This window comes from Biomphalaria glabrata, chromosome 3 (genome assembly GCF_947242115.1).
Source record: "Biomphalaria glabrata chromosome 3, xgBioGlab47.1, whole genome shotgun sequence".
NCBI classification, from domain to species: Eukaryota; Metazoa; Mollusca; class Gastropoda; family Planorbidae; genus Biomphalaria; species Biomphalaria glabrata.
Genome location: NC_074713.1, coordinates 39,969,440 through 40,087,832, shown reverse-complemented (window position 1 = coordinate 40,087,832; position 118,393 = coordinate 39,969,440). Strand labels below are relative to the sequence as shown.

The 118,393-nt window shown below is 35.4% G+C and overlaps 3 protein-coding genes across 10 annotated transcripts; 1 reads left to right on the top strand and 2 right to left on the bottom strand.

The window, feature by feature from the left end:
• Window positions 1-4,594: 4,594 nt before the first annotated feature.
• LOC106052540 (acetylcholine receptor subunit alpha-L1-like) lies at window positions 4,595-12,922 on the bottom strand. Its single transcript, XM_013207935.2, has 3 exons — window positions 12,579-12,922; window positions 6,909-7,040; window positions 4,595-6,085 (listed from the first exon to the last, which is right to left on the bottom strand). Exons 1-3 carry the CDS (start codon window positions 12,713-12,715, stop codon window positions 4,840-4,842), a joined length of 1,515 nt encoding a protein of 504 aa, XP_013063389.2. The 5' UTR covers window positions 12,716-12,922; the 3' UTR covers window positions 4,595-4,839.
• Window positions 12,923-14,419: 1,497 nt separating this feature from the next.
• On the bottom strand, window positions 14,420-30,472 carry LOC106052542 (uncharacterized). Of its 3 annotated transcripts, none has more exons than XM_056025017.1 (7): window positions 30,324-30,343; window positions 29,322-29,564; window positions 26,837-26,977; window positions 18,904-19,057; window positions 16,670-16,809; window positions 15,957-16,015; window positions 14,420-14,919 (listed from the first exon to the last, which is right to left on the bottom strand). In XM_056025017.1, the coding sequence occupies exons 2-7, from the start codon at window positions 29,507-29,509 to the stop codon at window positions 14,558-14,560; spliced, it is 1,044 nt and encodes a 347-aa protein (XP_055880992.1). In that variant the 5' UTR covers window positions 29,510-29,564; window positions 30,324-30,343; the 3' UTR covers window positions 14,420-14,557. The 3 variants fall into 3 exon arrangements, with proteins under 3 accessions (XP_055880992.1, XP_013063392.2, XP_013063391.2); XM_013207938.2 differs by lacking the exon at window positions 30,324-30,343 and adding an exon at window positions 30,067-30,202; XM_013207937.2 differs by lacking the exon at window positions 30,324-30,343 and adding an exon at window positions 30,350-30,472 and having other exon boundaries at window positions 14,421-14,919.
• A 7,134-nt stretch (window positions 30,473-37,606) lies between these two features.
• Window positions 37,607-117,347, top strand: LOC106071212 (proteasome activator complex subunit 4-like). 6 transcript variants are annotated; one of them, XM_056025012.1, is made up of 47 exons: window positions 37,607-37,720; window positions 40,147-40,413; window positions 48,761-48,901; window positions 51,251-51,358; window positions 51,938-51,982; window positions 53,810-53,962; window positions 56,034-56,097; window positions 56,880-56,954; window positions 58,645-58,764; window positions 61,035-61,130; window positions 61,428-61,486; window positions 62,265-62,480; window positions 62,963-63,149; window positions 64,179-64,268; window positions 64,515-64,579; window positions 66,143-66,287; window positions 67,103-67,201; window positions 68,528-68,600; window positions 68,929-68,996; window positions 69,865-70,080; window positions 71,434-71,588; window positions 71,908-72,000; window positions 74,386-74,444; window positions 77,111-77,173; window positions 81,124-81,179; window positions 81,740-81,832; window positions 82,071-82,133; window positions 83,059-83,154; window positions 84,251-84,376; window positions 84,496-84,669; window positions 91,697-91,833; window positions 94,012-94,065; window positions 94,197-94,326; window positions 97,326-97,567; window positions 99,026-99,212; window positions 100,615-100,779; window positions 101,012-101,116; window positions 104,810-104,901; window positions 106,001-106,132; window positions 107,051-107,190; window positions 108,103-108,174; window positions 110,651-110,727; window positions 111,255-111,383; window positions 112,012-112,164; window positions 112,773-112,847; window positions 114,276-114,485; window positions 114,911-117,345. In XM_056025012.1, the coding sequence occupies exons 2-47, from the start codon at window positions 40,175-40,177 to the stop codon at window positions 115,043-115,045; spliced, it is 5,472 nt and encodes a 1,823-aa protein (XP_055880987.1). In that variant the 5' UTR covers window positions 37,607-37,720; window positions 40,147-40,174; the 3' UTR covers window positions 115,046-117,345. The 6 variants fall into 6 exon arrangements, 5 of the variants coding, with proteins under 5 accessions (XP_055880987.1, XP_055880989.1, XP_055880988.1 ...); XM_056025014.1 differs by lacking the exon at window positions 84,251-84,376 and having other exon boundaries at window positions 114,911-117,347; XM_056025013.1 differs by lacking the exon at window positions 81,740-81,832.
• The last annotated feature ends 1,046 nt before the right edge of the window (window positions 117,348-118,393 follow it).

The following is a 118,393-nucleotide window of genomic DNA, read 5'->3' as shown; positions in this document are numbered from 1 at the left end:
TCCTTCCTACTTAAGCTTAAAAGTATGGCCAAAGACTGTGACTTCAAAGCCGTCACCGCTGAAGAACACAGAGATATCTTCGTAAGAGACGCCTTCATTACTGGACTGGCTTCAAACAGCATAAGGCTGCGACTCTTAGAGAAATCTACTCTAACTCTACAGTGCGCCTATGAAGAGGCAAGACAACTTGAATATGCCCATAACCATGCCATGGCGTATAACATCTATTCTGAAACTCCCTGTGGAGCTAGCGCCGACGTGGAGAGCCTTTCTCCAACGACAAAAGTAGAACACGAGGTGAGTGCGGCGACTAGTAAAAGATGTTTCTTTTGTGGAAACAGCCCACATCAACGCTTTAGATGTCCGGCCCGTGACGCTACATGCAACTTGTGCGGTAAGAGGGGCCATTTCCAGAAAGTCTGTAAATCGACTAGACAGACACTCAAATCTACAACCTCAGCCATAGTGAAAGCAGATGATGAGACGTCTCGGACTACAACCGTTGGATCTTCCTGGGCATCGACACCAGCGTCCGGTCTTACTAAATCTACTATTTCAATACTCGTCAATGGAGTACCATTGAAGGCTCTCGTAGATACGGGGAGCAGTGAAAGCTATATATCTTCTTCAATTGCTAAAAGGTACAAATGGAAATTAGAAACGTCCAGAAACAGAATCTACATGGCCTCTACACATCTTTCTCGCACTACTCACGGACATATTTTCGCTAAAATAAAGTACAAAGAGGAACAATATGAAAGTGTTAAGCTCTCACTACTAGATGGACTAGTATCTGATGTAATCTTAGGGCTAGATTTCATCAGCCAGAAAGAAAAACTGATGATCCAATTTGAGGGAAAACGAAGCACTCTCCAGGTCTGTAGGCTGAAAGCTGCACGAGTTGAAGCCCCTCGCCTCTTCGCTAATCTTGCTCCTAACTGCCACCCCATAGCCACTAAATCTAGAAAACATTCTATGCCTGACTCCAAATTCATTCAAACTGAAATCAAGAGACTTCTATCTGACAAAATTATTGAGCCTTCCACGTCCCCGTGGCGAGCCCAGATAATTGTAACAACGAATGAAAGGCACAAAAAGAGAATGGTTATCGACTATAGCCAAACCATCAATCGATTCACTTACCTCGACGCGTATCCCGTGCCAAAAGTGGATGAACTGGTGCAGGAAATATCTAAATACTCAATGTACAGTACATTTGACCTCAAAAGCGCTTACCACCAGATACGACGACCAGGGATGATGAAAAGCAGTACACGGCGTTCGAGGCTGGCGGAAAGCTTTATCAGTTTTGCCGCATTCCTTTTGGAGTGACAAACGGAGTCGCTGCATTTCAAAGGACGATCAACACAATAATTGAGGAGGCAGGGCTACAGGACACGTTCGCTTACGTGGATAACGTTACCATCTGCGGACTTGACTCCATTAGCCACGACCAGAATCTACAGAGATTTCTCAATGCCGCTAAAAAGTACGGTATCACCTTCAACAATGATAAAAGTGCTATTGCGACTAATAAAGTATGCCTCCTAGGCTACGAAATCTCACAAGGGCAATTAAGACCAGACCCCGAAAGATTTCAAGCATTGAGAAATCTACCTCCACCACAAGACATGAAATCACAAAAGCGGGTGATTGGACTACTGTCCTATTATTCTCAATGGATCCCAAATTTCTCCAGCAAGATCCATTTATTGGTGAACAACAAAGCCTTTCCTCCCCCCTGAACAAGTACAGGAAGATTTTAAACAGCTAAAACTTGAACTTGAAAACGCTGCTGTGTCGACGATAGATTATAATCGACCACTAACAGTCGAAACAGATGCCTCCGACATCGCGATTGCCGCCACTCTTAATCAAGACGGCCGTCCTGTCGCCTTCTTTTCAAGAACACTCACTAATAGCGAACGCAGACACTCAGCAGTCGAAAAGGAAGCATACGCTATCGTAGAAGCCCTGAGAAAATGGCAACATTACCTTATCAGTAGACCCTTCACATTGGTTACAGATCAACGCTCAGTGTCTTTTATGTTTGACCAGCAAAACAAGGGCAAGATCAAAAACGAAAAGATACAAAGATGGCGAATGGAGCTTAGTTGTTTCCAATATGACGTCGTATATCGACCCGGGAAACAAAACGCTGCGGCGGATACCTTTTCAAGAAACCACTTTGCGTCAGCAATGACTGGAGAAGACCTCAAACTGTTACACAACAACCTCTGTCACCCAGGGGTCACGAGACTCCTCCATTTCGTTCGGACTAAGAACTTACCTTTTTCCTGCGAGGACGTCCGCAAAGTGGTAAACCAATGTAAAACTTGCGCTGAACTGAAGCCTAGATTCTTCAAACAGTCTTCAGGCACCCTCATCAAGGCTACCCAACCATTTCAGAGAGTAAGCATCGATTTTAAGGGGCCACTCCCATCTGCTACTCACAACAAATACTTATTAACAATGGTGGATGAATACTCACGCTTCCCATTTGCCTACCCATGTCCCGATATGTCCTCATCTACTGTCATAAAGTGTTTAAATCAGCTGTTTTCCTTAGTTGGGATGCCAGAGTACGTCCATTCTGACAGAGGTACGTCCTTTATGTCGAGGGAGGTGCAATCCTTTCTGCACGAGAGGGGAATAGCTACAAGTAGAACAACCGCTTTTAATCCTTCAGGCAACGGACAAATTGAACGACTAAACAAAACTCTATGGAACGCTGTTACTTTAGCACTGAAAGACCTCGATCTCCCGATCTCGAGATGGGAGCTTGTCTTGAACCAGGCCCTATACTCGATTAGATAATTACTATCTACGGCAACAAACGAAACTCCACATGAGAGAGTTTTCCGGTTCAACCGGAAATCCTCCTTCGGGATATCTATCCCCACTTGGCTATCTAGCCCAGGTCGAATGTTGCTGAGAAGAGAGAACCAATCTTCGAAGTATGATCCTCTCACGAAGGAAGTCGAATTGCTGATGTGTAACCCCCAATATGCCGTGGTACGGTTGCCCAGCGGTAAAGAGGAGACGGTCTCTCTAAGACGCTTGGCTCCCACCCCCTCCCCATCCACAACAACAAGCGAACCTTCGTTCTTCCCTCAGGGTGAGGATAATGAATATCTTCCAGAAACTCAAAACACGGAAGTACCAGTCAACACCCCTACGGTGATACAAGAAAGGAAAGAACCCCTGGTAGGCTCTGAGGACCTCCGAGCGCTTCCTCTTGAAAATACCCCACTTGACGCTCAGGAACTCACTAGTGACTCCCAAACTGTAGAACAGGATAGTCAACCCCGTTACAACCTAAGAGAGAGAAGAACCAGACCGAACTATAGAGTCTAGAGTTGTTCCTCTATTGCACTACTTATGTTCTACATAAACTGGCATTGTTTATCTCTTGCTACTGATACTAGAGTTTACTTGTTCACTTACTTACGTACATGTCTACTTACTACACTATTTGTTAATATTTAAAACAGAAACTATTAATTGTTTATAAGTCATACAACAGATACTGGTTTTTAGGTTTCTTTGCATCACCATTCACTATTGTTTACAAGAGAAATTAATATTTCGACACTATTTATTGATCTATTGTATTACAGGCACTGGCATTCTCTTTTATTTATGCTATTGGCCTACTATATTACTATACTTGCTATTTTAATTCTAGGCGGGGTGAATGTGGTGAAATAGTTACTATTTGTTTATGTTTGTGTAACGTCGTGAGAATGTGTTCACAACATTGATTTAGTGTGCTACTGTCCAAGTCTCTTTCGTCAGTTCATGTGTCGTTCTAGTTTAATAAAGCCTTGTTTTAGGTTACTCTTCAGTGTTCCTTTATTTCTTATTACAAGCTTCATAAAGTAGGAATTGTTATTTAAACAAAAAAAACTTGTTAAAATGTTAGGCCTACTTTCAATGCCAATAAGCAGTCGATAGTAGTACCTGTAAATGTAGGTCTATCCCAGTAATAGGTGACATTGGTTGACTAGAAGACCATGTTCTATTTTGATCTATATGTAGCCAGGAGGCGTATTTCTCTGTAAATGAGACCACTGCTTTGAGCGGATGAATTAGTTTCGCAACCTGGTTATGGCGACCCAGATAAGCAGATTCTGACAAAATTGAATCATTGTGTGCTCGATCGACTCATCTATTATTCTCTCTTTCGGTATCAATATTGGGCTTATTTTTTTTTAAATAAAAAGATTTGAAGACAAAGGATAAATCCTCTTTGTCCACTATGAAAAAGAATGATTAACTTAAAAAAAAATGTTTGCAATGAACAAAAGAGACTTATATAAATACATTGTTTACAATGAACAAAAGAGACTTATATAAACACATTGCTTACAATGAACAATAGAGACTTATATAAACACATTGTTTGCAATGAACAAAAGAGACTTATATAAACACATTGTTTGCAATGAACAAAAGAGACTTATATAAACACATTGCTTACAATGAACAATAGAGACTTATATAAACACATTGTTTGCAATGAACAAAAGAGACTTATATAAACACATTGTTTACAATGAACTATAGAGACTTATATAAACACATTGTTTGCAATGAACAAAAGAGACTTATATAAACACATTGTTTGAAAGAAGAAGAAAAGAAACAGGAAATGTCTTCATTATCAGTTCGTGTTATCTAGACTGTATCATTAACTAAGGTATAAACACTTTGAACAATAAAATAGTTATATGTAATAGAAATAAATCGAAGTTCGATACTTAAAATAATGAAGAGAGAAAAACTAATTAACTGGGTGAGCACAAGCCAAATTAAAGCTCACATGCTCATTTCAGTCTAGTGTTGACTGTTTAATTGTACAAATGATACTATTGTCATTATAAGAAATATAGCAAAGAGAACTAAAAAGCTAAACAAATCTACACGGGAACATAACCGAAGAACATCAGGATCCATGTCGGCCTCCAGCAACTCATAGTTTGGACAAGCCTCGTGACCTCTCTTCGGCATGCAGTCATCGTTGGATGTGTGCATTCCTTCGTGACAACTCGGAGATTTTTTGTGGTGACTCGTTTTGATCACTTCCTTGTTGACTGGCTTCGTTCCGTGAAGAAGCTCTGATGAAGTTTTCAGCAATGCAGGCGTGTCGACCAACGACTTTTCATTCACAGTGTCCCAGAGATTTTGTAGTTCCACAGAGTTCAAACCAGGAGCGTCCGCCGGTATTGGGAGTTTGTACTCCACACATGCGATGCGCTTTCTGCGACAGAGCGTCCCGAACCTTTTGTCGCTCCTGCGGATGTTCAGCAGGAGCCCGAAGATGAAGATGGACTTGTAGTTGTCCGAGGAGGAGACCACCCGGCTCCAGCGCATGGCGATGACGACAACCGTCATGACCACACACATGGAGCTGATGAGGAAGAGAGAGACCAGGTATCGGAGTAATATGGGCAGGTCCACGGAAGAGGACGGGATAATACTACCGATGTAGGTGATGTACACGGACAGGGACAGCAGGTTGGTCAGCGCGTAGGCAAGTCTCTCGCCGCTCTCCACGGGGACAGCGAAGGTGATTAAGCTCAACATGGACACGGTCACGGCTGGGACGATGACGTTCAGAACGTAGTAAGTGGAACGCCGCTGGAGCTTCATGATAACATACAATGTCTGAAATTCGTAGTTTTTGCTTCCGTAAGAGTGCTCAGCTGTTGAGAACCCATGGATATTCCATTCTCCATCAGGAACAAAAGCTGACGCCTTTTGCGGGCCTCTGGGGTCTGATACTAGGTTAATGTCCCGTTTTGAGGAGTCCAGTACCCCGAAGCCAAATTTGCAGGATTGGTAGTCGTAGGGGAAGTACGTCATGTCCAAGCTGCACGACGTCTCCAATATTCCCGAAGAGCTAAAAATAACCGTACCGTCTGGAGCGACTAAGTGGTTTGTGGGAAGGTTGAACAAAGTGGGGCCCTTGGTTTGAGACTCCACGATGTACACAGTCGGCGCCCAGATTTGTTGTTGACTGAAATACATGCGATCCAATCCTCCGTAGTGTCGTGGCTCCCACATTAAGTTTTTATCTTTCCTATTTAAAAAAAAAAGTATTGTTGTCTTTATCATTATTAGTGCATTAACATTAACTTATTACCAAAAATATTTTATTTCGTAGCCTTTCTACTCATAGTTTTCGTGAAATACTTTTGAAGTTTTCTTTTTAACCTTTGAAAAATGGGGAGATAATGGTTAATTTGGAGATTTCCACTGTTGGAAAAAAAATGTAATCATGTTCTAGAGATGTACTTTGAAAAGGTCTAAAAGGTACCGAGTAGCGAGACAACACAGCGCGACGAGTTAAGCTAAGTTTACTTTTAGAGAAAAGAAGATGGCCTCTGAAAGAGCTTTCAAGAAGATAGCGGCACACGCTAAAGAAGAGCCCTTGCCAAATATATGCTCAGACGATGAAAAGAAAACTTAAATAGACAACTTAACGATGTTACCCTTTTTTTCCCTTCTCTCTAATAGTGTACCATAATTGACATCCACATATTCTTGTATTAAATTATATAGCATCCCCCCTCCCCCCCCCGAAAAAAAAAAAAGGAAACTTTCTTTGTGATAATTTTGCTAAAGAACTGCCTTGAACAGAATAAAGTTTTTGATTTTTTAAATATTTCGTTTGATTATAAGTCTCCGATTGAGAATAGCTACAAATAATCATTTACTCTAAGAGAATGAGCATTTTAATTACATCTCTAAATATTTTAAATCGCCCATTTTCTCGAAGCACGAACTATTGACTTAGATTTGACTAAGACTTGACCTAGACTTGTCTTAGAGGCAGACATTAGAGAAGAATGTACTATAAAACAGACTCATTTGGAAAAAGTGTGTATCTAGTCAATACTCACCAGTGGACACTGACAACAGCCAAGACAGAGATCCTCTGTTTAACATCATCAATATCAGAGACAGATAACAGATCGAACTTGAGCGATACAGTGATGGAAGCTGACTGGTTGCTCAGAGGGCGCATGTGTCTGCTGCAATGGGGCGATGTACATGGTTTAAAAGCTCATCAAATTTATTAAGCAAAGAAAGGGGGATAAACAGACCTACCTGTGTGACAGATTAACGCTGTAATATAGGCCATGTGTCAGAGTGTCAGGGGCGCCTCTCTACTATAGGCCATGTGTCAGAGTGTCAGGGGCGCCGCTCTAATATAGGCCATGTGTCAGAGTGTCAGGGGCGCCTCTCTACTATAGGCCATGTGTCAGAGTGTCAGGGGCGCCGCTCTAATATAGGCCATGTATCAGAGTGTCAGGGGCGTCTCTATGCAATTCCAAGTGCACAACGTCCAGACATAGTTGAATTATGAGAGTGAAAGTTGAAAGTGCCCCAATTATCTGATCAACTAAGTACACCCAACCCCGTGAATAGTAGACAGGATCAATTGTGATAGATAGCCTACTATTTTACAAAGCATTTAAAAGGTCACTCTGACAGTCTGGTAAAAAGTTTGTACACGTCATTTCTCTCACACCCATCTCGGGTCAAGTTGAAACTTTCAGCAATTAGTTATTGTACCCGACAAAACAAGAATCAATAAAATAAAAAAAATTAGTTAACGGACTATTGGTAATTTATTATTTTGTTTGTTATCAACAAGGGAAAGAAATTGTACTTGACATGTGGTAGTATAAGCTGAATTAGTCCCCTTTATACTGAATTAGGTCGTTAACAATAGATATCTATAAAACCTTCTATTTTCATAATCACTTCGATGGCGCAGTGGTTAGTGCTTTCAAAATGGCTTGAGCCCTCGAGTTCGAATTCAAGTCATACTTTTTTTTATATAAACTGCATTTAAAAAAGCGATTACTGTAATATTTACACAGACATTTCTTTCTTCCTCCCCCTCCCCTCCCTTTTCTTTTCTTAACTGGTACAGACAAGTGATAGGATCACAATGCATTGAGAAAGCTTTCTTTTCTTAACTGGTACAGACAAGTGATAGGATCACAGTGCATTGAGAAAGCTTTCTTTTCTTAACTGGTACAGACAAGTGATAGGATCACAGTGCATTGAGAAAGCTTTCTTTTCTTAACTGGTACAGACAAGTGATAGGATCACAATGCATTGAGAAAGCTTTCTTTTCTTAACTGGTACAGACAAATGATAGGATTACAGTGCATTGAGAAAGCTTTCTTTTCTTAACTGGTACAGACAAGTGATAGGATTACAGTGCATTGAGAAAGCTTTCTTTTCTTAACTGGTACAGACAAGTGATAGGATTACAGTGCATTGAGAAAGCTTTCTTTTCTTAACTGGTACAGACAAGTGATAGGATCACAATGCATTGAGAAAGCTTTCTTTTCTTAACTGGTACAGACAAGTGATAGGATTACAGTGCATTGAGAAAGCTTTCTTTTCTTAACTGGTACAGACAAGTGATAGGATCACAGTGCATTGAGAAAGCTTTCTTTTCTTAACTGGTACAGACAAGTGATAGGATTACAGTGCATTGAGAAAGCTTTCTTTTCTTAACTGGTACAGACAAGTGATAGGATTACAGTGCATTGAGAAAGGAAAGCTTTCTTTTCTTAACTGGTACAGACAAGGGATAGGATTACAGTGCATTGAGAAAGCTTTCTTTTCTTAACTGGTACAGACAAGTGATAGGATTACAGTGCATTGTGAAAGCTTTCTTTTCTTAATTGGTACAGATAAGTGATAGGATTACAGTGCATTGAGAAAGCTTTCTTTTCTTAACTGGTACAGACAAGTGATAGGATTACAGTGCATTGAGAAAGCTTTCTTTTCTTAACTGGTACAGACAAGTGATAGGATCACAATGCATTGAGAAAGCTTTCTTTTCTTAACTGGTACAGACAAGTGATAGGATCACAATGCATTGAGAAAGCTTTCTTTTCTTAACTGGTACAGACAAGTGATAGGATCACAGTGCATTGAGAAAGCTTTCTTTTCTTAACTGGTACAGACAAGTGATAGGATCACAGTGCATTGAGAAAGCTTTCTTTTCTTAACTGGTACAGACAAGTGATAGGATCACAATGCATTGAGAAAGCTTTCTTTTCTTAACTGGTACAGACAAGTGATAGGATTACAGTGCATTGAGAAAGCTTTCTTTTCTTAACTGGTACAGAGAAGTGATAGGATTACAGTGCATTGAGAATGCTTTCTTTTCTTAACTGGTACTGACAAGTGATAGGATCATAGTGCATTGAGAAAGCTTTCTTTTCTTAACTGGTACAGAGAAGTGATAGGATTACAGTGCATTGAGAATGCTTTCTTTTCTTAACTGGTACTGACAAGTGATAGGATCACAGTGCATTGAGAAAGCTTTCTTTTCTTAACTGGTACTGACAAGTGATAGGATCATAGTGCATTGAGAAAGCTTTCTTTTCTTAACTGGTACTGACAAGTGATAGGATTACAGTGCATTGAGAATGCTTTCTTTTCTTAACTGGTACAGACAAGTGATAGGATTACAGTGCATTGAGAAAGCTTTCTTTTCTTAACTGGTACAGACAAGTGATAGGATTACAGTGCATTGAGAAAGGAAAGCTTTCTTTTCTTAACTGGTACAGACAAGGGATAGGATTACAGTGCATTGAGAAAGCTTTCTTTTCTTAACTGGTACAGACAAGTGATAGGATTACAGTGCATTGTGAAAGCTTTCTTTTCTTAATTGGTACAGATAAGTGATAGGATTACAGTGCATTGAGAAAGCTTTCTTTTCTTAACTGGTACAGACAAGTGATAGGATTACAGTGCATTGAGAAAGCTTTCTTTTCTTAACTGGTACAGACAAGTGATAGGATCACAATGCATTGAGAAAGCTTTCTTTTCTTAACTGGTACAGACAAGTGATAGGATCACAATGCATTGAGAAAGCTTTCTTTTCTTAACTGGTACAGACAAGTGATAGGATCACAGTGCATTGAGAAAGCTTTCTTTTCTTAACTGGTACAGACAAGTGATAGGATCACAGTGCATTGAGAAAGCTTTCTTTTCTTAACTGGTACAGACAAGTGATAGGATCACAATGCATTGAGAAAGCTTTCTTTTCTTAACTGGTACAGACAAGTGATAGGATTACAGTGCATTGAGAAAGCTTTCTTTTCTTAACTGGTACAGAGAAGTGATAGGATTACAGTGCATTGAGAATGCTTTCTTTTCTTAACTGGTACTGACAAGTGATAGGATCATAGTGCATTGAGAAAGCTTTCTTTTCTTAACTGGTACAGAGAAGTGATAGGATTACAGTGCATTGAGAATGCTTTCTTTTCTTAACTGGTACTGACAAGTGATAGGATCACAGTGCATTGAGAAAGCTTTCTTTTCTTAACTGGTACTGACAAGTGATAGGATCATAGTGCATTGAGAAAGCTTTCTTTTCTTAACTGGTACTGACAAGTGATAGGATTACAGTGCATTGAGAATGCTTTCTTTTCTTAACTGGTACTGACAAGTGATAGGATTACAGTGCATTGAGAATGCTTTCTTTTCTTAACTGGTACAGACAAGTGATAGGATCACAATGCATTGAGAATGCTTTCTTTTCTTAACTGGTACAGACAAGTGATAGGATCACAATGCATTGAGAATGCTTTCTTTTCTTAACTGGTACTGACAAGTGATAGGATCACAATGCATTGAGAATGCTTTCTTTTCTTAACTGGTACTGACAAGTGATAGGATCACAATGCATTGAGAATGCTTTCTTTTCTTAACTGGTACTGACAAGTGATAGGATCATAGTGCATTGAGAAAGCTTTCTTTTCTTAACTGGTACAGAGAAGTGATAGGATTACAGTGCATTGAGAATGCTTTCTTTTCTTAACTGGTACTGACAAGTGATAGGATCACAGTGCATTGAGAAAGCTTTCTTTTCTTAACTGGTACTGACAAGTGATAGGATCATAGTGCATTGAGAAAGCTTTCTTTTCTTAACTGGTACTGACAAGTGATAGGATTACAGTGCATTGAGAATGCTTTCTTTTCTTAACTGGTACTGACAAGTGATAGGATTACAGTGCATTGAGAATGCTTTCTTTTCTTAACTGGTACAGACAAGTGATAGGATCACAATGCATTGAGAATGCTTTCTTTTCTTAACTGGTACAGACAAGTGATAGGATCACAATGCATTGAGAATGCTTTCTTTTCTTAACTGGTACTGACAAGTGATAGGATCACAATGCATTGAGAATGCTTTCTTTTCTTAACTGGTACTGACAAGTGATAGGATCACAATGCATTGAGAATGCTTTCTTTTCTTAACTGGTACAGACAAGTGATAGGATCACAATGCATTGAGAAAGCTAAAAACCAATGATTTGAACGAATTTAAGTCATTGGTTAACATGCGTGACGCGTAGGACGCAATCCTCTTCTTTTTAGAAGTAAGTACATGTGTTATCGCATTCTGTTGTGTCCGGTCCTGAGTCGAAAGATTAGAAGTAAGTACATGTGTTATCGCATTCTGTTGTGTCCGGTCCTGAGTCGAAAGATTAGAAGTAAGTACATGTGTTATCGCATTCTGTTGTGTCCGGTCCTGAGTCGAAAGATTAGAAGTAAGTACATGTGTTATCGCATTCTGTTGTGTCCGGTCCTGAGTCGAAAGATTAGAAGTAAGTACATGTGTTATCGCATTCTGTTGTGTCCGGTCCTGAGTCGAAAGATTAGAAGTAAGTACATGTGTTATCGCATTCTGTTGTGTCCGGTCCTGAGTCGAAAGATTAGAAGTAAGTACATGTGTTATCGCATTCTGTTGTGTCCGGTCCTGAGTCGAAAGATTAGAAGTAAGTACATGTGTTATCGCATTCTGTTGTGTCCGGTCCTGAGTCGAAAGATTAGAAGTAAGTACATGTGTTATCGCATTCTGTTGTGTCCGGTCCTGAGTCGAAAGATTAGAAGTAAGTACATGTGTTATCGCATTCTGTTGTGTCCGGTCCTGAGTCGAAAGATTAGAAGTAAGTACATGTGTTATCGCATTCTGTTGTGTCCGGTCCTGAGTCGAAAGATTAGAAGTAAGGACATGTGTTATCGCATTCTGTTGTGTCCGGTCCTGAGTCGAAAGATTAGACGTTGATCTTGTCGGGATAGCTTATAGTAAGCATCTTCTTTCTTGTGGTTTGGATGAGAGCTCATCCATTTCTCGTTTATTTTATTTAAAATTAATTTCTTCATTTCTTCTGGATAGAGTGCAGAGTTTATTTGTGAGTTTGTTCTCCCACTCTTGGCGAGTGTGTGAGCCTTCTCATTTCCTTCTAGTTGCATATGAGCTTTTGGTATACGTGGTACGTGCTCTGCCCAGCTTAGCTGTCGAACCACAAGAAGTCCCTCTATACTGTCCATACCTTCGTTCGCAAGGGCATCGCTGTTTGTAGTGCGGTCTTGCCACTATATGTCCAGGATGGAGCGCAAGCATCTTTGGTGAAAGCGTTCAAGAAATTTTTGTTGATCTCTGTATATTATGATTTAGTATAGCGCAATGACATTCACAAGGTAAACGAGCTAAAAACAACATAATTTTAAAAGAAATCAAATTTTACCTGTAATTTGTTAGAAGTACTTGATGCAGTCTAAGAAAGTCAAACTCCGTAGCATTAGACTCCATCGATAGGACACTGCCGGTCATCAGTATCGTCTGACAAAGAAGTTGAAACCACACGAGAGCCTTTGATGACATTGCAGACACGATGTAGGGAGGGTGTATTTTACTACAAGAACAAACGCACTTTGATCTGACCACACGGTTCACACTACGAATGTTTCAACAGATATTTACTCTTTCTCTCTCAGCTATTTAAATAGAACAATTCTGATACTGTATACACTAGACCAAACCTTCTCCTCTCTTTGACCTGGTCAGAGGCAGCAAGATCGGAGACCTAAACATCCCCCCCCCCCGGTCTTCTGTAAACTATTTTTTCAACAGACATAACGAGAGAAGATTGATGCGGACCTGATGACGTAATTAGTCATTCTATTCATTCAGCGTACGTTGAACTGACACGCGACTCCGGCAATACCACAATCCACTTAGCCGCAAGCTAATCTATTCCTCACGACCCTACATTAAAACATTAGGGAGTCTACTAGTCTAGTTCTGTTGCCATGGTAATATATACAAAAAAACAAAAACAAACTACAAGCCAGAATCTCAGAAACTTCTCTCCACTTAGTCTACTTCAGCATTCAATGCAGATCTAAAAAAAAAAAAGAAGCTCTTAAATCGCAGTGAAAACAGATGACACCACACTTTTAGCATGTGCACAGCTGAGGGTTTTATTGAACAGATTTTTTTGAAAGTTCTAGATCTATATATCTCACAGAGTTACCCTGGTTTAATAAATCCAGTCTACGGTAATTAATTTACGAATGCAGTCTACACATAACCTAATTAAAAGGCTTCAATGATAGATGTCTAGTGTCTGACCTCATCAGTCGCTATGTGGAATTTTAAACACATTTTTATAATATTCTGCTTTACGCTTCTACCGGGTAAAGCTAGTCCATTTAGTTGTTATGCCAATATTATAAAGGAATTAGGGCCTTAACAAGTTAAATAAAAAAAAGTAGGCCTACTTTTAAAAAAGCCCTCATTTAGGCCGATATTGGGTGAAATTCCATTTATTATTTTGAATCAGTCATGTAATCATTTATTAATGACACAAATATTTAACCAAATTCATGCAATACCATATAAGTTTGTTGTCCAAAAATGATACACTGTTTGGTTTATCAGTAGATTTAGTCAGTAGACTTTAAGTTTCCATGTGCGATCTGAAAACACTATTCGGGCTGCTATAGCTCATGATTATTGTCACGGGTCGTACGCCGCCGAGTTAGTATATTTTCCATGTAACATTTTTATAGCATGCTCAGTGCGCTATGGTTCAATCAGTTTTGTAGACCAGCTGTTTGGGGGGGGGGGCGGGATGGAGTATCTACGAGAAGCTTTCCGTGCTGCCTTTTCAAAAGCAATTTAGAGCATTAAAAAGTTGTTTCAGTTTTAACTTAAGCCTCCATAATGGTCTCCAGTAGGCCGACATGTTTTGCCACAGAGCTATTCAAATACTTAAAAATAAACGATTTTTTAAAAAATATTGTTAGTTTAACATTTTAAGACTATTTCTCTGCTTTATTTGTCAATTCAAATTAGACAGCTGCCTGGTCGTGCCATATGCTCGCTGTTATGTTGTTCGGTCGTCTCGATACCCTGCCTGCTGCCATGCCCAGTCATCCTACGGGAGGTTTGGACTAGGAAGTAGATTATCTTGAACTCTGATGGAATATCCGAAACATGTAAAACATTTTACAAACCAAACTTTTTTTTGTACAAATTATTATAATGACATGTTTGTTTCATTACGAACATTCACATTTTGAATTACAACCAAGTGACCTAGTTTATGAGCATTATCACAAGTAAGCTTTATTGCTAACGCGATATAGGCAAGGGGCAATAGGACTTAGTATTTCTCATAGACTATTTATATATAGTCTATGGTATTTCTCTTTTTTATTGTTATTGGCTATGAAACACAACCAGTTCAAGCAGTTTCTCTTCACTGGCTCCTATGAGCGTCTCCAGTTTGGTCCCGTTTTTGTAGAAAATAAAAGTTGGCAGAGACTTGATGTCCTCTTCGTCTGCTAGATCTGCACATTCGTCCACGTTCACCTTGGCTACAAGGACATTGTTTATCTTGGTGACTAGCATATCCAGGAATGGAGCAATCTTCTTGCAAGGGCCACACCAAGTGGCATAGAAGTCAACGACCACAAGGGTTCCCATTTTCTTGATGGTGGCGAAATAGTCTTCAGCGTTCTTTATCATTACTAAGGTACTCTTCTTAGAAGGAAGACTTGTTTTTTTCTCTGATAAAATATCTGCAATGGAATTCAGTATTGAGTGTTGTGAGTATAAAGAACCAAAAATAAATTAATTAAAATGAACAATATAACAAGCAAAATTGAACTTGTAAAAAAAATCTATTCCTACTTTTTACTGGTTGGCTAAAAGGAGGAACTGTTAAGAGACGAAAGCTGAGCTGATTCGAACTTCGGTTCTATTGTAAGACATGTTCATGTCAATGTACAGCAGAGAGCACGAAGAAAGGTTCGTCCAAAGAAATTCTGGCTGGACAGCATAAAAAAAAAATGAAAGGCCTCTTTCTTGATATCCTGCTAAGAACAGCTGCTGACCGGGAAAAGTGGAATGGTTTGATTAGGCGAACTGTCACAGCACCACTACCAGGAAAGTCAAGGGACCACTGAGACTTTACGTTCAACTAATAGAGTCAAATGAAACATTCCTGTTATTTGTGATTGAAAACTAAATAGAAAAAAAAAAGTGTGGGGATCAAACCCACAAAATTAACGTAGCACGTGAAGAGGTGGGGAAAAAATTATCTCAGACCATTCTCCGCGCCTTTCTTCGCGAAAACTGTCCACTTATGATTATATAGAGTCTAATGGTACATTGTAGGAATATGAAGGATTCCATCTGCATGGAAAACAAGGTGCAGCTCTTGTTTAAGTAGTTGTGACCTCACAAAACGAATGCAATCAAATGATTATTTGGTAGGGCACCTTCGGACAGATGGTCGGTGAAGAACCAATCTATCATTCATGACCATTGGTCCTTTCATTTGGTCATTGGCCGAAGGAGCTTGCCTCCACTACTTTTTTTTTTTGACACTGTAAAGAAGCGCTTCGGCAGCGACTAATATATAGTTGACGTAACTCCGTAAGTAATACACACCGAAGTGTGCACATAGTAATACTTTTAAGAAATAAATGTATACAATCTAAGCAAATTTCCTATCAACTTCTTGGATTAAAGACAAAATCTCAAACGTTAGTAATGACAGTAATGATAATAAAACAGGTGGTACTGGACTAGTTCAAATAAAATAATCTCTTACCAGTAACTTGTAATTCTTGGTTGAACAGTCGAGACAAGGTTTGTCCGTACTTCTTGGAACTGTCAACAGGAAAACCTTTTAGTTTAGTTTTCAAACTTTTCCTCTTTAGGCAAGAAACAAAAAACTATGCAGCTATTAGGCTAACAATTAACTTGTCAATTCATGTCTTAAGACAAGACAAGCACAGCATTCACTGATTCGAACTCGATAACATTTCTATCTTCAGCCATTTGTTTGACCACTTAGCGACCTCTGTCGTCATCAATGAGAGATAACCGTCAACCTGATATATGTCATACTGGTTACGTGAATTACATTGATCATTATATATAAATCTACTACTTATAAACAATATAATTACCTACCGGCTACACCCGGTGTTTTGTTGTTCAAAATAAATCACCTACCTATATAGTAAAGATTTTGGAAATCAAACAATCATAAGGTTGCTTGGCAACGTCATGTTTCTAATTTTCCATTTTTCTCCTCCTTTGATTCCTCAGATAGGAACATTCCGAACACGACACGACTATCAGATGTGTGTTTGTTCGAACACTTCTGAGCTATAAATAGAACTAGTAGCTACAACTACTTGACGTGCTTTGACTTAAAAGTATAGCGTTTACCATCCCTAATCATGACACTGAGTTGTTCTGTAGTATTTCAGTCAGATGTTTTGGACGTTTGAAAAGACACGAAAGAACATTATTTACCTGGTACAAATGTTGCGAGACATGTTTCTGAAATTAGAGAAGACAGACAGACGGTCATCTTTGTCCATTAAGCTGTGAAATCTGGACTTAGTTTCTGAGGCCTTGTGCACGTGCTTTATCACTCGGAAATAGTCAGGATCCTGTGTATACAGTCAATAGCAACATTTAGTCTGGCTCCTGTGTATACAGTCAATATCAACATTTAGTCAGGATCCTGTGTATACAGTCAATATCAACATTTGGTTAGGATCCTGTGTATACAGTCAATAGCAACATTTGGTCAGGATCCTGTGTATACAGTCAATAGCAACATTTAGTCAGGATCTTGTGTATACAGTCTATAGCAACATTTAGTCAGGATCCTGTGTATACATTTAATAATAACACTTAGTCAGCATTATATGGTTGGTCCACTAATGTACTCAATAGCTATATTCGGTAAAGATCTTATGGTTGGTCCACTAATGTAATCAATAGAGACATTTTTTTTAGCATCTTATGGTTGGACACCAGGTTGGTCCACTAATGTAACTGGTAGAAATATTTCGCTAGCCTCTTATGTTTAATCCACTAATGTAACCAATAGAAACATTTTGTTACCATCTTATGGTTGGTCCAATAATGTAATCTATAACAACATCTCGCTACCTCAACATTTTCGCCACCCAGGCCGTAACGTCCTCCTAAGCAGTGGTTCTCAAACTGTCGTCCTAGAAACCCCCCTCCCCACCCCCCACCCCCAAGGATCCGCGAGACGATCTTAGGGGGTTCTACAGAAAGATAACACTTGTTGACAATTATAATATCTTTTTTGGCTAAAATCCAGTTTATCCGATAGGATAACTTGAATAAAAATCAACTTGCTCCTCACTACTGTTTAATATGTTTATTATGAACTATTACATGATTATTGTTGACGCAGCTTGACAAAACAACAAGATTTATAACAGTCACGTGATAGATCTATATTTTCGCAAGAATATCAAATTACTTATTTTCCAACGACCACGAGACCCCACGACAGCATGGTTACTAATCGTGCACATTTTATGGTTAATTATTAAGTTATACTTCGTGTTTGTCTGATTGTTGATCGCAGGCCGTAAAAGAGGTTGCGCCACATAAAGCAAACCTACGTCAATATGCTCCTGAATATTTACACGTCGGATGTCTACCGTACAAAAGAAACAGTGATTAGCCATAATGTGTCATATGTTTCAATGCGTAATCGTATGAAAGTTAGAAACCTCCAACACTAAAGCGTACTCTTCAACATATTGTAACAAATCATAATGAACTAAAGGACAAACCCGTAGATTTATTAAAACGTGAAGTCTGTACAAATCAGCAGAAAATTATTAGCAATGCGACAATAGGGAAAACTCTTACCACTATAAATAAATTACTGAATAGCGCAGAGCAAAAAAGCACATGCAGTTGCGGAGAGTTTAATTATTCCAGCGGCTTTAGAAATATGCGATTTGGGCAGACAAATCAGGCTGTGTCGGTAGTCCGCCAACATCATATGGCTTGTAAAGGGGTCCCTGAACAGAAAACGTTTGAGAACCTCTGCTCCAAAGTTATTAAATTAAATAGCTTTAAAACACAAAACACTTAAGCAAGAACCCATACATGTTGCCGAGGACAAACGCAGAAGGCGAAAAGAAAATCTAAATCGACCACCTGCGGACAATGGTTATGCTTGCCCTGGGTGTGGCAAAATATGTAGGTAACAGCTGGGGCTGCGCAGCCACGGGAAATACTGCACTCCTCACTAATCTTCGGACTCGAAGACAAGCCTTATTATTATATCTCTATATACATTGCCTACAAATACAAAGTCATAGTATCGTGAAGTAGATAATTTTTACACATACCTAATTGTGACCTACTTATTTGACACGTGTTTTACAAATGATTGTCATAGGAAAACATTGGATTTACGAGATTGAATTTACAAAATTAAGAATATAATATACAATTATCTATACATAAACAGTAAAATCCAATAAATCGGACCACATCGGGACGCGATTGCTTTGTACATAACAACCAGATCAGACATTAATAGGTTTTGTTTATGTACTTTTGGATTCGGTCCAAAATTAATCAGAAAAAAAACATGTTAGATGTCTTAAAAACATGAAAACATTCCTTTCAAGGCCTGCAGAGAAATAAAGTAAGGTTACATATTTAATTTAAAAAAATAATCTCATAAATTAGTTCTTAAGTACCATGTTTGTAGGGTTCCATCGTTTGGCGTGCAGTCGACCGTAAGGAAGGCCAAGGTCAATGCTGCTAAGTACAAATCTCGAGGACTGCACATTCTTAAAAGTGACTAGTGCCACGTTGTTGGCAAGTTGATAAATGGCTTCCACCGGTCCAAACCTTGGAATGACAGAAACATTCAGTGGCATTAAATGGTATTTAGTCCTGCACAATGTTGGCTTTTTTAAGTGCCGTTTGATGAGATTTATTCCTGCACACTATTGGCTATTTTAAGTGGCATTTAATGAGATTTATTCCTGCACACTATTGGCTATTTTAAGTGACATTGAATGAGAATTATTCGTGCACAGTGTTGGCAATTCCAGAATCAACTCCGTTTTCATGCACGTCAGTCTAGAACAGGTTGAATATTCTCTCCCTAATGAAACATGCGGGGATTCTAACCAAGAATGTCTGATTAGACGATGATAGATAGATGAAGACATAGATAAATGATGCCTCAAGAATGTCTGACTAGACGACGATAAATAGATGAGGACATAGATAAATGATGCCTCAAGAATGTCTGACTAGACGATGATAGATAGATGAGGACATAGATAAATGATGCCTCAAGAATGTCTGACTAGACGATGATAAATAGATGAGGACATAGATAAATGATGCCTCAAGAATGTCTGACTAGACGACGATAGATAGATGAGGACATAGATAAATGATGCCTCAAGAATGTCTGACTAGACGATGATAGATAGATGAGGACATAGATAAATGATGCCTCACGAATGTCTGACTAGACGATGATAGATAGATGAGGACATAGATAAATGATGCCTCACGAATGTCTGACTAGACGACGATAAATAGATGAGGACATAGATAAATGATGCCTTAAGAATGTCTGACTAGACGATGATAGATAGATGAGGACATAGATAAATGATGCCTTAAGAATGTCTGACTAGACGATGATAAATAGATGAGGACATAGATAAATGATGCCTCAAGAATGTCTGACTAGACGACGATAGATAGATGAGGACATAGATAAATGATGCCTCAAGAATGTCTGACTAGACGATGATAGATAGATGAGGACATAGATAAATGATGCCTCACGAATGTCTGACTAGACGATGATAGATAGATGAGGACATAGATAAATGATGCCTCACGAATGTCTGACTAGACGACGATAAATAGACGAGGACATAGATAAATGATGCCTTAAGAATGTCTGACTAGACGATGATAGATAGATGAGGACATAGATAAAGGATGCCTTAAGAATGTCTGACTAGACGATGATAGATAGATGAGGACATAGATAAATGATGCCTTAAGAATGTCTGACTAGACGATGATAGATAGATGAGGACATAGATAAATGATGCCTTAAGAATGTCTGACTAGACGATGATAGATAGATGAGGACATAGATAAATGATGCCTTAAGAATGTCTGACTAGACGATGATAGATAGATGAGGACATAGATAAATGATGCCTTAAGAATGTCTGACTAGACGATGATAGATAGATGAGGACATAGATAAATGATGCCTTAAGAATGTCTAACTAGACGATGATAGATAGATGAGGACATAGATAAATGATGCCTCAAGAATGTCTGACTAGACGATGATAGATAGATGAGGACATAGATAAATGATGCCTTAAGAATGTCTGACTAGACGATGATAGATAGATGAGGACATAGATAAATGATGCCTTAAGAATGTCTGACTAGACGATGATAGATAGATGAGGACATAGATAAATGATGCCTTAAGAATGTCTGACTAGACGATGATAGATAGATGAGGACATAGATAAATGATGCCTCAAGAATGTCTGACTAGACGATGATAGATAGATGAGGACATAGATAAATGATGCCTTAAGAATGTCTGACTAGACGATGATAGATAGATGAGGACATAGATAAATGATGCCTCACGAATGTCTGACTAGACGATGATAAATAGATGAGGACATAGATAAATGATGCCTTAAGAATGTCTGACTAGACGATGATAGATAGATGTGGACATAGATAAATGATGCCTTAAGAATGTCTGACTAGACGATGATAGATAGATGAGGACATAGATAAATGATGCCTCAAGAATGTCTGACTAGACGATGATAGATAGATGAGGACATAGATAAATGATGCCTCAAGAATGTCTGACTAGACGATGATAGATAGATGAGGACATAGATAAATGATGCCTCAAGAATGTCTGACTAGACGATGATAGATAGATGAGGACATAGATAAATGATGCCTTAAGAATGTCTGACTAGACGATGATAGATAGATGAGGACATAGATAAATGATGCCTTAAGAATGTCTGACTAGACGATGATAGATAGATGAGGACATAGATAAATGATGCCTTAAGAATGTCTGACTAGACGATGATAGATAGATGAGGACATAGATAAATGATGCCTCAAGAATGTCTGACTAGACGATGATAGATAGATGAGGACATAGATAAATGATGCCTTAAGAATGTCTGACTAGACGATGATAGATAGATGAGGACATAGATAAATGATGCCTTAAGAATGTCTGACTAGACGATGATAGATAGATGAGGACATAGATAAATGATGCCTTAAGAATGTCTGACTAGACGATGATAGATAGATGAGGACATAGATAAATGATGCCTTAAGAATGTCTGACTAGACGATGATAGATAGATGAGGACATAGATAAATGATGCCTTAAGAATGTCTGACTAGACGATGATAGATAGATGAGGACATAGATATATGATGCCTCAAGAATGTCTGACAAGACGATGATAGATAGATGAGGACATAGATAAATGATGCCTCAATAATGTCTGACTAGACGATGATAGATAGATGAGGACATAGATAAATGATGCCCCAAGAATGTCTGACTAGACGATGATAGATAGATGAGGACATAGATAAATGATGCCTCAAGAATGTCTGACTAGACGATGATAGATAGATGAGGACATAGATAAATGATGCTTCAAGAATGTCTGACTAGACGACGATAGATAGATGAGGACATAGATAAATGATGCCTCAAGAATGTCTGACTAGACGATGATAGATAGATGAGGACATAGATAAATGATGCCTCACGAATGTCTGACTAGACGATGATAGATAGATGAGGACATAGATAAATGATGCCTTAAGAATGTCTGACTAGACGATGATAGATAGATGAGGACATAGATAAATGATGCCTTAAGAATGTCTGACTAGACGATGATAGATAGATGAGGACATAGATAAATGATGCCTTAAGAATGTCTGACTAGACGATGATAGATAGATGAGGACATAGATAAATGATGCCTTAAGAATGTCTGACTAGACGATGATAGATAGATGAGGACATAGATAAATGATGCCTTAAGAATGTCTGACTAGACGATGATAGATAGATGAGGACATAGATAAATGATGCCTCAAGAATGTCTGACAAGACGATGATAGATAGATGAGGACATAGATAAATGATGCCTCAATAATGTCTGACTAGACGATGATAGATAGATGAGGACATAGATAAATGATGCCTCAAGAATGTCTGACTAGACGATGATAGATAGATGAGGACATAGATAAATGATGCCTTAAGAATGTCTGACTAGACGATGATAGATAGATGAGGACATAGATAAATGATGCCTCAAGAATGTCTGACTAGACGACGATAGATAGATGAGGACATAAATAAATGATGCCTCAAGAATGTCTGACTAGACGATGATAGATAGATGAGGACATAGATAAATGATGCCTCACGAATGTCTGACTAGACGATGATAGATAGATGAGGACATAGATAAATGATGCCTCACGAATGTCTGACTAGACGACGATAAATAGACGAGGACATAGATAAATGATGCCTTAAGAATGTCTGACTAGACGATGATAGATAGATGAGGACATAGATAAATGATGCCTTAAGAATGTCTGACTAGACGATGATAGATAGATGAGGACATAGATAAATGATGCCTCAAGAATGTCTGACTAGACGATGATAGATAGATGAGGACATAGATAAATGATGCCTTAAGAATGTCTGACTAGACGATGATAGATAGATGAGGACATAGATAAATGATGCCTCAAGAATGTCTGACTAGACGATGATAGATAGATGAGGACATAGATAAATGATGCCTTAAGAATGTCTGACTAGACGATGATAGATAGACGAGGACATAGATAAATGATGCCTTAAGAATGTCTGACTAGACGATGATAGATAGATGAGGACATAGATAAATGATGCCTTAAGAATGTCTGACTAGACGATGATAGATAGATGAGGACATAGATAAATGATGCCTCAAGAATGTCTGACTAGACGATGATAGATAGATGAGGACATAGATAAATGATGCCTTAAGAATGTCTGACTAGACGATGATAGATAGATGAGGACATAGATAAATGATGCCTCAAGAATGTCTGACTAGACGATGATAGATAGATGAGGACATAGATAAATGATGCCTTAAGAATGTCTGACTAGACGATGATAGATAGATGAGGACATAGATAAATGATGCCTTAAGAATGTCTGACTAGACGATGATAGATAGATGAGGACATAGATAAATGATGCCTTAAGAATGTCTGACTAGACGATGATAGATAGATGAGGACATAGATAAATGATGCCTCAAGAATGTCTGACTAGACGATGATAGATAGATGAGGACATAGATAAATGATGCCTTAAGAATGTCTGACTAGACGATGATAGATAGATGAGGACATAGATAAATGATGCCTTAAGAATGTCTGACTAGACGATGATAGATAGATGAGGACATAGATAAATGATGCCTTAAGAATGTCTGACTAGACGATGATAGATAGATGAGGACATAGATAAATGATGCCTTAAGAATGTCTGACTAGACGATGATAGATAGATGAGGACATAGATAAATGATGCCTTAAGAATGTCTGACTAGACGATGATAGATAGATGAGGACATAGATAAATGATGCCTCAAGAATGTCTGACTAGACGATGATAGATAGATGAGGACATAGATAAATGATGCCTTAAGAATGTCTGACTAGACGATGATAGATAGATGAGGACATAGATAAATGATGCCTCAAGAATGTCTGACTAGACGATGATAGATAGATGAGGACATAGATAAATGATGCCTTAAGAATGTCTGACTAGACGATGATAGATAGATGAGGACATAGATAAATGATGCCTTAAGAATGTCTGACTAGACGATGATAGATAGATGAGGACATAGATAAATGATGCACGTGGAATCCAGCAAAATTTCGACTTTATAAAAAAATCTTGAGCTACACTTGTAATATAAATGAAATTCAATATTATAGATAAACCACAATGCTCTATCACTAGTACACAGAACATGATTGTAGGTATAGACTATTGTTTGTTTAAGGCTTACATTAACTTGAGGCCTCCGCACTCATCTCCTTGTCTAGAACTATACACTAGCGGATCCAGAACTTTGGAGTGGGGGGGGGCGATTTTTTTCCAAACCCTAACCCTAACGCCCAGTAAACCCTAACCCTACGCATAAACGTGCATACAGCGCGCGCGCGCACAAACACACACACACGCACGCACACACACACGCACACACACACACACACATATATATGAGAATAAAAAAAGCAGCATTTCTCAACCTTCGGCGAAAACCAAAACAACTGGGGCAGCGCTATAAGGTTCTCTGGTGAAGTTCGGGGCGAAGCCCCGACGCCATAAGCGTTTTCTTGCTTTTTTCACTGCTGAAACGTATTCTCCTGACAAGTACAGCTCATTATTCATCAATGGAGTTCGGGGCGAAGCCCCAACACCATAAGCGTTTTCTTGCTTTTTTCACTGCAGAAACGCATTCTCCTGACATGTACAGCTCATTATTCATCAATGGAGTTCGGGGCGAAGCCCCGACGCCAAAAGCGTTTTCTTGCATTCTTCATTGCAGAAACGCATTCTCCTGACATCTACAACTCATTACCCATAAATGAAGTTCGAGGCGAAGCCCCGACGCCAAAAGCGTTTTCTTGCATTCTTCACTGCAGAAACGCATTCTCCTGACCTGAAGCTCATTATTCATACTATTAAAAAACGACCTTTCGAATAATGTTGTACTTGAAAAATATTCTAATTTGAATTTATAGACCCATAATACATTGCAAATAAAACCGATTTGTTCCTTGAAAAGATAGGATACCCCACGTATTTAGATTTTTGCTTTGAGGATCACCGCCGAAAAAAAACTTATTCGATAAATAGTATTCAAGAAGACTCTAGCATAATTGTGAGTTATAGTCCCAAATTTATTTAGCTAGAAAAATATCAGATTGAGTAAAGGTTGGGAAAAGGCGACTATGAAAACGTTATTTGAGTTTAGAACTCATCTCAATCATGACTCTTATACTGAAAAATTTCGTTTGAATTCTAACTTTTCCAATGCAAAGTCTTTCATAAAATACTTATGATAACTTCATGTGAAATTACAAAAACTCTGTCTGGAAATGGGAATGGCGGTAGAGTGAAAACGATTAATCCTGGCTCCTTTACTAATTTCTGCTAAAGATTGCATTTGGCATTAAAGAATAGGTATGGGGCGACTCGATATAAGAATTTAATTTATAGTATATATAAATTATATTAGTGACAGATTTGTTTAATTTTGTAACTTCTTAACTATAATACAAAAAGAAAAAGTATTGATTTGTCCGATGGGGGAAATGCGATTGCATGTATCGCCCCTCCCACCTGGTACAACCCTTTTTCATTTAAATTTTCTAATGATACAATTTGAGATTAGAGTGTGGTACGACATATTTACAATGGGTCACATATCAATACGTAGTTTATATTATATAGATATTCAACTAATTTTATTCACAAACTATGATTCTCCACAAAAATAGGACCGCCCCCCCCCCAGAGGGCTAGAGTGGGGAGGGCAGTCCATGCAATCGCCCCCCCCCCCCCTCACCCCACCGAATCGGCCAAAATACCAGAAAGGGAGCGACGTAATATAAAATTTATATATTAATTCAACTAATTTTGTTCACAAACTATGATTTCTCAATAAAAACGGACCGCCCCCCCCACTCAAAGGGTTTAGGTGGGAAGGGCAGAATAGGTATTCGTCCCCTTCCCCCCACCAATCGGCAAACAGGGAACGACATAATATAAAGATCGGTCAAAATATCAATAACAAGTTACAAGGATATAGATATTTAATTGATTTTGTTAGCAGGCTGTGATTTCTACCAGTAAATTGGACCGCCCCCCCCCACTCGAAAGTTAAGGGGGGGGCGAAATTGATACCATCTTCCCCTCCCAACCCCACCAAATCGGCCAACATACTAGAGGGGGGGGCGAAATAATCTAAAAATAGGTTGAAATAAAAATAATTAGTATATATTTTTAACATAAGTAATAAATTCGTATACAAATTGTGTGAATCCTATACTAAAGTTCGTCCGTCCCCCCCCCTTCGGGGGGGGGTCGGCCGAGTGGGGGGGGGGGGCGATCGCCCCTACCGCCCCCCCCCCCTGGATCCGCCAGTGGAACTATATTAATCAATTTGTTGTTTCATTTTATGACTATGCTACATTTGCTCTGCTCTACATATCAATCTCATTGAAGATATCTCATTCGTATGTATAATATATACAGTTCAATATTCTTCAAATGTATGACACATTGTAATGAATTCAAATGACATTTTACTTCTGCCAATCTCATAATTTTCTTGACGTGTAAGCTGCTCTCAATCTACGACACAAAGACACATTTAAACATTTCCTTCCGACAGCTAGATAGTTGAAACTTAAGTGCTATGGATCAATCAAAAGTATCATTTAGAATATTAGATCCAAATTGGAACTGACCTGGAGAGATAGAGCTGCAGGAAGTCAAGCGAAAAGGCGGGAACTTCTTTGCTGACGCGCCAACGAAGCTGGACAGTGTTCTCACAAGACAGTTGTTTCACAGTGGTATTTAAGTGGTCCACATAGTCGTGCCGTGATTCGCTTTAAAACAAAAACAAAAAGTAGAGAATATCATCGTCTAAATATATGGCCAAAAAAACAAAAACAACAAAACAACGCTTGGCAACCTATCAAGAGGGCGCTAATTCGAGTCCCGATTCAAGCTGTGTAATGTTTGCAGAGTTCTTAAAGCAGCTCGGAAACCCTGTCCATAATACCCCTCCCCCCACTGGCTTACAAAAGAGATTGGGCAATAGCGCGCTGAGCATTAAAAAATCATGAAAGTTGCGCTAGACAACAGCAATGTTTAAAAGCAAGCAAAATATAAAAATACTTTTTTTAAAAAAGGCTTTTTACAACTATATATCTCAATTATGTTGAGATAAATTAATTACCAATAATTAATTGACTAGTTTTTGATTCGTGTTCTTTTAGACAGAATAAATAATTGTTCAAAGTTTCAACTTGATCCGAGAAAGGGTGTTGGAGGTAGGAGAAATAACGTGTACAATTATCTGAGGGGACAAAACCCAAATATTTAGCATTATCTCCGAATACTGAAGTTTCAATTTCCTTGTCGGAATCGAACAAAATAATTATCAGTGATTAATTGACTACTTGTTTAATCGTTTTTATCAATTCATAGATTTCTTCGCCAATTAATAATTGTACAAAGTTTCAATTGGATCTGAGAGTGGGTGTGAGAGAAATAACATGTTCGAAATGAGTACCTGACAGAGTGAGCTGATATAAGCTTTACAATTACAAGCTGTGCATCTTTGGGTAACATCGAAATCAAAGATATATAAATCTAGATCTAGGAAGAACCAGTGTTGGCATTTTATTACAAACAAGGGAAGAGGCGTTACTTGGGTTTGTGTCATTTAAGTGTGATTTGCTACTGGTGTCATCCCCACCACCACATCCTTTCCCAAAGTAATTTTTTTCCAGTAGAATCTGCCGTTTTTTTATTCTTTTTGTAGAAACCTATTACTAAGATTCATTGATTGGTAGGTTTACAAAACCTAATAACATTTCGGTGATTTGCTTTCATGATAATGTAATTGTTTCTTACGTTTTCCTCATTGTGTCAGCATGATGGGTGTCACCCTGTATAGCCAGCCCCATCTGCGCCCCCTAGCGACGAATGTAGAGCGTCGTGTCAAATGGAATACATTCGTCATCATTCGTGCTAACAAACTCATGAGTTTGAGTTTTGGCACATCGGCACAATTTAGGCCATGTCGTGTCCGACTAACAAACTCATACACTCAAATTCAAATGCCAATGGAGGCAATGATTTGTATTCAGGATAAGTAGTCCACGAAAAGCTTCAGTAGTTAGCCGTATACAATAACAACGGAATTCTGAAGTTTTAAATGAACCATCCAAGCAGAAAGTCATGATATGATGGCTGGCGTCAGGGCATTCACACTACTTGGCAGCCATTTCTCATAGGTCAAACCCTCCACACTCTTCAAAACAGAGCCATCAAAAATAAGTGTAAAACAACAACACGCATTTTATTTAGATATTCCTACTAATAATAATAAGGTGCGTTTTCGAGTCTGAAGACTGAGGAGGAGTAGGCCTCGACATTGGTGTTCCCAGAACTTTTTTCCTTAACGGAACACTTCACACATCCTTAGTATTTAGCGGAACAGTTTGCTTATTTGTTTTAGAGAGATTAATTCACGTGGTGGCCTATTCTATTTAATTCTTCCAGTAGTTCGTGGAGCACATATTCAGGCCTCGCGGAACACTAGGGTTCTTCAGAACACAGTTTGGGAAACACTGCCCTACAGTATTTCACGTAGTTATACATTCCCAAGTGTGACCTACATATTTTGCCACATCCAGCGCAGACAAAATAACTATGCTGTCCTCAGCAGTAGGGCAGTAGACTTAATTTTAGTCTCAAACGTGTATCCCGGAGCCTTTGTAAGAGATCTTAAACTCATTCGGAAGCTGCCTGCTGCCAGATGCTTTCTTCTATGACAGTTACAGCAAAAGAGCGCCGGAGCTGGTCTATAAGACTTTTTAAGGGGGAGGGGCACTTTTTAACTCATCCAAAAAAAGAAGATTGCCTTTAGCAAACAGTAGTCCCACATACTGTGCCCTGCCCAGCGTAGTGGTCGATAAAGAAGCAGTGCATATCGGCCTCTGCAAGAATATCGTTATTTGTAGTTGCCATCGTTATTAGTAACAACAACATTTCTTATTGAAACACTTCAACAACACTGAGAGTGTGAAAGAGCATCCCATAGTCCCAACACTTCTTAGCCACAGAATAAATCATTCACACCTTGCACATACAATAGTTCATTCACATCTAAAATATAAAATAATTCATTTACACCTTAATAATAAACTAGCTCATTCACACCTTGAATATATCTGAGCAAGGTCGACATAGTTTCGATAGGGTAGTCTACCATATGTTAGAGCAAACGGGTCGCTAGTTGGGTACTTGGGTTTTATTGATCGATTGTTTGATAGGCCTTGGTTCAAATCCCTTTTAATCCAATGTATGAATCTCGACTCTTGAGCCCGTGGATTTTCTATTCTCGGCATCTTCTTAGACACACGAATCAATGGTTTAGCAGATGTAGTTGGAGAAAAAGTTTAGCTAAAAGAAAGGAAACAAAATTGATTATTTAATAATTTAAAATACAAAAGTTGAATTATTTTAAAAGCATGTTTCAATGTTTCAATCTCCAGTATCCAGTTGAAACAGAAAATTCATTGTAAGGTAATAAATAATAAGTATCTGGGTTTTTTTCCCAAGGCTTCCCGAAAAAAGAAAGCAAAACATCTCTTCCAGTGTCTGGTTTTAGTAAGTGGTGGCCCCCCTGACCCACTTCGAGATTCGATAGAAATGCAATTAAGAATACAATAAGGCAAAATAAAAAAAGCATGCCATATTTGTAAATAAAGAAATAGATCACTTTTAATTTTAATTAAACTCATTTCCCTTTTTTCTTTTCAAATATGCAATTTTATGTGGAGGCTCCTTTTAAGGGTATGGATAGGGGCGGCTGCATAAATTGAGAAGCGCAGGTCTAGATCCTAGGTGTCCTAGCCAGTGCAGCAGAGAAAAATGCCTCCATACAGTTGTGGTGAATGCTTACCCAGACGTAGGGCTACAAGTTTAAACGCACACGCGTTTGGATTTATATAATTTCAATATGTATTGAATATAATAATAATAATAGCTTTTATGTAGCGCTACTTTCTTGCTTATATGCTTATTATAGCATGCTCAGAGCGCTATGGTCCAATCTCATTTGTGCCTGTGCTGCCTTAGGAAACACAACTCTGCTCGAGTCGGGTGTCGAACCTCGAGCCCCCTTCATAGGTAACCAAGCTAAGCTAAGTTCAAGCGTACTTAGCCTCTCGACCACACTTTCTAACCTTTTTGTTTTCAACAAATTCTATGGTATAATTAATAATATGATTATTTTTTTTAGGTGGCGTGTGCCTATAATAGATTTCACTTCCTGTTAAAATTGCTTTTTTCAGTTCTTATTTTTCATAGACTATATATAATATTTTCCAATTGTAACTATTTATAGCAAAAGCGTGCAATTAGAAAAGCTAAGATAATTTTAAAAAATGTTTTGTTTGTAAAATGTTTTACACGTTTCGGATGTTCAAACCTCCCGCAGGATGACGGAGAATGGCAGCGGGCAGGGTATGAACCCTTGACTATCGAGACATCCGAACAACATTCGGCGCGCACATAGCACGACCAGGCAGACATACTGGGTCCCCACAAATGGAAATTCAGTTTGACTACAATGGACCTCATTCACCAATCGTAAACAAACAACATTTAGTCACGTGATCTTATTGATTAAACAAAAACTGTCACGTGACAACCATCATGAATTAAACATGAGATCGTAAATTATATAGAAGATATAGAGCGCCACGTGGCTAAATGTTGTTTGTTTACGATTGGTGAATGAGGTCCATTGTCCAGCTTAGCGTAACTATATATCAATAACAAGAACAACATTCACACACAAAACATACCCACACACACACACGCTTACGACCAGCACTTTATGAATTAGGCTTCCATGTACTTCTCGATGGTTAAAAACCACATTGGTTTGTTTGATGGGTGCAGATTTTCTTTAAGGATCTTGTGTGTTTTGGAAAGGCATTTTTCATGAAAAGTTCTTCAAGAATTGGTAGCTGTGTTCGAGTGATTTACGATGCTTGTTTAATTAGTCTCTTTAATCGATGTCTGTGCCAGTAAAGTATTAGCGTACCAGCAGGTGATGGCAAAGTTTATTAGAAAGCAGATGGTTGTATAGAAAAGTTTAAGGTCTGTGATTTATCCTATCCATGGTCCTAGATTGGTATATTGTTATGTATATTAATTTCGTAATATTTATAATAGATCTATGGTAATTCCAGGGATAGAACTTACATAAAGGCCTTGAGACTTTTGAAGCTAAAAGGAATGCTACCGCCGAAGATAGGAGATACTGTCAAAGAAAGTAACCTGCACTGACCCCTGCAGAAGATAAACACAGGAAATGGGATTGTGCTAATTTTCTTGCAATGTCAAACAAAGCAGCTGGCACCAGACGACCTCTTAAAGAGACAGCTGTAAAGCGCCCATGAAGGCCGCGGAGAAGGCCTACACATTTGAGACTCAAAGAAAGACCCTTGGCTAAGATAGGTGCAGACGATGAAATGACAACTTAAGTAGACTCCCGCGGACGACTTTGTCTGCATTAGATGAGTCAAAATATGTACGTCACAAATGGGTTGGCGTGGTCATGTGAAATACTGCACTTCTCTTTAATTTTCGGAATCGCAGACGATGCCTATATATATAGATCTATATACAAAATATACTATTTGAAAAAAGACAACAGCTCTGTTGTTATAAAGCGATTATTTTGTTCTTAATAACTTATGAATTTTCTTCTTCTTCGTTCTCATTTTTATGCTGGAGTGTTCAGATGACTAGACCACTGGCTGATCCCGGGGGGGGGGGGGGGGGCGGACGAATTTTAGTATAGAATTCATACGATTTGTATACGAACTTATTACTTATGTTAATAATATATACTAATTATTTATATTTCAACCTATTTTTTAGATTATTTCGCTCTCCTCTAGTATGCAGTGGCGTAGCATCCATGACGTGAAGGGGTTCAATGAACCGGGGCCCACGACTAATGGGGGCTCACAGCTGTGGCGTAGCAACCATGGCGCGAAGGAGATCATTACGCTTGGGCCCATGGCTCATGGCCAGTTGGAGCCCACAACTTAGGAAGAACATTTGTTTGTTCATTTGAAACACTTTTAATTCGTTTAACTCTGTTAAGAAGTTGTAAAAACATTGACTTTTAAGACACTATTACTTATATGCAGTCCTAACTGAATCAAACGTTATGACATAATTACTTATTTAAAAAAAAAAGGTACGATCTTTACATTGAAATGTCTTTACATTTAGATTACTCATTTTTTGCCACACACTAAATTTGTCTTATTGGTTGGAGGGGGGCCCACCAAGATGTTCTTGAACCCGGGACACGGGTACCTTGCTACGCCACTGCAACTAGTTTGATACCGATATTTACGTGTGTAGCAGGCAGTTGTTACGCTGTATAGATCTACCGTCTCTTACCGTCACCTACATTAAAAGTTAACGTCACACAAATAGTCCAATATTTAAACTACATGCTTACATAGTACTTCCTAATGAGTCTTAAAACGAATAGATGTTAATAATAAGAATGTCCTATATCTAACTATATAATACTGTTGTAACCCTGCCCTGCACCAGTGCTTGTGGTGCGAACGAATGCACTATTGATAAAGGAAAGAAGGGGATAGCAAGCGATTGTGAAGAGTCAGAATTGGTGGAAGCTAAGGAGCCGTCTTTTGTGTTTCCTGAAGGCTGTAGTAGGGACCTGGAGAGAAGCGAGGAAGGCTGTCGTTGGTCCGCATTCAGATTGCTGGTGAAAGGACTGGTAGAATTAGTAACAAGACTCTTGGAATGCAGAAGCCTGTTATGGTTATGTGTTTGTCCTTGTGAATAAACACACTTATTTATTTACTGTAGAACATCATTGAGTTGCCTGCCTTAAAGTTACAACAATACTGTCTCTAATTCAGTCACAAGAAGCACTGGCACTTGATTTTAAACATCAATTCGGTTAAACACCAAGCCGTGTTTATGCCATCTCCCATTTAGCTCGAGCCTGTCTTTGTGGTCCCTTAAGCTATGTCTAATTCATTCTCTAATTCTTGTGCTATCACCCAGACTGCTATCACATTTGATAAATTGTTATGCTCCAATCAAGTGTTATAACACACATGCTAGTCCGCACAGCTTTTCAGACGCTCTTGAAAGAACTGGATATCGCTTTAGTAAACCGTTAAAACAATTATTTACAGGGAAAATGCTTGTCGAGTCTTCTACTCAAAGCTTCTTTATTCTGCCTTCCCTTAAATCCGGACCTGCTGCGATAGTTTATAATCAAAGCAAAAGATCCTGCCTGCTAACCCTTGTCTTAAGAGATCCGACGTGAACATTACCTCTATGATTTTATAGTTTTAGACTTTAAACAAAGAGACAGCAACATTATGTGTTTCTTTTCATGCTCATACCGAGGATGGACGAACAAATATAGACTTGAATAATAAATAGCACTGCCTAGAATTAATCTTGTTTTAAGAAGAACACATTACTGAAATAAGGTTACATGCTAAAATTTCGTACGACAAAGTAGCGCTGACAAAATGGTAACTTTAACATGTCGGTAAAAAATCATATTTATCTGGAGGCAGCAGACGTTTGAATTCTGAGTTTTTCTTCTCCCTCGGGCAGGAGGAACACGTTAGCTTTAGGTGGCAACCTTTTGTCCTACACGTTAAGCTTGTAAACGTTATCACCGACAGCATCTCGGGGGTGGGGAGGGGGGCCCGGGGCGCGAGATAGCGGGTAGATTGGTCATGAGGCCATAAGGTGAAAATCTGTAAAATAACTAACTCAGATTTGACACTATATTTCAGAAGAGAAAAGAAATAAAATAGATTCTAGAAACAACATTTTAGACACATGCAGATCTAGGTATTATAAAAGACTAAAGACTGAATCATTTATTTCAAAATAAAATGCTGCACATATTTGAATGACTGGTTGCTGAGCATCTCGCTAATGACACACAAGTCCTAGATTCGATTCTTATACTAAACAATTTTTGTTTAGAACAAATAAAATATATATTGTTATGACTCTACATTGCGCACTGCCATTAGGTACGAGACTGTGCACCATGAGACACAGGACAGAGACACGCTAAAAGATAGAGGAAGTCAAAGATGGCCGATAATTAGATCTAGGATGTAAACAAGAAAGAAGTGCCGCTATTATTGGTTACTCTAGTGGTATACTTGTTATCGCATTACTATTGCTCTATTATGAAACCAATACCCTTTCGTTGAGGTTCTTTGGGCTCGCTGTTGGCTGAGTTACAGCAATATGTTAAATGTTTTCTTGGAGGTTCAGAGTGTGCCGATTTAAATTATTCCGACAGCGGATTCAAGCGGTGGTTGATTTTGAAACCAATACGATGCCAATGCCCACTCATTCTCATCGTATGACCTCAAAACCATCCATTCAAAGTTTGTTTGTTTGTTTTCTTGCGGTGGTTGATTTTGAAACCAATACGATGCCAATGCCCACTCATTCTCATCGTATGACCTCAAAACCATCCATTCGAAGTTTGTTTTTTGTTATCGGTTTGAAAGTCTAACCTAAAAGATTACAAAAGAGAGTTTGTGTTTTCTGCATGTGAGACATGGATGACATCTGTCAAAATTGAGAAAAGACTAAACGTAGTTCAACAAAAATGGCTGAGACGGATTTTGAGAGTCAGTTACACAGATAGGGTCTCAAACAAGGAAATCCTATGCCGAACTGGGAGTCGAACACTTAGTGAAGTTGTGACATAGCGTCGCATGAGGTTTGCGAGACATGTTTTCAAGAGTTGCGATAACATGGAAGCCAATACGAGGAAAGCGCAAACAGGGACGTCCTCGTATTACTTTGCGACACACCTTCATGAAGGATCTCAGAACAGTGAACACCAGGTGGGAGGAGGCTTCAGACATTGCCAATGACAGACCTTTATGCAGACAGCTTGCAGCCCAATGCGCCGAACGGCGCAGGAGGACCTAAGTAAGTCTAAGTAAGTCAAGAACTTGATACCAGCTCTTGATGGCTAGAGTGGTTCTCACTACTTCGACTAATATAATGTTTAAAGCTAATATCAGAGATGACGATAAAGTAAAGAAACACAATAAATAATAATAGGCCTAATAATTATCTCACACTCCGGACACAAATTTGTATTTGAAATTGATATATTGATTTACAACTAGGCGTTAACCACCAACACTGAAAATAATTAAAAAGAAGTAAGTTGATGTTTATTAATATATCAAGTTAGCAAACGTTTCGAACGACACTGGCGCCTATAATATGTAAAAAAAAATTAGTAATAATATAAAGTGTTTTCTTTAACCTATGTGTATCCAGAGACATTAACACTTGGCTGCAATGGGCGTTCTCTGTCTGTCCCTGTCTCTCTCTCTCTCTCCTGCACGGATCCTGGAGACCAACGTCTCTGCGCAGTAGTTTACTAGTCAGTGGCGTAGCATCCATCGCGCGAATGGGTTTAATGAACCCGGGCCCACGACCAATAGGAGCCCACAGCTATGGCGTAGCAACAACCATGGCGCGAAGAAATTCATTACGCTTGGGCCCATGGCTCATGGCCAGTTGGAGCCCACAACTTAGGTAGAACATTTGTTTGTTCATTTGAAACACTTTTAATTCGTTTAACTCTGTTAAGAAGTTGTAAAAACATTGACTTTTAAGACACTATTACTTATATGCAGTCCTAACTGAGTCAAACGTTATGACATAATTACTTACTTTAAAAAAAAGTACGATCTTTACATTGAAATGTCTTTACATTTAGATTACTCATTTTTTGTCACACACTAAATTTGTCTTATTGGTTGGAGGGGGGGCCACCAAGATGTTCTTGAACCCGGGCCCACGGGTACCTTGCTATGCCACTGCTAGTATGTTGGCCGATTTTGTGGGGTCGGGAGAGGGCGATGGCATCAATCCCGCTCCCCTAAACTTTCGAGTGGGGGGGGGGCGGTCCAATTTATTTAGGCTATAGAAATCACAGCTTGCTAACAGAATAAATTAAATATCTATATGATTAAAACATGTTATTAATGTTTTAACCGATCTTTATATTATGTCGTTCCCCTGTTGGCCGATAGGGGGGGGGGGGGCGAATACATCTACTGCCCTTCCCACCTAAACCCCTTGAGTGAGTGTGTGTGGGGGTTCTACTTTTATAGGGAAATCATAGTTTGTGAACAAAATTAGTTGAATTAAAATATAATTTTTATATTATGTCGCTCCCCTTCTGGTATCTTGGCCGATTCGGTGGAGTAAGGGGGGGGGGGCGATTGCATCTACTGCCCTCCCACACTCTAGCCTTTGAGTGTGTGGGGGGGGGGAAGGTCCTATTTTTATAAAGAAATCATAGTTTGTGAACAAAATTAGTTGAATATCTAGATAATATAAGCTACGAATTGATATGTGAACCCATTTGTATATTATGAAGCACCACACTCTAATCTCAAATTTTATCATTAGTAAATACAAAATGAAAAAGGGATGTACCAGGTGGGAGGGGCGATACATGCAATCGCCTTCCGCCCATCGGACAAACCAATACTTTTTCTCTTTGTATTATAGTGTTAAGGCTTCCGCGCGGTGTTGCTTCTTGGAAATATATCTAGTGTAGATCTGACTGGAAGTAACGCTGAACTTAACTACTTCAGTAACACCGGCGAAAGGCCGAAACAATCAAATATGTAGTTTTTAACATGTACACTAATAAACTAGTCCATAAAACTAGAAACACTTTTATTCCATGAAACACAATACACAATATGAAAGGAAAAATAGAAAACAAATGCTAATTTTGTCGCAATGTAATCAGGTCGCCTGCTAAGCGGCGCCCCGGAAGTAAATTTATATTGAAGGAATCAGAGTTTTTAAAGCTTTGGAGGGTTGTTCGGTTAGAAAGACAATCTGACTGTGTGTGGTACTTGGATGATTTGCTAGCATGGTAGCAGCTAGTTCTAGTGCTTCCCTTTCTTCTCGGAGGCTGTCAATGAATGTTAGATTAAAAAAAAAAGAATATTTTTCCCGCCCCAATATTTTCTAGTTCTCTAACAAAATTTAAATTGATTTCTTTTTATATTTCAAAACCTTATAAGGTCAAGCTAGAGTTGTCCCAGGGTGGCCAACGAGCAAGTAATTCTTTTTCCCAACGATATACATCAACTGTCAAATTTCTAGGACAATCGTTAGAGCCGTTTTCGAGATCCCTGTCCAATTCCCCCCCCTAAGACTTTTCCCACCCACCCAGAAGTTTCCACGAAGGTAGGAGTTGAATAGAGGCTTTGTAAAAAAAAAGTTTGGCATTTTAAATTACAGTATCAGCAGTATCCTTGATCTTCGGAATCAGCAGTATAGGTATGCATTGTGGAACATGTTCAAGAAAAAGCAGCAAAAACATATGACGTATATCCGTTCAAGAAGTTTAGAATTGAAAAGAAGGAGAATTGTTAAATTAGTCTAAAGGAAGAATTTTCATTGGTACAGATAAATGATCTCTATAAGGATTTAAAATTATACCCACATTAGTTTTCCAGGTAGATTCATTTATGTTATTTTGTTTGTGTGAGGTAGACCTGTTATATAGGCCTTTACATATTGCATTGCCCATAAAAATTGATGCACTATTCCTCAACCTCAATTTGCATTCTAGATTTAGATGTACTTTTAACTTGATCACCTCCGAAAAATAAATCCTGGCTACGCCCATGCATGTAACCATAACCATAACCCTTACCCTATGTTTGCCGAATGAAATGCTACATTTTTGTAATGATATATGATGTAGTTGTGGGATGTAGTGCCATAGTACAAACAAATAGGATAATCGGATCACTTTATGAAAAAAAAATATAGGAGTATTTAAGATTAAGAATTTTTATATTTTTTCTATTCAAAGGCATTTTCTTTTATGTCTATGTAGCCTAAATTTAAAACTCAGTCCTAACTCTAGAGGCCTACTTGATTAAAAAAAAAATTAATTAAAAAGCATCATTTGATTATACTTATGATGAGTATCTACGATAGATCTATTTTTTTTTCATCTACAAACGAGTTACAGTAGTTTTCTCCATATTGTGAGTTATTGCCCCTATTTTTTGTATTGTTAGTTCGTATGAAATATGAAAACTAAGGGATTTTGGGGTTTTAAATTTGAATTGTAGATCTAGATCTATAATAAATCCAAGCCTATGTTTTTACTTAGACTAGATATTTACATCTACCTTATCTTTTGAAGTAACGTGTGTAATTTGACTATATTAAATATAGATTTATCAGTATCAGATCATCATCTAGATTTAGATCTAGATCTATTATAAATAATTATTATATTATATTTATAGTCTAGAATCTAGATCTAGTATCTAGATTCTAGTCTAGATTATAGATCTAGATGATAGATCTATTAAATCTATATAGACTTAATTACCTTCATTGTCATGTCACTCAATCTCTTGTGGACAAATAAAATAAATTTAAAATTATTATTAAAATATCAGAATTTTATCAATTTAGAATATCAACACGACAATATTCAATATGATCCAGAGTATCATGAGTATGTGGATATGTGCATAGCTTCTTAATATTCTAAATCTTTGTAACTCATGTTTCGCTTGCAGACATCTCTGTAGGTTTGTCTTGGTGGTCCTTGGGTCTGACTCCTTCTGCAAGCTGAGCGGAAAGGATGTCTTTAGGGATTCTTCCATCTGGCATGTGAGTGACCAAGCCATTGCTCCATTTGCAGCGAGAGAGGATAAAACCAGATGTGATTCATCAGGGGATAGTTACGTAGATTCCTGACCCTAAAGTTGACCCAAATCTACACCAAATAGATCTAATAAAATTCGTGATGATTCATGGACTCTGTTTACTTCTATATAGAAACTCTCCATGTATGGTCAGTGGATCATGCAGTAAAAAATACAAATATTTGCCTCTTATTTGCTCATCAAAGAAACACAGACAGAAACAGATGAATATCCACAATAACACAGTCACCATCAGAAGGTGGGTGGTTGCTTCTTTCCTATTGCCCAAGGGGAAAGTTCTTTCAGAGAAAGTGAATATGATGGTACACTTTAAAGGTGCTAGCTATAAGCAATGGAACACTCCATGGACAAGATGGCAGGATGATAGAAAATACAAGTCATCTGGTAAAAAATTTGAAACAATTTATATGAGAGATGTACCTGGATCTTAAAAGCATTCACATCTCGGTTTATGAAGAGTGGCGTTTTAACAATTAATGAGACAGCCAGTTGTTTTCATGACATTTTTAAGTAATTTTGATCTGAAACAAAAATCAATATTTGTGTGGGCTCATTTCTCATAACCTTACCGACTGCTGCCATCCCCATCCTCCTGCAGGATGTTTGGATTAGGAAATAGATCATCTTCAACTCTGAAGGAACTACCGAAACATAAAACAAAACAATACCATCAGACTTTACAATTTAAAAGACTGAATTTTTTATTTAGACACTGCTTTAGGATATCAACGAAACTCAGAAACAGTCTTTCTGAGACAATAGTGTGGATTTAAGACACCAGTGCTTCTCCTAGGGTCAGTTGTATGTGACCTGTTCTAGGGTGAGCTCATCAGCAAATTAATCATTTTACAGCCTGAGGGTTGCACATTAGGAAATCATTAATTGTGACAGGCAGGCTGTACATTTAATTGAATCCATACTAACAGTGTACTTATCATGTCTCATGGCTATTCATTCATTCAGTTTCATTTGTTCTCTAACTTTTTTTTTACTTTCACAAATGTAAATCTATCTTTGGTATAAAAGAAATCCTTCGCAAACTTAAAATGATCTTAAAATTTGAATGAATTCAAACAGATCTGTCAACCTTAGCCAGCGCAGGTATTGAATATTATATTTCCCATGTCCAGTATATGTACATATATCTGTACACATTGGTCATTGACTTTTTTGAATGCTTCTCTCCTTAGGCAGAATATTTCATTGCTTTGAAATAATATGGATGGTGATGGTGATAAGTCCTCTAAAGAATCAAAGGAAAAAGAAGATACAGCCACAGAAGACTCAGAAAGAGATGCAGTGTTTCAAATACAAAAAGTGTATAACAGCTTATTGCCTTATTATAAAGATGCAGAAAGAAAATCAATCTTTGCTGAAATTAAAAGCCACCTTGGTAGAGCAGTTCAGCTAAGAGATTTGAAAATAGGATTTATACACTGGGTACAAGAGCTAGAAAGGTAGGAATATAATGTAAACATCTTGAAAAGTAAAAAGAAGAAATATATAATGTATACGTTGTAAACAGCTTGAAAAGTAAAATTTAGGAATATAATGTAAAAGTTGTAAACAGCTTGAAAAAGAAAAAGTAGGAATATAATGATGTACAAGTTGTACCCATTTAGAAAAGTAGGAATATAATGATGTACATACCCATCTAGAGAAGTAGGAATAAAATAATTTAAAAGGTATAACAGCTAGAAATGGAGAAATAAAACTATGTACAATAAGCTGTACACAGCTAGAAATCCTAGTATTAAGTTAATCAAAAAAGGAAAATTTTTCTACGTTATATTTATATTTGATTAAATACTCAAAAACAATACATACTCTAGTTTGACATTATTTTTATAGTTCAGGAAGAGGTCTTTCTAAAAAAAATCTTTACATGCGATTTTTTCTTATTTATGCACTATCATCAGATTTGTATTTTCAGCTCTCTTGTGTGATCTTATATGGGATTTTTTAAAAAAGTATTTTGTCTGTGTGGGCAAAATAGCATTGTCTAAAATAAAAGTCATTGTTAAAAACCATTGGCAGGAATGGTAAATAAGCAGAAGAATGTCATCCTTACTCCTAATCAACTTTCTTCTGCTAAGTTTCTAAGTAAATAATCATTGTTAACACGTCAAGTGAGCTGTAGGTTTTGGCAACAGCTCTATATTAAATGACTTGCTTAATAGCTCACTTCAACGTAACGTCTAACAAGTAGAATAGACAGTTTTAAAAAAATCCATTCCTATATTATGTGCAACTAGTCATGTCAACTAAACATTCATATTTTATTTGTCATGTGCTTCCAACGTTTGACCAACATTTTCCTTCCACCCATGAAGAGAGAGTGTAAGCTAATATAAGATAATTGTTAAGGCATTCCATTTTTATATTTTGGTGGATTTATTAATTTATTAATTTGGTTAAAACTACATAAAGGGGTATATTGTCAAAGTGGTAAAGCACTTGGCTTCCCAACTGAGGAGTCTCAGGTTTAAATCTCAGTGAAGACCAGGATTTTGAGCCTTAGGATTTTAGGACACCTCTGAAATTAAAGGTAGTTGTTTGTTTAGCTGACCACATGATACCCTCATAAGCTATCGTCCTTAGAAACAGATGACCTTTACATCATCTGCCCCAAAGTTCAAAAGGTGTCTTCTTCTTCTTCTTCTAGCCAGCTTTATTGCTGCTGAGCTGTGAGCTCTTTTGCAGACTGTGCCAAGGAAAAAAAGTGTGCTGTTTTCTTCAGTTGTTCAGCACTGCCGTACAGGGTGTTGGTTATGTTGGGCTGTAGTGGAAGAAGGGTCTGCCTAAGGTGGATTAGGGAGGGGAATTCAAAGAGGATATGGTTTACGGTTTCAAAGGGGTGGGCGCAATGTCTGCAAAGGGGTAGTTGTGTGGAGTTTATTTTGTTCAGGTGGTAATTTAATAGTGGTGTGTGTCCTGTTCTTAGTTGGAAGATTGTAGATTGTTCTTTGCGGGGGAGGAAGTTAATACTGTCCAGTTTGTTAGGCGTAGTCATTTCTCTGTACATGGCTCTGCCTGTGTTTCCTGATGCCCATTGGTTGAGCCACTCCTCTTTGTGATTGTTGACTAACATTGACCTTAGGGTGAGGTAGTTAACAGGTCTATCTGGTTGTTCCATAGATGTACCTGCCTTTGATAGCTTATCTGCCTTTTCATTTCCCATGATGCCAATGTGTCCAGGGATCCACTGTAGTGTAATATTGATATTTAATTTTGATATCATCTGGTGGATTATCACAATGAGTGTTGTCAACTCTCTTGGGCTGTTTGAGGTGCTGCTGTTAAGTTCTTGCAGAGTAGATTGGGAGTCTGTAAAGACAACAATATCTGATGGTGGTTGCACTCCTTCATATAATTTGTTTTCCACTGTCTGGAGTGCTATGGTAATTGTCTCAATTTCGGCTTGGAAGTTTGAGTAGTAATCACCACAGGGTGCGCTTATCTCAAAGTGTTTATTTTTAGGGAAGACCAGGAAGGCACCAAGACCAGCATTGATGGTAGCTTTGAAAGCCGATCCGTCTGTATAAATATGGATAGCTGTTTTTTGATAGCTTTCAATTGTTTCAAGGAACACTCCAACATAACAATGAGAACGATGAAGAAGAAGAAGAAATTGTTTCAAGCGTGCCTACTTTGAGCTCCAGTGGATTTGATTCTTTTGTTAAGGTGTTATTTAGTAAATGTGTTTTGATGGTTGGTTGTTTGTAGTTTAGTCCGGGTGTAATGTTCGAAAACCTGGTAAATTTTTCTCTGTTGTTGGGTAGGTGGTGTTTTAGGGCTAGTTGGTCAGTAAGTTGGATCAGAGTCCTTTGCTTTTTTTGGTTGTTTTACCTATTTCTCTGTGTTAGTAATTTATTTGGATGATCGTCCTCCAACCTTCTGTATCTCTCAATAGCTTCTAATGCTGCTCTGTTGCGCCTTAACTTAAGAGGTTCAATATTGGAGTCTATTTCACAGGCTGCTGTGGAAGTAGTTCTCATACCTCCACTAATTAACCGCAAGGCTTGGTTTTGGATTGTATCTAATGATGATTGATATGTTTTGTTGGCAGCTACTTGTATGGAGAGACAGTTATCCATTACAGATCTGACATATCCAGTGTATAACTGTCTTAAGGTTTTCTTTTCAGCTCCCCAGGATGTTCCTGCTAGGTGTTTTATTATGTTTAATCTTTGTGATGCCTTTTCTTTTAAATCTGCCATAAAGTGTTTTAGAGACAGTCTTTGGTCTAGTTTTACACCAAGATATGTTGCATTTTCTTCTTTATTTATTGGCTGAGAGTCTATTTTTATGATGTAGTTTCTTTTTGCTGTTTTGTTGCTGTGGCTAAAGATTGAATAAACTGACTTTTCTTTGTTTATTTCCATTTTCCATAATTTTGAATATGTGGAGATAGTTGTGAGGGCTCTATTTAGTTTGGATCTAGTCAGCACTGGATATTTCTCTGTAGTCCAAATTAAAAGGTCGTCTGCATAAAGTGCCTTATTGACCGAAATGAGGTCTGGGAGGTCATTCATGAAGATTAGAAAGAGAGTGCAGCTAAGGGCTGAACCTTGTGGTAGTCCTTTTTCCAAACTTTTTTTACTAGAGATGGCACCTTCGAATCGGGTTTGGATGGTTCTGTTTTTTAAGAATGCACTGATCCAGCTGTACATTTTTCCATGGATGCCCATTTTTTTCATCTTCAAAAATAGACCTTTTCTCCACACTCTATCATAGGCTTGCTGCAAATCTATAAATACTGCTGTAGTGTGCTTGTTTTCATGAAACCCTTCTACTGTGTCCTGGATAAAACGAAAGAGGTGGTCTTCTGTTCTACTTGCTTTCCTGAAGCCAGCTTGTGCATTGTGGAGTGAGCAAGTACTTTCTAGCCACCAATAAAGTCGGTTATTGATCATTTTTTCTGCCATTTTGCCAATGTTGGATGTTAGAGATATTGGTCTATAACTTTTTGGGTCTCCAGGTGGTTTATTTTTCTTTAAAATGGGTATTATGTTTGCGGTTCTCCATTCCTGTGGTATGTCTCCTGTTTTCCATGTATGGTTGATAAAGTTAAGTATACAGTTTTGGGCCTGTGGTCCTAGTCCCTGAATCATTTCATTTGTTATTTTATCGGGTCCAGGGGATTTTCTTGACTTGAGGCTTTTTAGGGCAGTATTGAGCTCATGTAGAGTGAAGGGAGTGTCAAAGATCTGACAGTTGACTGTTGGAGCTTTTTCTTCTTTCTTTAAGATATTACTGAAGGCCTGGTCCAGTTGTTTTTTTGGCTTTGACTTGTTAATGTTGGCAAAATATTTATTGAAGGTTTCAGCCTTTTTAAGGTTTTCTGTTATTATGTCGTCAGTGTCTTTTATAGGTTGGGGGTTTGTTATTTGTTTCTTTCCTGCTAGCCGGTGCAGAAGGGTCCAGGCCTTTCGACCATCCTTGTTTAGATCTAGTTGTTCGCATGTTGTGGTCCACTTTTTCTTTTTTTCTGTTTTAATTTTGTATCTTATAAGCCCTGTCAATTTGTTGTACGTTGTCTTGTTCTCTCTAGTAGGTTTTTTTTTCTATAGTCTTTCTGGCCATGTTTCTTTCTTTTACTAATTTATCTAATTCAGGTGTCCAAAAAGGTTTGTATTTCTTAACTTGGCCTCGAGGGATGTATTTTTTTGCTGCTTGTAAGATGTTGGAGACTATAGTTGTGTAGGTTGAATTGACGTCTGTCTCAATTAGGCCTATGCTTGATAGTCTTGTGTCTGTTTCTTGTGAAAAAGCTGCCCAGTTAGCTTTTTTATAGTTCCATCTAGTTGTTTTGTTGGATTGGTATCTACCTGGCGTTCCAATATTGAGGAGTATAGGCCTGTGGTCACTACCTATGTCTTCAAGTACTGTTATTTTAGAAGAGTCGGTAATGTCTGTAGAGATAAAAGTTAGGTCAGGTCTGCTAGTTGTGTTGTGTGCTCTGTGGAGGAAAGTTGGAGGTGTAGTTTTGTTTTGCAGAAGGTGTAGGTTAGAGGCATTTGTTACATCCTCTATTTCTTTGCCACGCTTGTTGTAGTGTGGGTAGCCTAGGGAAGGTGTGTGTGCATTGAAGTCGCCAGCTATTATTGTCCTTGTGTAGTGTGGTAGTTGTATGTCTATTTCTGCTGTTGATGATGGTGGGCAATAGTAGTTTTTGATGGTGTACTTTGTTCCTCCTCTCCAAAGATCAGACCTGCCTACCGTTACGCAAAATGCGTATTCGTTACGCAAAATCTCCCCAAAATGACCGCCAGTACGCAAATACGCATTTAACCCGTCGCGTTACGCATTTCGTATGCTTTTTTTTTTTCTCCTCTCGCTTACAAGCGGTCACGGAGGTCACGCTAAGCCCACCTGTGGGGAGAGGGGCGAAACAGAAAAGGTGGGGTGAACACAATGTGCCCAGATCTATACGTTGATTGGTACTTAACAATTAGATGTCTAGAAATAAAGAACGCGAGAGTGAGGGAGTGGCGGGTTGGTACCAGGTTGGTACTGTCAGTTAGCTGACCAACGTGACTTTTTTTTTGTAAGTTCATGAGTAGAAATTAATTATGTTGGTGCATTCCTGATTCTTGTATTCATTTGTATAGAAAAAAAATCGAAGAGCTATCGATTAAAAACACATTGAGTGACATTGTAGATATCTAGTCTAGATCTAGATCTGGTCTAGATCTAGATCTGGATTCTAGATCTAGAATCTAGATAACTTGTTATACAGGAATAGATCTAGCTCGAGTCTAGCTAGTCATTACGTTATGTTATGATTCTCTACATTACCCTACAAACTAGTAACTAGTTATAGTTATAGTATGATTTAGAATTTAGATTGACTAGATCTAGAATAATCTAGATCGATAACATCTACTACCATCTAGTCTAGATCTAGACTAGATTCTTAGTCTTAGTATAGAATAGATCAAGTATGAAGGTAGGCCTACGAAAGTTTGGATCTAGCGGATCCACGGCATCGGTAACACTTTTGAGCCCAGATCTAGAGTAGATTATATTCATTATATAGACATAGATCCAGATCTAGTCTAGATATCATCTCTATTGATCTAGATTTAGATTGTAGATCTAATCATGACATCTAATATTATATATATATAGGGGAAGGTGGGGTGAAATGTCACAAGGGTAAGTTGTCACAAACACTATATCGATATAATGTGATGCGCTATCAAGAATGTGAAACTACAGCTGAGATGTTTACGGAAACATTTACAAATAGTTATAAAATGAAGTCGATACCTTTTCGCATTTTAAAATTATCACGATTCATTGTTTTTGACTGTTCGGAAAGTGGAATTTTATTTTTGTGTAATTTTGTTGAAAAACACTTATAATTTTGAGATGATTGTCTAACATTACACTGTTTCATATCTCTGTGTATTAGTTACACATTGAAATTAGTTTTTTTCAAAAAGCTCGACCCAATAAAATGTTATTAAAATAAATGTTCTGAAAATTGTTGTGGGGCAAGTTGTCACACAGGTTGGGGTAATTTGTCACAGCATTTTGAAAACAAATTTTAATATTAATATTTGTTTATTAATAATTATTTGTTTTATTGATTCCTTTTTATGGTGATACCTAATAGATACCTAAATAGTATTAAGCGACTTTCTCTTTAAATAATGCTGTTTATAAAGGTTATGCCAGCATCAACATACAGAAAAGATGTTCTCCTAGCGCAACATTTATTTTAGGAAAGAAGTTACCTAGTCCTACTATTTAGATAGGTTGGAAGTGGGTGCATTGCTGAAAGAAATGAACAGATATTTTACAAATATTATATAGAAAAAAATAAACATTATTTTGAAGAAAAACCTACAGCTTTTCTTGTTAGGTCCAAAACTTTCAGAACCTTCACATATATATATCATTATTTCACGACGGCCAGTCAAGGAAACTACTACAAGAACAAAGTCTTGACTTAATATGCTATTTCTTTTAGACATAGCAAGATATGGTGATTTTTTAAATGTGTGACATTTTACCCCATGCCTGTGTCAACTTACCCCGGTGTGGGGCAAATTGTCACAACCTCAACCCAGCCACTTTTTTGTTGTATAACTTTGATAAATAAAGAGATAAAGTTTATTTCATTTACTCTAATTGTTGTCTGAATGTTTAAGTTACAGCATGTTACGTTTGGTGAGAATCAATGAATTCTAAGTATGTTTAAAACATCAAAATCTGAAAACTGTGACAACTAGCCCCACCTTCCCCTATATATATAATATTAGATGTCATGATTAGATAGATATATAGATATATATATATGACAAAATAGAGGATCACGTAAGTGTTACGCATTCTGGTGCCAAAATACGCATTTTGACCGTAAGTGTTACGCATTTGGACTATTTTTGGTAGGCAGGTCTGCCAAAGATGTATTTCCTGCGTATCGATGTCTGTATTGTTCTGTATTTGTTTTACTGTGGCTTGTGTGTCGTTTCTTATGAGGGTCATAATTCCCTGGCATTTGGTGCAAAGGCATCTGTACTGTGTGTAGCCTGTGATGTTTCTTTCTTTCTTGGGCAGTAGTGTTTCTTGCAATAGCGCTATGTGTATATCATGCTTTTTGAGTATGTGTTGGAGTTCTGTTGTCTTGTTTTGTAGGCCTAAGATGTTGAGTTGCAAAAGGTTTAGAAGGTGTTTGCTGCTAGTCTGTTTTTTATTTCCAGTAGCTGACTTAATCACAGGCAGTCCTGGAAGAAACTGCCATGCGCAGACCTTTTACGAGGCGATGTCTGAGCTCGTATGGATTTTTCGTTAAATTCCTGGACATTTAGTGTAGGCTGGGTGTTTCCTCAGGCTTTTTTACAATATATAAATATATAGTCCCTGCATTTTAAGGGAGTTTTCGGTCTTGGCAATTTTCTCCAATACTGACACAAAAGGAAACATCTAGGTCTGAAGACTGTAACCGGAATATCCATGGGACAAGGTGGGGTTGGCCAATGGTCCATTCTCCGCCATCCATAGAGCTCTCCAAATGGAACTTTTCTGCAGTAGAAAGCTTAAAGTGGACTGTGCCCTGGGTATGCTCTGTGGAATCGTCACATCCTGGATCCAGGCCCCTTCACATTCACCAGATTTAGAAAAAAAAACACTTCATGTTGGGTTTATGTCTAGTATTAGAATGTAGTGAGACAAGGACCTCCGTCTGGTGTAGTGCAATCCAGACCTCTGTCAAAAAGCACCTAGAGGGGGGGGGGGAAGGTCCACTATTATTCACTTAGTGAAATGCAAGTGGAAAGGCAGTGGGGTTATTTATTTCTCTTGGTCATTTCCAAGCCCCGATACCCACACAGGGGAGTATCACCACAGAGTGGAGGTTTGGAGTCAGAGTTTTCCTTCTCCTAGATAGGTTGCGTTATTTAGGCTGACGTGCCCCATCAACACGAAGCTAAACTGGTTTTGAGGCGCCAGTGTTCCGCCTTTCATCCCTTCTGTCAGTTTGTAAGAACAGGTTCCGCCGGATTTTTTAGAAAATCACACGTGAAGGCCAGGAGCTGGATTTGACTGTCAGAGGCATTTAGAGACGCAAGCCATGGGAGCATTTCTTGGAAAGTGGGTGCTTATCCCCACTTTCACCCCCGGCATTGACAGTCCTTTGGAACTTTAAAGGTGTACTTTAATACAACACAATACTTCTATAACATTTTTAGCACTCAAGGTTTACTTTTTAACTATTTTCATCAAAGCAGAAATCAGTTTTACCAACTTCCATGCTTTGACAAAGACCATCTTCTTATATGTCCTATTCTCCAGATATATTTTTCATTATGGATATCATTTTTCAAAAGCTGACCATATTCTTCTTGTGGAGCTTGCATTTCAAGTGCTCACAATGAGCTCCCATGAATATGCCCTGCTTGACAAAATGGCCACATTACTTACATTGCTATTAAGGTAAGTTTTTTTCTCATATAGCTGAATTAACTTGTTACTTACATTGCTATTTGGGGTAAGGTTATTTCTCTTGTAGCTCAGTATGCTTGTTACTTACATTGTAAGCAATGTAATCATCTTCTTTTTTGAAGTAACGTCTGTATTATATAAGATATTAAAGTAAGGCTATTTCTCCAATAACTGAATAAACTTGTTACATTGCTATTTAGGTAAGGTATTTTCTATGATAGCTGTATTAAGCTATAGAAATTCTATTTGAACATAAATACTATATCTTTTCTTTTCTTGTCAAGATTCTATTAAACAAAGTTTAAATGTTGAAATGTTTAGTTTTGCTTAATTAATTGAGCTCAACCTATTCACTGTCTACAAAACTGTCATAAGACTAGTAGTCATGTGTGCGATTGGGGAGGTGATTTTGAATGTACAATTTTAGGGCATTACTGCAAACAACTCTACTGTCTACAGAAATATCATAAGACCAGTACATGTATGCAAGTGAGACCTGGACACTTATAAAGAAAAACAACAGAAAATCTGCTAAAAACTTGGGAAAGGAAAATTCTTTGAAAAATGTATGGAGCCATACAAGATGAAACTGGAGGAAGAAAACCCACTAGGAGATATACCTATAAAATGAAGACCCATCTATAGTGACAGAAAAAAAAGAGAACAGATTACACTGGGTAGAAAGCCTTGAAAGAAATTCAGAGAATAGTGGGTCAGATAGTGCATCATCAAAAACCAAAAAGCAGGCAGTTCAAAAGCAGACCTAGAATAAGATTCTTTGATGTAGATTCTTTGATGTAGAAGCAAATCTACAGCAACTCAGGAGTTAGGGCATGGAGACATGAGAGATCTGAATGGAAAGCTGTGTTGAAGTAGGTCAGGGCCTTCCATGGGTTATAGTGCTAATGGGTTTGATACAGAATTAATCTCAGAGAAACTATTTTTTAGTGACAACCGTAGAAGAGTAGAACTATTAGTTATTATGCTACCAGACTGTCCATCTGTCACAAAAAATGTTGTTGAAAAACAGATTTTATATTGCCTACATCATGCTCTATATTCTCCAACATATACTTTAATCTCCAGAAAGTGAATCGATTTTTCTAAAAATATAAATTATGATTACTGTATGCAGATACATATTAACGTTTAGGAAATAAATTGTTTCTCATGTTTTTTTTTTTCAAAAAATGTATTGCTATTGCAGTTTATGTTATTAGCAAGTTGTCTTTCTTGAAATAGATATCAATAGTATTCATTGTCTTTGATATGTATTCTTTAGTTTTAAAATTAAATATATATGTCATTTTAAAAACAAGTTCATAGTCTTTTATCACATACTATTATATAGTGGTTTGTTCCAGTGCTCTATAATTTACAGCTACTAATGATCTTCTGAAAGCAAGCCCTTTTGTTTTTAAAACTAAGTGTGCATATGGTATGCACAAACATGTAACCAATTATACAATTAAGATTAAAAGGTGGTGTGTGTCATTCAATACTGAATAATTATATCTCGTAGATTAATTAATTAATTACCGGTAATTATTCATTCACAAATGTTATTACAAGTTAGATTTAGTGAGTACAACTGGCCCATAGATGTGGCCTATCTATGATTGAGTATTTCTTTATGACTTTATTGTATTTGTTTTATATTTTTGTGCTGATTATATTTGTATGTTTAGTGATCTTTACTTTTCTTGTAATATGTCATTTCATTTGCTTCCTGTTAGAGTTTCTTTTCAATTACATGCAGACCAGGTCTTTACTATTGGCGAGACATTCTTTTGTCTTGTTCAACATTCTGTAAGATTAGTGCTGCTTCATTAACATGAGGGAAAGAAGTTTTGCCCATTGTCTTAAAAGTAAATTGTTTTGATTTGATCTGACCTTTGATAGAAATCTCAACACAAACATTTTCTACAGCTTTTGATTTGATCTGACCACTGATAGAAATCTCAACACAAAAATTTTCTATAGCTTTTGATTTGATCTGACAACTGATAGAAATCTCAAAACAAACACTCTCTACAACTTTTAATCTACTGGACAACAAACTAACATCAAATTCATTTTTTTAGTATCTCTGGAATGCTAAAAAGTTCCTAGTTGTTTTCAGTGTCTTCTTTTTTTTTCTAGCCACCTTACGAGGGTTTACTTTCTCTTACTTGACCAAGGAAGAGCCATTTCTGAATCCTTTAATTACAATTTTTATCTTCCAATGAGTGCAGTAACAAATTGTGTGCAAAATTTATAATGAGACCTCTAAGATGCTTAGCATGTTTTTAATTATTCTCTTTTATTGTGTTAAAAACATGTTCTTCTTTTTCATATTAGTAACAAGGAATTATTGACCAGAAAAGATTTGATGTTGCCCTGGCGACCACTGTACACAATTTACAAAACATTGTCATGTAATAAAAAAAGTTTTCCCAAATATCCCAGGTAAGTATTTTATGACACAAAACATTTTAGGTCTGTTAATTGACATTTGCTTTGTGGTAATGAAAATTAGTAAGGATTTATGTTGCAGTAGTTAGTTAAATATTAACATTATGAATCAGTCTATAATTTCTTGAAGCAAAGAAGGACATCGAACTTATATATAAGCCAAGTTTATCATTTTCTCATTTTTGTTAGATTGGAGTCCCTGTTGTTATTTCCCATCCTAGTTCTAAATATTGATATATATAACATACCTTGCATTAGGGCTTTTAAAATGAGTGATACTTTTTGTTTTGTAGCTTGGAGATTAAGATAGTTTTTATCTTTGAAGTAAAAAAATGTTTGTAAAATGGTTAACATGTTTTGGATGTTTTTTTCTGAGTTGAAAAGGATTTTTTTCCTAGTCCAAACCTCCCGCAGGATGACGTGGGGATGGGAGCGGGAACTCAGGACAATCGATAAGTCCAAATGACAGTCCAGCGCGCAAACCGCACGACCTGTATAATGCTTCATTATTTGACAGTTTAATTTCTTTTCAAGATGTAACTTCTAATGAGCATATTTACGTTCACATTGCAGAACATTTCTAAATAATTTAAATAACACTGTGCTTGCTTGTAAACTGTAAGTTCATTGTTTATCTTATCGTATAAAAATTAAGTTAATTGTTTATCTTATCTTATAAAAATTAAGTTCATTGTTTATCTTATCTTATCTTATTAAGTTAAGTTCATTGTTTATCTTATCTTATAAATAAAGTTAATAGTTTATTCTGCCCTATGCATATCTGTGTGGTAATCTAGTCTTGCATGTAAATCAGAGACTTGAACTTTACTTAGTCATTCCTGGCTGATTCATTGTTTAAATTGATGTAATCAAAATATTAATGTTTTTGGCTTACAATATAAAAATAATTGGAGAAGGTTATTGTAAAATATTTACTTGTGTTTTTATCTGAAATGGCTAGTATTTAATTTTATACAGTAAAAACATTGCTAGCAAATTAGAGATACAACTTTCATTCTATTTGATTGACTTATGCTAGTTAGACCCTACCATTACATATTTCATAATACAGCTACAGATTTTGTTTAAAATCAAGAGTTAATTTTATAGTTATAGTTGTATAATTTCTCTGAATATATATATATATTAATTAAACATGTAGATTTGATTATAATTAGTGTATATTACTGCAATACAGACAAAACAACTTTTAAAAAAATTAAGCCATATTAAAATTGTTGAAACCATTCCTTCTTATTTCTTTTCCTTTAGCTTTCTGTTGTTTTTTTTGTCTTTTGTTAAATTTGATTTAACTACTATACATTGTTATGTTGTTGTTTATTAAATTTCTTTGTTCTTTGTTCTTTATGTTTGATGGAGACCACTTGTGTGGACTATTGGCCCATGATGCCCTGCTAACACTACTGTACAAAAAACAACCAAACTGAAACTTCATGACCTTATCACAAGGTCATGCTAAGAACAGACAGAGGAAGTGATGGGAAGACAACATAATGAATGGACAGGCCTGTCATTAACAGATCATGTGTGGTGCCCCAATAATTCAACAGACTAAGGGATAGGTTAGGGTGTCCTTCTTTTTATGCTTGCCCATGTAGCTAGTGTTGGTAGCTGTGTGGAATTTCTTTTTTTTTATATACTATGTGTTTTGTTCTGCTCCCTGAACTTGCCAAATTGTTGTAACATTTGTTGTACTCTCTACAGGTATTGTTACTATTGAATAATAGCTCCAAAGTTACATTGAAAATATCATGAAATGTTTCTCTGACCAGCTAGGAATCTTTTTCCATCCATCTCAAAGCCAAATAAAATTAATAAAACTGCAGCTTATAGTCAACAAACCCTTAGCTGCTTGTATACTCTTTTACCTCACTATAAGCACAAAATATAAAGACGCTTTAGAAAAGTCTACACAGATCACAATATTATAATATTCATACATGATGGCTTATATCACTCTGCCTATCTGGTAAGCATTCTGATTTGTAGTGCAGTAATGATACAGAAATCCCTTTAAAAATTAATATATTGATACCAGCACAAACTTCCCTGGAAAATTCTTTTTTTTTTAATGCAAAGTATTTATTAGTATGTTAGTTTTAATTTAGTATGTTAGTTTTAATTTAGTATGTATGCTATTTTTTATTTAGTATGTTAGTTTTAATTTAGTATATTAGTTTTAATTTAGTATGTTAGTTTTAATTTAGTATGTTAGTTTTAATGTAGTATGTTAGTTTTAATTTAGTATGTTAGTTTTAATTTAGTATGTTAGTTTTAATTTTATTATCTTCTTATAATGTGTATATTCCTTTTTTTGGACATCCATCAGTTTTAAACTTTCCTTTCTAATATTGTATATTTTATTATGAACACTGCACATGCTGAAAAGCTAGTCATTCAAAAGTTGTATTTAAATACTTTCAGATTTTTCCATGAAGATGCCACTCGAGAAATGCTGGATGAATGGCGACCATTGTTGTATCCGTTAGGTAGTACTCAAATCACTTATGGTCTCCGATGTTTTGATTATTTTCTTCCTATCAGTGTGCCTCCACATCTACATCATAAAGGATTTAAGTAAGTTTAAATAACTTAAAGATCTCTAGGCAACAATCATTTTTACTATTCCTCTATTTAGCTTGCAAATTCAGAAAAATGGGACACGGATCTCGAAAATGGCTTTAACGATTTTCCTAGAAATTCAACAGTTGATGCATATCTTTCAAAAAGAGTTACGAGCTTATTTAATTGGCCACATTGGGAAAACTCTAGATTGACAGTTATAATATTTTGAAATAGTATCTTCTAAATTTAAATTTGGTCTTGAAAATGTTTATCTTCAACAGACACATCAGTAGGTATTTCTGCATATAGGTCCTATTCATTAAAGAGTTAAATAAATAAATAAATAGACTTTCAGGAACATTTTGCACACCATCTTGTAAGTCTGGGACTATAGGGCTGTCATTAGAATTTTATATACTCTGCATGAATTTATACATTTTTTTAACAGTGATTTGTTTTTTTTTTTTGGGAAAGGGGGGGGGGAATGGGGGGTAGGGTAACATTTTTCAATTTTTTAAAAATCTATGAGTCATTAGTTATTTAGTGTAAAACAATTAATTTTGCAAACAGTCAAAAAGAGTCTTTAAGGAGGTATTGTCTTTTTTTAAATGTTACTTATTTATAGTATTCTTTCTAAAATATATATAGGCCTATATATAAAATATATTTTTTCTATGAATTCTTTTACCAAATTAGAAACCAAAAGTCTTAAGTTCAGTACCTTGTTGATAAATACTTATTGGGTTTGATTAGTTGCTGTGGAGGAGGATGGAAAATACTTTCACTGAACTCCTTTTTTTGATCTGTTGGGAATCTTTAGAAAAAGGGAAACTCCGATGGTTTTGACAAGTTTTGATATTTGTTTTGATTTTTAAAAAGTTGATACATTTCAGCCAATGTTTGAAGAACTAATCCAATGTGATCTCTAGAGGGAATGCACTGGAACTAAATCAACACAGTTATCTAATGTAGTAATTGGATTGCCTTTGTTTCCTTTCTGGATGAAATAGTGTTGTAAAGTTTCAAAGCCTTTCCTACTAATAATCTGCATTGCCACTTGTGCCAGCTTATCAGGGCATCGCCATCCCTTTCCTGGTCTTCTGATGGAGTCACATGTTTCTCTGCAACAATAGCAGTGTCTTTATCTTCATTTTAATGGAAGTTGCTTTTGATGTATAAAAAAAATCTTTTAACTATTTCTCTGTTGAAGTTCCATATTTCCAACTTGTGGCTTATTTTTCTTACTTGCTCTCACCTTCTTTGGTCTGATGAAATTGAACTTTGGTCCAAAAAAGTTGATATAATTAAATGTATTTGCCCAACACAATTTACTTAGCCTAAAATTCAAAAGTTTCCTTTTATCCTTCAATCAAATGGCATGCAATCCCCTAAAATAAAGAGATTGCATAAACACTTCTTAGGCCCATCCTTTGCAGCCTTCTCATTTGGCTGCATTATAACACACACTATTTCTTAATACCCCCGAAAAAAACCTTTTTGGCCTTTGTATCTTCCAATGGAACGGCTGTCCATGAATTCAAAAAACCCATAACAAAACCAATTTCTGGTTAGTTTGATTTGAACATATTTCTATTCAGTGGAACAACCAGCGTTACCATGTTTTATAATTTTCGGATGTTCCTTCAGAGTTGAAGATAATTACTTCCTAGTCCAAGCCTCCCGCAGGACGACGGGGGATGGGAGCGGGCAGGGTTTGAACCCGGGACCATCGATGAATCTGAACGAGAGTCTAGCGTGCAAACCACACGACCAGGCAGCCATCCGATACCATGATATCACATACTTTTTTGGCATCATTCAATAGAAAGCTCTCATCCCCCACCACAAAGTTTTAAGCTGCCCTTTTTTTTTTCTTTTACATCCCTTGATTTAGTCCATTCTGTACAGATGACTTTTTTATTTTGTCATTCGGTGATCTTGACTTTATTATCTAGAGATTTTATTTAAATAACCCATCTCCACCACAAAAAAAACCCACAAGTTGATCTTTAGATCCAAACCATTTACACTCTAGATTTCCTGGTTTAAAATCTTAAAATGGATTTAACATTTTTGTGCAAAGGTTGTGGCTAGATGAGTTTCTGCAGTTATGGTTATCTATTCAAAACATGCCATCTTGGGAGGCCGTAAGTATACTGTAGTATATTGATTGATGACCATATCCATATCTGTTCATATATGCTGTTTGTAAAGCTACAGACATTAGCAAAATGTATATAAACCTCTTTGATTTATTTTGACTAGCATTTTTTTTATTTTATGAAGTTTTGCTAATGATACTTTGTGTAGAAACATAATAAGATGACAAAAATGTAATTAAATTAGCCTCTAAAATTTTAAATTTTACAAAATGAATAAGTACAATAAACAATGTTTACTTTCGGAGTGTAAAGGTAAAAGTTTTTTTTCAAACAACTATGTCTTTTACAATTGTTCACATACTTGTCTTTTACAATTGTTCACATACTTGTCTTTTACAATTGTTCATATACTTGTCTTTTACCATTGTTCACATACTTGTCTTTTACAATTGTTCACATACTTGTCTTTTACAATTGTTCACATACTTGTCTTTTACAATTGTTCACATTCTTGTCTTTTACAATTGTTCACATACTTGTCTTTTACAATTGTTCACATACTTGTCTTTTACAATTGTTCACATACTTGTCTTTTACAATTGTTCACATACTTGTCTTTTACAATTGTTCACATACTTGTCTTTTACAATTGTTCACATACTTGTCTTTTACAATTGTTCACATATTTGTCTTTTACAATTGTTCACATACTTGTCTTTTACAATTGTTCACATACTTGTCTTGTATAATTGTTCACATACTTGTCTTTGTTATGTGATCATTGTATACATATGTTTGCACAATAATTTTGCTTTTTTTTTCTCTAGAACTTAGTCTACCTATTTTCTGACCTGGCTCAGAATAACATTGGCTACATTGACTGGCTGCCTTATATTCCTATGGTCAGTAGGTTGATTTTTTAAATGAAAAAGGACTTTTAGCTAAATTTAGATTTATTCTCAGGCTCAGTTGTTAGATTTTTTACTCATTCTTGCACAAAACCTGACAGTTGATTCATTCATTCTGGGATAAACCCCTCAATGTGTACATTGTAATATAAAGTTATTGCTTCAATCACTCAATAGTTCTTGAAAAGCTAGATATTTTACAATAATAATAATAATGATAATGTGTCAGTGGTGCACCTAGTGGCCAGCTTTGTCAGACCTGGCTCACCATAACCAAATTGCACAACTAAAATGACCTAATAACACAAATAGCCTGTGTAATTGGCTGGAGGTATTTGGCTACTTTGTCTACTAGGAAATGGAGATATTAACACTTATATAATATTTTACCCATGTGATGTTTTGGTGTAACCATTTTGGCGGGGCTGTTTTGGTGTGAGACGTTTTGGCATAGAGAACATTTTGGCTCCAATCATCAACTGCTTTGAGGACATCTAAACCACAGTAGAACTCTGTTCCCTCCTCCAATTGGTCTGTCTATCAGAGAACACCAAATGGAGAAAATCAAACAAACAATTTTGTTGAAGCGGCACATAAACGATTACAAGCCAAATTTGGGATAGCCACCCAACCATACAGACATTTATTGATGGAATACGAGCTCTCCAGAAAGGCTAACCCTAACCCTTATTTTTGAACAATTTATGAGGGGGAGACCAGCTGCCTTCAAAATGAAATAAGTATATTGACTCAAAAAGAATAAATGTAGTTGTACAAAATTACCAACAGAGGAACTCAAGGGACTGCACACAACATTTTCCAATTGCTTATGCAAATAACTGGTGTTTATGCCTATTTCCGAACTTTCACATATTGATAAACATATTTCTTGTATTATATTTTTTTTATTATTAGCATATTTTTAATACTGGAGATACCATACATTTAATAAATAAACCAATGTTTATGTTAACAAATAATTGCTTTGATTTTTTTCTATCATTACTTCACTTTGTTTTTGTTTGTAAATTAGTGTAATAACTTAAACAAACATTTTGAAAATAAAAATGTGCACTGTAATAAACACACATGCACAAGTGAAAATAGTATTTAAAAAAATGACGTGAAACACATACACGCATATACATGCAGTAAATGATAAGTCACATTGATTAATGGACTTTGTTATAATTCACATAAAATAATATTGTTAGCAGACATAAAAAACATAAAAAAATATAAAAAAACAAACAACAAAGCTTATAAGAAGTGTAATTGTATCATACGTTTGGATCAGACATGTCATTGAATTTGTAATAGATCTAGAGCATAACGAATATGTGCAATAAAAAATATGTCTTTACACAAACACTCATACAAAACATAGATATGTATCATTCTTTTTAAGGAAATAGTACAATGAACATAAATAATGTAACCAAAACATTTCATGACAAAACAATTTTTGCGGCAAAACGGCTGCGCCAAAATTTCCTGCTTTGATATAATATAAGGTTATGTGAACTGTCACAGCACCCATAGAATGAAATTTCTAGCGATTTACAAAATAATGGGAAAATGAGTTTATTCTTTTATTTATAGTGCATTTTGAGTTGATGTTTTTTTTTCAATGTATAATATGCTAGTGAAGAGTATTAATGGTATTCATTTTTTTTTTTTTTAGATTTTTAATCGCCTTTTACGAAGTTTTTGCCTTCCAATTGGAGAGCAATATGTAGTATCTGTTGCTGATAACCAAACATATAACACAACTACTGCTTCAACTTGGATAGTCAGCATGATGGTACTACTTGGATTGTTTATTAACAATTACTGTTTAAACATTAAGAACACTTATATAGCCCTTCTTCACATGTTAGGTAATAGAATTTTCTAAATAGAAAAGATTACTCAACTTCCATCAAAGATCAAACAGCATTCAGAGAAAATCCAAATATTTTCTTGAGGTTTGAGGCTTCAGAAATACAAGTCCTACTTCCTGATATGTTGCATTCACAAGATCAATATATATATATATATATATATATATATATATATATATATATATATATATATATATATATATATATATATATATATATATATATACATGGGAGTCATGGTGGCATAGTGGTAAAGCGCTAATGAAGACAAGGATGTTTAATTTTTGTATTTTTTTAAGGTGACCGCTAAGTTCTCCCAATTCTAGTAGGTACCTGAAAGTAAAGTGGTTGGTCATTGTGCTAGCCACATGACACCCTGATCAACTATCAGCCATAGGAACAGATGACCTTAACATCTTCTGCCCTATAGATTATATATATATATGGCTCCTTTAGTCTCGAAAGGCAATGGATGCGCCCAAATGAGTCACTGGTTTTGGCTTAATCTTGAGACGGGGCAGAATCTGGTGTGGCTAATCAAGCCAATTCTAGAACGGCAGACTTTGCCACAATTCCTACATGTGTATGCCTCTGATTTAGGGCTAGCAGACAGGGCAGCTTTCTTTTTTTCCCTCTTGATTAAAGCCGCTTCAATTCTTTTGTTCTCAGCAAGGGTTGTCCCAGCACGCACAGTCTGTCTCCATGCACTCCGGTCTTTGGCTATGTTTTCCCACATACTTTCACTGATGCCTGAGGCTCTCATGTCTCGCTTGCAGACATCTCTATATGTTAGTCTTGGGCGGCCCTTGGGTCTGACTCCTTCCACAAGCTCAGCATATAAGATATCTTTCGGGATTCTACCATCTGGCATGCAGGTGACATGTCAGAGCCAGCGTAATCTTCTTTGTGTCAGGAGAGCATACATGCTGTTCATATTGGCCAATCTCAAAACTTCCTGATTGGAGACATGGTCCCTCCAAGAGATGCCCATTATGCGTCTCAGGCAGCGCAAGTGGAAACTATTCAATCTGTGCTCTTGGTACATGTATGTTGACCAGCTTTCACTGCCATAAAGGAGAGTGCTCACAACACAGGCATTGTAGACTAGGATTTTGGTCGCTGTGGTCAATTTACCATTTTCCCAGACGCGCTTGGAGAGTTTTGCCAATGCTGTGGTAGCTTTTCCTATCCTTTTTGTCAGCTCGATGTCTAAGTCTAGGTTACTGACAATTGTTGAACCCAAGTAGGTAAATTCCTGCACCACTGAAAGGGTATGGTTCCCAATTTGTATTATAGGTATTTCTGCGACGTCTTGTGCCAGGATTTCGGTCTTGGAGAGACTTATAGTAAGGCTAAACTCTTGACAAGCAGCTGCTAAGGCGTTCACTAGCTTCTGTAGACCTCCTTGTGAGTGAGATACGAGTGCCGCGTCATCGGCAAACAGCAGTTCCCCTATCAAGATACAACGCCTTTTCGTTTTGGCTTTAAGACGTGCCAGGTTAAAGAGCCTTCCATCGGATCTGCTATGGATGTATATTCCGTCTTCCAGGGATTTAAAAGCACTGGATAGTACGACTGAGAAGAAGATGACAAATAGTGTAGGGGCCAGTACACATCCTTGTTTTACACCGCTCTTAATGGGGAATGGCCTGCTCTTCTCCTGTAGCTGCCGCAGAGAGAAAATCATATCTGTTGTAGATCTACCTGCCCTAAAGCCACACTGCGACTCTGGATAAACACGATCTGCCAGGATCTGTAATCGCTTTAGTAATACTCTAGCAAAAGCCTTTCCGACTATGCTAAGCAGTGAGATGCCTCTGTAATTGTTACAATCAGAGCTGTCGCCTTTATTTTTATAAATTGTAACAATGTTGGAGATTGCAAGCTCTGAAAGGGCTACTTTGCTTGCTTACTTACATGCTATTTTTACGTTATTATTATTATAGCTTTTATATATATATATTTGATAGCTCTTTTCTTGCATTGTATCTTGAGTAGCTGCTGTAGAGTGATGAAGGGGCTAGTCGATAGATTAGCATTTATACAAGATGATTCCTCATCTTCATTTTGGTAATTATTCTCCAACACTCTTAATTGGCATCGGTTCATTTATGGTGTGAGGTCCAAATCTTTTGAAGGGGTAATATGTTTAGCTTCTTTTTCACTTGCTACTTTTTTGTACTTTCATCAGGGTGGAAGTGACCATCATGTGGTTCAAGAACATATCACAAAACTGTTTAAATCTTTACATTCTTTCTATCATCCGTCTAATGGTGGACAGTGGACGGTAAGCATTTGAATTGTAATGATGAGGGCTTCTAATTGATTTTTAGTATAAACTTGAACATTTTTACTAATATTATAAATATACATTAAGAGTTATATAGTAATTCATTTGAAACCTCAAGATTTAATGCTGAAATTCATGTATTGATGGCTCATTAACAGAGTTCAATAGGGCTTTACTGCTATTAAACATTATCTATTTAAGATGCAGAGTTGAACAGTGTTTATGATTTAACTTTGCCTTATTGTCACTATATTTGTTTGTTTTTGACACTTAAGAATTTGCTGTCATCCTTAGGATAAACTATGTACATTCCTTATGATGCTTCCAGAAATGGTTGTCAAGCGCTTGAGAAGGTATCTTTTATGTTTCATTGTTACAGAAATATATAGAATTATAATTCCATTTAAATATATAGAATATTGTTACAATGTTGTTTTCCTTCAAACTTAATACCAAATATATTTACTAATTTTAAATTAAGGAAAAATAAATATAAATAAGTAGAATAAAATTACCAGATGTATCCAAAATATAGTTATGAAACAAAAACAAAAAAAAATGTGTTTAAATTATGTTAATATGTGTTTGTTTTCACTAGTTGCAATTGTCACCCTTTGTTGATAGGTTTATTGTTGGATTATTAGCTTCAGACAGCTAAGCCAACTAAACAGTTGTAGGTGAATTATATTCTTAATACAGCTTGAAGAAGAAACTTCTTTTTAACAAAAATGAACATAACTTTTATACAGCCTTCAATTTCAATGTAAATGTTTGTAGAAACACAAGTGAAATAATATCTTCAACAATTGAAACAAACTACAGTTTACTTCAAATTACAATCAACACTCATCCTTCTGTCTCTGTCTCTAAATTCCACTCCAACTCCAACTTTTACTTTAACTCCCTTTCATCAGCAGTTCACTTCTATTTATTACCCAATGATCTTATTTGGGATTACATCATCAGCCAATCGAAACACACATAAACACTTCACAACAGCCTTACAAGGGAGTTCATACTTTACTACACAATACTTTCAAAATAAAAAAAATAAAAAATTATTTAGAATTACAAAATGTCCCTTTGTTTATGAACTGAATCTTGATTAGTGTATGTTTTATGATTCTACAGAGAAAGATATTCCAATGATAAGGGTTGGTTGACCCCAGTACCAGACTCTCACAAACTGACAGAAAGTCAGGTGACAGTGTTTGTGGAAAGTTTAAAATCAGCAGTATTTTTGGCCCTTTTTGGCAAGTCTGGGTGTGGAGCTGATTTTGCCTGTAAAGCTTTAAACAGCCTGGCTACTCTGAGGCCTGCCCTTGTTTTGCCACCACTACTGGAAAAGTGAGAATTTTATTTTAAAAAAAAAGTACATATTTTGTTTTTCCACACATGAACATTTTAAAAAGATATTGAATGATTCATATCATTGTTGTGTGTTGAGTGTGGGGAAAAAAAATAGGCTACTGAACTGATTGTCTTAGGTTTGAATCCTGATAGAGGCTTGAAGTTTAAATTTGGAGTAGTAGATCTAAAAAACCTAATCAGCTGATAAAAGGTGCCTAACATTTTCACCTAGAAAATAAGTGAGATTGACCACTTGACTTCATCTGCCTCATGACTTTTGTTGACCCAACTTTTAAAAAAAAACTGTGTTTAAAATAAAGTCCATGTTTTTCCCTGGATTTCATGGGGGGAAAATACTTGTACAAACTCTTTGTAAATACTTTTAGTCTACTTTACATTAGTCCTGTGGTATACTGTTAAACAAAAATCTATGGCCAAACAATTTTCACTTTAATCCGTTTTGATTTGTCTGTTTTCAGGATGTATCAAGCCATGGAGACCCTAACAGAACCTCATCGAGTTTTTACTTGTATTATTGCCATTACATGGGTTGTCAGGCCCTTGGTCAGTTCAGTAGAGATTTATCCAGAAGGACAGTTACATGTGCTTCCTCTTCTGAAGCTCTCCTTGCCTGGCATTGATCCAAATGACAACAGAAAAACTTTGGTAAATGTTTTGAAGATTGTCTTTATTCTGGCAACTTTAACAACAAAATTTTTACTTTTACACCAATAACAAGTTATTTAAAAAAAAAAGTACATATTTTGTTTTTCCACACATGAACATTTTAAAAAGATATTGAATGATTCATATCATTGTTGTGTTGACTTGGGAAAAAAAAATAGGCTACTGAACTGATTGTCTTAGGTTTGAATCCTGATAGAGGCTTCAAGCCTAAAAGATGTACTTGACATTGACACTGCCAAAATTAATTCCTTTATAATTAATAGTCTCCCTGTACCAAGGGCTGCCATGTAGACTAGGTTTAGCTAGTCAATCTGTGTTAAATCCTGTGTTAAATGTGCATCCATTTTCATGTAGCAATGCAGCTGACATTGTAATTTGACTTATTAACAATAACAATATGCATTTTTGAAATGAAAAAAAAGATATATAAAATTACTGTTGTATCAAATTATTGCATATCATAAGGTCAAAAAGTTTCTTATTAATACTTTAAATCAGTGATAACCTTTGATCAGTTTAAAGGTGCTCATCTAGTATCTAACATGTGACAGCCTAAATTTTGACTATTCAAATTAAGAATAAGAAATAAGCTTCTATATAGAGCAAGATTTTAAAAAAGCAAAGTTGAATACAGTATTATCAATATTTGGGCTTCTTTCAGTACTATGGTTATATTTGGGCTTCTTTCAGTACTAAGGTTATATCTGGACTTCTTTCAGTATTGAAACATGAAAGGTAAATTAGCATTGCTAGGGAAAAAAAATGCTGCAATTGAATCAATTAATTATCTGTACACCAATGTTTGTATAAGTCCATTACACAAAACATGCAGTCAATGTCTTGAGTTGTGTACTTTAACAACATCCCTTGTACTTCTAAATTACTTGCTGTTTAATTATTTGTGAGAGATACTTGGTGGACAATATTTGTTTGTATTGCCATCAAATGTTTTATAAATTTTGGTCCTGTTCTTGACTAGCTCCCGTTGTTGATTGTATATTTTATTAGGCAACTCTACAGATGATCACAAATGTTGTTGTGCTCATACCAATTGTAGATTCATCAGATGCTGTCCATAAATGTCCTAATTTGACAGAGGTAAGTCCTTCCTATAGAATATTTCTGTTTAGGACTATATTCTGGCTACAACAATAATTATGAAGACTCATTTACTGGTCTGAAAAAATTTTACTAGCTTGAAGTTGTTTTGATATCTTCATGTAAAATCAAATTTATTCTTGAGGTCTTCGGGATTAAGGATAAAGCAATAATTTATCTGGTAAAGCTATTCCTATTTCTGACATATATTTTCTAATATTATTATAATTTTATACTTATGTCTAGCACCAAAGAGAAGTTTGCTCTCTCACAGCACAGTTTGAGGACTTTGTTATGACTTTTCTTGACAGGTAATATAATGTAAACATGTTAATGAGTATTATTCCCTCCATACTTGAGGCAAGTATTATGGGACTAATAGTTTTGTTAGTTTGTTTAGTTTCATTATGAGATGTGTAATTTTTGCTTGTAGAGAGATCATATTGGGACTTTTTCAGTATTGAGACTATTGGGACTACTTTCTGTACTATTTTTTTTTACACATTTGAAGATAATTACATCGTAGCCCAAACCTCCTAAAGCAGTGATGCTTTATGTGGCCTGCGACGTGGATCTATCCGGCCCGCCGAAACAACGGCACAAAGTGTGGAAAATTCATTGTCCAAAAAAAGTTTTAAAAATATCTTTCACTACGTAGAGTAAATGAATTGGTATCGATAGTAAGCCAACATATTTGTTTTATAAAGTAAGAGTGGCTTTTTTTAAACAGCTTTAGGAAATCAAACAAATAAGACAACATTCTTGGTTTGAGACGCGATAGTTAGATTACACCTAAAGTGAATGATTGATGAAAATATTTACCTAAAAGAGAAGAAAATGAGTCTGATGTATGTCTATTTTCTGTTGCCGTTGACGAGTCTACCGACATATCTGATACCACTAAAAAATTTGATATTTATTTGCGATAAAAACAACAGTTTTGAAATCAGAAAATTTGTAGCTATTTGGAGCATGTATGGATCGCCAGTGGCAAAGCACTGACAAAAAAGTTTCAATCATCAGAGAGAATCTTTTTTCCTTGGAGAAATTAGTGAGAGTGACTACTGATAGAGCCAAAACTATGGTTGACAACAATAGTTTTTAGAGGTCAAATGGAACCGAGTCTCTGTGGTCTCACTGAATTATTCACCAATAAAATCTATGGACCATGTGATGATGATCATGTTCAGATTGAACAATTTTCGTCGTTTCTAAAAGCCATCAGCGGCCAATGTGTCAATTGCCCAGACAGAGCTACAACTGAAACTGATAGACTTACAAACTAGATATCCTTGCTTGATAAAGTTCATGTGATGCTGGCTATAGACTAGGATTCTAGATTCAGTTCTTCTTCTTGGCGTCTCAACTATGCAGCCGGATATTTAAAAGTAGTTTAGGATAAACTTCTCATGAATGTAAATACTAGATTCAGAGGTTTCTAAATAAAAATTGGTTTATTGTATAATTCCCTTTTTTTTCACTTTTTCTTCATTTGGCCTGTGACTCGATTGTGGGATATTAAAATGGCCCGCCGTCCTAGTGAGGTTGAGCATCAATGTCCTAAAGGATGGTAGTAGATGGTTAGGGAAGGTTCAAAGTAGGGATTATCATGACCATCAAGTGACAGTTCAGATCGCATACCACATGACCAGGCAACCATCCTGGCAGATTTGACTTGACTGAATTAGCATACACATCAAAATTGTCCTTTTTCATCAGGGCCCTTGATAGTGAATTAGATATTAATAAAGAACTGATGGAATTAAGACAACAAATGAGGACATCTTTGCAATGCTTACATATTCAGGCAAATGTAATTGTTTATTGAACTATTTTCTTCTTAATAAATAAATCTGTGTCTGTTTTTGTTGTAGAATATTTAATTTGATTAAGAACAGTCGTCAAGAGGTTACTTGTGAATCTGTGAAAAATAAGACTGCAGACCAGTTGACCACAGACATTTGTCTGCACTCATCTGTCTCTGCTATTTTACAGCAATGCTCATCTTCTATATATACTGTAAGTTATTTACTAACCTCCAATGTATCATAGTTACAATTCCTTTATTTCTATGTTTAAAGTAAGGTATTAGATCCATTTCACATTTATACTAATCAAGTCTGTTTTCGTAAAATTAATCATTGCACACAAGAACAGAGAAACTTTCTTAAAGTAGTCATCAAGTAATAAACTCATTCACTCAATTATGTACAAGTCAAAAAGATTAGTATTGGTATTGCTATGTTGTTATAACTTGACTGCTTACATTTCTACAAGATAAGAGAAAATAGATAAGTGGATGATATCAAATAAATGGTCCAACTATTCCTTTGCCTTTACATGCACTATTGGGGTGGGAAAACTGAGAAATTTAATCTTATATATACATCAACTATCTACCTTAATTTTGTTCCTAAATAGAAACTCAACTTTTTATCCAATTTGTTATTCTTGATGACATTAAGCTCAATTTTATATAGATGTGTTTCAAAGTTGATTGTCTTGATCCAATTTTAAAATAAACATCTTAAAGTTATCATCTCTGTTGAAAGATCCTAACCTAAACTATCTAATAGAATAGCTAAAGACGAAAAAGTAGCCCTCAACACAAAACTTTCAGCTTAAGGGACATGGCAGTGGTGGTGACTAGTCAACACTCTTATTAGAAACTTCAGGCCACAAACTGAACTTTTTTTCTTAAATATTTCACTATGCTAAGTTTTATGAGATAAAAAAAAGTTATCTTTTCAGGCCTTGTGATCTATAGGGAAGATACAGACCCTGCTTTATAAAGATGAACTTTTGTAGTCACTTTGTAATGTTCAATGTTTCAGAGTGCCTTAAGGAGAATAAACCACTTCATCACCTCCAATGTGTTTGAGGTGAAGGTCAGTGGCAAGCTAGCAGCTGTTTTGTGCAGAGCTGCTGTCAGGGTTGGTAGAGTTTGTTCTTTTTTAGTAGGCCTATCTCTCCTCTCCTCTAGTTTAGTTATTAGAGTTACCAATTGCTGTCATTTTAAAAGATATAGGATCATGAATCTAACAAGTCATAGTTATCAAATGTTTAATTATGATAATGGGATGTCAGTGTTTTAATTTTAGCTGTAGTCTATGTCATAGTCTTGCCATTGTTAGTAAAAAACAAAAAAGCCCAACAAAACACAAGTTTTTTCTACATTTATTATTTTGCAGGACTTGTAAAACTCTTTTTTTTTTAATCTTTTCTTTAAAGTTAATACCATTTTTATTTTATTGCATAGTTTATTTCGTAACTCTCATATGCGTATTATAGATTACAGATTCCAAATTATACAAAGATAGTCTTACTAATTTAGTGTGAGCACCAGGAATTATCAGTTATCGGCTATTAAAAAAATATTTCTATCTATTTTAAATAATTTTATTAGTAAGTAACATATATGAAGACAAAGGTGTAGAACTAAAATGACTTCTGATTAAAAGAGAGTTGATTTATTAATAGGGCCTGTACATGCCTAGCACTTAGATCATGGCAGCCAGTGAGCTTCTAAGGTGTCAGAAGCTCATTTTTTTAAAAAGTTTTCCTTCAGGACATAAGTTTGTTCAATTTAAAGAAGCAAAATCTTAAAGATACACAAATTTGAATTGTGTCAATGGACTAACAGGAAATAGTATTTGTCTTGGAAAAAAGTTATGAACACCCTTTCAGACCTTGCAATCTATGGGGCAGATATTGTAAAAGTTATCTGTTTCAATGGTCAATAGTTAACCAAGGTGTCATGAGGCCAACACAATAAACAAGGTTGTTTACTTTTACCCAACTATAAGTCAGGTATCAGTTTGGTGGCACTAACATTCTTAAAACTCCTGAAATCAAAGTCCCAGTCTTCATAGAGATTCAAACCTAAGACCCCCTCAAGCTAAGTGATTTTATCAATCACGCACACCAAGCTATTTGTATTAATATATTCCTTTCACTTTTCCCAGTTTCACTACAGTTTTAAACTATCATAAAATTGATCATAATTTATAAACTCAATTTGAAGTGGATAAATAAATATCTTGATGGTCCTGGGTTTGAGCTCTGCCCAATATCATTCCCTGTCCTGTAGGAGGTTTGGGCTAGGATGAAATAATTCTCACTTCTGATGAAACATTCAAAATATCTAAAACAAAGAAATCAGCAGACGTGAGATTTTTATGTTCACAAGTAACTATATATATAGTTCTAAGAATAGAACAGCTGTAGGCTGTGTGCAATATTCACTTATAAATCTTCAGGCCAATCCAGTGCTAGGACTCAAGACCTTTGTTCCACATCTCTGCTCAAGTATTCTGAGATTTATTCAAGAATGTAAGTTTGTTATCATTCTTGATCACTGAAAAAAAATCTTTTAATGCATTTCAATAATCAATAATCATATTATATGCCAATAATTACAATTCTATTTTCCTCTACTTAAATAGTCCACAAACTGGACAGTATCAATATTATATTTTAGTTGAAAGATAGAAGGTTAATGTGCTTTGAAGGAGAGGAAATTGATAGTGTCCTTTTTTTTGGCATGGTCATTTTTATTTCTCTGTAAATAGCTCTTCTTTTGTTTCCTGATGTCCGTTGGTTAGGCCACTGTCTCTATGATTACTGACTTTCATTCATTAAAAGAATGATTTACTTTCAGATCCTGGGGTCAAAGACGAAGACATATTAGATAACACTTTATTGTGGAATCTTTTAATTTTATCACATGTAAGTTGAATAACCTGTATGTGCTTTCAAATTTTTAAAATAACTTAGAATGTGTCTGATTTAATTAAGTACATGCTTTGAATAAATGGTTTGATGTGCTAGTAAGAATTGAAAATGCTTATTTCAAATATTTTGTGAAAGAGGCTGACTTTGGAATCAATTTTGTGTTGTTGTCAATTACTTCAGTGAAATGTATTGTCAATGAATGAATGTGAGCTAGGATGGGATTTAGATAATGATGGATTTTGGACTGCAATTGGGTTTGAGCTAAAATGGGGGTCTATACATTTTCTTTTCTACTTAATATCACAGATTATGACAAGAAAAAAGGAGATCTATATGTGACATTATGGGAAAAAATATTGTTAACTCATAGATGAATTTAGACACAAAGTTATATCAAGAACTCTAACTGAACTAGATAAGTTCTTGATTATGTTTGTTTACTACAAAAAAAATGCCATCAATTATTTGTGCATGCTTTGGAGAAAGACTTGTTATGTCATGACCTTGTTCTTACATAACTAATGTAGTGGTTAAGAGTATTCATGTGAAGTCTCAGGGAAAATAATGTGGAGATAAGAAAACTTTTTAAAGGAAAAGCAAAAGAAGATAGGGGAAGTCATTTGTTCTTTTTCCTCACTAATAGAAATTGGTTTAGTTCTTTATTGTGATTGTGATTTAAAAGTTAATCTTATCCAATTGACAGAATTTTTCTGGTATTCCTGGATTTATTTTGTGCTTTATTCATTTTAAAGTCAAGGTATTTGAGGACACAGAACTGCTGTTATTATTTTAAATAAAATATGCTCAGTAAAAGTAGATAAAAGATCTGGCATTTGTGTATAACTTCACACTTAATTTAAAGGTTGTGAGTTGTGAAGGTTCCAGTCTACTTCCTTACCAAGGAGAACTGTTTGATGTCATGAAGCACACACTGCATTTCAAAAGTGTCCAATGCTACAACATTGCTGGGCAAATGCTTAACTGGACCCTCAAAAGTTTGACACAGATTTACCCCTTGGAGTTCCACAGCAATCATAAAGGCTTTGAAAGACCTGTGGAGGAGGACCTGCCTATCAAGGTAAAAAAAACCCACATGTTTGTAAAATATAGACATGTAGTACTTATCCAGTTTTAAGTTTAACATTCCAAAATCATTTTTTGCAACACCTTTTCTTCAATTAGTTGTAAGAAAATCCACCCTTACAATCTCCTGCATTTCTTCACCATATTATGACCTCTGATCCCATTGTCCCAAACATCTTGCAAACATTTCTTGCATTTCTGATTATAAAAAATGGTGAGAAATTAAGATTTTTCATTACTGGTATTGACACATTTAAAAACAAAAATGTTAGCAAATTTAAATTCTTAGGATTTCATCAAAATTGGATGTAATTGCAAAGGTTGTCCATGTAAAATTGACCTGTTGGTATGTCAAACAATTGATTGCTGTATTGTGTGATTCCTATGACCTCCTTAATTCACAAAGCAACTATAGATCATCTCATCTAGAAATGAGATGATTGCTTGGAAATTAGCTATGGTTGGAACGATGGCACCCCACAGCAATTCCCCCCTCCACATGCAACTAATGTTTCCAAAGGAAGAGCAAGTGCTGATACAGTTAGGGATCAAAGGCATCACAACTCTGCCAGGGTGTGGCTCTGTACTGCAAGCTACCTAAGGGTTGCTGGCTCCTGATTTTTCTTAAGGATTGACTCCTGAAGGCTTTCCTATGTTTGGGAATAGCAGAGGTTTGAATTCAGAGTTTTCCTTCTCCTAGGTTGGTAGCCAGCCAAGGTTAATGAGCTCCTCCTGCTCAAAGCTTACTAAATTAGGTACCAGTTAGTCACCTATACACTTTCTCCTGTTAATGAAACAATCCGCTAAACCCAATATCTGAACCACATGTGAAGGTGAGGATTTGGACTGGTTGTCAGAAGCTATTTGAGATGCATGCCTTTGCAAGCATTTTATAGGTAGTGAAGTGCTTATATTCATTATCACTTCCTTCAATAACAACCTTACAGAACCAGGCAAATAAAACTCAATAGCAAGCATATTTAAGTTTGTCTGATGAATCAGGTCACATTTACAGATTCCATCCTTGAAATCTAGATGAAAAAACATTACCCTCCACAAGGATCTTAACTCTAAACATTTGCCTTGGTATCCAAGCACAGAACTACTCTACCCCATGCTACTTAAGATAAACTATAGTTCATATCTTGCTGTGTGGTTTGATTTTTACTTAAAGATATTAAGATTGTTATTGTGAAGTTCATTGTATGTTTTATGATTCTTTAGAAGTTGCAACATAATTCAATATACTGTTGCATGATTCAGTACTTGTAAAAGTACAAATATACTAGTTTGTATTTAATTATTATCAATATTGTGTCTTGAATATAAATAAAAAATGTGTGTTTAGGACTGGGGTACAGTTATTGAGATTGATGAAATGAATGTAGGCTGGCATCAAGCTTCTGATGTAGAGCTGGAATTTGCTCAATTTTTGATTGATGAGTTACTTGTACCACAGCTGCATTTCTTCCAAAACATTTCTTCTGACAGTCAAATATCAAAGTGAGATTTGATTTGTAAATTTAAAATCTTGTATTTTTCAAAGTTTTTACTTATATACAAAATATATTGAGTGAAATATCTTATTGTTTTTATCTTTATCATAATCTGTTTAGCATTTATTAGATTGGTTTATAGTAATCATGAGTTTTAATCAGTTGTTAATACAAAAATAGATCATTCATTTGTGTCAGCAGTAAATGTGATTTTTTTTTATTTTCTTTATCACAAGTTTTTAACTCAATATTTTTAGTTTTTATATAAAGTAAAGTATTATTATTATTTTAACAATTTTGTTCTAGAAATTCACTGTTTTCCACAGAGAAGAAATATTATGTAGATTGAATATTGTTTTGAAAGTGTTAATTGGTGCTGACAGTCACTTCCCTTCCTTTGAGAGTGAGACAGTCAAACTGTAAGTTGTTAACAATTGTCACTAGAGGTCTAGGGCTTGACTCACAGTGTACAATTATTATTTCTGGTTTCTTTTTTTATGTTTGTCTAATAAAACTAGGCTTTTTAAAAGTATTTATATGGACTAGTAAGTCAGGCACAATGACTACTTGGTAGAAGGTAGAAAGGACACAAATAGTTAAGTTTAGATAGACCTACTTAGTTGTTACTCACTCATATATAAAGCAAGAACTGAAACTGAAATGCAACTGAAATATGTTGCAAGTGTCTTGTATAATATATTTTTACATAATCTACCTATCATTTTCCCCCTCGACAACCTTTTTTTTTAAACAACTGAAAGTGCTTTAAGTCTTTAATACTGCTTCTTGATATGCCCGCAACGCATTGGGCGGCAAGCTGTCTGCATAAAGGTCTGTCATTCGCAATGTCTGAAGCCTCCTCCCACATGGTGTCCACTGTTCTGATGTCCTCCATGAAGGTGTGTCGCCAAGTAATACGAGGACGTCCCTGTTTGCGCTTTCCTCGTATTGGCTTCCATGTTATCGCAACTCTTGGTGTGCGTAGTTCATTTTGACGTAGAACATGTCTCGCAAACCTCATGCGACGCTATGTCACAATCTCACTAAGTGTTCGACTCCCAGTTCGGCATAGGATTTCCTTGTTTGAGACCCGATCTGTGTAACTTCCTTGTTTGAGACCCGATCTGTGTAACTGACTCCCAAAATCCGTCTCAGCCATTTTTGTTGAGCTACGTTTAGTCTTTTCTCAATTTTGACAGATGTCATCCATGTCTCACATCATGGGCGTAGCCAGGGGGGGGGGGGGGTTCAACCCCCCCCCCCAAAATGAAATCCCCCCCTTGCGGGGGAGGGGGGGCGGAATTAAGGGACTGATTTTTGCTTTCATTTTGTTTATTTTAGGTGAGATTTTAATACTAAATCATCACTTACCACAGCACTGCTGAAGGGGTTTTGAGTTAAAAACCCTCTACCAGGGGGTTTTGAAATTTAAAAAAACCCTATCAAGGGGTTTTGAGATACAAATCCCTCTACCAGGGGGTTTTGAGTTTAAAACCCCCTACCAGAGGTTTTTGCAGTTAAATCCCCCTCTTCTATAAAACAAAACAAAAAAATGCAAACAATAATCCCCATATTCCAACAGCATAGTTAAGGAAGATTTTGACTTTAAAACCCCGTCCAAAATTTACGATAAATCCCCTCTTCAATATAAAAAAAAGCAAATTACACACTCAAAATTCTATGAGCGTAGCCAAAGGGGTTTTGAGTTTACCCCCCCCCCTCCAGTTGGGGTTTGAAGCTAAAAAGTACCTATTCAATATAAAAAAAAAGCCAATTCCACACTATAAAATCTACGAGCGTAGCCAAAGGGGTTTTAAGTTTAAATCCCCCTCCTCCAGATGGCTTTTTCTTTAAAGTTTAAAACCCCTCCAGATGGTTTTGAGTTTAAAATTCCCCTACAGAGCGTTTAGAGTTGAATTATTATTTTAAAGCAAACTACAGTCACCTAATTCTATGATCGTAGCTAAATGGGGTTTTGAATTTTAAAAAACCCCAAAAAACTCCAGAGATTTTTTAGTTTAAAACCCCTCTGATGATTTTGACGAAAAAACTTTCTCCGACAAAATGAATTACGCAAAATAAGAGTTGCGGAAACAGCTTGCCGGAAAAGCGCCGAACGGCGCGAGAGGGTCTAAGTCAGTAAGAATAGCACATTAGGTTTTTGAAATAAAACTTTTTAATAGCAAGATAATGCACTGTAGATACCTCAGAATATGCATTTTGTTGGCTTTCAATACCAGAAATAGTGCTCGGCTTCGCCCCGCGCTGGGGGAGCGCTGCGAGCTCCCCCAGACCCCCTTGCTAGCAAGGGTGGGGAGTCTACAAGTCTTCCACTAATTCCAGGAAGAATCTATTATAGGGCATAATAAACGTCTTCTGAAAGGGTCAGAATGTAATAAAGATTAATTATGTACACTAACACACACACACATATATATATATATATAATTTTTTTCCTTGGGGGGGGAGGGGGGGTCGTGCCCCCCCCCCCCCCCCGAAAAAAATCCTGGCTACGCCCATGCCGCAACGTAACATCCTCCTATAGTATTGATTGACCACTGAAACTGGTCATTTCTTCCTTAACTTTCCCTTAGAGCTTTTTAAGTTATCACAAATGGACAATTGCAGAGTTATTTTCTATTTATGAAATGCTTTCCTTTTTTTTTTGTCTGGAAATTCTACTGCTTAATTTTGTTCATTTTATAAATGACTTTAAAACTTTTTTTTGTTGCTGTTGTTTCATATTTTATAGCAAACTATTTTATGAATTCACGTAATGATGTTACTCAAACTTTCTTTTGCAGAACTGAAACTCAAGTTCCTTTACGTTATTTAAGTTGTATTCCTCAGCATGATAAAAGAGGTAACACTTTCTGTAGTTAAAATATTTATATTAGCATCACAATCATATTCCAAACCCAAAACATTGATGCTCCTAAATCATGTCCATTGCTATTTAAATCATTTTTGTTCTCCATAAATAGAGTTAAAAAGATGGATTTATTATTAGCTCTAGTTTTTATGAAATTGTTGTTGTTGTTTTCTTTACTTATGTGAGCTTGCGCTCCCAGAGCTATATTTTTATATATTTTATTTTTATAGGCTAGTGCCAAACTTATTATTTGTACTTCCGCTTTTTGTGTATAAAAAGTGATGCCACGCTGTTTTAAAACAGTTCAGTGTACAGTTGACCAGTGGTCAGTACCATATTTGTCTGTGTGACAGCTGAATATCTTTGTGGTCTGTCTAATTATATTTTTATTCCTGTACCTGGGACGGCCTGTAAGTGTAGAAATATTTTATATTTTTTTACTAGATCTATACTATGTGTAAGGTAGTTATTTTATTTTCTACTTGGACTATTTGTCATAATAGTTGGCAACATACTGTACGGAATATGGCGGCGTCCATCAGTCCTAATAGAATATAGATCTAATATAGTTTTGCATTTATGTTTTGCAGGCTATTATTACTGCTGTGTAACTGCTGTGTTACTGCTTTTAACTGCTGCTTTTAGCTGCTGAATATTACTGCTTATAGATCTAGCTCTTGTTTATAACTGCTGTTGTTAGATCTATTCTAATTCTAGGGAATCTAGGATCTAGTGTTATTTTGTTTCTTTATTATCGCCTTAGTAAACTTAGTTATATTTATAGTCTGTTTCTCAGTTCTGTTCTTAGTGAATAGTAAGGTACTGAGCCTAAGGATAAGATATTCTTGTTTTAGTGATTTTAGTGTTAGTGTTATGAGTGAAATAGTAGGATATTGTAGATCTAGACTAATTTATTGTAGTGTGTTTGTGTAGATCTAGGTCTAGTGTAGTAGTTGTAGTGATTTTGTTAGATAGTTGGTTTGATCAGTTTGTGTTAGTTAGTTTGTTAGTGTTTGTAGTGGTGTAGATTTAGAGGGTAGTTTATAGTGGTTAGTGTATATATTATATTTTATTATTATTTGATTCCATGTAAATAAAGTTTCATTTTGTTTATTTATACTAAACTAAAGTTTGTTATCTTGTTTCCATTTAGTTTAGTTAAGTATGTCTGGTTACTTAGGTGACTCTAGCCCCTTGGTCGTAGACTGTCACAGATGAGCCCACCCAGTAGCGCAAACATCTGCCTACTGTTGGTAAATTTTAATGTTGAGCAGCAGAGAATAGGTCCTCTCTCTCTATCCACTCGCGCCTGCCTGACCTGCTCACACTTATGAAGAGGGATTTTTAGTATATGGAATGAATGAGTAGTTAAAGAAATCAACTCTTTATTGTGTATATTTACAGTTCAGTAATGTGCATTTTGTTTGGTTACACTTCTTAAATATGTATAACTAGTTGCCAGACAGACAATAAAAAGTCATTACATTTTAAAACTTTACGAAAGCAGTATGATAAAGAATGAATAAATGAGATTTTTTTAGACTGATGTACTATAAGTGTGGCACGTTTAAAAGAGGTGAATTCTGGGGTATGAGACATGAATACAAGTCATAACCATCACTTCAAAATAAATTTTAAAGAATCTCTCTAGCTGTCAAAACTATATTTTAATCAAAAAAATTTTTGGGAGTTATAATTATTGTGGGGACAAAATTGTCATTGAGACAATTGTCTGCTGTTTTTAAGAATTGTGATATTTGTTATTTAAGCTATTGTTGTCTCTAAATTCACGCATTTGTGAGTTCTTAGCAAAATACTGAAGTAACTTCTTGTTTGAAATTAAGTTCTATGCCTTCAACATCACTCTCAGAAAATAAGGTTATTCCAATGAAAAACAAGTTTACTTCAATTAAAATCACATACACAAATTATACACATTTTAATACATTAAGCAGCTTGACTGACATTACAACTTGTCTCATAGTAACAGTGAACTACATTGTACCTCCAGTTCACTTAAAATGAATTGCAAAAAATATACCACATCCAGGGTTAAGATTTTCTTTTCGCCATCTGCGTCTGTCCTAGGCAGCGAATTTTCTTTTGGTCTCAAGTGTGTATCCCTTGGCCTTTGTGAGTTTCGAAGCCGCATGCAACCAGTGCTCTTTTTTTTTATGTCAGCTAAAGCAAGTTGGCTCATAAGTTGATCTTTAAAGTGTTTCCGTGGGGCACTTCTGTTACCTCAATCACCTTTTAGCTTACCAAAAAAGACTGCTTTTGGCATATGTTTGGCACCCATATGGGATACGTGCCCTGTCCAGCGTAACTGTTGAACCATAAAAAGTCCCTCTATACTGTCCATACCGGTGTTCGCAAGGACACCAATTTTTGTAATGAGGTCTTGCCACCGTATGTCCATGATGGTGCACAAACATCTTTGGTGAAAGCGCTCAAGTAGTCTTTGTTCAAGTAGTCTTGTTTTCTTTCTCTATAGTAACCATGTCTCAGATCCATATAGAAGGGTGGAGAGAACCACGGCTTGATTTTTGTAGGCTGAGTACTTGCTCCTACTATATTCGTTCTATGATATAATTAAACTCTTTGCTATATGTATTATTTATCAATGTAGATCACATATTATATTTTGGATCTCACAGTGCTAACTGCTGATGGAAAAAATGTAAGAGCCTTAGTACATGATACAATGCATGATTTGTTGAGTAAGTCTTTTTGAGTGTTTCTTTACATCATATGATGATATATTAAGTTTTAATACTGATACAAAACTAGGTGCTCTCTTGTATAAGAATGATTGTTTAAAGCTTCCCTCCTAATGATATTACTTTGTATAACAAATACATTATTATCTTCTCTTTTGAAGTAATGTCTTTAATTTATATATTTGCTGAAAAGCAGGAAAACTATTGACATTTTAAAATTAAAAAAAACATATGAAAGTGTTTGGTACTATGTACACTTGATACATAGAAAAGATAGTTATTTCAGATATTGGCCTCCATTATGAAAATTCAAGCAATGTCTTGAGGATTGTGACAGGTGGGGAAATGTGATGTGTATTTGGCGCGTTTAATGTCTAGGGGATGATTATTTTTAAAGCTATCACACACCAACCTATCAGCATATGAATCGGGAGCAGACACGCAACGAGACAAAGCAATGAAAGATAGATACAAAAGTTAAAATAAAAGAATATTTATTTACATAAATATACATATAAGAATGAAAAAGGGGGGGGGGGTTGCATCTATCTCTAGAGAATACTAGATTTAATCATCACTCGTGCATTTAATAAGAGAGTATGTCACTTTGTCCTCTGACTTAGCTGGTATTCCTGTTGACGTCGCAGCTGGCTGTGTCCTGGCTTAAGGTTCTGCAGCTGGAGGTGGCGCTCTAGCGGATGGAGGGACGCCGGTGATATAGTTCTTGTGGAGTCTCAATCCCCAAAATCTAATATCTGTAGTGGGCACAGTAGGGCGGGTGGCCGGCTACCGTGGGCACAAGGTTACTGTGGGCAGAGCTGATCTGCCGTGGGCAGCGTAGTTGACAGGATATGTCCAGTGAGTTGCAGAGGGTTGGCGTAGCTATGACGTCTCGCACAGACCTGAGTCCATAGGGACGTCGCACCTAATAAGATGACCGGTGGGCTGTCGAATAGGCGGGCAATGCCGATAGCGCCAAGTAGTAGAGTTGAGTAGTGTCGTGTAGACACTGAACAGCAACAGCAAATAGTTGAGTAGTGTCGAGTAGACACTAAGCGACAAATAGCAAATAAATAGGCAGACACCTGAGGGAGGCTGCGGATAAATAAAGACAAGTTAGGACATGTCTCTCATGCATCTTATCGATGCCCTCGACTGAGGTGCATTCGTCAGATTGGTGAAATCGCTTTAGAGCACAATGTGGAGATGATGACAAATGTGATTTGGGAAAATAGATGGCAGATAGTAGCAATATAGAAATGTACATAAAAGGGGAAATAATAATATAAAAATGTACACAGAAGGGGAAATAATAATCTCAAATAAACAACACAGGTGGATAGAGAAAGAAGGGGGGGGGAAATGGGCGGGGGTCAGCGACCCAGACGATTTGTTTACATATGACCGTGGGTCGAGAACAATGGGGCGCTTGAATGGAGAGGGTGTCCGTTCAAGCGGCGCAACTCTCCTTAGAGTAAAATGAGTAAAGGGGAGAAAATTCAATACAGGGGAGATAACTCATATCTCCTTTCTAAGCGCAGTATTAGTGCGCTAGTAAAATTATCAAGGCGGTCAACCGAGATAAAGGAAATAAAATAAGATGTACAAATATATACATGGTTGCATCAACGATCAATTGAGCAACGTAGCATTAATAGATTAATGCAATACATAAAATATACATTAGCCATGTTCATGTTTTCTACTTACGCCAGTGAGAAATACACAATGCACTAATTAAATATAAATGAAATAATAAACTACACATGATAATATCCAATGGAAATATACACAGAGTAATTAAGATGGAACTTGTGATTAAGTTTGGCTTACCACCAGGTATTCCTCTAGGAGGGAGAATAAATGATATAGTCCAGACTCGATAGCTCAGCTTGAATGAGAATGAAAGAGAGTCTGATTTGAGTTGGTTTACTTTATATAAGCCTGGAAAGTGTGGGCGGACACAGGAAATGTCCTAGGCTTAGAATTATCTTACACGTGGGTGAAGTCCGACAAGAGATGGGATTCGCACATTTGGAGGTCAATGGGCGTGTTTGTCCTCGTGGTCTCCTAGATCAAAGAGAGACATAAGAGAAAGGGGGTGGGGGGGAGGAGTGACTTGCATTCCACACAAGGTGGTGTCCACTGCGGCTGTCAGACATCCTGCCGATAAGATCAAAGAGTCCGCGTGTATCTTTGCCCCGGCCAAGGGAAGATAAATGAAAGGACGCGCCTTAACTATCTCCAATGTGGTCAACTAAGTCTAGCCTGGAGCGGAAAGGTGTGGCGGGTGAATAATTTAGGGGTAGGATGGGGAAATAATTAAAATAAAATAAATAAATAATGAAAAATAATAATTAATGCTGTGATAATTTAGAGTGACTCTGACAGCGAGTTTTTGACTTGTCACAAGGATATACTTGACTTACTTGACTTAATCCTGTGCACTCCCAGGGGAGCATAGAGCCACAACCACACCTCTCCACCAAACTCTTCTGAGCAGTTTTCATCATGTCATTCCAGTACCCTAAGCTTCACTGATGACTGACCTCTTCCAGGTTTGCTTGGGTCTGCCCACTTTCCTCTTTCCTTGCAAATTCCAATCAAGTGTCTGCCTTGCAACATTGGTAGCTGGTTTTCGCAGGGAGTGTCCTATCCTGCTCCACTTTCGCTTTTTGATATCTTTTCTTGCCACCTAATTCCTAATATCTGCATAGGTTAACAAAAGTCTGGAGCTTTACCATATTTGTTTCAGTGACTCTCCTCTCTCTGAACCATATAGAAGGACAAATTTAACATTTGTATTATAGATTCGTATCTTGTTATGTAGAGATAATGCCTAAGAGCACCAGATTGCTTGAAGAGTGGAATAGGCAAAAGGATATACTTAATAGGGAAATAAAATGTTTCGTCCTCTGTGACATAATTATAAATACATGAAGGGCTATAAAGAAACATTTAATTACAAAGCTTGTATCAACTCACTCTGTCTGTATGTCTGTTAAAAAGCTTGTTAATTATTTTGTTTGGTATCTCGACAAGGGAAAGAAAATGTACTTAACCAAAATGGTGGTATAAGCTGAACTAGTCCCCTTTATAGGCCATCGTCTCAGTGAACACAAACATGTAATATGACAAGACTATGGAAACAATAGATATCTATACAGTCTTCCATAAGCTCATAAGCTTTTCATAAGCAGAGTAGTTACCATGTTGGATTTAGAAGCTTGAGAAGCCTGTGAGTTCGAATTCAGCTCGTTCAACTTTTTTTTTATTTATAGAAATGCATTTAAAAGTGATGCCCCAGATTCCCTCTTTATCTCACCCCACCCCTTACCAACTGGTCCAGGCAAGTTTTTGGATCACAGTGCATTTAGAAAGCTAAAAGCATGAAATTGCTCTAAACAAAAATAATTGGTAAAAATATTTCTAATGGCACAGATTTATTATTGTTAGTCTAGATTTATTTCAAATTTAATTTCATGACTGATCCAAACTAATTAATACAACTACCCTTAATATAAGCATTGTTTAACAAAAAAAATTTTTTTTGTATTTTGCTTGTTTATATAATATATTTCTTGGCCACAAAATACAGCACATCAACCAAATGTTAATGGGTTCTCTGAATCTATCAGTGAAGTTCATTGTGGATGCTATTTCAAGTTTTAGTGAGGAAAAGTTAACAAAATAGAAAAATCTTGTCTAAATGACAAAAAAAAATAACTATTTATATTTATGATGCTAATGAATGCTAGTCAGTCATATAAATAATATCTTGATTTATAATGCTAGAGAATTGAATGTTGCATTTTTATAAAATCTATCTTTTGGTGTCATGTGACCAGCACAACAAAAAAGTCCAGAAAGTACGTGAATGTGTTCTAGTAAATCTCTACAACTATGGAGAATAATGTATTACCTTTCTCTATATTTCATGGTCTATACAGAGTACATGAATGTAGCAAGAGAGGATGATACCAAATGTTTGTTCCTTATCATTAATGTAAGTTCAACTTTAAAAAAAATCACTTGGTACTTGTGCTATGTTATTTGTTATCCTAGAAAATTCTCCCTACTATAAAGATTGAACATTCAAATATTTAGAACTCACTACAAACAGCTTTGTCCTTGCAAACGCTGGTATGGACAGTATAGAGGGAGTTCTTATAGTCCGACAGTTACACTGTAAAGAAAAGCAGTCTTTTTTGGTGAGCAGAAAAGTGGTCAGTGTAACAGAAGTGCCCCATGGAAGCGCTTTAAAGACTTGCTTAGGTGACAACTTGCTTTAACTGACATAGAAGAAGGGACCTGGTTGTATGCATCTTCAGAATGAGACAGAACTATCTGAAAAATATCTTACTTGTGAAAGAGAAATGTCTTTTTATAAACTGTAAAAATTTCAAACTTAAGTAGAATCATTTTTAAATGGTAACTTTATTGAGCTTGTTGCTAAATAGTAAAAACATTTCTTTATAAACTTGATAGTTTATGTTAGAATTCTTTTGATCAATATAGTTATTGTGTGTTAGGATGAAGATGTTCTAATATTCTATCTCTGTGCAGATCTATCAATATGTAACACAACATTATAAAGATGTTTTGAGATTCAGCAGGTGGCAATGTTTTGGTTTTGTGAAAATATTATTTGAGAGTCAGGTACTAAAACAAAATGACAATTTTTGTTACTGTTGAAAACAAAGCCAGTTGTAAAACCTTTGTAAAAAAAAAAGCTTAATGGTATTTTTTTATGTGCATCTAGTTTTTGTGTGTATGTTATAGAGATTGTTTTGATGTTATTGTTAATAATTATTATTTCCTAAGTCTTAGAAATGATTAGACCAGTTTTCTTATTAATACATTTTTTAATGTTCTAATTTTCTTTCTTTGCACAAAGTTGTTACCAGATGGAAAGTGTATGCGTGCATTGCTAATTGAAGAAGTTCACCAATTTCATGAGGTCAGTAGACTTGCAATTAGCACTTGGTTCTTATTACAGGTTCAATAATTGACCAGCACCTTATAATGTGATATTCAAAGCTACACACCACCAATTATAATATCTCTTGACCTTCTTTGAAGAAATATTGCTATTACCATTAAAATTATTCTGAATTCTATAACATTAAGATAATGTAAGCTTACTAGTAGGCTTTGCACTTTGGACTGTCATCATGAGGTTTAACCCTACCATCTGCCATCTCATGCTGCTCTGTCATCTCATGCGCTCTGCCTAATAATCTTCCTTCCCAAAGGAAAGTCTGAAACATATAAAAAACAAACAAAAAAAAACAAAGGTAATACACTTTTTTGCGAGACTTGTTGATATTGCCAAAACTTTATATTCCTGGCTAGCCAAGACATGTTGCTGGCTAGCTAAGACATGTTGATATTGCTGGCTAGCCAAGACATGTTGATATTGCTGGCTAGCCAGACTTCTTATTACTTGTCACACATACTCAAGTCATGCTATCAATATAAAATGTATTAAGGTCAACAATGTACTGATGACACACATTGTAGGAATGACTATCAATGATCCAATTTCTTTATGTCTTCTCCAATATTTTTTAGAAGGTGGCCCTGAAATGACTTTTTTTTTTTAAGGTGAAAAGAAAGAATTTATTTTTTGGGAGCTGCTCTTTCTTTGTGGCTTTATATTTTTTTTTTATTGCTGCTGGTTTCTTGGCAACCTTTGGTGTAGCTGCAGTTGTTTACATGAGGTTCTTGGGTTTGGCAGCTGGGTGTAACATTGATAATACAAGTCAAAAAGGTTTTAATGTATCAATTAACTGTTACTCCTTTTACAGAATATTTATTATAAGAGGCTCATGATTGTATTTTGCTGTAGATTAAAACTATATCTTATTCATTTCTTCTGGCAGTTAAAAATGTTGAACCGCAGTAATTTTGAGTTAACATTTAGACATTTGGATATTTTGAAAGATTTGTTGGAGCTGTCAGTCAGCCGTTACAAGACGGTAAGAAGCTGAACTTATGCCTCAAGGTTACAAGAAATTGAGTTATATCAGTTGAAGTGACTAGAATAATGTTAGTAAATAATATGTCTTGTTTTTGAAAGAAGGTATGTATTAATCAGACTTAAAACTGTGAGAATAGGTTTGTTCCCTTACTTGTTATAGAGAAGTTACTTTTCCCCTTATTCTTTAGGACCTTGCTTTTACAATGTATGTTAATCACGCTACTGCAGTAGACTCCCCCTCCCCCAATTTATTTGTCCTGCATTTACTGTCGAATATTTAGGAGTGCACCCTCTGAATTCAATTATACTTGACTCTTGTGACTGTATTTATGATTCAGTTAATAGCTTAAAGAATTAAAAAGATAACAGCAGATTTAAATGGGCTGTGATTACAATGAGCCTTGTGTTTCAAGTTTGACAACATTGAAACTTCTCCTCACATTAACTATGCATTTTGTTCAATAAATAGTATCCACTATCTTTATCTTTTAATGTGCAATCTTACTTGCTTTGCTAGCTATGAAAAATTTGATGAAATTCTCTCCACTTTTTGTGATGATAGCTGAAGATAGCAGTTTGCTGGAAAGAGCAGTTTGTCCTTCTGAAGGGGACGACATGACCTAAATTGAGACCAAGCAATATAGATGGCCTGAACACTGGCCTGCAATGTCGCACCCTGTGGGCAGTTAAGACCAATAGCTCGATGCCACATCACGTGTCTGTATGATGTGTCAGTGTTAAGGCCTTCTATAACAAATGGTCTCCCCTAAATTGTGCAAATGTGCCATAAAATCTAAAACTAAATCTTGTCCTTTTGACGCTTTACTAAATTTTCTGATGTGATTATATTCTCTCATGTCTATGTATTGGTTTTTTTTTTTTTTAAATAGCATTATTATTTTGTTTGGATTGTTTGGCTTAATTGTCAGCTTCTCACCAAACTCATTCTTTGTAATCAAGGCTTGAAAATATTAATTATCTAACAATTTGTAAGTTATTTAAATAGTTTGAAGAGAAATAAATAAATACCATTCTAACAATTGTCTATAGTATGAAGTTGAATTGATTTGTTTGACTGTGTTTGTGTCATTTAGGTGAGGAAAGCTGCTCAGAAAAGCCTGTGTCATGTCTTCAAGTGTTGTCCATATTCCTATGTTCCATATGTCCCACTACTAGTCAAGAACTTGATGGACAAGGACATAGAACCACATAGGTTAAAGGTATAAGGGAAGATAAGATTATCTGCTTTGGATCCGGCTGAGTGCAACATTTGGACTTTTCTTCATGATGGATACTGATTAACAAATCATAGTGATGAGATTAATTTATTTTTCAATAGGGCAGTCTATATGCACTTGAAAGAATGGGAAGCAAAAAAGACTGGTCAGTAATGTCCATGTTGTTGCCAGCTTTATTTCAAGTTGACCAATCTAATAAGCCCAGCATCCTAAAAGTAATCAAAAATATTTTAAACGCTTATAAAAACATGGAAACATTTGCCATAACTTTTAAAGTAAGTTCTACACATTGTTCTATAGATATTACAGTACTACACATTATCCTAATGACATAGTCAAAAAGTATATTTTGTAAAATCTCTAATCTTAAATTCCATTAGTGTCACCACCTCAAAGTTGGTGCCATAGAGTAGAAACCCTAATTCTGTATTGTGTATGTTAATTCCATATTGTGAATCTTATTCACAACCCATGTTGCACTAAGGTGAACACTTTTGACCTTAGGTGAACCAGAGAGTTAAAGGCAGTCAGTCCACATAGAGATCTTGTAGCAAGCACTTGTATTGAGTCACTTAAGATATAAGCTGTAGAGTTAGATGTTTAAAGTAGTTGGTTATAGAATAAGTACTAAGTTGTGATATTCGTATATTACTGTTGGATTAATACTGACCATTCCTGGGTCGAATTGTATGGTGTATTCACTATGTGGTGTTATATTAAACTACTTATTGTGTCTGCTACACCCAGCGTCATTTCATTATTCAGTGATTTGTAACAAGAACCCAATGTCACTACCACGCCTACATTGATAACCACAGCCACATTCATAACATATAAAATCACACAGTGACATTTATAAAATAACGCAGTGACATTTATGGTGTCAGAAGCGGCCGAAAACGACATTTATGACAGCATTGTTCAAAGTCACTTTAACATGATATGCTGAGACAACCTGCGTGGACGAAACTAGACAACCCTGATCTTACAACCTGTGTGGGTGAAACTAGACAACCCTGATTTTACAGTCTGTGTGGGTGAAACTAGACAACCGTGATACTACAACCGGTGTGGGTGAAAATATAGTACTACAAGTCATTCAAGTCATCGCTTGAAGACAGCTGATATATGGTCAGTCGAAGTAGCTGACATATTCAAGAATCATCTACATCGAGTGCTCGTCATAATTCTAATGACACACTCCTATTGTCGCTGTCTAACAGCACATTTAATAAGAGAGCGCTCACACTCTTAGACCTCTCTTGTCGTCACTACCTAAGGTCATTTTAGTTATGTATATTTGTTTCAGCAACTGTACGAAACAGTGGATTACCTATCAAGCACATGAATTATTTATTGGATTACCTGTCAAACATCTGAAGTATTTATTGGATTACTATTTTTCAAGAACTTAAGTACCATATCTTTTACTATTGTACTGTGGATTTAACAAGTGGATTATTTATGAACTGTAACATTGTACTGTGGATTTAACAAGTGGATTACTTATGAACTGTACCATTGTGCTGTGGATTTAGCAAGTGGATTACTTATGAACTGTAACATTGTACTGTGGATTTAACAAGTGGATTACTTATGAACTGTACCATTGTGCTGTGGATTTAACAAGTGGATTACTTATGAACTGTACCGTTGTGCTGCGGATTTAGCAAGTGGATTACTTATGAACTGTACTGTGGACATATTTTATGTGGAGCATCACCGGAACTTTATGTACAAGTCAAGCATCAAGTGAATATTTAAGGGAAGTAACTTTAATTACCCTTAGTATTATCAGTATTGATTAGTTCTCTTGAACTACACCACAATTTTCTTCATTGTTTACATTTGTATTTATATATACATTTGACCTTTAGGGACTAAATTTAATTATCTATTGAGTCTAAGCATTTATATTTTTTTCAAGTAAGCATCCAGGTATTGGTAGGGACTCTTTAGATAAAGTAAATACTTGATCGTATAGCTGTACTAGTTAAGTTTGTATTCGTCAAGTATCTATCATATTGTTAAACTCTTGTATTGATATTGTCTTGTTTACATCTGTTGAATTTTCTTTTGCGTCATAGTTATTTCTCATTGTAATTCTTTTGTCTACTATTTCTACTATCTTGTAATGTCTCTTTAAAGCAGACTGTTTAGTATCTATAGTGTATTTATGTTTGTCTAATTACTTATTAATATATATATTTATTTTACTTCTTATTTCAACCTATTTTTTATTATTATCAACACTACACTACACACTTGATACACTATGGGATATATTTTGATTTGAGATTGTGACAAGATTGATTGTATATAATATATACTTTGAGAACATTGAACTATTTTGATACTATTGATACATTGATCACTATTTACCAGACTAATAAGGCTCACATAATTGTGAATTATTTGTTGCAATAAACTTTTACATTGCAAGTGGAGATACTAGAAATACATAATCACATAATTGATCAGTAAAGTATTACATTATGAACTAGACAAAGTACCAAGAATAACTTAAGATACCTCATAACCTCAATTGTTTCGCACAAAATATATATCTACTATTACCTGCAATTACTATTTGAGCTATAATAATTATTTATCGTACAATATTCATTTACAACTACCTAGTGTACACATATCTATTACTAAACTATATTACTAATTTGAATCTTTGAAAATGGCTGAGTATGAAAAACTAATAGAGATAGTGGATAAACTAAAGTTAAAAGAAGATGATAGAGCTGCATTCATTAAAATTGAAATAGATAGAATTAGAGTAGAAAAAGACAAGCAACGGGAAGAAAGGCTACATGAAAGAAGACTGAGAGAGAAAGAACAAGAAAACCTAGAGAAAGAAAAAGAACGCCAGCATGAAATAAAATTAAAAGAACATGAAGAAAAAATGGCCAAACTAGCAAAAGAAAATAAAGACAATTCAGCAAATCAAACTTCATCTCACCATCAGTATCACAGCAAATTTAGGAACTTTGATCCAAAAGAAGACACATTAGAGAATTTCATTATTCAATTTGAATATATCTGTCAAACAGCAAATATGAATAGTGCACAAATGGCTCAACAACTTCTAGCTAACCTAAGAGGTGAACCACTAAACATCATCGACACACTAACTATGGAGCAAAGAAAAGACTACAACACAGTGAAACAAAGACTAATTGAACATTTTGGCAAGACAGAGGAACACTATCGAAAACTTTTTAGGGAAATAAAACTAGCAAAGAATGCAGATTTAAAAAGAACAATACATGACATGCGCCAGAACATGACAAAGTGGCTACAACTCGCAAACTGCAACTTAGATGACCCCAAACAGATATTAGATTTCTTTCTCATTGAAAATGTGTTAACAAATGTTACAGATGCAGCATTCTCATTCCTGAAGGAGAGAAAAATAAAAAATGAAGCTGAATTGATATCAAACTTAACAACATACAAGGACTCCCACCCAAACATCACCATTGACAAAAGGGAATTGTACAATGTAGCTGCAACAGTGACAGAAAACCATCCAAGAACTACAAATAAATTTAAATATGCCAAGAGCATACAATGTTTTTTCTGTGGCATATTGGGTCACACCAAAGCAGAGTGCAGAAAGAGAATGGCATCAGAAAAACAGCAATATGTAAATAGAAACCATAAATATGGAAGAGATAACAGAACTTTCCAGAGTTTCAGTCCTAACTATAATAGATCCTATCAACAACAATATAACAGAAGAACATGGCAAAGCTACAGTCCAACTAACAGTAGATCACATCAAACAAACAGAACCAAAGCAGCAAACAAAACAAATAATTATACACATCATATAGTTAAAGTTGAAAATCTTTCAAGAAATACTAGATGGCAAACTATTATGAATTATTTTAACAACACAGCTTTTGTAAAATGGGTAGACATCAAAATAAGTGAAGACAAATCAAACAAAATAGCTATAGTCTATTTGAAGACACAAAGAGATTGTAACAAAATTGTCAATTCATTGGATAATACTTTATTTCAAGGAAGATATATTAGAGTAATGCACTTTAAAGCTAGCATAAATTCAAGGTCATAGAATTAAAGTCACAATTGCTAAGGTTCAAAGATTTAAGATTCACACCTTAAAGTAAACACAATTAGTTTTACAACCAACTATGAGCATTATTCTGTAAACATTGAGCATTATTCTGTGAACATTGAGAATTATTTTGTAAACATTGAGTACTATTTGTAAACATTGAACTAGAACTAAGACTTCATTTTTTTTAAAAACTCTATTTGTAAACAAACTTTGGAATTTGATTACTTCATTGTAACCTACATTTTTTTCACATTCTTTTGTCAACAAGAATAACATTTTTGTACTCAACAATGTAAACAAACATTGAATTTTTTTCCCAACTTATTCAGTACCTAGCTTAATTTTTTCCATGCAATGTAAACATTATTTTTCTCATTGTATTGAGAACAACTGTGACAATTTTTTTTTCTACAGCTATTGTAAACAAGATTGCAATTTTTTTACTATGTCATTTATCACAATTATATAACTTAGTCACATTTTTCAATACTATTGAAAAAGAAGATTGATTCATAATGTAACTTATTTATTCAATATCAATTAGTGTAATGAAATATTGACATACACTTGTATTTTTTTGAAAACATTTTTGCCAAACTATTCTTATGGACTATATTTTTGTAACAATCATTGATGTCAACAAGAAGATTGTTGTACAAACTTTTTGATATTTCAAGTACTGAAAGAGACACTTGATATTATTTTTTAAATTGGACTTGCATTTTTTTTCACAACAGATTAAAATAAATACAACTAAACCATTATGATGTTATGCTTGTATATATATGCTTGAACAAATTAATGTAAACTCAAAGATTGTATCACAACTGACACATTTTCTCAGTTGAATCTTTTTTGACAAAAGAGTTTTTTGAACTTTGTACACAATAATTATTTGATAAACAATGTAACATTAAAGTTTTGCCATTACTAGCTACAAATTATTTGAACTGTCATATGGAGAAATACTTAATTGAAACATAAGGTGCATGCAACAAGCACCATGAAAGATATTTATTTTGATTTGATGTTCATACTTTTGATCCAATATTTTGATACTTGAATCATACATATTTACTTGTGTAATATTAATGCACAATAATTTTTTATGGAGATGTCAAACCTCATATTGAAGTAAACAGATACATTGAATTTGTAACAATGATCATTAATCAATTTGATGTTGAATTTTGACACATATTTTGAATTTTTCTATACTTATCACTTACATATTGAGACTTACTTGTAACATTTTCTACATGATTTGTACATATTGTACTATTGGTGTTAAAAAACCAGACTTCTAACATGTCTATAGTGTCAAAGATTTTTTTATAAATAGATATTGTGAATAAAAACTTGTATTAATTTTTCACATTGTGACATAGGAGATTGTCATTGAAATTTTTGTCACACTTTGCACATATTATTATGAAAAAGACTTGTAAATATTGAACACATTTGAACATTGATGTATATATTAGAACTACATATAAAGAATTATTTGGGATGTTAAGTATTTGACTCAGAGAATTATTTGAATTGCCTTACAAGAATATGATGGATTAGAGAATTTTGCCCTTGTATGAATTTTTTTTGATTTAGCAAATATTTAGTGTAATACTGTCATATTGTATATTTTATTGCAAGTTTGTAGTTCTATTTGAACTCTGCAATTGTACATTTCATAGACCCCAAGAATTCCAATTGATCCTACTTATGATAATTATGTCGTCAAGCTGAAAAAAATTTCTTCAAAATTTTTTTCAAAAGGGGGGTGATAGGTAATGTCACCACCTCAAAGTTGGTGCCATAGAGTAGAAACCCTAATTCTGTATTGTGTATGTTAATTCCATATTGTGAATCTTATTCACAACCCATGTTGCACTAAGGTGAACACTTTTGACCTTAGGTGAACCAGAGAGTTAAAGGCAGTCAGTCCACATAGAGATCTTGTAGCAAGCACTTGTATTGAGTCACTTAAGATATAAGCTGTAGAGTTAGATGTTTAAAGTAGTTGGTTATAGAATAAGTACTAAGTTGTGATATTCGTATATTACTGTTGGATTAATACTGACCATTCCTGGGTCGAATTGTATGGTGTATTCACTATGTGGTGTTATATTAAACTACTTATTGTGTCTGCTACACCCAGCGTCATTTCATTATTCAGTGATTTGTAACAAGAACCCAATGTCACTACCACGCCTACATTGATAACCACAGCCACATTCATAACATATAAAATCACACAGTGACATTTATAAAATAACGCAGTGACAATTAGTTATATATTTTTTGAAACTTAGAAATAGTTGACAATATTTATAATACACTTTGATTTCGAAACATATGTACATGTTCCAGAGGGCATAGTGATGGGGGCAAGGGGTACAATGCCCCAGGCGCCGAACTCAGGGGGGGCGAGGGAGGCAGGGTGCCACACACAGCCTATATTTCTATGTAATGTTCATGGAAAAATGTACCTTGTCCTGGGCGCACATTTTGCTCATTATGCCTCTGACATATACTTCAGCAGATGCAACCATTTCTTAGTTGTTAGCTTTGCAGATTGGATCTATATATAGAGCTACACTGTTTTGTTGTACCTGAGCAGGGGAAGGGAAGAAAGGGATATCTTGGTGAATGTTTGAAGGATCATGTTTTAAATGCATTTTAAACAAATGTTCACTCAGGGCTCAAGAGTCCTCTAGGGGACTAATTCAACTTATACCACCACATGTCAAGTATTATTTCTTTCCCTTGTTGAAGATACCAAGCAAAATAATTATTAACCAATAGTTAATTAACTAATTGGTCATTTTTTTAAATTTGTTCTTGTGTTGTCAGGTAAAAAAAATAATTGTGTGAAATTTCAGCTTAATCCAAGATTGGGTATGGTGGAAATAATGTGTACTGGTAGAAGCTGAGTTAGTCCCCTTCATCTGAGGCTTATTACAAATTGAATTACATGACTGGTCCAAAGTAATCTATTCACTTTGTGTTTTTTTTTTAAGTATTTTTTTATATTTTGCTTATGTACTGAATTGCTGGTATAAGCTGAATTAGTCCCCTTCATCTGAGTGGGGTTTTTTTTAATGTATTTTTTTTTATTTTGCTTGTTGAAAAATTTTCAGGCCTGAGTTTGTGATAATTGGAAAACAGAAATTAGTTCATTATAATAATGTGTTTAATATTTACAGACTTCAGATGAAGTGATTGAATCAGCAACAAAGTTTCTGAGGGAAGGCTCAGTGTCCTGTGGTAATGACAGTACCATTTTTGAGGAACTGCAGTCAGGAGTAGAGTTTGAAAATCACAACAATGAGCTGGCCAAACAGTAAGACAATAATGAACACACTGGCCAATTTCAAAAAGAAATATTTTTTTTCATACTAGGCCCACAAAATAATAAATGAATAGCAAATTCTTTGTCATATGAAACAAAATGTGTTAGTACTGACATATAGGCCAAATCAAAATGCTAAACACAGTTCTGTTACATCCTCTTGTGTTTATGCACTACTTTCATAGATTAACTCAAGCATTGGATTAGTTTCTATTGACTACAATAAATTCTAGATAGTGAGGTAGATCTTGTGTTGTTGCACTACATTCATAGATTTAACTCAAGCATTTGATTATTTTCTATTGTCTGCAATAAATATTCTAGATGATGAGGTAAACTTTGTGTTGCTCATGCTACTGAGAACTTTGTCAGTTTCCAAGAACAAGAAAGGTCAAGGATATTAACAAAGCTGTACGAAAAATTGGGTAGACAATGTACTAAACTGTGAAAACCTACAAATGTGAATATTATCCATGCCATAGCAAAATGGTCACAACTTTGAAATGAGTCATTGAAGGGGAGTTGTGCAATGGAAGGTATTCTCAATGGCTCAAGCATGAGTAGTATAAAGATAACCTCAAAAGCTCCTAAGGAATGGAAAATCGAGACTAATGACTGAGTATAACTAGTTTGCCTCTGCTCCTCATGGAGTGAAGTCATTGTCTGTGTTTCATTTTACCAGCAATGTATCATGGTGTATGCTTTGGACATTCAGACTAATTTTCTTATTTTAGAATCTAAAGGAAATTTGAGCTAAATCAAAGTCTTTTCTTTACACATGGACTACAGGAGCATAATCTTAATGGTTCCCGGTCATTTCATCTCCGGTCACTTCATCCCCGGTCACTTCATCCCTGGTCACTTCATCCCCGGTCATTTCATCCCCGGTCATTTCATCCCCTTGTCACTTCATCTCCTGGTCACTTCATCCCCGGTCATTTTATCCCCTGGTCACTTCATCCCCTGGTCACTTCATCCCCGGTCATTTCATCCCCTGATATTTTCATCATCTGATCATTTTTATCTAACAAATTGTAATTTAAAAAATCATGAAATGAGCAATATTTAATGTATTCATTTTTTATTTAAATGACAAAATTGAAACACGTTAATGTTTAAAAGGAATTAAAGCAAAACTTATACAGGCAACATGATATCCCGAGGATGGGTGAACCCCGCCTTTATTAGAAAAAAAATAAAACCGCCCATTTTCCAGAAAGAGCGATTGAAAAATAAAATAAAGTGAAACATGGTCGAACTTTCACCACAGCTTGGTATTTGATGATAAGTTATCAGCGGCACAGTCATAATTATTGTAATCACAATTCTATCTCTCAAAAATATTTCCACTACTTCCACCACAATTTGGCCTTTGATGATAAGTTATCAGCGGCATGGTCATTATTATTGTAATCGCACTTCTATCTCTCAAAAGATTTCCACTACTTGCACCACACCTTGGCCTTTGATGATAAGTTATCCGCGGCATAATCATAATTATTCTAATCGCACTTCTATCTCTCAAATGATTTTTTACTACTTCCACCAAACCTTGGCCTTCGATCCGGAAAAATATTATGATATTACAACCCCCACATCCAATAGAAGCGCTATAGCTAAGTACACACCCAGATTTACAAAATATTATAAGATTTCTCATTAAGAAAACGAAGTGGAAGAGGAAACACTATAAACGAATTAGTAACAAGTCATAAAATGTCAAAAAGCATTCTACATAATCATATTTATATATAAAATATTTAATTGGGGATGAAATGACCGGGGATGAAGTGACCAGGAGATGAAGTGACCAGAGGATGAAATGACCGGGGATGAAGTGACCAGGGGATGAAGTGACCAGAGGATGAAATGACCGGGGATGAAGTGACCGGGGATGAAATGACCGGTCACCAATCTTTATATCACATATCTAACAAATCTTTATATCACATATCTAACAACAACAACAATACAGAACAAAACAATAGATGTTGCTCAGTTTAAATAATTCTGTATGAACAAAAAGAACTACCATGAAAGATATCGTTTTTTTTTTAAATTACATTTTAATATTAAAATCTATTCACAGCAAAAAGGCATAAAAAAGCTTTCAAATTCATTTCTGACAGACTAAAGAAATACATGCTTTGTTGTTTGATTCAATTTCAGAAGCTTCATTAAACTGACACAGGATCTCCTTGAGCTAATAAAAGAAGGAAAATTGTAGGTTATTGTTTTGTATAGAAAACATAAACTCTTCTTTTCAATATTGTGAATTTATTTTATGTTGACCGTTACCAAAGGTAAGAAAGGCATATTTATTTTCTTTATATTACATATCCCTGTCTATTTAGAGCTTGGAAGTTCAGGGAGATGAGCTTTGAGTTCCTGCATATGCTGCTTCATCAAGACATATTACCATCTCCAAAACTTGTCTCTTTAATTACTGATAACTGCATTAATAATCATCCAAACATTAGGAAGGTAAGTTTTTAAAAATAATTTTCTGTATATTTATTAAGGAAATAAGGGCAGTAACAATACTTTTTTAGCAACTTTTTAAAACTATTTTTGCTTGTTTGTGTGACAGGTGGGGAAATGTGACGCGTGTTTGGCACGTTTTACGTCTAGGGGATGATTATTTTTAATGCTATCACACCCCACTTATCAGCATATGAATCGGGAGCAGACACGCAACTAGACAAAGCAATGAAAGATAGATACAAAAGTTAAAATAAAGGATATTTATTTACATAAATATACATATAATAATAAAAAGGGGGAGGGTTTGCATTTATCTCTAGTATATTCTATGTTAAATCATCACTCCTGCACATAATAAGAGAATATGTCACTTTGTCCTCTGACTTAGCTGGTATTCCTGTTGATGTCGCAGCTGGCGGTGTCCTGGCTTGAGGTTCTGCAGCTGGAGGTGGCGCTCTAGCGGGTAGAGGGACGCCGGTGATATAGCTCTTGTGGAGTCTCAGTCCCAAGTTCTAGTATCTGTAGTGGGCACAGTATGGCGGGTGGCCGGATACCGTGGGCACAAGGTTGCTGCGGGCAGAGCTGATCTGCCGTGGGCAGTGTGAGTAACAGGATATGTCCAGTGAGTTGCAGAGGGTTGGCGTAGCTATGACGTCTCGCACAGATCTGACTCTATAGGGACGTCGCGCCTAATAGCTTGACAGGTGGGCTGTCGAATAGGCGGGCAATGCCGATAGCGCCAAGTAGTAGAGTTGGGTAGATCTCAGTAGGCAAATGCAGCGCTGAATAGCACTAAGCACAACTGCAGGTAAATGGATCGTTGATCCAGTAACTAGGCAATAGGTGATTCTTGATAGCAACTAGGCAAGTGCAGCGCTGGTTAGCACTAAGCACATAGATAGGCCAGTAGGCAAAAAGGCAGGTAAGTGATCCGATAAATAGGCAGACACCTGAGGGAGGCTGCGGATAAACAAAGACAAGTTAGGACATGTCTCTCATGCATCTTATCGATGCCCTCCACTGAGGTGCATTCGTCAGATTGGTAAAATTGCTTTAGAGCATAAAGGGGAGATGATGACAAATGGGATTTGGAAAATAGATGGCAGATAGTAGCAATATAAAAATGTACATGAAAGGGGAAATAATAATATAAGAATGTACATAGAAGGGGAAATAATAATCTCGAATAAACAACACAGGTGGATAGAGAAAGAAAAAGGGGGGGGGTGAGTTGGGCGGTGGTCAGCGACCGAGACGCTTTGTTTGCATATGACCGTGGGTCGAGAACAATGGAGCGCGCCTGAATGGAGAGGGCGCAACTCTCGTAAGAGTGAAATGACTACAGGGGAGATAATTCAATACACAAAGAAGGGGGGGGGGATAATCCATATCTCTTCACTAGACGCAGTGTCAGTGCGATAGTAAAATCGTCAAGGCGATCAACCGAGATAAAGGAAATAAAATAAGGTGTACAAATATATACATGGTTGCATCAATGGTCAATTGAGCAACGTAGCATTAATAGATTAATGCAATACTAAAATATATACATAGCACATGTTTATGTTTTCTACTTACGCCAGTGAGAAATACACAATGCACTAATTAAATATAAATGAACTAAGCAAAATACACATGATAAAATCCAATGGAAATAGCACAAAGTAATTGAGATGGAACTTGTGATTAAGTTCGGCTTACCACCAGGTATTCCTCTTGGAGAAAGAATGAGTGATATAGTCCAGACTCGATAGCTCAGCTCGAATGAGAAAGAGAGGGTGATTTGAGTTGGTTAACTTTATATATATGCCTGAAAAGTGTGGGCGGACACCGAAATGTCCTAGGCTTAGCATTATCTTACACGTGGGTGGAGTAGACTTGAGCCGCACCTTGGAGTATCACGCGGTGCGTTGACCAGGGTAATCTCTTAGATCAAAGAGAGACGTGAGAGATGGGGGGGGAGAAGGATTAGCTTGCATTCAAACCAAGGTGGGGTCGACCGCGACCGTCCTTCAGACATCCGGCGGGCAAGACAAAAGAGATTGTGTGTCTACCTTTCCCCGATCCAGGGCAGATAAATGAAAGGACGCGCCTTAGCTATCTCCAAGGTGGTCAACTAAGTCTAGCCTGGAGAGGAAAAGGTGGCGCGGGTGAATGATTTAGGGGTAGGATGGACAAATAATTAAAATAAAATAAATAAATAATGGAAAATAATAATTAATGCTGTGATAATTTTGAGTGACTCTGACAGCGAGTTTTTGACTTGTCACAGTTTGTTTTTGGACATTTAATTTCTGTTAGTCTTAATTTGTTTAACCCTATGAAAGTGTCTTCCATCTAAAAATAGAATGTGACTCTATCATTGGTAGAATGTTTGTAAGTTTGTTTCCCTCTTATTGGAACTTCTGCTCTCAAGCTCAAGTCATCTGTTGAAACCTCGGTTGGGAGATTGCATTATGTTGTTCTATATCTGTTGCAATCAGTTGGGAGATCACATTATTTTGTTCTATATCTGTTGCAATCAGTTGGGAGATCACATTATTTTGTTCTATATCTGTTGCAATCAGTTGGGAGATCACATTATTTTGTTCTATATCTGTTGCAATCAGTTGGGAGATCACATTATGTTCTATATTTTTGCAACAGACTAAGTGGTTCAACTAATCCTGCTGTGTAAAGAGTTCAGCTATTTAGCAGCATGAGTCTTCTTGTAAAGAATGCTGTACACTCATCCCTTCCTTTGCCTTCTTTTCCCTGGTATTGTTCCCTACAAAAAAGTCTTTGCTAGCCCTGAGGATCTCATATGACCACACATTTCTAGCTTGCAGTTTTTGAGTGGCCAGAAGGTCAGCAAATTGAATTGTGATCCTATTTTGGATCCTTTTTTGTGATCCAGTCTTTGAATGTGAAGCCCAGAATCAATTTGCAACAAACTTTTTATTATGTTATGCCTTAACAAATACTACTGTGCTCTCTCTCTCTCTCCCTCTCTCTCTCAGCTGTCTTGTAGTGCACTGAACACTGTCATGGAGCTACACAAGAAGAAGGCCAAGAAAATTTTGGTTAACATTGAACACACTGCAGGCGTTGGTCCAATAAATTACAGCAAACTACTCCCAGGTGACAGACCTGACAATGCTTGGCTACAATTTGATCCAAAGAAGTTTTTATCCAATGAAGAAGACTGGAACAGGACTGTATTTATAGAGAAAGCACATTGGGGATACTATACCTGGCCCAAGTACTATTCATTTTTGCTTTTAGCTCTATACATAATTTGTTCAAATTTCCAAAAATATTGTAAAAACTGCTTGACCTAAGGTCTGGGTCATGATGACTTACTGTAGCTCAACTGAGACTTTCAACTTTGTCTTTAGTGGAATCTTGGAACTTTAGATTTTAGAATTTCCCTGAGAATGTTTTATATCCTCAACCGTTTCAGAAGAGCAAGTTTCTCTTGCAGTCCTTGAGGTAGATAAAATGACCTCATTTGTTTCTGAGGTTGACAGTTAAAAAAGGTGTCATGTAGCAAGTACAACAACTGTCTTTACTTTCTTTAATTAATCTCAGGTACATATTACAGTTATATGGATTCAGGGAGTGGGGTGTTCCTAAAAATTCCAAACTTCAAAATCACTATAAATCTTCACAGGAATTTGATCTTATGATCATTCAATTTAGAATTCAGGTGCAATAGTACTCAGCTACCATAGGGTTTAGTACAATTTTACAGGTAAAAAAATGTTTTTTTTTTAATTTAATTTTGTTTCTTTGGAAAATAAGTTTCAAACATTTTGTGCTGTTTTAGAACTAGTTGACTTTTGTTCATTTCTTCCTTTAAAGACTTGGATGTTTGATCTCATTCCTTGCCGTCAAGAATATTAGATGATAGATTTTGACTTTGCCTATCTACAAATAAATGCATGCAAGAAATGACAGAGAGCCTAGATAGAGAGGCACCCAAAATTGGCCTCCACATAAACTTGGATAAGACTTAAATTGTGCGAGTGGGATATAAGGCAAAGGGTGCCATTGTCAGATTTTGCGAATCAGAGCTTGAAGTGTTGGACAAATTTACATAACCTTGGCAGCATCATAATAAAAAATGGGGATGCCTACCATGATGTAGCATGCTTAATAGGAAAGGCAGGGAGCATTTTTCAAAGACCTTGACCTATTTGACAAGCTAAGCCAATGGACTTGAGACAAAAATACACCTTGACACAATTGTCATCCCAACGAAAAGACTAAATGTGGCTCAACAAAAATTTCTATCATGGATTCAGTTATAAAGATCAGGTCTCAAACAAGGAAATCCTATGCCAAACTAGGAGTCGAACACTTATTGAGGTTGTGACTGAGACCCCATGAGGTTTGCTGGACATATTCTCCGACAAAATGAACCATACTTACCAAGAGTTGTGATAAAATTTAGGCCGATAAGAGGAAAGCGCAAACAGGGACCTCCTCATATACTTGGCACCACACTTTCATGGAGGACCTCAAAGCAGTGGACACAAGTTGGGAAGAGGCTTCAGACATTGCCAATGACAGATCTTTGTGGAGACAACTTGCCGCTCAATGTGCCAAATGGCAGCGGGGGAATCTTAGTCTAAGTAAGTAAAAGAGTTTTATCTCATTCGTAACAACAAAAAGTTAACACCTTCATTAACATTTTGTGTATGTGACTAAATAACAGAGAACTATGGACCTTTGCTCCTTATCATGAACAGCCAAAGTATTGTAGAGAAAGGCATGAGATCCCAGCGGCTGAACAACCAATTTATGATTGCTTTATGAATGAGGAATATGTGGAGAAACTGTTCAACTTTCTTGCACTAGAGGAAGAGAAATCTTTCCTTGCATCTGTAATGTATTTTTCTAAGGTCTGTAAATTCATTATCTACTAGTACTTTGTCTTTGTCTTTGCCGAATATATAAAATTAAATTGGTAAAATAAAATAAAAATTATTAAATTTTTTTTTTAAGAAGTCCATTGACCCATTATAATGATATGAGATTCGGAAATATAACAAAAGTAATTCTAACTATCTATTTACATTCTTTTCTTTGTTTAATTCTCTTACAAGATTGCTTCATGTTCATTGACTTATCACCCATTGCTAAATGATGGACTTCAGTCAACTTAGACAAATTTGTGCCTGTTTCCATGAGGCCCAGAAACAACTTTTTATTTTTTTAAATTACATAATCATGATTCAAAATCTGACAACAATAATATAAAAAAAAAGATTAAAATTATTCCTGATCTTTTTAAGGGATAAGATCTCCATAAACTCTGTTTTTACAAAGCTTATATCAACTCAGTCTGTCTGTCTGTCTGTCTGGTAAAAAGTTTGAACATGTTTTTTTTTGTCCCATTTCCCATTTTCAGTTATAGTTAACACTTCACATAATTATTCATTGAACCTGACAAAGTATGAATCAAAAAAATAACTAATCAAAATAAGGGGAATAAATGCTACTTAATGAGATATGTGAATGTATAGATGGATTTAACTCTTTCTCTCCGTAATTATTTTACCATGTTTTGAAGGAATTCTTTATTTTGCTAATTACTAGTTCACTACCCTGTTATGATTAAGCTTCAATAGCTTTGTTGTTTGTTATCAGAAAATGTTTTATTTGGTATAGAATTAAAGGGAAATGCATGCTCTTTTTATATAACACAAAGTCAAGTTTAAAAAATTAAACATTGATTTAATGTAAGGAGGTCAAATCAACGATGGTATCGTCAATTAGGAGAGAAAGAGTTAATCACCTTATTACATTTTGCCAAATTTTTTCTCCCACTTCCCATTCTCAGATCAAGTTGAAATTTTGCATAATTATTCAAAGTCAGTACACGAATCAATCCAAAAATTAAACAATTAGTTAATCATTTAGTACTAAAAAATTAATTTTATTTTATTTAGCAGAAAGGGAGATAAACCCTGTTAATTTTCAGATAAATGGCAGTAATTAGCTGTTCTTTCCCTTAGATAAGCTTTTTTTTTTTTTTTAAATATTCTATTTTCTATTGCTTGTTTGCTCATCGGCTTTCAATAACTAGTCCTGTTGCCCAAGTCACTCTAAGTAATGATAGTCCTACTGAAAATCCTAAGATCTGCAATCATTCAGAAGGTGAATGACAAAAATGAACTAGATATCTCTTTTATTCTACTACATATCCTTTATGTATCAGAAGACTTCATAATTTAATGGTTTATGTTATAAAAGTCATTTACTTTTGACAAATAGTTTGAACCATGTTCTATCTATTTCAAGAGATTGTTCCACAATTTTGAAGACAGTTTTTTGCCCCAGTTTCAAGTTCACATAGAGAAGTTGATGAAAGATACCAGTCATGATAGACAGGTCTGGAGTCACAGGCGTGTTACTGAAGTTTTGTCAGGCATCATCTTAGGATCAAAACTCTGGCCTTATTCAAAGGTTTGAATATCTTCGCTTTAAAAAAGTCTTTAAATTAGCTAAAAATCAAAAGGTTTTTTTATGCCTGTAAACAATCTTTAATTTAAATAAATTATTAAGATATAATTTTGTTTTACAAATATTGCTAAACCAAGTCTTAGATAGAATTATTTATCAGTGAGAAATTTAAGAATGCTTTGAAGCATTGAAATATAAGTGTAACTGACAAGTGATTTTAATTTTTTTTTTTCAGGTGGAAAATCTCTGGCTTTGGATTACACCATTACTTGAACATGCTTTGAACAATATCACAGTGGAGACAGACTCAAGCTGGACATACTTCTTTTTTTATATTTGTGTAAGAAAATTTTTTGTGTTTCCATTTTTAGCGGCCCCGAAAGGGGAAAAGACGCTATTAGTTTTGTGCGAAATGTCTGTCCATCCGTCCCGTTTAGATCTCGTAAACTAGAAAAGATATTGAAAATCTGACATCACAATATTTTAGACCATTTGAAGTTCTGATGCAACGGCTACTTTTTTTTTTTGGAAAGCGATAAAATTTAATTTTTTAAATCAGTTATGCAAGCAGTTTTTTAAAGAGAAAAAGCTAATTAGTATGCATTATAAGTTAAACCTAAGTTAAAACGAATAGTAATCTTGTAAATGTCATTTTCGTGAACAATTTTTTATTGCGGAAATGGGTTTTTTTTTTTGAGCATTTGAATAAGAGATTCAGCCTTTTCAAAACAATTACATCTCTTATAAGATTTCAGTTAGGCCAGGAGAGGCGCGGTAGCTGAGCGGTAAAACGCTTGGCTTCCGAACCGGGGGTCCCGGGTTTGAATCCTGGAGAAGACTGGGATTTTCAACTTCGGAATCCTTAGGCGCCTCTGAGTCCACCCAGCTCCAATGGGTACCTGATATTAGTTGGGGAAAAGTAAAGGCGGTTGGTCGTTGTGCTGGCTACATGACACCCCCATTAACCGTAGGCCACAAAAACAGATGAACTTTACATCATCTGCCCTATAGACCACAAGGTCTGAAAGGGAACTAGTTAGGCAAGGTTCACATCTAACTTTGCATTCACTTGCACCTATCCTTTGATCTGCTGTACCGTTGGGGCACTACACAAGATCTGTCAACCTTCTTTCTCCATTCATTTTCTCATTTGTCTTTGATATAATTTCATTTGGATGTTCTTTCTGAAAATATTGAAGCCTGCCTGGGTGGACCACTTCGGGGGCCGATTTTGAGTTTGTGTTTCCACACAAACTGTCTTTGTAATCTTGTTTTTATGATAACTCCTATTTGGAACTTTATCACTCATCTTTTGATTCATCATGTCCAAAGGTAGAAGCTTCCTCTTGAATCCAGTAAAGTTCATGCTTGTGTGATCAAAGACTTACAAGGTTTAAATAAATGTCATAAAAGAGCAAGTATATAGAATAAAAAGAGAAACCTCTACTAAAATTTATCAAGCAACCTAGATTTGACAGCCAAATGATTAACCTATAACCAAGTCATACTACTTTCCTTTTTTTTAAAGTTTTGGCTGAAATTATTTATGTAATTTTTGAAAGTTTAATATGGATCTTACTGGACATCACTGCCTGGTATGGCAATCTGAGCATTAAAAATAAAAATAAACTTTATAGAATCTTAAATGCTGCTGGTAAAATCATTGGCAAAAAACAAACCCCATTTGGACAGCTGTTTGAGATAAACATCTATAACAAAGCTAACAGGATCCTAGAAATAAAGAATCACCCTTGGTGTCAGGATTTTGTGATTTTACCATCACAAAAGAGATACAAGACACCGATAGCAAAGACAAACAGACACAAACACTCTTGTTCCCCTGGCAATCAAATCATTAAATAGGAACAAACTGATATAAACTTTGTCACATGTAAATTATGAGTGAGTCTGGTGTGAATGTACATTTTGTTTTCTTATAGTAATAGTGTTTTTGCTTGGTGTAATGCACAAATTGTAAGACAAATTTCCATACGGACAATAAAGATTATTATTATTATTATTATAATGTTTTTTCTTTATAAATTCAACTGAAAGAGTTCTCACAAAATGGTGATACATTCACCTGCTATGGGTTATAACAAGTTATTAGAACTATAATTTTTCATTCACCATTAAGGCCTATTGTAAAATAAACAAGAACAAATGTAAAATACTTTAAAAACAAAGCTTGTGCAAGGAATTACTTCCATATCTCTCAATAAATCTAAATTTATCTCCCTTCTTTCTATGTTAAACAAAATTAATTGTGCAAAGTTTCAACTTGGGAAGTTGGAGAAATAAAGTGTACAAGATTTGTACCAGACAGACAGACAGAATGAGTTGATATGAGCTTTATAAAAAAGATGGATAGATTCTAGAATCACACTGGGTGAAAACCTATTGAATTAATCTTGTTGATCTTTTGGAAAAACAAAAAATTATTTTTTAGAAGATGAACCATGTCACTTAATTTAAAAATTATTTTTTTTAGATTATAAGTATAAATTTTGTTTTTGTTTTATAACTACAATGTAGGTACATCAGATTTTTTTGTTCTTGAAAAAAAAGGTGACCTTCTCTTATCAGCACATTGGACACATCCCTTCCCCTCCTGTTTAAGAGATGCTGCTTTTTGTAAACTTTATTTTTAAAAACATGGTTGACCACTTTACATATCTGAGAAGCACAGAATCAAATCATATCACTTTTTAAGGGAAGTTGATAACCATCTGGCTAGGAGCAATAGTGCTTCTTGATGTTTGTTGTTTGTTTGTAAAATGTTTTACATGTTTCGAATGTTCCTTCAGAGTTGAAGATAATGTACTTCCTAGTCCAAACCTAGAAGTCCCTGCAGTATCCAACATTGAGGAATATTCTATTCTACACTTTGAATTTGAAGTAGCATCAGCAGTGAAAAAGGGAAAGTCAGCTAGAAAATTATATCAGAAGAACAAGCTGGTTTTAGACAACAGAACAAATCCTAAATTTCAGGATACTGTGTGAGAAATACCTACAACACCAACAGAACCTTTTCAATGTCTTTGTTGACTTCAAGAAGCTTTCAACAGAGTATGGGCATGGGCACTCTGGGTGACAATGGAAAAGTACAATGTAAATAAACAAAATAATAACAGTTATCCTGAATCTATAAGCAGGCCACTGGTGTGGTGTACTTCAACAACAACATTGGGACTGTTTTAAAACCACAGTTGGAGTGAGACAAGGCTGACTCCTTTCACCAACTCTTTTCAATATCTTCCTTGAAAGGATAATGGAAGATGAGGGCATTGAAGTTTATGTAAGCATTGGAGGAAGACATAGATAGTCTGGCAAGGACAGAAGAAGAATTAGCTGACTTAGTGATTCACATAGACAAGACTTCCCCAGCATAAGTTATGCCAATCAATGCTGAATAAACATAAATTATGACCAATGGCCAACAGGGCTTTAAAAGGGACATCAGCATTAGTGGGGGGAAAAAAGTAGTTTTAAATACCTCGGAGCTATTGTCTCAGATGAAGGAACCAAACCTGAACTACTGGCCAGAATTGCACAGTCCACAGCAACGCTTGAAAAATTCCACACAAATGAAGAGATTACAAACAGGATTAATATGCTGATTGGACCCATGATGACCTGCTAACCACTGTCAACAAACGCAAACTTAAACTCTATGACCACATCACAAGATCCTCAGGGCTCTCAAAGACCTTCCTTCATGGAACAGTACCAGAAAAAGAAGAAGAGGCAGACGAGAAAGTGATGGGAAGACATAAAAAAATGTACAGGCCTGTCATTGAATGAAATTCTATCCAAGGCAAAAGACAGATCTTGTGCGATGCCAACCAACAATTCAACAGACTAAGGGATATCCGATAGGTGGCATTGAAAGTCACTGCCAAATTAGAACTAGGTACATTTTAACAAGCACATGAAGGCCCATACTTTATGTGTTGAATGCAAATATTTTCTGAGTATGCAATTCTCTATTATGAGTACTTTGCGATTCCAAGATGTTCCTTGTCTGTTACAGAATAACAGAGCTCCTCAAAGACTTCAATGGCTGTACAGATTGCTGCTAAAGAATCCAGTGAATGGAGATGGGGGAGCTTTTGGGGATTCTTCGTAAGGAAAACACATTTTTATTTATCTGTTATCTCTACCCTGATATACTCTTAACCAAAAGATTAGGAAGAATATGTAAAAAAGTGTTATGGCATAATGCAAAAACAAAAAAAAAATCTTTTGCAAATGTTTTTTTCTTTTTTTTGAGGATTTGACTAAGAGATTGACCCTTTACAAAACAATCAGATCAATTAGATATTCATAATAAGACATCAGTTAGGCCACGTTCACATCTAACTTCACATTCATTTTTACTCATCCTTTGGTTTGTTGGACCGCTGGGGCACCACACAAGATCTGTCAACCTTCTTTCTCCTTTTTCTCTGTCATTTGTCTTTGATCGAATTTAATTCTTATGTAATTTCTGAAAATATTGAAACCTGCCTTTTTACCTGCTTGGGTGGACCACTTCAGGGGCCGATTTTGTGTTTCCACACAAACTGTCTTTGTAACCATGTTAATTTCAGGATCTGAGTCTGCCCAGCTCTAATGGGCACCTGATATTAGTTGGGGAAAAGTAAAGGTGGGTGGTTGTTGTGCTGGCCACATGACACCCTCGTTAACCGTAGGCCACAGAAACAGATGACTTTTACATCATCTGCCCTATAGACCACAAGATCTGAAAGGGGAACTTTACTTTTTAAATGGCTATAAGTACATCTACATTTTTTGCTCCAGTAAAACTTATTTTTTTATTTCACATCTTGATTTTACTGAAAGAAATAAAAGGAATTTAACAAACTGGCAATAAACTTCACAGTGCAAAGTTCACACCTTAGCTCTGAATACACTAGCGAAGCATCACATAGGATTGCAAACTGTTAAAGAATCACACTGTTGGGAAATTTTAGACTAACATTTGCCACAAATTATATAGGCTACTATAATCTTTTACATATTTGGAGTGGAAAAGATGATGCTTCAATTAGTATGTAAATTTGTTAGGTTTTATAAAATACATGCTTTAGATATTTTACAGTAAATATAATTTTATGTTCCTATAATTTTCTAAGAAGACAATTTTTAAAACTTCTGATCCAATGACTAGTTATAAAGTTTCTCCAGTTTTTTTTTCTTGTCAATCTGTTTGTCTTTCCAGGAGAGTAGACATGCTTCATGAATCCATTTCTCCACAACACTGGAAGATACCAGCATACTTGCATGAAATAGTTAACTGTTTACATCCCTACCTGTCTCACACCTCCGTCATAGTCAGGAATAGCATAGCATCGTAAGTGAACAAACAAAATTATTATATGATGCTCACATTGTGTTTAACATGATACTTTTTTTAAAAATTACTCCTGTATATCCGAGAGAAGGTTTTCGTGCTACCCCTTGACAGGTAGAAAAGTGGTTGATGCCTGACATCAAGCATTTGAAGATATAAATTTTCATATTACAGAACCATCTTGTCACATGGATAGTGAAAGATGTTTAGCATGATTGGCAATATTTTACGAAAATATTATTTCCATGGGATGATGTTCAAAGAAAGCTACACATTTTGGTCAAGCTAATTTCTGGTTACAGTCTGGAATATTTTGTCAATCTTTGGTTAGTTTTACATTAAGCTCTTATTTTCAAAAGGAAAAACTTGCTTTTAAAGCATTGGTTGAAAAAAAAATTGTATTAGAAGATATGTTCTAAATTTGAGGTGATAATTTTATAAAATAATAGTTACAAAATAGTTCTGATAAAACTGCTTCCAAAAGGAAGTAAATATTTTAATTTGTCATTTTTAAAAGAATAAGAGAGAAAGTACAATTCAGCTAAGATTTAAATGCAGATTAATTTCTATTAAACAAATTCTGTTGAATTCGAAAAATTGTCTTTGCTTACAATCAATTAAAAAATAACTTGTTTTTAAATTTTCCGCTTTTAATAAAGTAATAAAGATGCAAATTTTACAACATTATTACCATGAGAACTATTAATGCTAACTCAGCAAAATATAGAATACAAAGGGGAATAGAAAAAGGGTGGGGGAAGAATAGGGGTGTGTCTTATTCTCTTTAGCACCTTACACAATAATGTTTGGAATATTGTTTTACAGACTCATGCAAGAAAGCATGTGTTTAACTTACACAAGGAATAAATAGATGAATTAGATAATGTTTTATAATGTATTGTCTTCTTTGAACTGTAGACTGTTAAGGTCATGTCAAAGGTATGATTACAAAGTGCACATGGATAGCCAAACTCTCTCACCTAAACGTACTGACTTTATTTTGTCAGTTTTGCCTGAACTGGAAAAACTGAGAGATTATGTTGCTTCACATAGTGGAGGTAAAGTAGCCAGAATACTTCAAGTTTGAGTTCAACCTTCCGCATTTGTGAAATAAAGTGAATTAGACAAAAAAAAAGCATTTCAATGCTTGTGAACCATAAAAACTAATGGAAGTAAAACCATTTGTAAATAGAGACTAAGTTACTAAGGTTTTTTAGTTCCCTACAAATTAGTATCTTTTGTTGATTTGAATGGATTGTAATTGATTTCTTCTGTGTTCCTTAGTATGTTTAGTTGATTTGAATGCTGTATAATTTTATTTACTGGTAAATCATAAGAAATACATTGTATAATTCTGTAACATTAAAGAATTGTTGAGCATAGATATCTCTTTGAGTCTTTAACATTTTGTGGCAGTATTTGAAGTTGACTTTGTATTTAACATTTTCCATCACCCTGCATTTCCCCTTGTTCCAATGTCCATACCATCCCTATACTATTGTTTCAGTCCTTGACAATGTTAGGTGTTTGAAAATCTAATCAATATCCCAATGGATGCATCATGGATACATTCTAAATCTCAAATCAACATAAATAACTGAATTAACAAATGGAGGTGCAGAAAAGGATCTTTAAATTAGTCACTATTGAAATCCTTAATATAATGATTTACTCAATGTTTAATATTAATTTTAATAGTTAATTAATATTATGAGTTTTTCACTATTGAAATCCTTATTATAATGATTTGGCGATGTTTACATTTTTGATGCTGAATTCATCAATATTGAAATCCTTGATATAATATATTAGTCATCATTAACATCCTGATATAATGAATTATTCAATATTAAAAAACCTTGATACTTATATAGTAACAATTTTTAAGAACTATCCTTAGAATAATTTTTGTTTTAAAGTATGTTTAACATAAAGATTACTGTTTCCAAAGAAATATTTACTTCTCATAGATTGCTCTGAGTCATCCATTGAACCAGATGAAAAAAATGAAAAAGATTCTGCTGTTAGATTTTGTAAAACAGGTAAACAAAATAATTAAATCTTTCATTTAGTGCAGAAACTTGGTTCTAAGCATGCAACATTATGTTATCAAAGATCATGAAACTATTGATTAGGTCATGGTTCTATAAGCATGCAACATTATGTTATCAAAGATCATGAAACTATTGATTAGGTCATGGTTCTATAAGCATGCAACATCATGTTATCAAAGATCATGAAACTATTGATTAGGTCATGGTTCTATAAGCATGCAACATTATGTTATCAAAGATCATGAAACTATTGATTAGGTCATGGTTCTATAAGCATGCAACATTATGTTCTCAAAGATCATGAAACTATTGATTAGGTCATGGTTCTATAAGCATGCAACATCATGTTATAAAAGATCATGAAAATATTGATTAGGTCATGGTTCTATAAGCATGCAATATTATGTTATCAAAGATCATGAAACTATTGATTAGGTCATGGTTCTATAAGCATGCAACATTATGTTATCAAAGATCATGAAACTATTGATTAGGTCATGGTTCTATAAGCATGCAACATTATGTTCTCAAAGATCATGAAACTATTGATTAGGTCATGGTTCTATAAGCATGCAACATCATGTTATAAAAGATCATGAAAATATTGATTAGGTCATGGTTCTTTATTAATTGATCAGTGAAATTTTATAGTGCAGTGAAAATTTATAAAATATGTTAACCAGAAAACAAATAAGCAAAAAGTTTCATCTACACTTTTCAGAAATCTTGGGAGTCTTCAGTTCTTTTGGCAACTCTCTTATTTTTGTCTTTGACTACTCAATTTTGTTTCTGACATAATCACTGGGCATCTCCTTAATATTAAACATTACTTTTCTTTCTGTGAAAGTAATATTACAAGACATCATCAGTGTGCTGTGAAAGTAATATTACAAGACTTCATCAGTGTGCTGTGAAAGTAATATTACAAGGAATCATCAGTGTGCTGTGAAAGTAATATTACAAAGAAATCATCAGTGTGCTGTGAAAGTAATATTACAAGGCATCATCAGTGTGCTGTGAAAGTAATATTACATGGAATCATCAGTGTGCTGTGAAAGTAATATTACAAGGAATCATCAGTGTGCTGTGAAAGTAATATTACAAGGAATCATCAGTGTGCTGTGAAAGTAATATTACAAGACATCATCAGTGTGCTGTGAAAGTAATATTACAAGACATCATCAGTGTGCTGTGAAAGTAATATTACAAGACATCATCAGTGTGCTGTGAAAGTAATATTACATGGAATCATCAGTGTGCTGTGAAAGTAATATTACAAGATATCATCAGTGTGCTGTGAAAGTAATATTACAAGACATCATCAGTGTGCTGTGAAAGTAATATTACAAGGAATCATCAGTGTGCTGTGAAAGTAATATTACATGGAATCATCAGTGTGCTGTGAAAGTAATATTACAAGGAATCATCAGTGTGCTGTGAAAGTAATATTACATGGAATCATCAGTGTGCTGTGAAAGTAATATTACAAGACATCATCAGTGTGCTGTGAAAGTAATATTACATGAAATCATCAGTGTGCTGTGAAAGTAATATTATAAGACATCATCAGTGTGCTGTGAAAGTAATATTACAAGACATCATCAGTGTGCTGTGAAAGTAATATTACAAGGAATCATCAGTGTGCTGTGAAAGTAATATTACAAGGAATCATCAGTGTGCTGTGAAAGTAATATTACAAGACATCATCAGTGTGCTATGAAAGTAATATTACAAGACATCATCAGTGTGCTGCCTTAATGACAGGATGTATCATATTCTGGACTTAAAGGATTTAATGATCAGTTTTTACATTGTTTTATTTTTTAACACCTTAGCTGAAAGCCTAGTGTTTGTTTATATTTGTGAACTCATGTGAAATTGTGTACTGATTATCTTCTGTGTCTTGACCTTTACTATGGTGTCTTGACTTTAACTATGTTTGTAGTTATTTTCATCATTCAGTGTAATAAAGCTTTAGATGTTAACACTGTCTGTGTTATATTTAAGTACGACAATTGTCATATGGTATGAATAGTTCAAATAATTATACAGATTCTAAAACATTTCTTGAAGGATTTCTCTCAAAAGTTATTTCATTTTTGGGAAAGTACAAAGCAACTAATACATGTTAGAATACACAACCATTGCACTGGAAAGATGACTAATACATAATTTTTAGCTGCTTGGTCATGCTCTGCAGGCTGTTATGATGATTCTGAGTTCAATCCTTGCCCCCTTCCACCCATCCTCTGTCCTCCTGGAGCTTTGGGCTAGGACATAGTTTTATTTGTAAATTGAAGAACATCAGAAAGTTATAGAACAAAGAATCATGTCTTTATTTGATATATTCAAACTTGGACATTTCTTAATTGTTTCTTTACTTATGACCAATCCTACAATTTATTTTGTTGATATAAATTTACATCTATTCATATTTTTTTTTCCAATCACATTTTTCCTGCAGTGATAGAGTGGGTGAGAGAAATACTAACTGAATCTTTTAGTCCATGCCTCAAAGAAATATTTCAACTCTTACTTGTAGTAAGTAGATTACTTTAATTGTAGGTCTTTTACCATTATAATTGATTAGATGTGTAGGTCTTTTTCAGCTTTTCTGTTTATGAAAGAAAGATGGTTACAAGAATCCATTCTAAAAGTTTCTTCTTTGTGTTTATCTAACATGAGGAAAAGTAAATGTCCTGCAGCAAAGGTTCAAAGTGAGGTCAAAGCAAAGTTCTTCCTCATTAATGTGACAAACATTTATCTGATAAACCCCACATATTATGTTTACAATTTCCTACCCTATAAAGAGCTAACTATAATCTCCAAACTAAGAATAGTACACACTTATCAATTTTCACCTTAACAGAATAAACCCCGAACACTTGTTTGTTTATATTTTTGAAGACTGCAAAAGATCCACAGCAAAAAAGATGGCTAGAAGAAGAAAAAGAATGATTGACTCCACTATATTCACAAATCCCCTACAAAAATAATTTTAAAAATTGATATCAATGATATAAAAGAAATAAAGCTGAAACACTACATTGTTGCAAAAATGTTGTTAGATCCAGAAAATCCAAATAGAAGTCAATGATGAAGACCTGAAACATGATTTTGAATTAGGCATCAAGGATCTTTCAAAGATCTTACTTCCTAAGGAATATTTCAATGTTGCCTTGGCTGCTATTAAAGAGGTGAGTGAGATATAAAACCTCCTTTATATATTTGGTATATTTGTGTCATTGCTAGTTGCCAGTTTCTGTTTTACTGAATACAAATGATGGAAGGAATAGCAGAGAGGGTAATTAGAGATCTCAGTAGTTAGTGCATAGGAAGCTACAGTTTATGGTTAGATCAGAGAGGGTGCTGTGGCTAGAGGGAAATGTAGCTTTGTTTTGGGCTTGTTTTACTTTGGCATCATTTTTCTATTTCTGTTTATGTAGCAGTGTGGGGTAAATATTTTTTTTTTTGTTTTTTACAAAAGAAATAACATAATTATATAGAAAAAAAACAACCTTTTTAACAAATATAAATATAGAACTGATGAAACAATCTTTATTTACTTGGGAAAAAGTCACAAATAAAAAGAATCATTGTAAATGGATGTAAGAGTCAATAGTTAGTGGAAGACAAAGAGTCTCAACATAAACTATGTGGTCAGCATGTGGTATTTGTGGGATGGGTCAGTTTCTCATCCTTTTTTTTGTTTGTATTAGTAGATCAATGATTAAGTGATTAGTTTATATTAGTATGCTAACCCTGCTATTTAATTGTATGTGTAAACGTATTTGCATTCTGTTACCAGTATTTTAAATGTTTCAGGTGGCAGGTTTAAAGTCTTGGCATGCCAGAGCTAATATACTGAACTACATGCAGCCAATGGTGTTTGGTAATTTCTTCCTGCTCCAAGGAGATCACTATAAAAAGACAATTCAAGCCATGCTCTTACAATTACTAAGTGATGAACAGCTCGAGGTTTGTTGTGTGCAGCAATTTATAAACAAAGGACTTAGTGGGACAGTTTTTTTTTTATAGTAGATAAATAAGTTCAGCACAATTTGATGCTTTCAATGTTTTCTCGATAGGTCTTAGTGCTGCTAGCTTTAGTAATTAAGGTCTCACTAAGTGTAAATCTTGTAATTTCATTGATATTATTTTCTCATGTTGTTGGGATAAGGTTAGATAATTAGGTAACACATTTACTAGTAAAAAAAAATGGATCCTAAATTGTTTAACATTTTAAATATCACTTTAAATATTTTTACTAGAAGAACTAAATAGTATAGTACATAAATGACTGTACAAACGATACACCATTTCACTATTAAAGAGATAATTTTGACTTTACATTAAGACATGCAAAGGTGAAATTAAATTTTACTATGTAAGTGATAGCATGATTATTGTTGAATAAAAATGGCAAATTGTTTGGTGTCAATGTGCAACTTGTTAGCTTACAACATTAGAATTAAACATTCTGGGAAGTGCAAGGTAGAAGGGTACAAATGGCTTGCATACTATTTTTATAATTCAATATCTAAGGATCAAGAAACTAGAAATGATGTTTAAATGTCTTATAACAGGTAAGAGAAAAGGCAGCAGTCACTTTGAGTGGATTTATTCACTGTAACTATTTAGAACTGAACAAAGATATGCTGGTGAGTAGAGAAACTGTTTGTGGGTTGTTTTTTTTTCTGTTTATAGTGCAATGGGTTTCTTTATTCACCGGTAATAAATTTCTGAATTTCACACCTAGCCTGTAAATAATATATATGTCCATGTGATTCACCTGCTATTTCTTTTGCATTTTTACTTTCTTCAATGTGACACCATGCCAAGAAAGATTGTTATTATCATGTACTATATGACTATTAGACATTGGTTTTATGTGTCCTTGCTATCCTTTTTGGCTCAAACATTCTTGCTTTAATTGTGGTTCAGCAGAGTTTTCTCTCAACATGCTTATTATTAAATTACTCTATACAGTTGTTTCCCTTTTAGAAGTCCTTACTATAGATATTTTGTTTCCTTGTCCAATGCTTACATCTAAATAGTCATTACTTCCAAAGGGTTTTGTTCCAATAAAAAATACTTTGAAAGATTATGTTTCTAGCTGTAGTCAAGCAGCTTTGCACATAGAGGAACTTTTTTTTATACATAATGCTCCAATGATCAGAAAATAACTGAGTTCTTTGAAGAACCAATGGAATTAATGCACTTTTATTGTTACATTTTACAAGCATCTCCAAGATTGCTTAAGATTTTTATGAGCTTTTCCTCTAAATATAAAAAAAAAAAGTAAATTTCTCCTTTCAGACCCTGTGATCTATAGAGCAGACGGTGTAAATGTCATCTGTTTCTGTGGCCCATGGCTAACGAGGGTGTCATGTGGCCAGCACAATGACTAACCACCTTTACTTTTCCCCAACTAATGTCAGAGCTAGTTGTCCAAATGATGTGCTCCATGGGGCTTTACCACTCAGCCACCACGCCTTCATCCTCTAAATATAAGAGAATACAAATGAAATGATGATTTCAACTTCACAGACTTTTTTGTTTTAGTTTAATGTTTAATATTGAGCTTGAACAGAAAATATCTGTTTACTGTCTACATTCTATAAACTTCACTTTTCTTTTTTTCATAACTTTCCTGTTCCTTTCTTTTTCTCTCTCATACTTGTTTTCTTTCTTTAGGCAATACCTCTATTATGTTAATCTCTTGCGTACAACACTCTTTTTTTTTTTTTAACCTGTTCACCTCCGAGCCCTATTGGTCTCAAAGCTTTGTTTTTTGTTTGTTTCTCTCTCTGCATATCTATTTTTTCCTACCTTCCTAAGCACTTTATTTATCACTGCCTCCATCATCAGAGTTTTCTATCTTCAGCATTTTTTGTATGGCACTCCCTTTATCCATAAACTTCTGTCTCACTCCTTCCTTCCATGTCTTTCTTTCACTCTCTTTTCTCCTTATAACAATACTAATAATGATGTTTGCACCAGATTTCAGTCTTGATTGTTGAGCATTTTCAAATTTGTCAGTAGTTTCATAAAAAATTATGCAACTCATGCTTTGAACTTTTTTTCAGGAATATTTTGAAAAGCTGAGGATCCTAAAAGTGACTATGACCAATGGCAGTAGTATAAAACCAGTCCCCCTACAAGGGCTAGTCAAGAAACATGCTGGTATACTGGGGCTCAGTGCTTGTGTCCAGGCTTACCCCTATGATGTACCTGACTTTATTCCTCAAGTGCTAGCCAACTTGAGTGTTCATGTGAATGATCCTCAGCCCATTGGGGTAATTAGACTTGCAGCTGTGCTGGTGGTGCCATGCATTGCCAGTGTTTTTGTTTCTTAAGAATTGTATGTTCAAATAATAATGTCAAGATTAAAAGGAACTTTTTCATTTAAGCAATGATAAAATATGAGCCTTAGACATACCTTTTTATATGCATAATTTCTAATAGACAGGTGAGAAGGCTTAAACTAATAGTTATAAAATAAATATCAGGCTACTTACAGGGTTGTATTTGAAAAAATAAAGTCCCTTTTTTTTAACATAATTTTAAAACTTTAAAATATTTTACAGAATATTATAGCAATAGTTTTTTTTTAAAGTATATTCACACTGAATGTATAATAATAAATTGCAATCATCTTCTTAGACACTGTTAATGCCACAGTTCACTGGTATTTTAGAATTGTCTTTGTTTTTCTCATCAGATGACTGTAACCAAGACACTGTCCAACTTTCGACGCACCCATCATGACAACTGGCATCAGCACAAGATGATGTTCACAAATGACCAGCTGGAGATGATTACTGATATACTCATTTCACACAACAACTATGCATGATTTGTCATGTAATGCGTAGGAAGTGTGCTATTAATACCATATACAAATGTTGAAACCAAAAATATTAGCAGCATGAGGATCAGTTTTGTGTTTACATTTTTAATTCTAATTTTGTTATTAAATATCCGAGATACTGTATAGTTTCATTACTTAATGGAGATTAGGTCAACCACAAAAATTTCTAGATAATTATACCATGTCTTTTATGATTAATTTTAACATTTGTAATTTCAAATTACATATTTTATTGTGTTTTTCCCAAATTTATCATGTTATTTTTTAGGAGATTCATTTAATTTGAAAGCCTATTATTTTTATATCGCTCTCTTTTAAAATTTTTTTATATTGTGGTGACTTTTTTTGATGGCCTTAATCAGAAAAAAAGAGCTTAATTGTTCTTCAGGCCATAGGTTTATAAAAGAATCTCTTTAACTAAATGAAAGGCCAATTTAAACATAATTTTTAATGGAATAAATGATAGTGGTCAATGTTGTTTTTTTATTTGAATTCTGAGTGAGATATATCTACTATATTTTGAACATGCATTTTGATAAACCTTGATAATTAATGTCAATATAAATATATTGTACTGGTTAAGATTGCAAATATGTTTGAGTTTACAAATGGAATATTAGATTGACTTGTTAGCAATTTGTTACTAGTATGGTCCAATAAAAATTAAATTCAGAATAAAATAAATGGCAAGAAAATGATGGTTATTCCCTTTTTTTAAACGTTTTAATAACATTGTCTTCAACAAATTCACTCCTATTGGAATTAAATGCTGTGTTTTTGGTGAAGTACTAATTCAGCAGTTTTGAAGACTTGCGTATGATAAGAGTTCTTCCTTAGATTCACTTGGTTAAATTCTTATATTTCTTTGGTGAAAGTGAATTAGGATTTCATTTTTTATGTTTAAAATGAAAGTACCAGTACCACAGTGTAGAAACATAAAAATTTATTGTTTTTAAGGGATTTTTTTCTGTTTTAATTTAAGGCAATCAAAGTAGGCCTATATATTGTTGTAAAATAGAATTATTGTTGAATTAAAAATTTGTAGGTATAATAATTTGTATTGCAATATTTTTTACAACATTATTTCTCTTTGCATTAACATCTGTATAGACTACCCATGGACATTATTTCTCTTTGCATTAACATCTGTATAGACTACCCATGGACATTATTTCTCTTTGCATTAACATCTGTATAGACTACCCATGGACATTATTTCTCTTTGCATTAACATCTGTATAGACTACCCATGGACTCACACAGTAAGATGCAATTAGAAGTTACCGGTACCAGCATTTTTTTTTCATGTCTTGTTCTGAAATAGAAGATAAGTTTAGCTTATCTTTTTTTTTAAACTGAAAACCAGCTGTGTAAAGTTCTTTTTAGAAAAAAAATAACAAAAAAAAGTGCTGATACAGAGAAATGTGTAAGGCCACCCTCGATATGTTTCAGTCTATAGATTGTTCTATTTATTAAATGTTTCTTTAGTATTTTTTTATTACAGTTTTTAAAATATTTTTTTAAAATTTTCTTTTCTTTTAAAGGAGTTGGGTGACTTCTAAATACTATTTGGTTAAAACTATAAATAGAAGTGAATGGGTTAAACATTTTTTGTGTGTTAAATATTGTTTTTCTTTAAATTAATATGGTATTTGAGGTTCATGAAATTTCATTTTATAGTGAGAGACTATGGACATAGCCAGATGAATACTCTCAATAATAAAGTATATGCTTCACATAGTAAAAGTAAGAATTGACAATGCAAACACCAAACTTTTATGTACCTACTTCTGAAAGACAAAAAACTAGAATAAAATATCCTGACTAATGGTGTAACAAGTTTTAAAATGCCTGTTCTAGTCCTGACAATTTAAATTCACATTAACTATGGTTTAGTGATGTAGATAGTTTGATGGGATACTTTACTAATCAGTAAATTACATCTATGTTACTATTGGGTAATATTACAAACAAGTGAGGACAAAAGCATAGATTCTTAGTACTAACAATATACACAAATTCAATGATGCTGTTCTTTACAAAGCTTATATCAACTCGCCCTGTCTGTTAAAAAAATTTGTAGACATTATTTCTCCCATTTTCTCAAATCAAGTTTAAACTTTGCATTATTATTCATTGGTGTAGAATCAATAAAAACATTAACCAATTATTTAATTAATTAATGGTAATTAATTATTTTCTTTGATACCAACAAGAGAAATTAATCCTTCAGTTATCACAGATTCCCTGATCAAGTTGAAACTTTAGACAATTATTAACTGTACCTAAAAAAACATGAATCATGTTTAAAAAATCAACCAATAAGTCAATTTATTAGTGGTAATTAATTATTTTGTTTGATATCAAATACAAGGAAATGACTTCTACATTCAAATATGGTTGTAAGTGCAGAGTTCTTCCCCTTAAATGAGCTTTTTTTAATAAAAGTATCTTTATATATAATTCTCTTCTTCCCTAATCAGGTCAGACGAGAAGTAAATGGGAAGATCACTCTCTTATTTCTGCGGATAGTCACCCCACGAAAAAAAACAAGATGGGGGGGGGGGGAGGGAGAACATGTTTTCACAGCTCGCTACAGATGGCTGCGCGCTGGACTGTCAAACCCTGCCCGCTCCCATCCCATGCAGGAGGTTTGGACTAGGAAGTAAACTATCGTCAACTCTGAAGGAACATCCGAAACATGTAAAACATTTTACAAACACTAAATAGCAGGGCTGGACTTAAGCATTGTGGTGCCCTATTCGAAACGGATTTCGCGGGGCCAAGTTTGGGTAGGGAAGTGGACAATAAGTAAAATTTAAGAGTTTGTATTAGAAAATAAATTCGTCTATGCATTTTATTCATTCTTTACTATGTACAGAATTACTTTACGAGCCTTGCGTGTAGCAAAGTCATACAGTATATCATAAAAATTCTGTTTCCCACATAGATCCCGCTCAATTGCAAGAATTACCAAATGTTTCAATCTATCTTTGAGAATTGTTGACATCAAGTAATTCATTAGTTTGAGGTGCGAGAAGCTTCTTCCACCTGATTACACAATTATGGCTAATGCATAATGCCGTTTTTATTAATAGTGCGTAGGATTGACGTTTTCCATATAGAATGACACCCCAAAATGACAATATTTTTCTATGTATTTCCATATATTTTAAGGACTTTTTCTTATATTTTGCAATTTCTGGAGATTTCCAGGAGTTCCTGGGAAATTGACAGGAGGGCGCGGGAAATCTGTTTTAAGTTATAAAATGGTTTAATTTAATAATTTATACACCTTGAATTAGCGCGGGTTCCATGAAAGTGCGGATCCTT

What these genes read in the sequence shown, in the direction of transcription:
- LOC106052540 (XM_013207935.2), bottom strand. Translation starts at nt 12,715, where the DNA reads ATGTCATCAAAGGCTCTCGTGTGGTTTCAACTTCTTTGTCAGACGATA. An exon ending in GTACTTCTAACAAATTACAG is followed by an intron (nt 7,041 to 12,578) that starts GTAAAATTTGAT and finishes GCCCCATTGCAG; the next exon opens with CAGACACATGCGCCCTCTGA. An exon ending in GCTGTTGTCAGTGTCCACTG is followed by an intron (nt 6,086 to 6,908) that starts GTGAGTATTGAC and finishes TTTTTTAAATAG; the next exon opens with GAAAGATAAAAACTTAATGT.
- LOC106052542 (XM_013207937.2), bottom strand. Translation starts at nt 29,509, where the DNA reads ATGCCGAGAATAGAAAATCCACGGGCTCAAGAGTCGAGATTCATACAT. An exon ending in TCTCGCAACATTTGTACCAG is followed by an intron (nt 16,016 to 16,669) that starts GTAAATAATGTT and finishes TCCTGTTGACAG; the next exon opens with TTCCAAGAAGTACGGACAAA. An exon ending in CCAAGAATTACAAGTTACTG is followed by an intron (nt 14,920 to 15,956) that starts GTAAGAGATTAT and finishes ATTCCATTGCAG; the next exon opens with ATATTTTATCAGAGAAAAAA.
- LOC106071212 (XM_056025012.1), top strand. Translation starts at nt 40,175, where the DNA reads ATGGATGGTGATGGTGATAAGTCCTCTAAAGAATCAAAGGAAAAAGAA. An exon ending in AAGTTCACCAATTTCATGAG is followed by an intron (nt 82,134 to 83,058) that starts GTCAGTAGACTT and finishes TTCTTCTGGCAG; the next exon opens with TTAAAAATGTTGAACCGCAG. An exon ending in ATCATCCAAACATTAGGAAG is followed by an intron (nt 94,327 to 97,325) that starts GTAAGTTTTTAA and finishes TCTCTCTCTCAG; the next exon opens with CTGTCTTGTAGTGCACTGAA.